Source organism: Cherax quadricarinatus, unplaced genomic scaffold (assembly GCF_038502225.1).
Source record: "Cherax quadricarinatus isolate ZL_2023a unplaced genomic scaffold, ASM3850222v1 Contig915, whole genome shotgun sequence".
Taxonomy (NCBI): Eukaryota; Metazoa; Arthropoda; class Malacostraca; order Decapoda; family Parastacidae; genus Cherax; species Cherax quadricarinatus.
In genome coordinates, this window is record NW_027195941.1 from 1 (window position 1) to 121,088 (window position 121,088).

General features: G+C 40.7%; 1 protein-coding gene across 1 annotated transcript; it reads left to right on the top strand.

Annotated features, from left to right (window-relative positions):
• Positions 1 to 7,063: 7,063 nt before the first annotated feature.
• On the top strand, positions 7,064 to 99,057 carry LOC128699856 (citramalyl-CoA lyase, mitochondrial-like; the record flags this gene model as incomplete). The annotated part of the gene is given in 3 exon segments (XM_070080754.1): positions 7,064 to 7,180; positions 94,152 to 94,225; positions 98,587 to 99,057. Coding segments are annotated over 3 exon segments (219 nt in total), but the record flags the coding sequence as incomplete, so codon positions are not given.
• Positions 99,058 to 121,088: the final 22,031 nt, after the last annotated feature.

The following is a 121,088-nucleotide window of genomic DNA, read 5'->3' on the forward strand; positions in this document are numbered from 1 at the left end:
TTTCCACAGCAGTCTCTTTCTTCTTCATCGTTTCTGGCTTTCCATTCGTCTTCTTGATCGTCAACTTCGTCGTCCCCTGCTGTCCAGCCACTGACCACGATCCCTTCTTGACCTGAGGAATCGAAACAGGAGGACTACTACGAATCCTCTTGTTTTCCTCGGTCAATCGCCGTATCTCCATCTTCGCTGCCCTCAATTCTTCCTTAAGTTGCTGGTAAAGTTGCTCGATGGAGGGCATCTTGGTTCAGTCCACGGGAGCAAACAAGACACTTCTTCACAGAGTTGAGTACAGGTCACCACTGAGTTAAGTACAGGTCACCACTGAGTTAAGTACAGGTCACCACTGAGTTAAGTACAGGTCACCACTCTAGTTAAGTACAGGTCACCACTGAATTAAGTACAGGTCACCACTCCAACCTAAATTTGAAACTACCCAAAGTCCTAGCCTCAATAACCCCACTAGGTAGACTGTTCCACTCATCAACTACCCTATTTCCAAACCAATACTTTCCTATGTCCTTTCTAAATCTAAACTTATCTAATTTAAATCCATTACTGCGGGTTCTCTCTTGGAGAGATATCCTCAAGACCTTGTTAGTATCCCCTTTATTAATACCTATCTTCCACTTATACACTTCAATCTGGTCTCCCCTCATTCTTCGTCTAACAAAGGAATGTAACTTAAGAGTCCTCAATCTTTCTTCATAAGGAAGATTTCTAATGCTATGTATTAATTTAGTCATCCTACGCTGAAAGTTTTCTAACGAATTTGTCCATTCTGTAATATGGAGACCAGAATTGAGCTGCATAATCTAGGTGAGGCCTTACCAATGATGTATAAAGCTGCAGTATGACCTCTGGACTTCTGTTGCTTACACTTCTTGATATAAATCCCAGTAATCTATTTGCCTTATTACGTACGCTCAGGCATTGCTGTCTTGGTTTAAGGTTGCTGCTTACCATAACCCCCAAGTCCTTTTCGCAATCTGTATGGCTAAGTTCTACATTACTTAACTTATAAGTGCTAGGGTTATGGACACTCCCGAGCTTCAGAACCTTGCATTTATCTACATTGAACTGCATCTGTCACTTTTCTGACCAAGAATAGAGTTTGTCTAAATCCTCCTGAAGTTCCCTAACATCTACATTTGAATCAATTATCCTACCTATCTTTGTGTCATCGGCGAATTTGCTCATATCACTAGTAATTCCCTCTTCAAGATCATTGATATATATTATAAACAGCAACGGGCCCAAGACTGATCCCTGTGGAACGCCACTTGTTACTGAACCCCACTCGGATTTAACCCCATTTATGGACACACTCTGCTTCCTGTCTGTGAGCCATGATTCGATCCACGAGAGCACCCTTCCCCCAATGCCATGAGCTGCTAATTTCTTTAACAGTCTTTGATGCGGAACTCTATCAAATGCCTTACTAAAATCTAAGTAAATGATATCAAATTCTTTATCGTGGTCAACAGCCTCAAAAGCTTTACTGAAGAAAGACAATAAATTAGTTAGACAAGACTGGCCTCTTGTGAATCCATGCTGAGTATCATTAATCAAGCTATGCTTATCGAGATGGCTTCTTATAATCTCAGCTATAATTGACTCTAGTAATTTGCCTATAATTGAGGTCAGGCTTATTGGGCGGTAATTTGATGGTAACCACTTGTCCCCTGTTTTAAAAATAGGAATTACATTAGCCATCTTCCACATATCAGACACTACACCTGTTTGAAGAGATATATTAAAAATATTAGTTAATGGTTCACAGAGTTCCATTTTGCATTCCTTAAGAACCCTTGAAAAAACTTCATCAGGACCCGGCGACTTATTTTGCTTCAGTCTGTCTATCTGCTTCACAACCATTTCACTAGTGACTGTGATGTTACATAATTTATCTTCTTCTGGCCCACTATAAAAATTAATTACTGGAATATTATTAGTGTCTTCCTGTGTAAAAACCGAGAGAAAATAATTATTTAAAATCGAGCACATTTCATTCTCTTTGTCAGTAAGATGCCCATAGTTATTTTTAATGGGACCTATCTTATCTCTGACTTTTGTTCTATATACCTAGAAAAAACTTTTTGGGTTAGTTTTAGAATCCCTAGCAACTTTAATTTCATAGTCCCTTTTAGCTTTTCTTATCCCCTTTTTAATGTCCCTCTTAATATCAATATACTGATTCATAAGATGACCCTCACCTCTTTTGATATGCCTATAAATTCCTTTCTTATGCCCTAGTAGGTATTTGAGCCTATTATTCATCCATTTTGGGTCATTTCTGTTTGATCTAATTTCTTTATAAGGGATAAACGTTCTTTGAGCAGCATGTATGGAGTTCAGAAAGCTGTCATATTGATAGCTCTCTTCGTTACCCCAGTCAACAGATGATAAGTGTTCTCTAAGCCCATCGTAATATGCTAAGCGAAAATCTGGGACCGTTACTGAGTAATCCCTACTATCATACTTCCATTCAATGCTAAATGTAATTGATTTGTGGTTGCTAGCACCCAGTTCCTCTGAAACTTCTAAATTATTAACAAGGGATTCATTGTTTGCCAGAACTAAGTCAAGCAGGTTATTACCCCTTGTAGGTTCTGTCACAAACTGCTTCAAAAAACAATCCTGAACTACTTCTAAGAAGTCGTATGATTCTAAATTCCCAGTCAAGAAATTCCAATCAATATGACTAAAGTTAAAGTCTCCTAGAATTACTACATTATCGTGCCTTGTGGCCCTAACAATTTCCTCCCATAGTAGTCTCCCCTGGTCCCTATCTAAATTTGGGGGACGGTATATCACACCTAAAATTAATTTTTCATGCCCCTCTGAAAATTCTATCCAAACAGACTCTGTATGTGTTACTTCAGACTTAATACCCATTTTTATGCAACAGTTCAAGCGATCTCGGACATACAATGCCACGCCACCCCCCTTCCCGATACTTCTATCTACTTGGAACAATTTAAAACCCTGAATGTGACATTCTGCAGGCATGTCCCGACTTTTTGAATTAAACCACGTCTCAGTAATGGCAAATATATCTATGTTACCTGCACTAGCAACTAGTCTCAACTCGTCCATCTTATTCCTAGCACTGCGACTATTTGTGAAATAAATATTTAAAGACCCTCCTCTCTCTTTACCCTTCCAGCTCCTTTCTGTTATTCCACTAAACCTATTACTGTCCTTGTCAATTAGTGCCACTGGCTTTCCAATATCCACCTCATTTTGCCTATTACTAGTTCTCCTAGTACTCATATTACTACCCTGCGACTTCACAGTTTTCCTGCCAAAACCCATACCACTAACTATTCCTAGTTTAAAGACCTAACAGCTCCCTCCACTGCGTTGGCCAGTGCTCCCACCCCACACCTAGATAAGTGAGCCCCATCCCTGGCATACATGTCATTTCTGCCATGGAAGAGGTCCCAGTTGTCAATGAATGTTACCGCATTTTCCTTACAGTATTTGTCCAGCCAGCAATTGACACCAATTGCTCTGGACAACCATTCATTTCCAACTCCTCTCCTTGGCAAAGTGCCACATATGACAGGTTCCCACCCTTCCTCCTAATTATCTCTTTTGCTGACCTATACCTGCTAATCAGGTCCTCACTCCTACGTCTGCCAACATCGTTGCCTCCAGCACTGAGACAGATAATAGGATTGCTCCCATTACCTCTCATGATGTCATCCAGACGGCTAACAATATCCTTCATCCCAGCCCCAGGAAAACACACTCTCTGCCTCCTACTCCTATCCTTCAAGCAGAATGCCCTATCCATGTACCTAATCTGGCTCTCCCCAACAACAACGTTTTTACCTTCTTTGGCGTCGACTCACATTCGCCAGGTAGCATTACACCTTTTGTAGAATTTGTCAAGACGTTCTCGATGGTCTTCGTTGGGGTTTCTAGGGATGTCTTACTCACGTCTGCCAATCCTTCTTTGGTGCTCGTTGTGGCATTCCCAGTAGAACACTCACATTCGTCAGGTAGCACAGAGAATGGGTTGGAAGTTTCCACGGTAGTCTTCTGGTTTCTCGTTGTTTCTGCCTCTCCAACCGTTTTCTTGATCTTCAGCTTGGTTCCATGTTGCCCGGCCACAGACCAAGCTCCCCTCTTAACCTGGGGACTCACAACAGAAGGATTACTACGAATCCTCTTGTTCTCCTCCGTTAATCGCCGTATCTCCATCTTAGAAACTCTGAGCTCTTCTCTCAGCTGCTGGTAAAGTTGCTCAAGAGAGGGCATCCTGGTTCAGATTCATTATTGTTTCTCATAAATGTCTAACCTGTGACCCAATCAAACTTTGTTATTTTTAATTACATTACCTAATAGAATACTCCATTCTACTGAATGTTCAGCAACACAGTAAATTACCATATGACCTGTCTTTGTAATACTCATTTGTGCTAAATTGTTATCTGTTTACAGTAATGTTTTTACCACTGAATATATCATTGCTTAGTTAATCTTAAGTTAATTTTAAGCCTGCCCATAATGCTTTGCATTCAAGGGGCTTTGGCATGTTGCACTGTAATAACTGTATTTCTTTGTACTTCACTGTATCATGTTCAAATTAATAAATAAATAATTAAATAAATAAAAGTATCCCTCAGGTTAAGTTACTTCCAATTTGGTCAACATTTCTTCCACTGACAAGTGGAAAGTGGTGTTTTATATGGCAGAAGTTGCCAATGGTTGTGCACATCAAGAAGAACCTCTTCGGCTCTGAATTATATTCTTGGTGACCACACATTATACACTTGGTGACCACACATTATATACTTGGTGACCACACATTATACACTTGGTGACCACACATTATATACTTGGTGACCACACATTATACACTTGGTGACCACACATTATATACTTGGTGACCACACATTATACACTTGGTGACCACACATTATACACTTGGTGACCACACATTATATACTTGGTGACCACACATTATACACTTGGTGACCACACATTATACACTTGGTGACCACACATTATATACTTGGTGACCACACATTATATACTTGGTGACCACACATTATACCCTTGGTGACCACACATTATACACTTGGTGACCACACATTATATACTTGGTGACCACACATTATATACTTGGTGACCACACATTATATACTTGGTGACCACACATTATATACTTGGTGACCACACATTATACACTTGGTGACCACACATTATATACTTGGTGACCACACATTATACACTTGGTGACCCCACATTATATACTTGGTGACCACACATTATATACTTGGTGACCACACATTATACACTTGGTGACCCCACATTATATACATGTACTTGGTGACCACACATTATACACTTGGTGACCACACATTATACACTTGGTGACCACACATTATACACTTGGTGACCACACATTATATACATGTACTTGGTGACCACACATTATACCCTTGGTGACCACACATTATACACTTGGTGACCACACATTATACCCTTGGTGACCACACATTATACACTTGGTGACCACACATTATACACTTGGTGACCACACATTATACCCTTGGTGACCACACATTATACACTTGGTGACCACACATTATACACTTGGTGACCACACATTATATACTTGTTGACCACACATTAAATACTTGGTGACCACACATTATACACTTGGTGACCATACATTATATACTTGGTGACCACACATTATACACTTGGTGACCATACATTATATACTTGGTGACCACACATTATACACTTGGTGACCACACATTATGCACTTGGTGACCACACATTATATACTTGGTGACCATACATTATATACTTGGTGACCACACATTATACACTTGGTGACCACACGTTATGCACTTGGTGACCACACATTATATACTTGGTGACCACACATTATATACTTGGTGACCACACATTATACACTTGGTGACCACACATTATGCACTTGGTGACCACACATTATACACTTGGTGACCACACATTATACACTTGGTGACCACACATTATATACTTGGTGACCACACATTATACCCTTGGTGACCACACATTATACACTTGGTGACCACACATTATTTCCTTGGTGACCACACATTATATACTTGGTGACCACACATTATACCCTTGGTGACCACACGTTATGCACTTGGTGACCACACATTATATACTTGGTGACCACACATTATACACTTGGTGACCACACATTATGCACTTGGTGACCACACATTATATACTTGGTGACCACACATTATACACTTGGTGACCACACATTATTCACTTGGTGACCACACATTATATACTTGGTGACCACACATTATGTACTTGGTGACCACACATTATACACTTGGTGACCACACATTATGCACTTGGTGACCACACGTTGCCTTGTAATTTCTACTCTCCAAGTTGTTTGCATGATATTCGCACCACAAATTTTTTCACACCTATGTAAGTGTTGGTACAAAATTGCTCTGGAATATTCTCAATTTTGCCTCATTTTGCCTGGTTATGGACCAGGCCGCGGGGGCGTTGATCCCCGGAATAACCTCCAGGCAACCTCCAGGTAAAGAACAAAAAGGCACAATACTGTGACTGGAGCAACACACAGATAACCCACACATAGGAGAGAGAGGTTTATGATGATGTTTTGGTCCAACTTGGACAATTTACAAATGATTCAAGTCAGTCTGAAACATCGTCGTAAGCTCCTGTCTCCTATGTGCAGGTTTGTTAAGTTTTACCTCCATATGAAGATTTCTTTCATTCTGCAAATGCTTTAAGACACCACTCACCTATTTCCCTTCATCTATTTTATAGTTCACCTTATCTTTCATTGACCCCATCTTTTTGACATGCCCTATCCCAAATATATAAACATCTATGCCCTCCCTACCCCATCCCTCCAGTCTGATATTCAATCTCTCTTAGATTTTTTTGTTACCTTCATTTCCTTGCTCTTTCTCTGTATACACTCTTAATTTTCTTATGGGTTATTCATCACTGATAAAAAAAAAGTAAGCAATTATAAATTTGAATTCTGGCTAACTTTCAGGTAATCCACCCGAGTCAAGTGGCGGTGGTGCAAGCAGCATTCTCACCATCTCCAGAGAAAGTGGAATGGGCAGCAGCTCTTGTACAGGCCTTTGAGCAGTATCAAAAGCAAGGAAAGGTATGCTGAGAGACTTCCCCTTCAGTGCATGCAATGTTTGTAAGAATGGTAGATTTAGACAGTATGCATGCCCTGGTGTGTTTAGACCATTCATGGAAGCCTAGATTATGATTTTCTTAGTGATGTATGGATTCCAAATTATAATTTGTATAGATATAATAGAGTAAATAAGTACAGTGGAACCTCGGGTTACGAACGCCCCACCATGCAAATTTTTCAGGATACGAACTGTTGTTCGGTCAATTTTTTACTTCAGGATATGAAAGAAATTTCAGGATGCGAACTTCCCCTTCAAGGAAGGTTCCTTAAATAAATAAGTAAGCAAAATATATATTTCTTTGCAAATGTTAAAATGTGTACTTACATATCATAATATGAATGGAGCAAAGAAAGCCACTATCATGCCTACTTAAGACTACTTAAGTCTAGGCAGGTGCAAAGTGTACTAGTAGTATTTACCAATGTTTTGCTGATGGTGGCGCCAACTACTGGCAGCCTTTTGAAGTTTCTCCTTACTATTATTATTATTATTATTATTATTATTATTATTATTATTATTATTATTATTATTATATTGTATTATTATTGTTATAATAATGATTATTATTATAATTATGATTATTATAATAATGATTATTATTATAATTATGATTATTATAATAATGATTATTATAATAATTATTATTATAATAATAATGATTATTATAATAATCATTATTATAATAATGATTATTTTTTTAATAATAATTTTTATTATTATTATTATTAGGAGGTGGAGAAGGAGGTAGAGGAGGAGGAGGAGGAGGAGGAGGTGGAGGTGGAGGAGGTGGAGGAGGAGGAGGTGGAGGAGGAGGAGGTGGAGGAGGAGGAGGAGGTGGAGGAGGAGGAGGTGGAGGAGGAGGAGGTGTAGGAGGAGGTGGAGGAGGAGGAGGAGGTGGAGGAGGAGGTGGAGGAGGAGGTGGAGGAGGTGGTGGTGGAGGATGAGATGGAGGGGGTGGTATCGTGAAGGGTTCTTTAATGGAGATTTCGTAGGTTGAAGGTAGACACACTTGTAGGATGGTAACTATATTGTCAGACTGAGATGAGGGATGGAGCCCAGCTGCCTTGCCTGTCCGCTGAATGGTCTGCCGCCGAGTGAGGCCGGGGCAGAGGTATGAGCCTCCACATCTGTATCCCGTGACGTCACACAAAGCCACAGGCCTACAAGGGATCTCATATCTAAAGCACATGGATGATACTAATATGCTATGCTATATAATACAGGGAATACAGGGATCAGCAACTATGCTGACAGCTTGGTCATGTTACGTATGTCGTCCCGACATACACTACTATACTACAGACTGAACAGGCAGGCGGATCTGGGCTGATTCTATACAATAACAAATTCATATACAGGAGGGCCCCACTTATACGGCAGGTTAGGTTCCAGGCTACCGCCGTAAAGCGGAAACCACCGTAAAGTGGAACACCCTTTTTTTCCACTTATAAATGCATACAAACACTAGATAACAAGTTTACACTAACATATATTAAGTTAGCAATAGAACCAGGCATCAAAAAACAATAAAAAAGTACAATACACACATAGTGCACTCATTACTTACCTTAAAATATTTATAGTCCTAATCTAGGGTGAGACAAGTAGTATTTATTGTAAGAAATCAAGTGTGGTATGTATGGTAATAGCCAGGCTACCTTACCAGGCCACCCCACCCACACATACTATTCTATGATATTTAAGCATCCCAGAGCGATAAAATGTATATACAGTTCACTCATTACTTACCTTAAAATATTTGTAGTCTTAATGTAGGGTCAGGAGTAAGTAAATGAGATAAAACGAATAAATGAGAGAGAGAAAGAATGAGTACATGAGAGGGGACAGGCGCAGAGTTATGTAAACAAACCAGGCGAACGTAAGTTTTGTAAACAAACGAAGTGTACACGTCTGGTTTGTGTACAAGTTACATTATGTACAGGTTGTCTCTACATTGATACGGTAGAATTAATAAAGAAGAACACTCCCATTCTCATGTAACATCATTTTGAGAAGAAATGAAGCTCTGAGTGAAGGCAATGGAAATAAGTCACACTGACTTTTTTGGGTTATCCTGGGTTCTCTACACGTATGTTGTTATGTATGATAATCTATGTAACTGTATTTGTGTATACCTGAATAAACTTACTCACATACATACGAAAGGAATAATTTTCTACAGTTACCCCCAGTAACACATTTTCTCTTATGTTAGATTAGAGAAAATGTTATTCTTGCCGTCACTTGTACAAGTTATGTGGCTCCCACATCTTATATTTATGTTTATTTATTCTATTGTGGGGTGTATTTATCATCTTTTTATGTTATGTATCGTGTTTATTATATAATTTTGAAAAAAAATATCATGGATGGATTAATGAAAATGTGTATATTAACATAATATACGACATTTAATGAGACTCGGTGAGTATTGTTATTATTATTATCATTTCTAATATGGCGTCACTTGTGCAAGTCGTCTGCTACCACATCTCACATTTATGTTTATTTATTCTACTGTGGGGTGTATTTATCTTATTTATATGTTATGCATCGTGTTTATTATATAATTTTGAAAAAAATATCATGGATGGATTAATGAAAATGTGTATATTAACGTAATATACGACATTTAAATGACTCGATGATTATTATTATCATTACTAATATGACGTCTGGAGACATAAGACACTTACCAATTTTAATGTGTACCTGCATGCCAGCACAGTATGTAAGTTTATTTAGGTACAGGTATACATAAGTATAATTATCAGAGTATATATAAAATATGAAATAACTTTTAAAAACATTTGAAATTTTGGAGTTTCCAGACAAAATGGAGAGACTTAGTGCTTACTGAGCTCATGGAGAATGTAAACAAACAGGGTGGGGCACGGTGACCGTATTAGAAAGTCAGGTGGGGGGAGCCATATAGCGAGTTTTGGTCATAATTTGAAATGTCCGTATTAGTGGAATGCCGTAAAGTGAAACGCCGTAAAGCGGGGCCTTCCTGTATAACTTAGAACTAATGGATGGTATGATAATGGATTTTACGTAATGGGTGTTAACGTATTCATTACAAACTATAAGAACAAATCATTGTACAATATGGATGGAATTGATCGATCTATCTGTATTCATGCACTCTACGGATTCTGAGGAAGAATAAATATATACAAAGAAGTGTTTAACAGAAAGGCAGATTCGGTGCACTCAAATATAGACTGTTAATTCTCAGAATACGGAGGGAACGTGAACACGAAAATTTCTGACAAACTGATCAGCTAATAACAAAACACACAGTTGACAATTTCATTCATCTCGGACATCTAATTATACAGACTATGTACATTTAAACCCAATTCTGCGAGGGTAAGGTTTACATATGCAGAATGGTTATCATCTCTGGGAGGATCGAATTCCTCTGCAATGGCTAACACATGCCTTGACTGAGAGAGATCTGAAGGAGTATCTACAAAAGATACTTGCGGGTTTCTCATTACTTGTCGAGCACGCAAGGAGTAACGACATTCAGGTTGAGTATCTGACTGAGTATCTGAGGTAGAGAGTACAGGATCAGGAGGATTGTCAGAGTCTGTCACATTAGTCTGGGTAGCAATATCCTCAACATCGCATACTAATTTCATATGATCTAAATGCGATTCTTTGTATTTGCCAGTACTAATTTCTCTAACCTTATACTTATTTCCAGAGATATGTTCTACAACTCGATAAGGTCCGACAAACTTTTGATCAAGCTTTGGCATTGCAGACGTTTTGTTAAAGTTAATCAGCATAACTCTCGAACCTACTTTGATTTTGGATGGCTTTGCTCGAGTGTTTGCGACTCTTGTAAATTCTGCTGTTGATTTATGAAGTGTTTCACGGATTCTTCTAAAAACACTTTGAGCTAAGCTGGTACGAGTTGCTACAAAATCATCAGGGTTGTAATTAGTTTTCGGAGTAGAATATAACAACTCATAGGGTAAACGCTTGTCTACGCCATACAATGCATAATGTCGAGTATCACCTATGGAAGCATTGTAAGCAGAATTTATGGCACACTGGACATCTGGTATAACTTCATCCCAAGTTTCACTATTGGGGTTGATAGTGGCTCGCAGGACATCAAGTACTTTCTTATTTGTTCTTTCGGCTAACCCATTGCTGGCAGGATGATGAGGAACAATGGTGGATTTAGAGATCTTGTATAAAGTACACAAATTTTCAAGAATCTCATTACAGAATTCACCTCCATTATCTGTTACTAAGGACTTTGGGGTGGTATGCCTGCAGATAATGCGTTCTTTAAACGCTTTAGCTACTGTCTCTGCAGTCTTATCTGCAATAGGAACTAACTCACAATATCTGGTGAAATGGTCTACCATAACACACAGATGTTTATTGCCTTGGAGGGAACATTTAAAATTGGTTAACAAATCAAGGGCAACTCTTTCCCACGGTTCGCTAGTGGTTGGGTACACTTGGATTGGGTTAGGACCATTGACATTTCCTTTATGCTGCATACAGACACTACATTTCTTAACATACTCGGAAATGTCAGTTGCCATACGTGGCCAAAAGTATTTCATTCTGGCTTGTTTCACAGAACGATCCATACCAGGGTGTGCAACACCTGGTGCATCATGAACTAGCTGTAGAGCTACGTTCACTAGTGACTGTGGAATTACTAACTGGTAAACTCTTCTGCTTGGAGTACCCAACTCGGCTGTTCGATACAGTAATTCTTGGCTCATTACAAAGTCACTAATGGGTGCTGGTGGCTTCACAGTAAGAATGAGATCTTCCTGGAGCAGGAATCGAATCACACCAGACCACATGGGATCTGTTCTTTGTGCAGTTTTGACATCCTCGACAGTAAATGGAGGATCTGCAGTAACTACACTAACATGTCGCGATAAAGCATCTGCGACTACATTTGACTTGCCAGGTAAATGTTCAAAAGTGGGATTGAACTCTTGGATAGTCAAGGTCCATCTGGCTAACCTTCCAGTAGGCTGTTTGTTCTGGAATAAAGGTATCAGTGGCGCATGGTCTGTCAAGACATGAACAGGGTACAGTGGACCCCCGCATAACGATGGCATCACATAGCGATTATTTCGCATACCGCTTACTTTAATTGCAAAAATTTTGCCTCACATACCGCTTAAAAACCCGCTTACCGATTTTCGTCCAAGACGCGTCCAATGTGCGGCCTGAGCCACGCTCACATGTTCCGCCGGTGGCATTGTTTACCAGCCAGCCTCCGCGGTAACATCCAAGCATACAATCGGAATATTTCGTATTATTACAGTGTTTTCGGTGCTTTTTCTGGAAAATAAGTGACCATGGGCCCCAAGAAAGCTTCTAGTGCCAACCCTACAGCAATAAGGGTGAGAATTACAATAGAGATGAAGAAAAAGATCATTGATAAGTATGAAAGTGGAGTGCATGTCTCCGAGCTGGCCAGGTTGTATAATAAACCCCAATCAACCATCGCTACTATTGGTGGTACAGCTGCTGCTGCTGCTGCACTGTCAGCTGCTGCTGCTGCTGCACTGTCAGCTGCTGCTGCTGCTGTAGCACCGTTGTTGGTGTGGCTTATTGAGAATACCAAGAAACAATTAACCCCAGAGGATTTGCCACCCAGGATAACCCAAAAAAGTCAGTGTCATCGAAGACTGTCTAACTTATTTCCATTGGGGTCCTTAATCTTGTCTCCCAGGATGCAACCCACACAAGTCAACTAACACCCAGGTGAACAGGGAAAAATGCCTGGAACTATTGCTCATATTGGTGAATTTAAAGCCAGCAAAGGTTGGTTTGAGAGATTTAAGAATCGTAGTGGCATACACAGTGTGATAAGGCCTGTTCTGGAAGAAAATGCCAAACAGGACCTACAGTACTCAGGAGGAAAAGGCACTCCCAGGACACAGTGTCTCATCAGTCATTGCTGCATCTTCAATAAAGGTAAGTGTCATTTATTCTTCATTTAGTAGACTAGTACATGTACAATATATACTGTGCATGTACTACTCTACTATTGTGCATGTATCCTTCTCTTTGTGTGTGGGAAAATGTATATTTCATGTGGTAAAATTTTTTTTTTCATACTTTTGGGTGTCTTGCACGGATTAATTTTATTTCCATTATTTCTTATGGGGAAAATTCATTCACATAACGATTATTTCGCATAACAATTACCCCTCTTGCACGGATTAAAATCGTTAACCGGGGGTCCACTGTACTGGTAAATGATGTCTCGGAAGTGCTTTAAAGACCATACTACTGTATTGCTAAAGCTTCTTGCTCCATTACTGTATAATTACGTTCAGCCTTCGTAAGGACTCGGCTAGCAAATGCAACTGCGTTGTACTTGCTATCAGTCTTCTGAGCTAGTACGGCACCTATGCCAATTGAACTAGCATCAGTTGTCAGATAGAAGGGCTTAGAAAAATCTGGGAATTTCAAAATTGGAGCAGATGTTAGCTTTTCTTTTAGAGTTTGGAATGCTGTTTCTTGACGGAAGGTCCAAACAAAAGGGGCATCTTTCTTAAGCAACTCAGTTAGAGGAGCAGCTATGGAAGAAAAATTGGCAATGAAAGATCTATAAAAACCTGCTAAGCCCACAAAGGATCTTACGGCATCAGCAGTTTTGGGAGTTGGAAAATTTAGTACTGCAGTTACTTTACTTTGGTCAGTCGTAACCCCTCTAGGAGTGACTACGTGACCAAGAAACTTAATTTCTGATCTGAAAAATTGACATTTAGACAGTTTGATCTTTAAATTTGCTTCTTCAAGCTTGCCAAGTACTATATCAAGTCTTTTCAGGTGTGTGTCCACATCTTCAGACATGACGATTATGTCGTCTAAGTACACCATAAGTGCTTTACCTATAAGACCTCTAAAGATGTTGGTCATGAGTCTAGAGAACATGATAGGAGACGATCGTAATCCAAACGCCATACGGAGGAAGTGATAATGACCTGTGGGAGTGGAGAATGCTGTTAACTCTTGACTGTCCTCGTGAAGAGGGACTTGCCAAAACCCTTGTAACAAGTCCAGGGTCGAGAAGACTTTGTTATCTCCGATATTGCGTAAAAGGTCACCTAGTACAGGAAGTGGGAAACGATCTGGAATGGTTTTCGCGTTTAACTTCCTAAAGTCAATCACCGGGCGCCAAGTGCCATCCTTTTTAGGCACTAGGATCAAGGGCGCATTCCAGGGTGAATTGCTATGTGCAATAACTCCATCATTGAGCATTTGATTGATCAGTTCCTCTGCGACAGCAACTTGTGAATGAGGCATTCTGTACGCAGGTATGTAGATAGGTCTAGTACCAGGTTCAAGTGGAATACGATGGGACAATAAGTTCGTTATACCCATCTTCTCACCTGGTAAAGCAATGGCTTTACGACGTTTGTTCAACAGAGTCAACAAACGCTTGACTTCGTCTGGGAAGTCAGTGGGAGCTAAGTCTTTCTCCTCAACTGGTGAAACAGATTGATCCAGTGAAGTGGATGAGTTCTCCCCAGTAAAAATAGCACCAACCCACTGGTCAGGTGACACGTCATCCTGTACTTGAACAGGGTAAGGATAGTGAACTAGGACAACGAGGTTGGTATTTGCTATGAGACGAACACTGTGACCCAAAGTGATAGCAAGTAGTAAATGGATCTTACTGTCTCTTACAATGTGTAAGGAAGGTTCAACAAATAAACCTTTGACCTTGCAGGAATCACTGTCAACTAGGACGTTATCACCATCTGGAACATTAGGAACAACGACAGACACTCTAGTGAGAGCACTAGCCGCAACAGAGACGTCTTTCTGCAAACGGCATGTGACATCAACAAGAGATGGCATTACTAGTTCCAAGTAATCGTTTTCTGACAAGGCATCCCCTGTGGAGAAACTACTACTCGAACTAGCAGTCATTGCAGGGATAGGCTGTGCACTCAAGGCAGTCTGAGTGTCCTCGGACACTTGAGGCAACGGAACACTATCCTGCAAGTCTGAAGGTATAGGTGGAACACTGATGGGAGTGACAGAATTACCAGTGCCTGACCGCTTGGGTACGCTACTGGAGAATGCATTGGCTTGTAAGGACTTGATGCGTACATCATACTCTGCAGCAGTATGACAGATTTCTGATCCAAGCTGGTAACCCCAGAATGGAACGATTAAGTCGTCTATTTGGGCATGCCATCGGTACGGGTCGAGCACAATGCGTAAGTCTTGCATGGAAGCAAATCCCAGAAGAAGGTCACCAGGGAAAGTATTCTGGTTGACAACAAGAAAAGCAGCAGTAAAGTCTCTGCCTTGGATAGTAAAGGTGAGTGAAGTCTGACCTCGGACTCGCAGAAGAGAACCAGCTACTCCACTAAGGGAGGTTACAGTAGTTGGTTCAACGAGGAGGATACGTCGTAACCGCTTCTCTTTAAACAAGCTAGACCTAATGATATTAACTTGCGCACCAGAGTCCATGAACACATGAACGGGCGCATTATGGACAGAAGCTTGTACTAATGGACCAATCGTTGCATTAGGAGTTATATGCAAACAGGAAGGTGAGTTGTCATCGGAGAAGGCATTTTCTACTTCATCCCCAAATTCCTCTACGTCAGAGACGTGTGAAGCCACATCATCAGCAGGATTGTCATTCTCGAGACTGCTTAAGGCTTCAAAGGAATTGTGAACGGGGATGGTGTACTCATTATCACCTACCGTCACCATTGGATGGTTTGAGTGGGGCGCTCTAATTCCCCCGAATTGGAAGAATGAGCCTGGTTCTGATTAGATTGTGAACCACGACGTCTGTTTCCTCTCCTGGCTCTGCGGTTGGAACGGCCACGGAAAGATCTAGAGTACTGCATATTGTAGAGAGTATTGCACTCAGATGTGTCATGTCCATGAATTCTATGATGAGTACAGTAGGGAAGATCTGACTGGTACTCATCATCAGTACGACGCTTCTTAGGGTGACTGTCATAACAATTACTAGCGATATGGCCACGGAAACCACAATTGTAGCAAATTCTTTGACTGTGGTTACTGTACGTACTATGGGTGCTACGGGAATGATGGCTCTTAACACTTGCTTTGGATGATGGGCGCGAGTGATTGCGGTTGGCAGGTTTGGTAGTAGCACAAACTAAAGGAGGTACAGGATTGGACAAGGTGTTTGGCATAGACCTACGATAAGGGAAGGATCCCTCGGGACACAAATTTCGTACATGGATTAGAGCTTTAAGCGGTCCCATAGTAGCATCTAGCGGACTTGAATTGTACACATACTTAGATGTCGGTGGCATTAGTTGTTTAATGACTCCAAATGCAGCTAATTTGGCAAACCCATCAAGGGCTGGTTTATCACTATCTTTAAGATATGTTGAATTTTGGCCTGCTTTAACAAATGAGGACATTAGGTTATTAAGACGGAGAGCAAACTCCTCTAATGACTCTTCTGGTCTCGGAGCCGTGCCAACTAATTCTTTGAGAACAACGAACGGATCGGTTTCTCTCACCGGTTCAAGATAATTTCGAATTAACTGTTCATAATCTTGCCACCTGGTTAGATCTTGGAAGTCCTTCATACGAATTAATTTAAATACATTTGAGGCTGTTGGAGAATGGGCTAGACTCTCCTTTCCGATACTTATTAAAAGACTCTCAGATGGGAGACCATCAACTGAAGCGTTAGCTCTGGCTCTAACTGCGGTAAACCAACCTTCAAGGTTGTCTGGGTCACCATTGAACAATGGCATAGCATCATACGGATCACGACTGAAATTATGCAGGCTAGAAGTCTGAGTATGTCTATCGTTTGATAAGGAGTTACTCGAATTTTGGGCTGACAAATTAATGGTTGTACTAGCAGCATGTGCTGAGGCATTGCTTGAGAAAACTTGAGACATGTTTGCAAAATGTAAAACAAGAATTTAGAGAACAAAAGAAAATGATAACTGAGGAACACACAACACAGTGAACTTAAATGGAAGAAAATGCTTAACTATTCTGCATAAGTAATTAAAAAATTGACAAGTTACACAATAAGCAAAGAACTCACACAAGAAGAATATGCAACTTAACAAGCACTGAAAATCAAGAGAACTTGTACTTTGCTCAAATCTAATTTGCTCAACTTTTACTTTAAATTGAATAAATGGCACAGTGAGTTGTCTTTACTTTCAATGCAACAAGGAAATACACAATAAAATGATAAAATGGACTCAATAAACTTGTGCAAAAATTAAAACAGACACACAATTCACTGAAAATAAAAATAAAATGACAGACAGAATAAAATACTATGCACAGAACAGAGCATAAGAAACTGCACTGTAATAAACTGTAGCAATATATCAAATAATTGCTAATCAAAAAAGTATTGCACAACACTGCATAAAATTTTCTGCAAGAAAAAACTTTAATAGCAACACAATATTTGCACAAGAATTATTGCAAAATGAGTCAATGTGCAATAATAAAAATTATAACACACAAGAAAAGAAATATATCAAGGAATGAACACTTTAACTCTTAACTGCACTTAAACAACACTTAACAAGCAAAAGAACAATTTACTTTAAAAGGAGAACTTAAAAATTGCACTAAGAGTGAATTTGTTCAATAAAACATGAAAAATAATAGGTGCAAAAACACATAACAAAACAAGTTTTAAGACTTACAGTGATGCAGAACACAACACATCAATATAACACAATACTGGGATTTCTTGCAAGAAACTTGATGTGTGAAAAATTTTGTAAAAAATTATTTCTTGCTTGGACTTTAAAAATGGCACTATTGTCTGTGGAAATAAGACAAATTAGACACTGGCTGAATGAAAAGAATATGAACACAAGAATGTTCAACACACAGGGAACAAAATAAAAAATACACAAATGCTGGGAAGAAAAAAAAATAACAGACAACACTGAGTTGTGATGCAGAATATGAGGTGAAAAATTTACTGAAATACTTCACTGGAATACTGAGAACACAAGGTGATTCTGAAGTGTAACACAAGTTCTATATTGCTCATATGTTGCACACACAACTAAGGAAAAACACTAAGTACTTACTTCAAGTGTATAAAAAGATACACAACACAACAGATATAAAATAATGCACGAAAATTAACACTGAATTAAGGAGATTAAAAGAAATTAATGCAATCAGTACATGATAAACGCTGAGTCTGGTCAAGAGTCACTGAATGTCACTAAGAGAAAAAATCACTGGGAACACAAAAGAAATGTCTCAACACTCGCAAATGTCTCTAAAAAAAAATATTATCGCTGTAACAACTTGAAGAATGAGATTGATGGATTGTTTATATCGTCTTGCTGCTGTCCTCTGCACAGATGATCGTAGAATTGCGCTTACATCGAAGAATGACAACACACAGGAGGCTTTTTAAAGGTGGCGCAACACACTCTAGCTCTTGACCCCCTATGTGGTCCTTAAAATATGGTGCTACAACCCTTAGCAGTGCACCAAAACACTGATGAAGTAGTTGAGTGTGTAATGGCTGACTATAGTTGGGTTTGTGGGTTAGCGGATCTGAGACCGGCAATGGAGAGACACACGTGATCGTGAGTGGCTGGGCTTATGGGTTGAATGTCGTAAGCCTCACTGAGAACACCCACACTGCCGCGAAGATAATTCTAAGCCGGCTGGCTTAAAATAAACCCACGAAATACTACAACACCACAAGGATGAAAAAGAGCACTCAGAATGCTTGGAGCTTGAATCACAAGCGAGGAAGACTACTCACGTGGCTTGCTTGAGTACTGGGGTAAGACACCTGGGTTAGTTGCTAGCTGGCTTATCTTAACCCTTCACACAGAATAGCTTGATAACTTCACACGATGAGCACAACAGGGGTGGAAGCTGGCTTGGCAGGCAAAATAATTGGATGGAGTAGGCTAGGCTGGACTGGACTCGGTTGTTCTGACTCCCCCACCACAGACTGGAAGCTGGCTTATTTTGCAAACTCGGGTCAACCCCTCGGGAGTGATGCAAATAAGCAGATAAACACTAATACAAAGAGACTGACCAGTGAATAATGTAGAAGCTGGTAGAGTAGCTGGCTTGAGGTAGCTGACTTGAGGTAGCTGGCTGGGGTGAATCTCGGTAGGCCTACTGATGACACGAAATGACCGTCTTGCTGGTCGAAAATTTATCTCCAGAAATCGCTGTAATCGTCAGAATTACAGGCCCTCCGCTGGCACCATTTATCGTAAAGGGTTCTTTAATGGAGATTTCGTAGGTTGAAGGTAGACACACTTGTAGGATGGTAACTATATTGTCAGACTGAGATGAGGGATGGAGCCCAGCTGCCTTGCCTGTCCGCTGAATGGTCTGCCGCCGAGTGAGGCCGGGGCAGAGGTATGAGCCTCCACATCTGTATCCCGTGACGTCACACAAAGCCACAGGCCTACAAGGGATCTCGTATCTAAAGCACATGGATGATACTAATATGCTATGCTATATAATACAGGGAATACAGGGATCAGCAACTATGCTGACAGTGGAGGTGGAGGAGGAAGTGGTGGTGGAGGAGGAGGTGGAGGAGGAGGAGGAGGAGGTGGAGGAGGAGGAGGTGGAGAGGAGGAGGAGGAGGTGGAGAGGAGGAGGAGTAGGAGGTGGAGGAGTAGGAGGAGGAGGAGGTGGAGGAGGAGGTGGAGGAGGAGGTGGTGGAGGAGGAGGAGGAGGAGGAGGAGGTGGAGGAGGAGGAGGAGGTGGAGGAGGAGGTGGAGTAGGAGGTGGAGGAGGAGGTGGAGGAGGAGGTGGAGGAGGAGGAGGTGGAGGAGGAGGAGGTGGAGGGGGAGGCAGAGGAGGAGGGGGAGGCAGAGGAGGAGGAGGAGGAGGAGGTGGAAGAGGAGGAGGTGGAGGAGGAGGAGGTGGAGGGGGAGGTAGAGGAGGAGGGGGAGGCAGAGGAGGAGGAGGAGGAGGAGGAGGAGGAGGTGGAGGAGGAGGAGGTGGAGGAGGAGGAGGTGGAGGAGGAGGAGGTGGAGGAGGTGGTGGTGGTGGAGGATGAGGAGGAGGAGGTGGAGGAGTTGGAGGAGCAGGAGGTGGAGGAGGAGTAGGAGGTGGAGTAGGAGGAGGAGGTGGAGGAGGAGGATGAGGAGGAGGTGGAGGAGGAGGAGGTTGAGGAGGAGTAGGAGGAGGAGGTGGAGTAGGAGGAGGTGGTGGAGGAGGAGGTGGAGGAGGAGGTGGAGGAGGAGGAGTTTGAGGAGGAGTAGGAGGAGGAGGTGGAGGAGGGGGTGGAGGAGGAGGAGATGGAGGAGGAGGTGGAGGAGAAGGAGGAGGAGGTGGAGGAGGGGGTGGAGGAGGAGGAGGTGGAGGAGGAGGTGGAGGAGGAGGAGGTGGAGGAGGAGGAGGAGGTGGTGGTGTAGGTGGTGGCGGTGGCAAGGGGGGGTTGTTGTTATTGTTTACTAATAATAATAATAATACATAATAATTGTGTACACAGTGGAACTTCTACATGCCAGTTTTTCCAAATACGAGCAGTCGATGGGTCGATTTTTTGCTTCCATACGTAAGCAAAATTTCCACAAGGGAGCAGACCTTAAGGAAGGTTCCTTGACACTGGTGAGGGACTCTTGCTCTTGATCTCGGGAATTGTATCTCATTTGTTTGTTGGACTTTTTTATTGAAACTTGGGCAATGTATGATGGAAAGATGCTTCTTAACGTACACCAAAAATGAAAGAAATCTAAGCATAAATAATGGAGTTCACTTCTCAGCAATTAGCCACCCTTTTGCGGTAATTTCGAATGGTTTTTATGGCTGTATTCTCATTTTTTTGGTCTCATTTGATAGAATGGAGATATATTACAGGAATAGATATGATTTTAATTGTTTTCACAACAAAAAGTACAGTGGTCCCTCAATTTTCGTCCATAATCCGTTACTGGAAGTGGGACTATTATCGAAATAGATGATTTTCGAATCAATTTTCCCCATAACAAATAAAGTAGATACAATTAATCCATTCCTGACACCCAGAAGTATTAAAACAAAAAAATTTTTGCATGAAATATAGATGTAGTACATAAACAGTACACTGGGACATGATGACTGAAACAGTAACAGCATAACATTTACCTTTATTGGCAATTCTTCTTAGTGTATGGAAGACTGGAGGAGGAGAGAGATTGAATTACTGTTTGGAAGGGGAATCTCCTTCCATCAACACCTCAGGTACCAATTGCATTTCTGGGGTTACTTCTCTTCTCTGTTTCTTAATGCCACTAGGACCAGCTTGAGTCACTGGAGTCCTGTCTCGCAAAGAAACTGTCCAGAGAGCTCTGTTTCTGGCGTCTCTTTAAAACTTCCTTAAAATGGGCCAAGACTCTGTCACTGTACAAGTTGCCAACATGGCTTGCAACATCCTTCTCAGGGTGATGTTTCTCTATAAATCTTTCCATCCTACCCCACATTTCAAGAATCTCCTTAATTTCTGAAGAAGGCACCTTCTTCCATCTCTCTTCCTCCTCCTCTGCAGCAAGATTCTGAGCCGCGATCTGTTGCTCTTCCTGCTGAAACTCTAGCTCCTTTCATATTGTTCAATGATGTTTTTCTTAAATTCAATCGTATTTCTCACCTTCTATACCAAAGGTTTGGCACTAGGAGCTTTCTTTGGAGCCATGGTAGCTTATTTAGCACTTGCAATCACTAAAATGAATGGAATATTAAGAAATATTTTGTATGAACATGTGAGGGGACTGTCACTCACTGGTAAACAGTGGCACACTGGCTGAGAACGGCTCAGAGCCGTGATTACGTGTCCAGGACGAAAGACGATTAGCGAGTTAATGGACCATTTGCGAGCCAATGTTTAGACGAAATAACGGGACTATTTCTGAAATGAACAACTTTCAGGCCGGACGATTATTGAGGGACCACTGTTCCTTGAAATAGAGCTCAACCTAGGAGAAATGGTCCATTGCTTGGCAGTCGTGAATGGGTTGACATTATTTATACAATTATTGCAATAACAGTAAATCTTATATTTTTTGTGTGAATAAAAATTACAGATTATTTATTTATTTATTTATTTATTTATTTCCAATTTGAGCACACATACAGAGGTACAAAAAAATACAGATAAGAGCAGCATGCCAAAGCCACTTATACTATGCATAGCATTACGGGCTGGCTTAAAATTAACTTAAGATTAACTAAGCAATGATGAAATCAGTGATAAAACATTAATGTAAACAGATTACTATAAAGCACAAGTGAGTATTACAAAGACAGGTCATATGGTTGCATTCAGTCATATGAAGGATTCTGTTAGGTAGTGTATTTAAAAAATAATAAAGTTAGATTCGGTTTTAGGTTTAACATTTATGTGATATAATTGTGAGAAACATTTAAGATATACAATTTATAAGGTTCAGTTATTCAGTATTTATTTGGTTTTGGGTGAGTAAGTGATCTTTGAGAAGAGACTTGAATTTATAAACAGGTAGTGTTTCTTTTATATTTACAGGTAATGAATTCCAAATTTTAGGTCCTTTTATGTGCATTGAGTTTTTGCATAGAGTGAGATGGACACGAGGAACATCAAAGAGTGATCTGTGCCTTGTGTTATGGTCATGTGTTCTGTTGAGGTTTGCAAGGAGATGTTTGAGGGGAGGGTTAATATCAGAGTTAAGTGTTCTATGTATGTAATAGGTGCAGTAATAAGTATGGATGTTTTGTATGGTGAGTAGGTTTAGTGTATTGAATATTGGTGGAATGTGCTGCCTGTAGTGAGAATTTGTTATCATTCTAACTGCAGCCTTTTGTTGAGTAATTAGTGGTCTGAGATGGTTAATTTTTGTTGAGCCCCATGCACAAATTCCATAGGTGAGATAGGGGTAAATAAGAGAGTGATATAGGGCCAGGAGGGCTGACTGTGGAACATAGTACCGTATCTTCGATAGTATGCCTACAGTCTTGGAAATTTTCTTAGAAATTTGTTGTATATGTGTATGAAATTTGAGTCTATTATCAAGGTGGATTCCTAAGAATTTTCCCTCTGTTAGTTTTGTGATAGGTGATCCGTTTATCATTATGTTAAGAGGGACATCTGTAGCTCTGTTACCAAACTGAATGAAGTAGGTTTTGTCAATGTTTAGTGTAAGTTTGTTAGTCCTCATCCAGGTAGATATTTTCTGTAATTCGGTATTTACAGTATTGGCTAGCGTGACTGGGCTCGGGTGAGAGAAGACGTATGTAGTGTCATCTGCAAATAGTGTGGGTTTGAGTAATTGCGAAGCATTTGGAAGGTCATTTATGTATAGGAGAAAGAGAAGAGGGCCAAGGACACTTCCCTGTGGGACACCAACTGTAATTGGTTGCGCAGAAGAGTTTGCCCCATTTGCGTACACATATTGGCTTCTGTTGCTGAGGTATGACTTGAGGTAGTTGAGGGAGTGCCCTCTTATACCATAGTGTGACAATTTTACGTGGAGCAAGTCATGGTCAACTGTATCAAAAGCTTTACGTAAGTCAATGAAGATCCCCAGTGGGACTTCTTTTTTCTCTATTGCAGTGTATATATGTTCTAGCATGTGTATAATAGCATCATTAGTATTTTTATTAGGCCTGAATCCAAATTGGCAGGGGTTGAGTATGTTTTGGGAGATAAGGTAGGAGTAGATTCGTTTATGAATTAATTTTTCGAAGATTTTTGAGAGAGGGTGTAAGTTGGATATTGGCCTATAGTTATTCAACTCTGTTTGGTCTCCTCCTAAGAATAATAATAATAATAATAATAATAATAATAATATATATAATAATAATATGTATAATAATAATATGTATAATAATAATACATATAATATAATACAATAATAATCATAATAATAATATACGTACAGGTCTCCCTCAACATTCACGAGGGTTAGGGGATCAAGAGCCTTGCGAATGTTGGAAAACCGTGAATGTTTGGTGCCCCAATATATTGTAGGGAAATATAATACAATACTGCTTCCTTAACTTGTTGAACCATGAACAATCATAAAATACATGAAAACGTCGTAAATTGTACTAAATACTTACGTTATGCCTTAAGAACATGTATGTTATTAAATACCACTGCCTCCACCACTGCGAGTCCCTACTACCCTCCCTCCGACCTCCCACAACTGGCAGCCAGCCCTCCCACCACTGTGTGGTGAGTGTTTTGTTTGTTTATTATTTGCTATTAAACTACAGTATAAATAATGTCAACCCATTTATGACTGCATATTAGAATGGCTATTTGGACAGGTATTGGAAGGTGACATCATGTGTTTACTCTTGAACACAGCAAAGAATCAAACATTTGTGCTACTGCTAATAATAATAATAATAATAATAATAATAATAATAATAATAATAATAATAATAATAATAATTATTTATTTTATTTATTTTATTTATTATCACACTGGCCGATTCCCACCAAGGCAGGGTGGCCCGAAAAAGAAAAACTTTCACCATCATTCACTCCATCACTGTCTTGCCAGAAGGGTGCTTTACACTACAGTTTTTAAACTGCAACATTAACACCCCTCCTTCAGAGTGCAGGCACTGTACTTCCCATCTCCAGGACTCAAGTCCGGCCTGCCGGTTTCCCTGAACCCCTTCATAAATGTTACTTTGCTCACACTCCAACAGCACGTCAAGTATTAAAAACCATTTGTCTCCATTCACTCCTATCAAACACGCTCACGCATGCCTGCTGGAAGTCCAAGCCCCTCGCACACAAAACCTCCTTTACCCCCTCCCTCCAACCTTTCCTAGGCCGACCCCTACCCCGCCTTCCTTCCACTACAGACTGATACACTCTTGAAGTTATTCTGTTTCGCTCCATTCTCTCCACATGTCCGAACCACCTCAACAACCCCTCCTCAGCCCTCTGGACAACAGTTTTGGTAATCCCGCACCTCCTCCTAACTTCCAAACTACGAATTCTCTGCATTATATTCACACCACACATTGCCCTCAGACATGACATCTCCACTGCCTCCAGCCTTCTCCTCGCTGCAACATTCATCACCCATGCTTCACACCCATATAAGAGCGTTGGTAAAACTATACTCTCATACATTCCCCTCTTTGCCTCCAAGGACAAAGTTCTTTGTCTCCACAGACTCCTAAGTGCACCACTCACTCTTTTTCCCTCATCAATTCTATGATTCACCTCATCTTTCATAGACCCATCCGCTGACACGTCCACTCCCAAATATCTGAATACATTCACCTCCTCCATACTCTCTCCCTCCAATCTGATATTCAATCTTTCATCACCTAATCTTTTTGTTATCCTCATAACCTTACTCTTTCCTGTATTCACCTTTAATTTTCTTCTTTTGCACACCCTACCAAATTCATCCACCAATCTCTGCAACTTCTCTTCAGAATCTCCCAAGAGCACAGTGTCATCAGCAAAGAGCAGCTGTGACAACTCCCACTTTGTGTGTGATTCTTTATCTTTTAACTCCACGCCTCTTGTCAAGACCCTCGCATTTACTTCTCTTACAACCCCATCTATAAATATATTAAACAACCACGGTGACATCACACATCCTTGTCTAAGGCCTACTTTTACTGGGAAATAATTTCCCTCTTTCCTACATACTCTAACTTGAGCCTCACTATCCTCGTAAAAACTCTTCACTGCTTTCAGTAACCTACCTCCTACACCATACACTTGCAACATCTGCCACATTGCCCCCCTATCCACCCTGTCATACGCCTTTTCCAAATCCATAAATGCCACAAAGACCTCTTTAACCTTATCTAAATACTGTTCACTTATATGTTTCACTGTAAACACCTGGTCCACACACCCCCTACCTTTCCTAAAGCCTCCTTGTTCATCTGCTATCCTATTCTCCGTCTTACTCTTAATTCTTTCAATAATAATTCTACCATACACTTTACCAGGTATACTCAGCAGACTTATCCCCCTATAATTTTTGCACTCTCTTTTATCCCCTTTGCCCTTATACAAAGGAACTATACATGCTCTCTGCCAATCCCTAGGTACCTTACCCTCTTCCATACATTTATTAAATAATTGCATCAACCACTCCAAAACTATATCCCCACCTGCTTTTAACATTTCTATCTTTATCCCATCAATCCCGGCTGCCTTACCCCCTTTCATTTTACCTACTGCCTCACGAACTTCCCCCACACTCACAACTGGCTCTTCCTCACTCCTACAAGATGTTATTCCTCCTTGTCCTATACACGAAATCACAGCTTCCCTATCTTCATCAACATTTAACAATTCCTCAAAATATTCCCTCCATCTTCCCAATACCTCTAACTCTCCATTTAATAACTCTCCTCTCCTATTTTTAACTGACAAATCCATTTGTTCTCTAGGCTTTCTTAACTTGTTAATCTCACTCCAAAACTTTTTCTTATTTTCAACAAAATTTGTTGATAACATCTCACCCACTCTCTCATTTGCTCTCTTTTTACATTGCTTCACCACTCTCTTAACCTCTCTCTTTTTCTCCATATACTCTTCCCTCCTTGCATCACTTCTACTTTGTAAAAACTTCTCATATGCTAACTTTTTCTCCCTTACTACTCTCTTTACATCATCATTCCACCAATCGCTCCTCTTCCCTCCTGCACCCACTTTCCTGTAACCACAAACTTCTGCTGAACACTCTAACACTACATTTTTAAACCTACCCCATACCTCTTCGACCCCATTGCCTATGCTCTCATTAGCCCATCTATCCTCCAATAGCTGTTTATATCTTACCCTAACTGCCTCCTCTTTTAGTTTATAAACCTTCACCTCTCTCTTCCCTGATGCTTCTATTCTCCTTGTATCCCATCTACCTTTTACTCTCAGTGTAGCTACAACTAGAAAGTGATCTGATATATCTGTGGCCCCTCTATAAACATGTACATCCTGAAGTCTACTCTACAGTCTTTTATCTACTAATACATAATCCAACAAACTACTGTCATTTTGCCCTACATCATACCTTGTATACTTATTTATCCTCTTTTTCTTAAAATATGTATTACCTATAACTAAACCCCTTTCTATACAAAGTTCAATCAAAGGGCTCCCATTATCATTTACACCTGGCACCCCAAACTTACCTACCACACCCTCTCTAAAAGTTTCTCCTACTTTAGCATTCAGGTCCCCTACCACAATTACTCTCTCACTTGGTTCAAAGGCTCCTATACATTCACTTAACATCTCCCAAAATCTCTCTCTCTCCTCTGCATTCCTCTCTTCTCCAGGTGCATACACGCTTATTATGACCCACTTCTCGCATCCAACCTTTACTTTAATCCACATAATTCTTGAATTTACACATTCATATTCTCTTTTATCCTTCCATAACTGATCATTTAACATTACTGCTACCCCTTCCTTTGCTCTAACTCTCTCAGATACTCCAGATTTAATCCCATTTATTTCCCCCCACTGAAACTCTCCTACCCCCTTCAGCTTTGTTTCGCTTAGGGCCAGGACATCCAACTTCTTTTCATTCATAACATCAGCAGTCATCTGTTTCTTGTCATCCGCACTACATCCATGCACATTTAAGCATCCCAGTTTTATAAAGTTTTTCTTCTTCTCTTTTTTAGTAAGTGTCTACAGGAGAAGGGGTTACTAGCCCATTGCTCCCGGCATTTTAGTCGCCTCATACGACACGCATGGCTTACGGAGGAAAGATTCTTTTCCACTTCCCCATGGACAATAGAAGAAATACAGAAGAACAAGAGCTATTTAGAAAAAGGAGAAAAACCTAGATGTATGTATATATATATATGCATGTGCGTGTCTGTCAAGTGTGACCAAAGTGTAAGTAGGAGTAGCAAGATATCCCTGTTAATAATAATAATAAAAATAATAATAATATAATAAAAATAATAATAATAATAATAATAAATACGATAGAACTGAAGAAGGAAATTGTACAAAAATACGAGGGTTGAAGCAGTGGTGGAGGAAGTGGTTGATGTATCGTCAGTGTGGCTTTGTTTATGCTGGAGTGAGTATTAGTCTCCGTGCTCTTCCAAACATTTCACAATAATTCATTGCATTTGGTGCTTGTAGATTGAGTGTGACTGGAGTGGTTGAAGCAGTGGTAGAGGCAGTGATAGAGGCAGTGGGTGAGGCAGCAGTTGAGGCAGTGGTAGAGGCAGTGGGTGAGGCAGTGGTAGAGGCAGTGATAGAGGCAGTGGGTGAGGCAGTGGTAGAGGCAGTGGGTGAGGCAGTGGTATTTACTAACATATATGTTATAAATAATAATAGTACATGTTAATATTAATAACATTTATAATAATAATAATAAATGTTATTCATAATGTACTATTATTATTTATAACATATATGTTAGTAAATCAAAGGTAGTAGGTTGGTAGACAGCAACCACTCAGGGAAGTACTACCGTCCTGCCAGATGACTGTGAAACAAAAACCTGTAACTGTTTTGCATGATGGTAGGATTGCTGGTTTCTTTTTCTGTCTCATAAACACGCTAAGATAACAGGGATATCTTGCTACTCCTACTTACACTTTGGTCACACTTCATAGACACGCACATGCATATATATATATATACATACATCTAGGTTTTTCTCCTTTTTCTAAATAGCTCTTGTTCTTTTTTATTTCTTCTATTGTCCATGGGGAAGTGGAAAAGAATCTTTCCTCCGTAAGCCATGCGTGTCGTATGAGGCGACTAAAATGCCGGGAGCAATGGGCTAGTAACCCCTTCTCCTGTATACAATTACTAAAAAAGAGAAGAAGAAAAACTTTATAAAACTGGGTTGCTTAAATGTGCGTGGATGTAGTGCGGATGACAAGAAACAGATGATTGCTGATGTTATGAATGAAAAGAAGTTGGATGTCCTGGCCCTAAGCGAAACAAAGCTGAAGGGGGTAGGAGAGTTTCAGTGGGGGGAAATAAATGGGATTAAATCTGGAGTATCTGAGAGAGTTAGAGCAAAGGAAGGGGTAGCAGTAATGTTAAATGATCAGTTATGGAAGGAGAAAAGAGAATATGAATGTGTAAATTCAAGAATTATGTGGATTAAAGTAAAGGTTGGATGCGAGAAGTGGGTCATAATAAGCGTGTATGCACCTGGAGAAGAGAGGAATGCAGAGGAGAGAGAGAGATTTTGGGAGATGTTAAGTGAATGTATAGGAGCCTTTGAACCAAGTGAGAGAGTAATTGTGGTAGGGGACTTGAATGCTAAAGTAGGAGAAACTTTTAGAGAGGGTGTGGTAGGTAAGTTTGGGGTGCCAGGTGTAAATGATAATGGGAGCCCTTTGATTGAACTTTGTATAGAAAGGGGTTTAGTTATAGGTAATACATATTTTAAGAAGAAGAGGATAAATAAGTATACACGATATGATGTAGGGCGAAATGACAGTAGTTTGTTGGATTATGTATTGGTAGATAAAAGACTGTTGAGTAGACTTCAGGATGTACATGTTTATAGAGGGGCCACAGATATATCAGATCACTTTCTAGTTGTAGCTACACTGAGAGTAAAAGGTAGATGGGATACAAGGAGAATAGAAGCATCAGGGAAGAGAGAGGTAAAGGTTTATAAACTAAAAGAGGAGGCAGTTAGGGTAAGATATAAACAGCTATTGGAGGATAGATGGGCTAATGAGAGCATAGGCAATGGGGTCGAAGAGGTATGGGGTAGGTTTAAAAATGTAGTGTTAGAGTGTTCAGCAGAAGTTTGTGGTTACAGGAAAGTGGGTGCAGGAGGGAAGAGGAGCGATTGGTGGAATGATGATGTAAAGAGAGTAGTAAGGGAGAAAAAGTTAGCATATGAGAAGTTTTTACAAAGTAGAAGTGATGCAAGGAGGGAAGAGTATATGGAGAAAAAGAGAGAAGTTAAGAGAGTGGTGAAGCAATGTAAAAAGAGAGCAAATGAGAGAGTGGGTGAGATGTTATCAACAAATTTTGTTGAAAATAAGAAAAAGTTTTGGAGTGAGATTAACAAGTTAAGAAAGCCTAGAGAACAAATGGATTTGTCAGTTAAAAATAGGAGAGGAGAGTTATTAAATGGAGAGTTAGAGGTATTGGGAAGATGGAAGGAATATTTTGAGGAATTGTTAAATGTTGATGAAGATAGGGAAGCTGTGATTTCGTGTATAGGGCAAGGAGGAATAACATCTTGTAGGAGTGAGGAAGAGCCAGTTGTGAGTGTGGGGGAAGTTCGTGAGGCAGTAGGTAAAATGAAAGGGGGTAAGGCAGCCGGGATTGATGGGATAAAGATAGAAATGTTAAAAGCAGGTGGGGATATAGTTTTGGAGTGGTTGGTGCAATTATTTAATAAATGTATGGAAGAGGGTAAGGTACCTAGGGATTGGCAGAGAGCATGCATAGTTCCTTTGTATAAAGGCAAAGGGGATAAAAGAGAGTGCAAAAATTATAGGGGGATAAGTCTGTTGAGTGTACCTGGTAAAGTGTATGGTAGAGTTATAATTGAAAGAATTAAGAGTAAGACGGAGAATAGGATAGCAGATGAACAAGGAGGCTTTAGGAAAGGTAGGGGGTGTGTGGACCAGGTGTTTACAGTGAAACATATAAGTGAACAGTATTTAGATAAGGCTAAAGAGGTCTTTGTGGCATTTATGGATTTGGAAAAGGCGTATGACAGGGTGGATAGGGGGGCAATGTGGCAGATGTTGCAAGTGTATGGTGTAGGAGGTAGGTTACTGAAAGCAGTGAAGAGTTTTTACGAGGATAGCGAGGCTCAAGTTAGAGTATGTAGGAAAGAGGGAAATTTTTTCCCAGTAAAAGTAGGCCTTAGACAAGGATGTGTGATGTCACCGTGGTTGTTTAATATATTTATAGATGGGGTTGTAAGAGAAGTAAATGCGAGGGTCTTGGCAAGAGGCGTGGAGTTAAAAGATAAAGAATCACACACAAAGTGGGAGTTGTCACAGCTGCTCTTTGCTGATGATACTGTGCTCTTGGGAGATTCTGAAGAGAAGTTGCAGAGATTGGTGGATGAATTTGGTAGGGTGTGCAAAAGAAGAAAATTAAAGGTGAATACAGGAAAGAGTAAGGTTATGAGGATAACAAAAAGATTAGGTGATGAAAGATTGAATATCAGATTGGAGGGAGAGAGTATGGAGGAGGTGAACGTATTCAGATATTTGGGAGTGGACGTGTCAGCGGATGGGTCTATGAAAGATGAGGTGAATCATAGAATTGATGAGGGAAAAAGAGTGAGTGGTGCACTTAGGAGTCTGTGGAGACAAAGAACTTTGTCCTTGGAGGCAAAGAGGGGAATGTATGAGAGTATAGTTTTACCAACGCTCTTATATGGGTGTGAAGCGTGGGTGATGAATGTTGCAGCGAGGAGAAGGCTGGAGGCAGTGGAGATGTCATGTCTGAGGGCAATGTGTGGTGTGAATATAATGCAGAGAATTCGTAGTTTGGAAGTTAGGAGGAGGTGCGGGATTACCAAAACTGTTGTCCAGAGGGCTGAGGAAGGGTTGTTGAGGTGGTTCGGACATGTAGAGAGAATGGAGCGAAACAGAATGACTTCAAGAGTGTATCAGTCTGTAGTGGAAGGAAGGCGGGGTAGGGGTCGGCCTAGGAAGGGTTGGAGGGAGGGGGTAAAGGAGGTTTTGTGTGCGAGGGGCTTGGACTTCCAGCAGGCATGCGTGAGCGTGTTTGATAGGAGTGAATGGAGACAAATGGTTTTTAATACTTGACGTGCTGTTGGAGTGTGAGCAAAGTAACATTTATGAAGGGATTCAGGGAAACCGGCAGGCCGGACTTGAGTCCTGGAGATGGGAAGTACAGTGCCTGCACTCTGAAGGAGGGGTGTTAATGTTGCAGTTTAAAAACTGTAGTGTAAAGCACCCTTCTGGCAAGACAGTGATGGAGTGAATGATGGTGAAAGTTTTTCTTTTTCGGGCCACCCTGCCTTGGTGGGAATCGGCCGGTGTGATAATAAAAAAAAAAAAAATGTTAGTAAATATCACTGCCTCTACCACTGCCTTTACCACTGCCTCTACCACTGCCTCAACTGCTGCCTCACCCACTGCTTCTACCACTGCCTCAACTGCTGCCTCACCCACTGCCTCTACCACTGCCTCAACTGCTGCCTCACCCACTGCCTCTATCACTGCCTCTACCACTGTCTCACCCACTGCCTCTATCACTGCCTCACCCACTGCCTCTACCACTGCCTCTACCACTGCCTCAACTGCTGCCTCACCCACTGCCTCTATAACTGCCTCTACCACTGCCTCAACCACTCCAGTCACACACAATCTACAAGCACCAAATACAATGAATTATTGTGAAATGTTTGGAAGAGCACGGAGACTGATACTCGCTCCAGCATAAACAAAGCCACACTGACGATGTGTCAACCACTTCCTCCACCACTGCTTCAACCCTTGTATTTTTGTACAATTTCCTTCTTCAATTCTATCGTATTTATTATTATTATTATTATTATTATTATTATTATTATTATATTAATATTATTATTATTATTATTAGCAGTAGCAGAAAGGATATCGCAGAAGAAACAACATCAGTAATAAAAGAATAACAGCAAGGACCCTAGAACTCAACTTGTCTACCCAGCAGGACGCCAGTGTATCATCAACCCCCCTCACCACCGCCACCCAGGGAACAACAACAACAACAACAACAACAACAAACATGGCTGACTCTCCCTCCAACTCCACTCCCTTCAAAGGATTCACCCATGATAACTCAGGTATGATTATTCCTGACAATATCAAGGACTACATCGTTGCTCTAGAAAATGAAATCAAAGATATCAAAGCAACACTCGAGCGACGAGAATCCAAGATAACCAACCTCGAGAACAAGATCCAAAACCTTGAAGAGAAGATTACATCGGGAAGTGTTGACACAGAAAATACTCTAAAAGCAGCTATAGCCAGTCACACTGAGCAAATAACAACAATAAATATGAAGGTTGAAGAAGCAATCAAGGACTGGAATCAGAACATGCACACTCGACTAAATGAATACCTTGATTTCCAAGACGACAAAACTGAACAAGATAAGTTGTCTGATGCAGTTATAATTAACAGTCCACACATTCCTAGTGACATAACACAAGCACAGTGCAAAGAAACTGCTATCAGGATAATACAGAACCACGTACAAGTCATCGTGCAAAACAATGAAATCAAAGAAACACGTTTGTTAGGAAAACCAGGAAGTAAACACAGTATAATGATCCGACTTCATTCATACGATAAAAGAAAGGACCTAATTAAATCAGCAATTACAATGAAAAATGGAGTGTACATAAATGAGTGTCTAACAAAAAAACGTCAAAACCTTCTGTTCAGGCTGAGAAAACTTAAACAGGAAAACAAAATACATCAGTGTTTCACGCGAGATGGGAAAATACTAGTAAGGAAAACATCAACAGGACAACAATATACCATCTCAAACGAACATGATTTCTCTACCTTCCTTAGAAAAGCTGACATTTCTGTAACAGATTAGATAAGTGCCCTTAATACATATACACGTGTGGTGCATATAGTGTACGTTACTATTATATTGTGCATTATTATTTTTATTATTTTTCATCACTAGCTAATGCCAACTACCTCCAATACTCTATACTTCTTTCTTACTGCTATTAATTGTTCATAATTTTAAATTACAAGTCAAATCTTACTCCAAATTAATAATATTCATTATTCTTACCTGTCCATTTAATTTTGTTTATCACTACTTGTTTTTTAGTCACTTTTCATTGTGTATGCAATTAGTATATATTCCAATTACTTTTTTGCAAGTACCAAAACTATCTTTTGCTAGCTAGTACCAACTACCTCATTTTTTTTACTTTTTATTGTGCAATAAACTGCTCAATTATTTAATATTACAAATCAGATCTTACTCCTAAACCAATATTATTTCATAGTGACCATCTGTTCATTCAACTTTGTTTACCATTACTTAATTTTAGTCCCTCATATATTTTCTCTTTTATTTTAGCTTAAATAACTACCCTAGTTTATATATTCACAATTGTTAAAATAATCAAGGTGCTATTCTCAGGTGCTAAAGTAGAATAAGTTCACAATTTTGCCATTACATTCCAAAGCTCATTTATTTGATTACCACTTTATAGTTCACCACAACTTATATTAGTCCCTTTTATATTATAATTTTATACTATAATTCTAACTTTAAAGAATTACCTATACAGTACTACCTACTATCATATTCCCAAGCTCCATTATTTGATCATCACTTTATTTGTATTAGTCCCTTTTATATTGTCTCCTTTATTTTAGCTTAAAAAAAAAAAAGAATAAAAAAAAACTACCTTAGCTCATTATTTTACATTTGTTAAATAGTTCAGGTGCTATTTTTTAGCTTAAGACTATTTACTTTGTTTTATACTTATTTCTAACTAGAGATTCACTACAAATCTTATGATTACAAGCATTGATCCTGATACCAACCTCTTATATAATGACTTAAATGAACCAAACAGTTACTGTAATTACTACACTGCAGAACAATCAAAGGCACTTCTCAGTGCCAATAACAACATAACTATCTTTAACTACAATATCAGATCTTTAAGCAAGCATTACGATGACCTCATAGCATTACTAAATTCCTTACATGCCAATATGTCATTCATTACACTAACTGAAACCTGGCTAAACCCTGATACTACAGATGTCTATGCCATTCCTGGTTACACAGCCATACACAACTGTAGGCCAGACCAACAAGGGGGTGGCACAGCCATATACTACTCAGACCAACTAGAATGTATCACTAATACTTGCACAAGGGATGAACATGGGGAATATATAATAGCTAAATTCAAATCCAAATACCTACAAAAACCTCTCACATTGATAAACATCTACAGAGTTCCACAGTCAAACATTAGCCAATTTAGTCAAAACCTAGGAAGTATGATAACTGATGCACGCATGAACAAAGATCACTTACTACTCTTAGGTGACTTCAATATAAATCTCCTGCAAGACCAGGATCCACACGTTACTGAATTCACAAACACAATGAGTAACTGTATGTTGCTACCAACAGTAACAAAACCTACAAGAGTTACAGAGACTAGTGTTTCCCTACTTGACCACATCTGGACCAACACCATATCCCCTTTAAAATCAGGCATAATTACAGATAATACCACAGACCACTACCCTACTTTCCTCATAACAACTCTTGGTAAACTACCCCAAGACACTACTAAAGTCACCTTCAGACTTCACAATGAGGCAGCCATTAATAACTTCACAACAGCAGTAGCAAACATTGACTGGCACACTGAGCTAGAAATCTATACAGATATTGACGAATGTATTAATAATTTTCTAAAAAAGACCCAATACCTCTATAATAAGCACTGCCCTAAAAAAACTAAACAGATGACAGCTAAGAGACTGAACAGTCCCTGGCTAACACCCAGCATTCTCAAATCCATAAATAAAAAACACCAATATGAAAAACAGTACAGAATGGGTCACATAACCAGAGACCAAACAAAACGTTACTCGTCAATCCTAACCAGCCTGATAAGAAGGGCAAAAAAATTGTATTATGAGAACAGATTATCCAACTTACGAGGTGATATAAAAATAGACCTGGAAAACCCTATCAGAAATTCTGGGAACAAAAAAGATATCACGAAATAGCGAAATAAAATTAGCAAAATCAGATGAACCTCAACTCCCACCAACAGAAACAGCAAACAGACTCAATGATTTCTTCTCCACTATAGGACAAAACCTTGCCAATAAAATCCCAAGCTCAGATACCCCACCAAATGACTACCTCACCGGCAACTACCCGAACACACTGTTCCTAGCTCCGACTAACCCATACGAAGTCTCCCTTATTATCAACGCACTAAAAAACAAGGCAGGAGATTTAAATACCTTACCACCCTTTATATACAAAAAAATGTCACAAGTACTATCACCAATCATTGCAACACTCTTTAACAAATCCATTGAATCCTCCACCTTCCCTACAGTACTCAAAATAGCAAGGGTCACCCCGATCCACAAAGGAGGAGACCAAACAGAGTTGAATAACTATAGGCCAATATCCAACTTACACCCTCTCTCAAAAATCTTCGAAAAATTAATTCATAAACGAATCTACTCCTACCTTATCTCCCAAAACATACTCAACCCCTGCCAATTTGGATTCAGGCCTAATAAAAATACTAATGATGCTATTGTACACATGCTAGAACATATATACACTGCAATAGAGAAAAAAGAAGTCCCACTGGGGATCTTCATTGACTTACGTAAAGCTTTTGATACAGTTGACCATGACTTGCTCCACGTAAAATTGTCACACTATGGTATAAGAGGGCACTCCCTCAACTACCTCAAGTCATACCTCAGCAACAGAAGCCAATATGTGTACGCAAATGGGGCAAACTCTTCTGCACAACCAATTACAGTTGGTGTCCCACAGGGAAGTGTCCTTGGCCCTCTTCTCTTTCTCCTATACATAAATGACCTACCAAATGCTTCGCAATTACTCAAACCCACACTATTTGCAGATGACACTACATACGTCTTCTCCCACCCGAGCCCAGTCACGCTAGCCAATACTGTAAATACCGAATTACAGAAAATATCTACCTGGATGAGGACTAACAAACTTACACTAAACATTGACAAAACCTACTTCATTCAGTTTGGTAACAGAGCTACAGATGTCCCTCTTAACATAATGATAAACGGATCACCTATCACAAAGCTAACAGAGGGAAAATTCTTAGGAATCCACCTTGATAATAGACTCAAATTTCATACACATATACAACAAATTTCTAAAAAAATTTCCAAGACTGTAGGCATACTATCGAAGATACGGTACTATGCTCCACAGTCAGCCCTCCTGGCCCTATATCACTCACTTATTTACCCCTATCTCACCTATGGAATTTGTGCATGGGGCTCAACAACAATTAACCATCTCAGACCACTAATTACCCAACAAAAGGCTGCAGTTAGAATGATAACAAATTCTCACTACAGGCAGCACACTCCACCAATTTTCAATACACTAAACCTACTCACCATACAAAACATCCATACTTATTACTGCACCTATTACATACATAGAACACTTAACTCTGATATTAACCCTCCCCTCAAACATCTCCTTGCCAACCTCAACAGAACACATGACCATAACACAAGGCACAGATCACTCTTTGATGTTCCTCGTGTCCATCTCACACTATGCAAAAACTCAATGCACATGAAAGGCCCTAAAATCTGGAATTCATTACCTGTAAATATAAAAGAAACACTACCTGTTTATAAATTCAAGTCTCTTCTCAAAGATCACTTACTCACCCAAAACCAAATAAATACTGAATAACTCAACCTTATAAATTGTATATCTTAAATGTTTCTCACAATTATATCACATAAATGTTAAACCTAAAACCCAATCTAACTTTACTATTTTTTTAAATAAACTACCTAACAGAATTCTCCATACGACTGAATGTACAATAATACATGCAACCATATGACCTGTCTTTGTAATACTCACTTGTACTTTATAGTAATCTGTTTACATTAATGTTTTATCACTGATTTCATCATTGCTTAGTTAATCTTAAGTTAATTTTAAGCCAGCCCGTAATGCTATGCATAGTATAAGTGGCTTTGGCATGCTGCTCTTATCTGTATTTTTTTTTTTGTACCTCTGTATGTGTGCACAAATTATAATAAATAAATAAATAAATAAATAAAATAAATAAATTCTTTGCTGTGTTCAAGAGTAAACACATGATGTCACCTTCCAATACCTGTCCGAATAGCCATTCTAATATGCAGTCATGGATGGGTTTACATTATTTATACTGTAGTTTAATAGCAAATAATGAACAGCAAGTAATGAACAAACAAAACACTCACCACACAGTGGTGGGAGGGCTGGCTGCCAGTTGCAGGGGTCGAAGGGAGGGTAGTAAGGACTCGTGGCGGTAAACTTGAATGTGATGGCAGCTGAGAATTTGGCGGTTGGGAATTCGCGAATGTGTGAAGCCCGCGAATGTTGAGGGAGACCTGTATAATAATAATACATATGTAATAATAATGTACAGTGGACCTCCGAGTTTTGTGATTAATCCGTTCCAGAGAGCCTGCCGAAAGTCAAAATTCACGAAACTCAAAACCATTTTCCCCATAAGAAATAATGGAAATAAGATTAATCCATTGCAGACACCCAAAAATATTAAAATAAAAATTTTTTTTTTTAATTAAATAAATATTTACTATACTGAAAACAATCAGAAATCAAGTACATGCATATAAAAAATAATAACAACATTACACTTACCTTTACTGAAGACTTCTGGGTGGATGGAAGATGGGAGGAGGGGATAGGAGGAAGGTGTACACTATTGTTTGGAAGGAGAATCTCCTTCCATTAGGACTTCAATTAGCAAGTCCTTTTCTGGGGTTACTTCCCTTCTTCTTTTAATGCCACTGGGAACAACTTGAGAGTCACTGGATCCCTGTTGCACAAAACATCTGTCCAGAGAGGTCTGTTTCTGGCATTTCTTTATGATTTGCCTGAAGTGGGACAAGGTTTTGTCACTGAACATGTTGCAGATATGGCTTGTTTCAGCTTGGTCAGGGTGATACTTTTCAACAAAACTTTGCAACTCATTCCACTTTGAACACATGTCCTTAATCACCGAAGAAGGCACCTCCTTCACTCTCTTTTCCTCCTCCTCTGAAGCAAGTTCCTCAGCTGTGGTCTGATGCTGTTCCAGTTGAAGCTCTTGCACTTCGTCAGTGGTTAGCTCATCCCTGTGGTCCTCCACCAACTCTTCCACATCCCTGTCACTCACCTCCAACCCCATGGACTTGCCCAATGCCACAACACCTTCCACAACAGGCAGAGGGTTGGCAGGGTCAGGGTCTGCCTCAAACCCTTCAAATTCCCTCTGGATCATGTTCTTTGCTTTCTTTACCAAAGGGCTTGCACTAGTTTTCCTTAGGGCCATGGTGACTTAATTAGCAGTTGCAATCACAAAAAACAATGGATTATTATGTATGAACCCTCGGGGTGATGGTCACGTGTTGGTAAACAGTGGCACACTGAGCGTGAATGGCGTGGGAGACTGGCTTTGTGTGCGCGGTGACAGGCGGACGGGTACCGGACGGTCGCTGAATCACAAGTCTAATCTCGAAACTCAAGGCCAAATTTTGCCGAAAAAACTTGCCGAAAGTCGGATTTCACGAAAGTTGATGCTGCCGAAACTCGAGGGTCCACTGTACTACATATTTATTTATTTATTTATTTTATGTCTTTGCAAACAGTACATTGAGATTTTGTATTTACAATAGTGGGTTGCAATGCAAAGAGAGCCTCTATTATACCTAGGCATTATGGGCCAACTTAATTAACATTACAGTGGACCCTCGCCTAACGCTATTAATCTGTTCCTGAGAGCTAAACGTTAGGCGAAATTATCGTTAGGCGAATTAATTTTCCCCATAAGAAATAATGGAAATCAGATTAATCCGTTCCCAAAGTATGAACAAAAAAAAATTTTTTCCACATGAAATATTAATTTTAACCCTTTGACTGTTTTCGACGTATAAATACGTCTTACGAGCCAATGTTTCTGACGTATATATACTCAATAATTCTAGCAGCTTCAAATCAAGCGGGAGAAAGCTGGTAGGCCCACATGTGAGAGAATGGGTCTGTGTGGTCAGTGTGCACCACATAAAAAAAATCCTGCAGCACACATTGCATAATGAGAAAAAAAAAACTCTGATCGTTTTTTTCGAATAAAACGCCAACTTTGAGGTGTATTTTCTTATAGTATTTATCGTTTTATTCACGTTTTTGTGGTCTTAGGTGATAAAATGGTAAACATATTACAGAAATAGAGATGATTTTCATTACTTTGACAATGAAAACGACCTTGAAACTGAGCTCAAAGTAGCGGAAATGTTCGATTTTTACCAATGTTCAGGAGTAAATAAATCACACCACACTTCCAATACACGTCAACTGGGGAGTCTAATATTCTTTCACTAGTGCACTGATATTATTTATACCATTTTTACAATAATGCAGTAGTCTGCATAACAGTAAATTTTGTATTTTTTTGTATGAATAAAAAATCAAAATAGAAAGCAATAATAATATAAGAGGGGCCTAGAGATGTGACTAATGAACAGAGCATATGTTATTTTAGTGCCACGAATGTCTACCTTGTTAATTCTGGACCCTATTTTGAAATTGGCATCTTTTTTAGTTTGCGTGAAATTGGCCAAATTACCTATTTCTGACCATATTGGGTAGTCCAAATTAGTAAATGGGAGGTTTCTTGTACTCAGCTGATAGATAAAATGGAGTTCTAAAGAAATAGCAATGAGTTTGGTCAACTGGAACAATGGAATTGGCTGAAAATAGGGCTCAAAGTCGGCGAAATCGCCGATACGCATGTGTCGCCGAGACCGCTAACTTCGTGGGAGCATAATTCCATGAGTTTTCGACCAAATTTCGAACTTTTGGTGTCATTACCATCGGGAAAAGATTCTCTATCATTTCACAAGAAAAAATATTTTTTTTTTTTTTTCAAAAATTGAGCGACATAGAATGACAGTTTCAGAAAGGGGCCTGAAACAGTCAAAGGGTTAATACACACAAACTGAAGAAGACATGCACAGTTACATGATACTTACCTTTATTGAAGATCTGGTGATGATTGATGGGATGGGAGGGGAGAGTGTTGATGGTCTTAGTGTTTAGATGGGGAATCCCCTTCCATTAGGACTTGAGGTGGCAAGTCCTTTTCCAGGGTTACTTCCCTTCTTTTAATGCCACTAGGACCAGCTTGAGAGTCACTGGACCTCTGTCGCACAACATATCTGTCCATAGAGGCCTGTACCTCCTGTTCCTTTATGACATTTCTAAAGTGTTTCACAACATTGTCAGTGTACAGGTTACCAACACGGCTTGCAATAGCTGTGTGAGGGTGATTTTCATCCAAAAAGGTTTGCACTTTAAGCCACATTGCACACATTTCCTTAATCTTCGAAGTAGGCAACTTCCTCAATTTCTCTATCCCCTCCTCCAAAGCAGTTTCCTCAGGTGTGGCCTCTTGCTGTTGAAGATGATCTAGCAGCTCATCAGTGGTTAGTTCTTCATTGTCCTCCTCCATCAACTCTTCCACATCCTCCCCGCTAACCTCCAAACCCAAGGACTTCCCCAATGCCACAATGGATTCCTCAACTGTCATAGGATTCCCAGGGTTAGCCTCAAACCCTTCAAAATCCTTTTTGTCTACACATTCTGGCCACAGTTTCTTCCAAGCAGAGTTCAAGGTCCTCTTAGTCACTTCCTCCCAAGACTTACCTATAATGTTTACACAATTGAGGATGCTAAAGTGATCTCTCCAAAAGTCTCTTAGAGTCAATTGAGTTTCTGAGGTCACTACAAAGCACCTTTCAAACATAGCTTTTGTGTACAGTTTCTTGAAGTTGGAAATGACCTGCTGGTCCATGGGCTGCAGGAGAGGAGTGGTATTAGGAGGCAAAAACTTGACCTTAATGAAGCTCATTTCCACAGAAAGTCGCTCTGCCAAGTCTGTAGGATGACCAGGAGCATTGTCTAATACCAGGAGGAGCTTAAGGACTAATTTTTTTTCAGTTAGGTAATTTTTCACAGTGGGGGCAAATGCATTGTGTAACCAGTCATAGAAAAAGTCCCTAGTGACCCATGCCTTACTGTTTGCCCTCCACAGCACACACAAATTAGCCTTGAGGACATTGGTTTTCCTGAACACTCTGGGAGTTTCAGAATGATACACAAATAAAGGCTTCACTTTGCAGTCACCACTAGCATTGGCACACATCAACAGAGTAAGCCTATCTTTCATAGGCTTATGTCCTGGGAGTGCCTTTTCCTCCTGAGTAATGTACGTCCTGTTTGGCATTTTCTTCCAAAACAGGCCTGTTTCGTCACAATTAAACACTTGTTCAGGTTTCAGTCCTTCACTGTCTATGTTCTCCTTAAATTCCTGCACATATTTTTCAGCCGCTTTGTGGTCCGATCTGGCAGCCTCACCATGCCTTATCACACTATGTATGCCACTACGATTCTTAAATCTCTCAAACCAACCTTTGCTGGCCTTAAATTCACTCACATCCTCATTCATTGCAGACATTTTTCTAATTAAATCGTCATGCAACTTCCTAGCCTTTTCACATATGATTGCTTGAGAGATGCTATCTCCTGCTATCTGTTTTTCGTTTATCCACCCCAATAACAGTCTCTCAACATCTTCTATCACTTGCGATCTCTATTTCGAAAACAAAGTTGCACTTTTGGCAAGAACAGCTTCCTTGATTGCTGTTTTCTTGGCCACAATAGTAGCGGTGGTTGATTGGGGTTTTGTGTACAACCTGGCCAGCTCGGAGACACGCACTCCACTTTCATACTTAGCAATGATCTCTTTCTTCATATTCATAGTAATTCTCACTCTTTTTGCTGTAGGGTTGGCACTAGAAGCTTTCTTGGGGCCCATGGTGACTTATTTTGCAGGTGCAATCACTAAAAAGGCTGTGATAATATGAAATGTTCTGATTGTATGCTTTGAAGCAACCGCGGTGGCTGGCTTGTAAACAATGGCATCCACGGAACAAGTGAGGCGGGCTCAGGCCACACATGGACACGTCTCGAATGAACCGCGTTGAGCGAGTTTTTTAGTGCTAGCCGAGGCAAAATGTTTGCGTTGAAATGTATCGCTAGGCGGATTTAATGTTATGCGATGCGTTCGTTAGGCGAGGTTCCACTGTATTGGCTTACAGTCTACTTAACACTAAGGAGTATATCATAGTTGTACAGTAGGATAGTAATTATTTCATAGTTGTACAATAAAATAATAATTATAAATGAATCAAAATTTGTATAATACAAAGATATATTTATGTTCAAAAATACTTTTTGTGAAAACAATGATTCAGTTATATTCCTGTCAACAATGGATAAAAGGTTCAAAGTGATTGTTTCAGTTATGATGTGGGAGTACATAGGTGAGTAAGTGTGTACTGAGTAATTAGCATTTAGTCTAGGGTGATTAAGTGGCTTTTGAGAAGAGTCTTAAATTGATTTTCAGACTGGGTTACTTTAATATCTTCTAGTAATGAATTCCATATTTTGGGGCCCTTTATGTGCATTAAGATTTTACACAGTGTGATATGGACACGAGGTATATCAAAAAGAGATCTGTGTCTTGTGTTGTGGTCTTGTGTCCTGTTAAGGTTGGTGAGGAGAGGTTTAAGTGGAGGGTTTATATTTGTGTGTATTGTTCTGTGTATGTAGTAGGCACATGAATAAGTATGGATGTTCTTAATGGTGAGCAGATTCAGACTTTTGAAAATTGGTGGAGTATGCTGGCAGGAGTGGGAATTTGTTATCATTCTTACTGCTGCCTTTTGCTGGGTTATTAGGGGTTTTAGGTGATTGGATGTTGTTGATCCCCATGCACAAATTTCATATGTAAGATAAGGGTATATGAGTGAATGGTACAGTGCCAGGAGAGCTGATTGTGGAACGTAGTACCTTATCTTTGATAGTATGCCTACAGTCTTGGAGATTTTCTTGGTGATTTTTTGTATATGTGTCTGGAAGTTAAGGCTACTGTCAAGGTGGATACCTAAGAATTTTCCCTCTGTGAGTCTTGTGACTGATGATCCATTTAGCATTATAATAATTATAATAACAGATGGCTTCAAAAGGCCGTCACTAGAGGGCAGTGTTTACCACAACAAAGAGGGAGCGGTTGTGTCTGCCTCCACCTGTTACATAATGACAAATTTTATTCATTCTAGAGTGTATATCATGTTTTTATGTTTATTCATATTGTTTGCTATGTCGTATTAGATGAACTGTGATATGTAAATAAGCTGTATAAATGATATTAACGAAATTATTCATGAAGTATTTTGCCCAGTCTCCAGACAAACTCGCCCACCACCGACACCGCCCATACCATTACATGAATGATGTATTTTATTCATTTTAGAGTATATGTATAAGGTTTCTGTGTTATTTATATTGTTTATTATGTCATATTAGATGAAGTGAGATAGATAAATAAGCCATATAGATGATATTAGCAAAATTATTCATGAAGTATTTTGCCCAGTCTCCAGACAAACTTTCGTCCACCACCGACACTGCCCATACCACTACATGAATGATGTATTTTATTCATTTTAGAGTATATATAAGGTTTCTATGTTATTTATATTGTTTATTATGTCATATTAGATGAAGTGAGATAGATAAATAAGCCGTAGAGTTGATATTAGCGAAATTTTTGAAGTACAGAATTCCACTGGAACAGATTAATTGCATTTCAGTTAATTTAAATGAAGAAAATTGACTCTGCAAATGAGGAAATCCAGTTGCTAGCAAGGTCATGGAACGGATTAAACTCACAAGTAGAGGTTCCACTGTATAAAAATATAATAGTACGTATATAATAATAATAATTAATACAGTGGACCCCCAACATACAATGGCATCGGCATACGTTAAATCCGGCATACGATACATTTTAACGCAAAAATTTTGCCTCGCCACACATTAAAAATCCCGCCACATGCGAATCGTCCGGGACGTGACCCACGTGTGTTCTCAGCTGCCCCATGCGTGCCAGTGTTTGCAAGCTAGCCAGTGCGGTCACATCCACGCATACAATCTGTATATTTCACATTACCACAGCGTTTTTAGTGATTGTACCTGCAAAATAAGTCACCATGGGCCCCAAGAAAGCTTCTAGTGCCAACAGTGCGGTAAAAAAGGTGAAAAAATGAAGAAAGAGATAATTGCTAAGTACAAAAGTGGAGTGCTTGTCTCTGAGCTGGCCAGGTTGTATACCAAACCCCAATCAACCATCACTACTATTTTGGCCAACAAAATGGCAATCAAGGAAGCTGTTCTTGCAAAAGGTGCAAGTTAGTTTTCGAAACAGAGATCGCAAGTACTTGAAGATGTTGAGACTGTTATTGGTGTGGATAAACGAAAAACATATTGCAGGAGATACCATCTCTTAAGCGATCATATGTAAAAAGGGTGGGAAACACGTACTATCGTACCATGGTCAGCTGTTGCTGCACCACCGTCAGCTGTTGCTGCACCACAGTCAGCTGCTGCTGCACTACCATCATCTGTTGCTGCACCACAGTCAGCTGTTGCTGAACCATGGTCAGCTGTGGCTGAACCACAGCCAGCTGCTGCTGCACCACAGTCAGCTGCTGCTGCTCCACAGTCAGCTGCTGCTACACCACCGTCATCTGTTCCTGCACCACGGTCAGCTGTTGCTGCACCAGTCAGCTGTTGCTGAACCACGGTGAGCTGCTGTTGCACCACGGTCAGCTGCTGCTGCACCACAGTCAGCTGCTGATACACCATCATCTGTTGCTGCACCATGGTCAGCTGTTGCTGCACCAGTCAGCTGTTGCTGAACCACGGTGAGCTGCTGTTGCACCACAGTCAGCTGCTGCTGCACCACAGTCAGCTGCTGCTGCACCACAGTCATCTGCTGCTACACCACCGTCATCTGTTGCTGCACCACGGTCAGCTGTTGCTGCACCAGTCAGCTGTTGCTGAACCACGGTGAGCTGCTCTTGCACCACAGTCAGCTGCTGCTGCACCACAGTCAGCTGCTGCTGCACCACAGTCAGCTGCTACTACACCACCGTCATCTGTTGCTGCACCACGGTCAGCTGTTGCTGAACCATGGTGAGCTGCTGTTGCACCATGGTCAGCTGCTGCTACACCACAGTCAGCTGCTGCTACACCACCATCATCTGTTGCTGCACCACGGTCAGCTGTTGCTGCACCACTCAGCTGTTGCTGAACCATGGTGAGCTGCTGTTGCACTACGGTCAGCTGCTGCTGCTGCACCACAGTCAGCTGCTGCTACACCACCGACATCTGTTGCTGCACTACGGTCAGGTGCTGCTGCACCAGTCAGCTGTTGCTGAACCACGGTCAGCTGTTGCTGCACCATGGTCAGCTGGTCCTAGTGGCATTAACCCTTTGAGGGTCGACAGGCCCTCTCCGAAACTCGTTCTCAGGGTCGGCCAAATTTAAAAAAAAAAAAAAATTATTTTCTCTTATGAAAAGATAGAGAATCTTTTCCCGATCATAACGACACCAAAAGTTTGAAATTTGATAGAAAACTTACGGAATTATGCTCTCGCAAAGTTAGCGGTCTCGGCGATGTTTACGCATCGGCGATTTTGCCCACTTTGAGCCCCATTTTCGGCCAATTTCACTGTACTAGTCGACAAAAAACATGAATATTTCGCTAGAACTCCATTTTTTCTATCGAATGGGTGCAAGAAACCACCCATTTATAAATTCAACTATCCAGTACAGTGGTCAGAATTTAGCAATTTTGCCAATTTCACACAAATTTCAAAAGATGCCAATTTCCGAATAGGGTCCAGAATAAACAAGAAAGACATTCCTGGCACTAAAATGACATTTCCTCTAGTGATTAGTCACGTCTCAAGGCCCCTCATATATTCTTTTGCTTTCCACTTTGAATTTTTATTCTCACAAAAAATATAAGATTTACTGTTATGCAGACTATTGCATTAGTGTAAAAAATGGTATAAATATTATTGGTGCACTTGTGAAAGAATATTAGACTCACCAGTTGACGTGTATTGCACGCTTGGCACGATTTGTTTACTTTTGAAGTTTGGTAAAAATCGAACATTTCTGCTACTTTGAGCTCAATTTCAAGGCACCTTTCATTGTAAAACCAGTCAAAATCATCTCAATTTCAGTAATATGTCTTCCATTCTATAAAATGAGACCAAGAAAACTAGAATACAACAATAAATACCATACGAAAATACACTGCAAAGTCGCTGATTTATTAAAAAAAAATGGTCAAAGTTTTTTTTTTTCATTTTGCACTGTGTGCTGCAGGATTTTTTTTAGACTGTGCACACTGACCACATAGATCCATTCTTTCATATGAAGGCCTACCAGCTTTCTCCCACTAGATTTGAGGCCGCTAGAATTTATGAGTACTAGTACGTCAAAAACCCCTACGCGTAAGACGTACTAGTACGACGAAAACCCTCAAAGGGTTAAAAGAAGAAGGGAAGTAACCCCGGAAAAGAAAGTGCTACCTAAAGTCCTAATGGAAGGGGATTCCCCTTCTAAACATAAACAACTTCCACACTCTCCCCTCCTCCCATCCCATCAATCATCACCAGATCTTCAATAAAGGTAAGTGTCAGTTTGTGTGTATTAAAATTAATATTTCATGTGGTAAAATTTGTTTTTTTCATACTTTGTGGTGTCTTGCACGGATTAATTTGATTTCCATTATTTCTTATGGGGAAAATTAATTCGCCTTATGATAATTTCGGCATACGATGAGCTCTCAGGAACGGATTAATATCATATGCCGAGGTCCACTGTATAATAATATAATAATATACGTACATATAAAATAATAATACGTAGTAGTATAATAATATTTATAATAATAATAGTACATGTATGTACGTACTGTGTATAATTTAGTTTGACAACACCACCACCAGACAGCAGTGTCAATCAAAACAATGGTCACAAGTGCACATGTGCTTATGGAGTTACCCTCGCTGTGCAAGGAATTCTCGTGATTTCCTCATGTTTTGTGCAGTTAATTTGCCAGATTTCCTTCTTCTGACCATGGGTTCTAAGAAAGCAAGTGCAATGGACAGTGCCAAGAAGAAAAAGAGGATGATTTGCATGGAATTAAAGCAAGAAATGATTAATAAGCACAGACTAAGTACGAAGGTTGAGGACTTAGTGAGTTGAGTACAAGTGTAGCCCCTCTACTATATTTACAATACTGAAGCAGAAGGAGTCTGTAAAGGCTATAGCGCCAGCAAAGGGCATTACAGTAATTTCTAAGCAGTGGACCACTGTCAATGAAAAGATGGAAAAGCTGCTGTTGACATGGTTGATGGAGAAACAGCTCTCAGGAGATATGTAGTATAGTGAGATAAACATAAAAATTGTACATAACAGTCCTTAACCCTTTCAGGGTCGGCAGGCCCTCTTCTAAACTTGTTCTCAGTGTTGGAAATTTTTCGAAAAAAAAAAAAAAAAATCTCATGAAATGATAGAGAATCTTTTCCCAATCATAATGACACCAAATGCATAAAATTTGAAAATTGGAAAACTTCCGGAATTATGCTCTTGCGAAGTTAGCAGTCTCAACGATGTTTACGCATCGGCGATTTCACCCACTTTGAGCCCTATTTTCTGCCAATTCCAATGTAACAGTTGACAAAAATCGTAACTGTAGTGGACCCCCGCCTAACGAATGCATCGCATAACGTTAATTCTGCCATACAAAGCATTTGAACACAAAAATTTTGCCTCGCCTCATGATAAAAAACTATCCCAACGTGATTCCTCCCAAACCTGTCCGTCCAGCCTTAGCACCTCAGCTGCCCTGCCGTCATTGTTTACAAGCCAGGGTGGCCGGTTGCATGCATACATTCAATACATTTTGTATTATATTCCATTGTTTATAGTGCTTGTAACTGCTAGATAAGCCACCATGGGCCCAAAGAAAGCTTTTAGTGCCAACCCTGTGGTAGAAAGGGTGAGAAATACTATCGAAAAACTATCATACCACGGTCAGCTGTTGCTGCAACACTGTCAGCTGTTGCTGGATCAGTCAGCTGTTGCTGCACCACGGTCAGCTGCTGTTGCACCATGGTCAGCTGTTGTTGCACCACCATCAGCTGTTGCTGCACCAGGGTCAGCTGTTGCTGCACCAGGGTCAGCTGTTGCTGCACCACAGTCAGCTGCTGCTACACCACAGTCAGCTGCTGCTGCACCACAGTCAGCTGCTGCTGCACCACTGTCAGCTGCTGCTGCACCACCATCAGCTGTTGCTGCACCAGGGTCAGCTGCTGCTGCACCACAGTCAGCTGCTGCTGCACCGCCATCATCTGTTTCTGACCAACATGACTCGTCCCGAACCTGTCCGTCCAGCCTGAGCTGCCCTGCCGTCATTGTTTATGCCAGGGTGGCAGGTTGCATGCATACATAAGAACATAAGAGCATAAGAAAGAAGGAACACTGCAACAGACCTACTGACCAATGCGGAGCAGGTCCATGTCCCCCCCCCCCCCCAGATTAGCCCAATGACCCACCCAGTCTGGCCACCTCCACTCAAGGAAGAAGCACAGCACCAGACCCAGCAACAGAAGCTAGTCAGGTCCAACTCACACCCACCCACACCCACTCATGTATTTATCTAACCTATTTTTAAACTACACAACGTTTTAGCCTAAATAACTGTACTCGGGAGTTTGTTCCACTCATCCACAACTCTATTACCAAACCAGTGCTTTCCTATATCCTTCCTGAATCTGAATTTTTCCAACTTGAAACCATTGCTGCGAGTCCTGTCTTGGGTGGAAATTTTCAGCACGCTATTTACATCCCCTTTATTTATTCCTGTTTTCCATTTATACACCTCGATCATATCTCCCCTAATTCTACGCCTTTCGAGAGAGTGCAGATTCAGGGCCCTCAGTCTATCCTCATACGGAAGATTTCTGATACATGGGATCATCTTTGTCATCCTCCTCTGTACGTTTTCCAGAGCATTTATGTCCATTCTGTAATACGGTGACCAGAACTGAGCAGCATAGTCAAAATGAGGCTTAACCAAGGATATATAGAGTTGAAGAACAGCCTGAGGACTTCTATTATTTATACTTCTAGATGTGAAGCCAAGAATTCTGTTAGCTTTATTGCGAACACTAATGCACTGTTGTCTTGGTTTTAGATTACTGCTAACCAGAACTCCTAAATCCTTTTCACAATCAGTAGTATTAAGATCTACATTATTTAGTTTATATGTGGCATGGTTATTTACCTGTCCAACATTTAGAACTTTGCATTTGTCAATATTAAACTGCATCTGCCACTTCTCCGACCATTGCATCAGTCTATTCAAATCATCCTGGAGTGCTCTGGTGTCCTCATTAGAATGAATTGGATGGCCTATTTTGGTGTCATCAGCAAATTTGCTTATGTCACTATTTATTCCCTCATCTATGTCGTTTATGTAAATTGTGAACAACAACAGGCCCAACACTGGCCCCTGAGGAACACTGCTTGTGACATGCCCCCATTCAGATTTCTCCCCATTTATGCAAACTCTCTGCTGCCTATTTGTCAGCCATACCTCTACCCAGGAAAAAATTTCTCCTCCTATTCCGTGTGCCTTAAGTTTCCTCAATAGCCTCTTGTGTGGAACTCTATCGAAAGCCTTACTGAAATCCATATACACAATATCATATTCATTACCATGATCTACCTTCTCAAACATCTTAGTGAAAAAAGTTAGTAAATTCGTAAGACAGGAATGCCCCTTTGTAAAACCGTGTTGAGATTCATTAATCAATCTGTGCCTGTCAAGATGGCTACGAATTGCTTGGAAATTATTGGTTCCATAAATTTTCCCACTATGGAGGTAAGGCTTATTGGTCTATAGTTCAAAGCCAAGGACCTCTCACCTGCCTTGTAAATAGGTATTACATTTGCCATTTTCCACTTATCAGGCACTATGCCAGTTTGTAGTGATATGTTAAAAAGAGTAGCCAAAGGTATGCTAAGTTCCTCTTTACATTCCTTTAACACCCTTGCAAACAGTTCATCAGGACCTGGGGATTTGTTAGGTTTTAGTTTCTCTATTTGTCTGAGGACCATGTCACTAGTTACTGCAATCGTGCATAGTTTATTATCATCCTGTTCTACATAACCTATTATTTCAGGAATATCGCTAGTATTTTCCTGGGTGAAAACTGAGAGGAAGTAGGTACAGGTCCTCCATCACAAATCCGGCATCACTGGGACCTGTAGTGTGCCGGATTACAGAGTGGTTAGGTTAGAATACACTTAATAAAATTAACCAACTTGACTTAAACAGTTCATTGAACATCAGCAAAAATCGAACGTTTCCACTACTTTGAGCTCAATTTCAAGGTACTTTTGGTCATGACAGCAATCAAAATCATGTCTATTTCTGTAATGTATCTTCCATTCTATCAAATAAGTCCAAAAAAATGAGAATGCAACCATAAAAGCCATACGAAAATGTACTGCAAAGAGGCGGCTAATGGCTGAGAAGTGAACTCCCTTATTCTTATTTATCGTCCGTCTTTTTTATTTTTGTTGTACATTATGAAGCATCTTTCCATCATACATTGCCCAAGTTTCAATGAGATAACCCCACAAACAACCGAGAAAAAAAAATATTTACCAAAAATTATATCAAATCAAATCAAATCAAATCAAATCAAGTTTATTCTCTATAAGGATTACCGTCCTGAGTTTACAGAATTTAGATATTGTGTGGTTTACATGTTTTAAAATACTAATTACAGAGGGGGCCACTAGAACACCTAGCATGGCTAGGCATTTCGGGCAGACTTTGATTAATTCTTAACTTTAAAATATTACAAATTATGAGGTAAGTTGGTATTATGGCTAAGTGACTAAATACTAGTTTGTGAGTTTAGCAATGTGAATGCTTTTGTTTTCGCACAATGCATAGTTTCAGTATTGGAGTATCACAGGGCAACTTATGACTAGTTAGGATTCATTATTTTAAGATTAAGATTGATATTTCTGTGTTTATGGTCAAGTGGGTGAGTGAGTGTAAGTGTGAACCACTAGGTGGTATTCATGTAATTAGTTGATGGGGTGTATCAGGGAGATAAGATGTTTTCTAATGGTAGTTTTGAAGGTGATGAATGTGTCTGCAGTTCTAGAGTATTCAGGAAGGGTGTTCCAGATTTTAGGGCCTTTGACTTACATTGAATTTTTGTAAGGGTTTAGTCGGACATGGGGAATGTCATAGAGATGTTTGCGTCTGGTGTTATGCCTGTGGGTTCTGTCACAACTACCAAGAAAGCATTTTAGGTCAAGGTTAATATTGGAATTTAAGGTCCTGTAGATGTAGATTGCACAGTAGTAAGTGTGGATGTACTGAACAGGGAGTAAGTTTAGATCTATGAAGAGTGGGAGGAAGGTGTTGCCAGGGATGGCATTTAGTGATTATTCTTACTGTGGCCTTTTGTTGGGTTATTATTGGCTTTAGGTGAGTTGCTGCAATTGATCCCCAGCACAAATAGCATAGGTGAGGTATGGATAAATAAGTGAGTGGTATAGTGTGAGAAGGGCATTTTGCGGCACGTAGTATCGTATCTTGGAGAGGATCCCAACCGTTTTGGATACTTTTTTGGTTATGTGTTTTATATGGGTGCTGAAATTCAGGTTGTTGTCGAGGTATAGGCCTAGGAATTTGCCCTCATTATGTCTGGCAATTAGAGTGTTGTCGATCTTAATGTTAACCCTTTGACTGTCGCGGTCGTATATGTACGTTATAGGAGATACCGTGTTTGACGTATCTATACGCATAAATTCTAGCGGCTACAAATCAAGCAGGAGAAAGCTGGTAGGCCCACATGTGAGAGAATGGGTCTCCATGGTCAGTGTGCACCATATAAAAAAAATCGGGGAGCCAGTGGTGCATTGTGGGAATACCATTTCAGTCGTCCTTTTTCAGCATGTCTAGCGGTAAGAAATATGTGACTTCCCTGCAAATCTGGGACTCTTCTCTTCCCAAGTGATGCTCTAACACAGATGGAAGTGTCAATGAAGATCAATTTCATGATTTCGAGGAGTTTGAGACCAAAAGCAATGGAGGAGGTGGAGGAGGAGGAAGAGGAGGAGGAAGGAAGGAGGAAGAGGAAGGAAGGAGGGAGGAGGAGGAAGGAGGGAGGAGGAGGTAGGAGGGAGGAGGAAGAAGGAGGGAGGAGGAAGACGGAGGGAGGAGGAAGAAGGAGGGAGGTGGAAGGAGGGAGGAGGTGGGAGGGAGGAGGAGGAAGGAGGGAGGGAGGAAGAAGGAGGGAGGAGGAGGAAGGAGGGAGGGAGGAGGAGGGAGGAGGAGGAGGAAGGTGGAAGGAGGAGGAAGAAGAAGAAGAAGAAGAAGAAGAAGAAGAAGAAGAAGAATAAGAATAAGAATAATAATAATACCTAATACCTAATAATAATAATATGTAATAATATGTTCCCTTGAGGCATGAAAACAGTTCACCCCATGACAGTGACAAGATAAGGGGAGATAACATCTGATAAGAGCTGACCTTTGATGAGCGTAAACGAGGGTGGAGGGAGGGGGGCAGCTGTCCATCTGTCAAGAGCCAGGAGGAGGAGGAGGAGGAGGAGGAGGAGGAGAAGGAGAAGGAGAAGAAGGAGGAGGAGGACAAGGAGGAGAAGGAGAAGGAGAAGGAGGAGAAGGAGGAGGAGGAGGAGAAGATGACGACGAACAAACATTTGTCTGTCTGTCTATTTGTCTGTCTGCCAAACTCCCTGTCTATCTGTCTAGCTCTGTCTCAGAGAGAGCCACAAGACTGTGTCATCGTCACGTTTACTCACATCTTCAAGCAGAGTATAGCACTTTGTCTGGATTTTTTGGGTTATCCTAGGTAATTTACACTATGTGTAGTTGTATTTATGTGTACCTGTGAGACAGAGATAGACAGAGAGAAAGAGAGACAGATTGAAAGAGATAGAATGAGGGAGAAAGATAATTAGATAGAATGGAGGGGGAAGCAGCATCCGACCCCATTGTTTTGACAGGCGGTAGGGGGAGTGACTAATGAGACAATATGTCATTTTGACAGCTGCCGACTCCTGACTCAAAACAATTATAAGCCACACACTCGCACACAAGACAAGCTTGCTGAAGGGTGATAATAGGAGTTTTATGAAAGTATCTAGTGACTATATATGTGTATATATATTATAGAAACCAGAAGCAAGAAGGGAAGGCAGGAATGAAGGAAGGAGTAGATGAAAGGAAGGAAAAAAGTAATGAAGGACAGATGAAGGAATGTAGGAAGAGAGGTGGAATGCCCTCCAGGTAGCCTCCAGGTAGGAAAGGAATGAAGGAAATTAGGAAGGAATGATGACACACGACCATTTACCTAGGATAACTACATAACACAACTGCCTGCTAATACTTTGAAGAAAACTGCTCAGACGAGGTGTTTTGTCTTTGCACATAAAAAAAAAAAATCAACAAAAATGCACACACACTGATTTTATGTGTGAGAGTGTAAAACACCATTGTGTATGACACCATGTTTTATGTGTGAGAGTGTAAAACACCACTGTGTATGACACCATGTTTTATGTGTAAGAGTGTAAAACACCACTGTGTATGACACCATGTTTTATTTGTGAGGAGTGTAAAACACCACTGTGTATGACACCATGTTTTATGTGTGAGAGTGTAAAACACCACTGTGTATGACACCATGTTTTATGTGTGAGAGTGTAAAACACCACTGTGTATGACACAATGTTTCACAGAGTTCCACAAGCTGCAGAACTTCTAGGAATATATTCAGTGACTGTATATTGGTATATATATTATAGAACAATAGTAATAAACAATTTTTTGTATTGTTTGTTTTTGTAAACAAGTTTTGTAAACAATATATTGATAATTATGTTTGTGTGCTTATTGTGTTGTATACAATGAGTGTATATATGTACATTGCACCTTACTTTGGTCTCATAGGCCACATAAGTTATGTGAAAAAATAAAATAGTGAAAAGAACAACAAACCTTCAAATACAAGTAAACTAAAGTTTACCGGGTGAGCGGCAGTCGCCGCTGTTGCCATACGCGGCTCATTTTCTGCAAACTTTATGCCTCTATATCTCGGTAAGTACTGATGGGAAAAATATTTTTTTGGGACTAAAGCAATCAGAAAAATAATCTTAACATTTCCATAAGAAAAAATAATTTTTTTTTTTCGAATATTTTGCGACACCAGGAGACACTTCAGGATTGGGCCCTTTGACAGTCAAAGGGTTAATTTGAGCAACTCCTGCTCTGCTACCAAACATAATATAGTAGGCTTTGTCAGTGTTAAGCATAAGTTTATTGGCTGTCATCTAAGTCGATATTTTGAGCAGCTCCTCGTTAACAATGGTGTTGAGGGTGGCAAGATTAGGGTGAGAGATGACATAAGTCATGTCGTCAGCAAAGAGAATGGGGTTCAGGTGTTGGAATATGTTTGGAAGATCATTGATGTATATGTGGAAGAGCAGGGGACCAAGGACACTTCCCTGCAGAACTCCAGTATCAAGTGGCTGTGTTGATGATGCTGTGTCTTTAATGGTGACATGCTGATACCTATTAGTCAGGTAGGATTTGAAATATGCAAGTCTCTTATACCATAATGGTCAACTTTGTGGAGTAGGATGCCATGGTCTACCGTGTCAAAAGCTTTTCTTAGGTCATTAAAAATTCCTAGCGGATATTCCTTATTTTCCAATGCTGTGTAAAGCAGATCTAGCATTTTTATAATTGCATCATCAGTGCTTTTATTTTTCCTGAATCCAGATTGGCAGGGGTTGAGTATGTTTTGTTCCATTATAAATGAATATAGTCTCCTGTGTACGAGTTTCTCAAAGATTTTGGATAGCAATGGTAAGTTTGATATTGGCCTATAGTTGTTTAAATCTGTAGAGTCACCACCTTTATGTATTGGAGTAACCCTTGCTGTCTTGAGTAGTTTCGGGTAGGTGCTAGTTTCTAGTGACTTGTTAAAAAGTAATGAAATAGCATGCGAAAGGACATGGGCCGCTCGCTTGTACAATAATGATGGGACATGTGTATTAAGCCCTGTCTATATTGCTTTTCATATTGGTGTTTCTTATCAATAGATTTCAGAATGGTGCTGGTTAGCCACGGGCAACCAAGCCGTTTATTCGTAATATGTTTCATTTTTATAGGACAATGTTTGTTGTATATATGTCAAGCCCAAGCCAGGTACTGGAAATAAGTCACTTTGTCTGGGTTATTCTAGGTTCTCTATACATACACTGCTATGTATGATAATCTATGTAACTGTATTTGTGTATACCTGAATAAACTTATTTACTTCTAGTCTGTCAACTGAGTACAAGAAACCGCCCATTCACTTATTTCAACTACCCAATAAAGTGGTCAGAAATTGGCAGTTTTGCCGATTTCACACAAGTTTCAACAGATGCCAATTTCAAAATAGGGTCCAGAATAAACAATGCAGACATTCCTGGCACTAAAATAACATTTTCTCTGTTCATTAGTCATGGCTCCAGGGCCCTCTTATATTACTCTTTCTTACCATTTGGAATTTTTATTCACAAAAAAATAGAAGATTTACTGTTATGCAGACTACCGCATTATTGTAATAATTGTATAAATAATGTCAAGCCATTCTTGACTCCATACTGGAATTTAGACTGGCAGGTGGACAGGTATTGGACGGTGAAGTCATTTGTTTATTCTTGAGCTTCGCTTAAGAATAGAACATTTTCGCTACTGTGAGCGCCATTTCAAGGTACTTTTCGTCATGAAAGCAATCAAAACATACCTATCTCTGTAATATATCTTTCATTCTATCAAATTAGACAGAAAAAATGAGAATATAACCATAAAAACATACAAAAATATACCGCTAAGCGGCCGCTAATGGCTGAGAAGTGAACTCCACTATTTATGGTCTGATTTCTTTCATTTTTGGTGTACGGTAAGAAGTATCTTTCTATCATACATTGCCCAAGTTTGAATAAGATAACCAAACAAACCACTGAGATAATAATAATAATAATAATATAATAATAATAATAATAATAATAATAATAATAATAATATCTTTATTTACTACACGTACATGTACAAGGTATACAGGCCTAGCTGACATCAGTGACATACTACTATGTAGAAAGCCGCTTGTTATGCAGAGTATTTCAAGAAAATTAGGTCAGTTTCCCAGGATAACACCCACACTAGTCGGCTAACACCCAGGTACCCATTTATTGATGAGTAAACATAGACAACAGGTGTAAAGAAACACGCCTAATGTTTCTTCCCTGGCTGGGAATCGAATATTTACCAAAAATCATATATGGCTAATCCAAGCCAGGTATTAAATATAAGCCACGTTGACTTTTTTGGGTTATCCTAGGTTCTCTACACATATGCTGCTATGTGTGATAATCTATAGAGAGAAAATAACTTTTTTTTTCATGTTTATGGTGGAGTACGAGTGTATATCATAGTTAGCCCTGTGCTACACTCCGTTTTCTCTAATATAAGCCACCAAGACAAGGATAGGAGAATGGTATTTGTTTACCGTTTCCTCTTCATAACTCTGTCGAACTGCTTGGTGTTATGCCAAATATTATTCATTCTGGAGTATTTAACATGGTTCATGTTATTTACATTGTTTCTTATGTCATATTAGATCAATTGTGATAGGCAAATAAGCTGTAGTGTTGATATTAGCATAATAATAAAGCATATTCTCCTGCTTCATGAGACTGAGCTCATGGCAACCGACAGTGGCTTCAATGAATAATGTACTGTGTAGGTGCTTTACATAATTAGAAGCATTTCTTTTATTCATTGGAACCATGGCTAGGGCTAAAAGTAAGCAGGTTAAAACAATAAATGGAGAAAAAGAAATTGGAATGACTTATGCAGCAAGTAGCACCACCAAACAGTACCAGCAGGTTGGTGTGGTGACCCTGGAAATTTGAAATTATGCTAGCCAAAATTAGTGCTGAATAACTGAAGGAACCGAAAAACTGATTGCACGATTTGTGATGGCGGACCTGTATTGAGAATTTCACACATATCCTTATCACTGTCATTGATCTGACCAGAGTTACTCTTAAGTGGGCCAATCTTGTCCCTAATCTTACTTCTGTATACCTGAAAGAACCCTTTTGGGTTAGTCTTTGAATCCCTTGCGACCTTAGCCTCATAATCCAATTTTGCTTTTCTTATTCCTTTCTTTATTTCTCTCTAATTGAATATATCGATTTCTTAACTGCCCATCCCCTCTTTTGATATGCCTACATATGCCTCTCTTTTGACCAGTGAGATGTTTTAATCTATTGTTCATTAATTTGGGATCATTTTTCTTAGATCTAATTTCCCTACTCGGAACAAAAGTTGTCTGGGCAGCTAGAACTGTGCTCTGAAAAACGTCATATTGGCAACTAAGATCACCTACCTGGCCTATAGTCAGGACATCCCAATTTAGCCCACCCAGATAATTTTTCAGTCCCATGAAGTCGGCCAAGCGAAAATCTGGGACAGAGATTTGATTGCAGTTACCTGGGTAATTCCATAATATATTGAAACTAAGTGATTTGTGATCACTTTCCCCAAACTCATAATTAACCTCAAGATTATTAATTAGTGAATCTTTGTTGGCAAGAACCAAGTCAAGCAGATTGTTTCCTCTAGTTGGTTCTGTCACAACCTGTTCTAAAAAGCAGTCCTGAACCGTATCAAGAAAGTCGCTAGACTCAAGATTTTCTGTCATATTGTTCCAGTCAATTTGTCTAAAGTTAAAATCTCTCATTATCACAACATTTTCATATCTAGATGCCTTATGAATTTCGCCCCATAACAGTTTACTGCACTCCCTATCAAGGTTTGGTGGCTTATAAATCACACCCAAAATTAATTTGTCACATCCCTCGAGAAACAGTAGCCAATCAGATTCTGTGTTCAGTGTTTCTAATCTTATATCATGTCTAAGACAACAATTTAAATTTTCTCTGACATGCATCGCCACCCCACCACCCTTTCTGGGTGAAGGCACTTAGCCGCTTAGCCGCAGCAAGCAGCAACAAGGCTGCTCCTATATCTTGCCGTCCCCTGGGCCTATCCAAACTCTAGTGATGGCCAAATTGTAAGTACTGCTGCAACAACATGCAAGGAACCTATTTTTTTTATTATTTTATTATCACACCGGCCGATTCCCACCAAGGCAGGGTGGCCCGAAAAAGAAAAACTTTCACCATCATTCACTCCATCACTGTCTTGCCAGAAGGGTGCTTTACACTACAGTTTTTAAACTGCAACATTAACACCCCTCCTTCAGAGTGCAGGCACTGTACTTCCCATCTCCAGGACTCAAGTCCGGCCTGCCGGTTTCCCTGAATCCCTTCATAAATGTTACTTTGCTCACACTCCAACAGCACGTCAAGTATTAAAAACCATTTGTCTCCATTCACTCCTATCAAACACGCTCACGCATGCCTGCTGGAAGTCCAAGCCCCTCGCACACAAAACCTCCTTTACCCCCTCCCTCCAACCCTTCCTAGGCCGACCCCTACCCCGCCTTCCTTCCACTACAGACTGATACACTCTTGAAGTCATTCTGTTTCGCTCCATTCTCTCTACATGTCCGAACCACCTCAACAACCCTTCCTCAGCCCTCTGGACAACAGTTTTGGTAATCCCGCACCTCCTCCTAACTTCCAAACTACGAATTCTCTGCATTATATTCACACCACACATTGCCCTCAGACATGACATCTCCACTGCCTCCAGCCTTCTCCTCGCTGCAACATTCATCACCCACGCTTCACACCCATATAAGAGCGTTGGTAAAACTATACTCTCATACATTCCCCTCTTTGCCTCCAAGGACAAAGTTCTTTGTCTCCACAGACTCCTAAGTGCACCACTCACTCTTTTTCCCTCATCAATTCTATGATTCACCTCATCTTTCATAGACCCATCCGCTGACACGTCCACTCCCAAATATCTGAATACGTTCACCTCCTCCATACTCTCTCCCTCCAATCTGATATTCAATCTTTCATCACCTAATCTTTTTGTTATCCTCATAACCTTACTCTTTCCTGTATTCACCTTTAATTTTCTTCTTTTGCACACCCTACCAAATTCATCCACCAATCTCTGCAACTTCTCTTCAGAATCTCCCAAGAGCACAGTGTCATCGGCAAAGAGCAGCTGTGACAACTCCCACTTTGTGTGTGATTCTTTATCTTTTAACTCCACGCCTCTTGCCAAGACCCTCGCATTTACTTCTCTTACAACCCCATCTATAAATATATTAAACAACCACGGTGACATCACACATCCTTGTCTAAGGCCTACTTTTACTGGGAAATAATTTCCCTCTTTCCTACATACTCTAACTTGAGCCTCACTATCCTCGTAAAAACTCTTCACTGCTTTCAGTAACCTACCTCCTACACCATACACTTGCAACATCTGCCATATAGTGACATAAAAACTGATGGTGACGACACTGAAATGGACTAAATATGACAAAAGAGGGACCGGCATTCAAGTACCAGACCTGCTGCCAGATGTGAACCAGACATGAGACGTTTTCCACTACAATGAAATAACTGACCTCCATATCAACTGCACCAGTGTTCAACGGGAAGACAACATGGCAGAAAACCTGATCAACAAAACCCCAAGGAAATGACAGGTCTGTAGGACTTTTTTCCTCAGTGCCAAACGAGGGAAAGTATTGAGTATTTAAACATGGCGACTGACATCCAAACACCAGCTTCTGCCAGATGTACAACTAGCGAAGTGAAATTCTCATCTTTACTGACGTTCATCTGTTGACAGTAGCATCATATCTGTACCATCATCATATCACCTGTACCAGTGCTAACGAGAGGGAAACACAGGCGACATCGTCAAATCAACAGTACAAAACTCCAAGGTTATAGGACGGTTATCCCTCAGTGCCAGTCGTGGGAAAGCAGTGAATAGGTAAACAGTCAAGGTTAATGTTTTAGTAGCTGACCTATATTCAGCTGACCAGTGTACAGTGAGAGAATCATAGCAGAAAATGCCAAATATATCTATAAACTCAAGGGAAGTCAGGTTGTAGGTGGCATTTACTTCCCTCAGTGTTTTAAAAATGGCCAAGTCAGCAGACCAGGTCAGGCAGTCAACAACACCACACAACCCCCGATAAATGGAATTGAGGGGGTTTTGGAAGGATAAAACCATTGATTAAACCTTTCTGGTCTACCAGAATGGAAAGGAGTTAGAAGTTAATAGGTGAAGCCGGACTGTGAAGTGAGGTGGGAAGGGGAGTGTGTAATAAAGGGTTAACTGAAAGGGGTTTGTGAAGTTAAGGGAAAAGTGAGCAGTGAAGAGGGTTTTGAAGAAGAAAATTTACTAGTAATTCAGTGGTGATTGCTAAAGCAGATACTAAGTGTACTAGGTGACTGGAAAAGAGAAATAAATATTATTGTATATGAGTAAAAAGCAAAGAGTGAAAATGGCAGGCATTAGGGGGGTACAGGCTGCCATAATTATATTTATCTTTCTTCTTCAATTCCATGAAGAAAGAAATCAGTCATGGGGGCTGGAAAAGGTGAATGGAGTAACAGCGCCCTGGACAGTAAAAGCCCAACAGTTGCCATCCTACCAGAAAAGTAAATGTCACTATTGCCGCAAGGTATGGCAACACCACATACCCAAACAAAAACAGTGGCACACAGCTCTTATTGTAGCGCTCTTAACCCCTTGACTGTCGCGGTGGTATATATATGTCATAGGAGATACCGTGTTTGACGTATCTATACGCATAAATTCTAGCGGCTTCAAATCAAGCAGGAGAAAGCTGGTAGGCCCACATGTGAGAGAATGGGTCTCCATGGTCAGTGTGCACCATATAAAAAAAATCGGAGAGCCAGTGGTGCATTGTGGGAATACCATTTCAGTCGTCCTTTTTCAGCATGTCTAGCGGTAAGAAATATGTGACTCCCCAGCAAATCTGGGACTCTTCTCTTCCCAAGTGATGCTCTAATACAGATGGAAGTGTCATTGAAGATCAATTTCATGATTTCGAGGAGTTTGAGACCAAAAGCAATGGAGGAGGAGGAGGAGGAAGAAGAGGAAGAAGAGGAGGAGGAGGAAGAGGAGGAGGAAGGAAGGAAGAAGGAAGGAAGGAAGGAAGGAGGAAAAGGAAGGAGGGAGGAGGAGGAGGAGGGAGGGAGGAGGAGGAAGGAGGGAGGTGGAGGAAGGAGGGAGGTGGAGGAAGGAGGGAGGAGGAGGGAGGTGGAGGAAGGAGGGAGGAGGAGGAAGGTGGAGGAAGGAGGGAGGAGGAGGGAGGTGGAGGAAGGAGGGAGGAGGAGGAAGGAGGGAGGAGGAGGAGGAAGAAGAAGAAGAAGAGGAGGAAGAATAGGAAGAAGAGGAATAATAATAATAATAATAATAATAATACCTAATAATAATAATATGTAATAATATGTTCCCTTGAGGCATGAAAACAGTTCACCCCCTGACAGTGACAAGATAAGGGGAGATAACATCTGATAAGAGCTGACCTTTGATGAGCGTAAACGAGGGTGGAGGGAGGGGGGCAGCTGTCCATCTGTCAAGAGCCAGGAGGAGGAGGAGGAGGAGGAGAAAGAGAAGAAGAAGAAGGAGGAGGAGAAGAAGGAGGAGGAGGAGGAGGAGAAGGAGAAGAAGGAGGAGGAGAAGGAGAAGAAGGAGGAGGAGAAGGAGGAGGAGAAGGAGAAGAGGGAGGAGGAGAAGGAGAAGAGGGAGGAGGAGAAGGAGAAGGAGGAGGAGGAGAAGGAGGAGGAGGAGGAGGAGGAGGAGGAGAAGGAGAAGAAGGAGGAGGAGAAGGAGAAGAAGGAGGAGGAGAAGGAGAAGAAGGAGGAGGAGAAGGAGAAGAAGGAGGAGGAGAAGGAGAAGAAGGAGGAGGAGAAGAAGGAGGAGGAGAAGGAGAAGGAGGAGGAGGAGGAGAAGAAGGAGGAGGAGAAGGAGAAGATGGAGGAGGAGAAGGAGAAGATGGAGGAGGAGAAGGAGAAGGAGGAAGAGGAGAAGGAGAAGGAGGAGGAGAAGGAGGAGGAGGAGGAGGAGGAGGAGGAGGAGGAGGAGGAGGAGGAGGAGGAGGAGACGACAACGACGAACAAACATTTGTCTGTCTGTCTATTTGTCTGTCTGCCAAGCTCCCTGTCTATCCGTCTAGCTCTGTCTCAGAGAGAGCCACAAGACTGTGTCATCATCACGTTTACTCACATCTTCAAGCAGATTATAGCACTTTGTCTGGATTTTTTGGGTTATCCTAGGTAATTTACACTATGTATACTTGTATTCATGTGTACCTGTGAGACAGAGATAGACAGACAGAGAGAAAGAGAGAGACAGATTGAAAGAGATAGAATGAGGGAGAAAGATAATTAGATAGAATGGAGGGGAAGCAGCATCCGACCCCATTGTTTTGACAGGCGGGAGGGGGAGTGAGTAATGAGACAATATGTCATTTTGACAGCTGCTGACTCCTGACTCAAAACAATTATAAGCCACACACTCGCACCCAAGACAAGCTTGCTGAATGGTGATAATAGCAGTTTTATGAAAGTATCTAGTGACTATATATGTGTATATATATTATAGAAACCAGAAGCAAGAAGGGAAGGCAGGAATGAAGGAAGGACTAGATGAAAGGATGGAAAAAAGTAAGGAAGGGCAAATGAAGGAATGTAGGAAGAGAGGTGGAATGCCCTCCAGGTAGCCTCCAGGTAGGAAAGGAATGAAGGAAATTAGGAAGGAAGGAATGATGACACACGACCATTTACCTAGGATAACTACATAACACAACTGCCTGCTAATACTGTGAAGAAAACTGCTCAGACGAGGTATTTTGTCTTTGCACATAAAAAAACTTGCACAAAAATGCACACACACTGATTTTATGTGTGAGAGTGTAAAACACCACTGTGTATGACACCATGTTTTATGTGTGAGGAGTGTAAAACACCACTGTGTATGACACCATGTTTTATGTGTGAGGAGTGTAAAACACCACTGTGTATGACACCATGTTTTATGAGTGAGTGTAAAACACCACTGTGTATGACACCATGTTTTATGTGTGAGAGTGTAAAACACCATTGTGTATGACACCATGTTTTATGTGTGAGGAGTGTAAAACACCACTGTGTATGACACCATGTTTTATGTGTGAGAGTGTAAAGCACCATTGTGTATGACACCATGTTTTATGTGTGAGGAGTGTAAAACACCATTGTGTATGACACCATGTTTTATGTGTGAGTGTAAAACACCACTGTGTATGACACCATGTTTTATGCGTGAGTGTAAAACACCACTGTGTATGACACCATGTTTTATGTGTAAGAGTGTAAAACACCACTGTGTATGACACCATGTTTTATGTGTGAGAGTGTAAAACACCACTGTGTATGACACCATGTTTCACAGAGTTCCACAAGCTGCAGAACTTCTAGGAGTATGTTCAGTGACTGTATATTGGTATATATATTATAGAACAATAGTAATAAAAAATTTTTTGTATTGTTTGTTTTTGTAAACAAGTTTTGTAAACAATATATTGATAATTATGTTTGAGTGGTTATTGTGTTGTATACAACGAGTGTATATATGTACATTGCATCTTACTTTGGTCTCACAGGCCACATAAGTTATGTGAAAAAATAAAATAGTGAAAAAAACAACAAACCTTTAAATACAAGTAAACTAAAGTTTACCGGGTGAGCGGCAGTCGCCGCTGTTGCCATACGCGGCTCATTTTCTGCAAACTTCATGCCTCTATATCTGGGTAAGTACTGATGGGAAAATTTTTTTTTTTTGGGACTAAAACATTCAGAAAAATAATCTTAACATTTTCATAAGAAAAAATTTTTTTTTTTTTCGAATATTTTGCGACACCAGGAGACACTTCAGGATTGGGCCTTTCGACAGTCAAAGGGTTAAGTGGTGATATTCAAATTAATCCAGGACCTCAAACTATTGTGCAGAGGCAAAACAGACAGATAAAGGACGGTGATAATGATGGTCTAGTAGCTAGGAATGATAACCTTAACTCCATATGTAATGCATACATAGGTCAATGTGAGACAATACAGCTATTATTATCTCAAACACTACCAAACAGGTGCATACACTGTACTAAAGTACGCATGAAAAACAGAAAAGGCACCTTATGTAAAATGTGTAAGGGGTGGGTGCATGATGGATGTATGTTCAATAATAGCAACGGTGCTAGAATTCATTTTGTGTGTAACAAATGCACTTTGGCACAGTTACCCTTTTAGCAATGATGACATTGATTTACCCAATTTTAATACAAATGACCCATTGCCATATATTGATGATTACAGGTCCGCAATCACAAATCCGGCAATCAGTTATTTGGTTCCTTCAGTTATTCGGCACTAATTTTGGCTAGCATAATTTCAAATTTCCAGGGTCGCCACACCAACCTGCTGATACTGTTTGGTGGCTCTACTTGCTGCATAAGTCATTCCAATTTCTTTTTCTCCATTTATTGTTTTAACCTGCTTACTTTTAGACCTAGCCATGGTTCCAATGAATAAAAGAAATGCTTCTCATTATGTAAACCACCTACACAGTACATTATCCATTAAAGATAAGGTGGCTTTGAAGCCACTGTCAGTTGCCATGAGCTCAGTCTCATGAAGCAGGAGAATATGCTTTATTACGCTAATATCAACACTTCAGCTTATTTGCCTATCACAATTGATCTAATATGTCATAATAAACAATATAAATAACATAAAACATGTTAAATACTCCAGAATGAATAATATTTGGCATAACACCAAGCAGTTCGACAGAGTTATGAAGAGGAAACGGTAAACAAATACCATTCTCCTATCCTTGTCTTGGTGGCTTATATTAGAGAAAACGGAGTGTAGCACAGGGCTATGATATACACTCGTACTCCACCATAAACATGAAACAAAAAAGTTATTTTCTCTCTATAGATTATCACACATAGCAGCATATGTGTAGAGAACCTAGGATAACCCAAAAAAAGTCAATGTGACTTATTTTTAGTACCTGGCTTGGGTTAGCCATATATGATTTTTGGTAAATATTCGATTCCCAGCCAGGGTAGAAACATTAGGCATGTTTCTTTACACCTGTTGTCTATGTTTACCCATCAGTAAATGGGTACCTGTGTGTTAGTTGACTAGTGTGGGTGTTATCCTGGGACACTGACCTAATTTTCTTGAAATACTCAGCATAACAATTGCCTTTCTATACAGTAGTATGTCACTGACGTCAGCTAGGCCTATATACCTTGATAAATTAGACACATGTTCTCTGAACCATTCATCTATATACCTTGTTCATGTACGTGTAGTAAATAAAGATATTATTATTATTATTATTATTATTATTATTATTATTATTATTATTATTATTATATTATTATTATTATTATTATTATTATTATTATTATTATTATTATTATTATTTTCTCAGTTGTTTGTTCAGTTATCTTATTCAAACTTGGGCAATGTATGATGGAAAGATACTTCTTCACGTACACCAAAAATGAAAGAAATCAGACCATAAATAGCGGAGTTCACTTCTCAGCCATTAGCGGCCGCTTACCGGTATATTTTTATATGGTTGTTATGGTTATATTCTCATTTTTTCCATCTCATTTGATAGAATGAAAGATATATTACAGAAATAGATATGATTTTGATTGCTTTCACGATGAAAAGTACCTTGAAATTGCGCTCACAGTAGCAAAAATGTTCTATTCTTTAGCGAAGCTCAAGAGTAAACAAATGACTTCACCGTCCAATACCTGTCCGCCTGCCAGTCTAAATTCCGGTACGGAGTCAAGAATGGATTGACATTACTTATACAATTATTACAATAATACAGTAGTCTGCATAACAGTAAATCTTCTATTTTTATTTTTTTTGTGAATAAAAATTCCAAATGGTAAGCACGAGTAATATAAGAGGGGCCTGTAGCTGTGACTAATGAACAGAGAAAATGTTATTTTAGTGCCAGGAATGTCTGCATTGTTTATTCTGGATCCTATTTTGAAATTGGCATCTGTTGAATTTTGTGTGAAATCGGCCAAATTGCCAATTTCTGACCACTTTATTGGGTAGTGGAAATAAGTGAATGGGCAGTTTCTTGTACTTAGTTGACAGACTAGAAGTAAATAAGTTTATTCAGGTATACACAAATACAGTTACATAGATTATCATACATAGCAGTGTATGTATAGAGAACCTAGGATAACCCAGAAAAGTCAGACATAAGAACATAAGAACATAAGAAAGGAGGAACACTGCAGGAGGCCTGTTGGCCCATACTAGGCAGGTCCTTTACAATTCATCCCACTAACAAAACATTTGCCCAACCCAATTTTCAATGCCACCCAAGAAATAAGCTCTGATGTGAAAGTCCCACTCAAATCCAACCCCTCCCACTCATGTACTTATCCAACCTAAATTTGAAACTACCCAAAGTCCCAGCCTCAATAACCCAACTAGGTAGACTGTTCCACTCATCAACTACCCTATTTCCAAACCAATACTTTCCTATGTCCTTTCTAAATCTAAACTTATCTAATTTAAATCCATTACTGCGGGTTCTCTCTTGGAGAGAGATCCTCAAGACCTTATTAATATCCCCTTTATTAATACCTATCTTCCACTTATACACTTCGATCAGGTCTCCCCTCATTCTTCATCTAACAAGTGAATGTAACTTAAGAGTCTTCAATCTTTCTTCATAAGGAAGATTTCTAATGCTATGTATTAATTTAGTCATCCTACGCTGAATGTTTTCTAACGAATTTATGTCCATTCTGTAATATGGAGACCAGAACTGAGCTGCATAATCTAGGTGAGGCCTTACTAATGATGTATAAAGCTGCAGTATGACCTCTGGACTTCTGTTGCTTACACTTCTCGATATAAATCCCAGTAATCTATTTGCCTTATTACGTACGCTTAGGCATTGCTGTCTTGGTTTAAGGTTGCTGCTCACCATAACCCCCAAGTCCTTTTCGCAATCTGTAAGGCTAAGTTCTACATCATTTAACTTATAAGTACTAGGGTTATAGGCACTCCCAAGCTTCAGAACCTTGCATTTATCTACATTGAACTGCATCTGCCACTTTTCTGACCAAGAATAGAGTTTGTTTAAATCCTCCTGAAGTTCCATAACTTCTACGTTTGAATCAATTATCCTACCTATCTTTGTGTCATCGGCGAATTTGCTCATATCACTAGTAATTCCCTCATCAAGATCATTGATATATATTATAAACAACAAAGTATTATAAACAGACAAAGTGACTTATTTCCAGTACCTGGCTTGGGATTGCCATATATGATTTTTGGTAAATATATTTTTTCTCGGTTGTTTGTTGGGCTATCTCATTGAAACTTGGGCAATGTATGATGGAAAGATGCTTCTTAACATACAACAAAAATAAAAAAGACGGACAATAAGGGAGTTCACTTGTCAGCCATTAGCCGCCTCTTTGCAGTATATTTTTGTATGGTTTTTATGGTTGTATTCTCATTTTTTTGGACTCATTTGATAGAATGGCAGATATATTACAGAAATAGACATGATTTTGATTGCTTTCATAATGAAAGGTACCTTGAAATTGAGCTCAAAGTAGTGGAAATGTTTGATTTTTGCCGATGTTCAATGAACTGTGTAAGTCAAGTTGGTTAATTTTATTAAGTGTATTCTAACCTAACCACTCTGTAATTCGGCAAACTCAGTAATCTGGCACACTAGAGGTCCCAATGATGCCGGATTTGTGATGGAGGACCTGTATACAGTGGACCCCCGGTTTACGATCAGCTCCCAATGCGACCAATTATGTAAGTGCGTTTGTATGTGTATGTTTGGGGGTCTGAAATAGACTAATCTAATTGACAATATTCCTTATGGGAACAAATTCGGTCAGTACTGGCACCTGAACATTCTTCTGGAATGAAATAATATCGTAAACCGGGGGTCCACTGTAATTGTTTTATGAAAACAGGCCTTCACTTTATTCATATCAACGCAAGATCACTTCTTCCTAAATTGGAAGAGATTAGGATTCTAGCTAACAAAATTAGGGCGGCAGTTATAACCATCTCTGAATCCTGGTTGGATGATACAGTGACTGACGACGAGGTCAAAATAGAAGGTTACAGTATAAAACGATTAGATAGGAACAGAAAGGGTGGTGGAGTATGTGCCTACATTAGAAATGACTTAGCTTACAACCCAAGACCTGATTTAAATAACAATAAATTGGAGATTCTATGGTTTGAAGTGCTGCTTCCCAAGACCAAACCCATCTTAGTAGGAACTAGTTACCGCCCTCCCTCCCAGGACCAGTTCTTAGAAGACTTTTCCAGAGTATTGTCCGGACTTGAAAACAATTGCGAGACAAAAATACTGGGCGACTTCAATATCTGTTTTCAGCAGCAAAATAACGGGCTATGCAAAAGGTATAAGGAAATTCTAGGTTTAAATAGTTACACTCAACTAATTAACACACCAACCCGGATCACACAGTTCTCAACCACCCTAATTGACCACGTACTTTGTAAATGCGCTGAGAACATTAGTCAGTCAGGCGTCATTACCACAGGTCTTAGTGATCATTTCATCATTTACTGCACCAGGAAAATCACTAGGGATAGGATAGGCCTACACAGGACAATGAAAATGAGGTCATCTAGAAACTACAGTAAAGAAACACTGGTAAATAGGCTACACAATTGTGACTGGACAGAGATAACAAGTTGCACGGACATAAATGATGCCTGGGAAAAATTCAAAACAATGTTCACTACCATCCTTGATAATATTGCACCAGTTAAAGAGGTTAGGATTAAACAAAGAACTGAACCCTGGATGACTACTGAGATATTAGATAATATGAAATTCAGAGACCAGCTGCTAAAAAGATTTAAAGCAAACAGACAGGATATTGCAGCACTAAATGAATTCCAAAGGGTGAGGAACAGAGTACAGAGACTTATAAAAGGAGCAAAGGCAAAGCACTATTGCTCAAAAATTGAAGAGTATAAGCATAACCCCAGAAAGCTTTGGCAACAACTAAAACAGTTGGGGCATAGCCATAAGCCAGTAGATAGGTCTAACATAGTACTCACTATTGATAATGAGGTATGCCACGAAACATCTAAGGTGGCAAATTGCTTTAATTCCTACTACACATCTGTTGCATCAACACTAGTAAGTAAACTACCAGCTGCATCAAATACCTTTAACACAGACTCTGATAAGTTTCAAACATACTATACCAATAAAGGGGTAACCCCAAACAGTTGTCAACTAGTAAGTGTATCTCAAGACTTTATTCAAAAAGAACGAAGCAGGTTAAACCCAACTAAGAGCACAGGCCCTGATAACATCCCGTCTAAGCTCCTAAAAGATGGTGCTTCTGAACTGTCAATCTCTATTGCTCACATAATAAATCTATCAATCACCACTAATACCATACCGGAGGGGTTCAAAGAGGCCAGAGTTACTCCTATCTTCAAGAAAAATAGTAGGTCTGATGTCAGCAACTATAGGCCTGTTAGTATACTCAGTATAATATCCAAAATTCTAGAGAGGGCGGTGTACTCTCAAGTAGTTAAGTACCTTAATGACAACAACATTCTCCATAGCTATCAGTCGGGCTTTAGAAGATCTTACTCAACCGACACCTCCCTAATTAATCTGATGGATTACCTGAGAACTGAAATGTCAAAGGGGAACCTCATAGGTATGGTAATTTTAGACCTACAAAAGGCCTTCGATACTGTCAACCACAATATATTATGTAAGAAACTTCAAGCTATTGGTATAGGTTCTGTAGACTGGTTTAAGTCCTACCTTAGCAACAGGAGACAAATTGTCAAAATCAACAAAACGGAATCAGAACCCCTGCCGATGACATGTGGTGTTCCCCAAGGTAGTTTTGGAAAGGACACTTAAATATCCTCCATTGCATAAGCCTTATAGGTAAGGCTTGGGAGGGAGTGACTACCAGGACTTTGATCTCTGCTTGGAGAAAATTGTGGCCAGATTGTGTTCACAAGATGGATTTTGAAGGGCTTGTGGCTGACCCTGATGAGCCTATGTCAGTTGTGAACTCTATTGTGGCATTGGGGAGTTCCATGGGGTTGGATGTGAGTTTGGAGGATGTGGAAGAGTTAGTGGAGGACCACAATGGTGAGCTAACCACTGAGGAGCTGCAAGAGCTTCAGCAGTGTGACTTTGTAAATGGTCCAAGTCGGACCGAAATGTCGTCGTAAGCTTCTCTCTTTTATGTGCGGGTTATTTGTGTATGTTTCAGCAGGAACAGCAACAGATCACAGCTCAGAATCTTGCTGCAGAGGAGGAGGAAGAGAGATAGAAGAAGGTGCCTTCTTCAGAAATTAAGGAGATTTTTGAAATGTGGTGTAGGATGGAAAGATTTATGGAGAAATATCACCCTGAGAAGGATGTTGCAAGCCATATCGGCAACTTGTATAGTGACAGAGTCTTGGCCCATTTTAGGGAAGTTTTAAAGAGACGCCAGAAACAGAGCTCTCTGGACACTTTTTTTGCGAGACAGGACTCCATTGACTCTCAAGCTGGTCCTAGTGGCATTAAGAAACAGAGAAGAGAAGTAACCCCAGAAAAGGACTTGGTACCTAAGGTGTTGATGGAAGGGGATTCCCCTTCCAAACAGTAACTAATCCAATCTCTCTCCTCCTCCAGTCTTCCATACACTAAGAAGAATCGCCAATAAAGGTAAGTATTATGCTGTTAATGTTTCATTCATCATGTCCCATTGTATTGTTTATTTACTACATCTATATTTCATGTAAAAAAAATTTTTGTTTTAATGCTTCTTCGTGTCAGGAACGGATTAATTGTATGTATTTACATTATTTCTTATGGGGAAAATTTATTCGAAAATCGTCTATTTCGATAATAGTCGCATTCCAGGAACGGAGTAATGACGATAAACGAGGGACCTCTGTAGTTTGTTCAAGTTGTTGTTATGGGGCTATAGGACCCAACATGTATTTATAAGTAACAGTTACTCTGGAATACCTAATTATATTGAATTGATGGGGACTTTGCTCTAAATGTCAGAAGGGCTGATCAACCTTATGACTGAGAGGCAGCTGGGTCAAGCCTATTTTTCTCAATATAATAGGTTATACTATAGACACATAAACACACAATTTAAATAAGTAGTTTATTAAGTTGTATTTCTTTTTGTAAAAGTAAAATTAAGGTGCATTGGGGCATCATGTGTGCTCCAGGGTGGTGGACTCTCGGCGAGCCTGAGTACTCTCTACCAGCCATCTGACTGTGAAGGAGTCGAGTCAGAGCCGAAAGTGTGACGAGGGTCAGGGTGTACGTAAATGTGAGTTGAGGCAGTGGTTGACAACCTTCGGTAACATGAGACGTTCAGGAAGGTATGTGATGTTGTGTCTTGGTGTGCTCTATGTACAAAACGGCCCAACGATTTGCCTTTGTGGTCCCTTGGACCCCTCCATGTTCTGTGACAGCCTCCTCTTCATAAGTTTGGAGGATCTGTGTGGAGTGAGACCTCAGAAGATGGGCTTGAGTGCCTGACCATGTTAAGGATCGTGAGTGTTGACTGGAAGTCTCACTGTTTGGTTCGGCCACCAAGTGAGAGACACCTTGACATGTTTTGTGAAGTTTCCTGCCTGGTGTACACCTGACTGCTCTGGGTTTGGCTCTACTCTCGTCTCCTGATCAGGAAGATGCCACCCTGGAGTACCAGTTGCTTGCTGGATTACTGCAGCAGAGGCACAGGCCTGTTGGTGCGGGCTTTCACAGTGGACATTGTGTGCAACTCTTGCATTGTAATGTGTATTGTTTAAAAGTCACTAAAATTGTAAATAGTTACACCCTTGAGTATATGGGTATGGTTAAAATGCTTTTATAAAAAATTCTGCAATCTGTTGTAAATAACAGTAAAGTGAAGAGTAGTTATGGTGCTAGGAAATATGTAGCATTTCTAGTAGTCTTGTTTACCGCCTTCAGACTTAAGCAATATACTTTTTACTAGCCGTATCCTGAGGGACACGGCTAGCTTTTGTGAGACTTCGTCTGGAGGTGGGGGTGTTATGGGGCTATAGGACCCAACATGTATTTATAAGTAACAGTTACTCTGGAATACCTAATTATATTGAATTGATGGGGACTTTGCTCTAAATGTCAGAAGGCCTGATCAACCTTATGACTGAGAGGCAGCTGGGTCAAGCCTATTTTTCTCAATATAATAGGTTATACTATAGACACATAAACACACAATTTAAATAAGTAGTTTATAAAGTTGTATTTCTTTTTGTAAAAGTAAAATTAAGGTGTTGTAGAATTGTGGTAACTGGAGAATTGTGCTTGGCAACAGTCTTTTGTTTTGGTGGGAGGAGCTTAGGTAGGCTTCTCTCTCTCTCCCTCTCACTGACTCTCTCTCTCTGTGGCTGACCTTCAACCTGGCAGGATCTCTGGGTCCTTCTTCTATCTTTTGGGGCATCATGTGTGCTCCAGGGGTGAGTTTTTATAATTTAAGTTGTGGCCACCATACCCAGGGTGACTAAAGTGTGTCAAAACACTGGTTAGCCCAGAGTTATGTCAAGAAGAGTGAAGGACAAAAGTTGTTGGAACACACCATGTGGAGAACAGGTATGGAGTGTGTAGATTTTGTTTTGAAAATGGGAGGCTGTGATTGTATATTCTGTACATATCTATTGAGAATACAGTTATATTTTTATAGTAGTAGTTTACATATCCTGTGAAGAGGGCTGGTGAGAGGGTATCAGAGACACTCAAGATGATCAGCCATGATGTAAGTATTACCCCTAGACAGATAAGGCCATTAAGTAAAAAGCTACCCCACACTAGAACATGTAGTGAGAACCTTACTATCAAAATAATAATAAGACCTACCAACGTAACAGTTGTACATCTGTTTTTATGTATAGCAAATAGTAAATTTAGTCAAATTGCAATATGGGAATATTACAATGGGACAAGTTGAAAGTAGTATACAGGTTGCATATATCAACAGTGAAATTATTTAAATTACAAAATGGTAATATTACAATGCGCCGTGTTGAAAGTACAGTGGGCCCTCAGGTAACAGCGGCATCGGCTAATGCCAAAGTCTAGCGGCACTTTTTTGCGTCAAAATATTGGCTCGGCTAGCGCTCAAGAACTTGGTTAAGGGCATTCATCCCAAACGTGTCCGTGCTGCCTGAGCTCATGTAAAGCCAGTGTGCCATTGTTTACAAGCCAGAGAGGACGGTTCCTCGCATACATGCGATATATTTTGTATTATTCCATTGTTTTTAGTGCTTATAACTGCTAAATAAGCCACCATGGGTACAAAGAAAGCTTCTAGTGCCAGCCCTGTGGTAAAGAAGGAAAGAAGCGCAACAGAATTAAAAAAAAAAAACTCGTAGCAAAGTACCAAAGTGGAGGAGGAAGAGAGAGGGGTGAATGTGCCTTCTGCAGTGATTCAGCAATTCTACAATATGTACGATACTAAAGCAGCAGGTAATGATAAAGGCTATAGTGCCAGCCAGTGATAAAGTGAGTAATGAAAAAAAAAAAACTTTGACCGTGTTTTTGGTTTAAAACAGCATCATTGCTCTCTATTTTCATATGGTATTTATGGTTGTATTCTCATTTTCCTGGTCTCATTTGATAGAATGGAAGACATATTACAGAAATTGAGATGATTTTGATTGGTTTCACAATGAAAAGTACCTTGAAATTGACCTCAAAGTAGCAGAAATGTTTGATTTTTGCCAAAGTTCAAAAGTAAACAAATCATGCCACGCGTTCAATACACATCAACTGGTGAATCTGATATTCGTTCACAAGTGCACCAATATTATTTATGCCATTTCTACACTAATGCAGTAGTCTGCATAACAGTAAATCTTCTATTTTTTGTGAGAATAAAAATTCAAAGTGGAAAGCAAACGAAATGTAGGAGGGGCCTGGGGACATGACTGATGAACAGAGGAAATGTTATTTTAGTGCCAGGAATGTCTGTCTTGTTTATTCTGAACCCTATTTGGAAATTGCCATCTTTTGAAATTTGTGTGAAATTGGCAAAATTGCTAATTTGACCACTTTATTGGATAGTTGAAATTGGTAAATGGGTGGTTTCTTGTACTCATTTGTTAGAAAAAAAATGGAGTTCTAGCGAAATAGTTATGATTTTTGTTGACTAGTGCGCTGGAATTGGCTGAAAATTGGGCTCAAAGTGGGCAAAATCGCTGATGTGTAAACATCGTCGAGACCGCTAACTTTGCAAGAGCATAATTCCATAAGTTTTCCATCAAATTTCATACTTTTGGTGTCATTATGATCGGGAAAAGATTCTCTATCTTTTCGTAAGAATTTTTTTTTTTCCGAAAAATTTTCGACCCTGAGAACAAGTTTAGGAGAGGGCCTCTTGACCTTGAAAGGGTTAAATATGGGCACTACATTTGCTGTCTTCCATACCTCTGGTAGTTGCCCAGTTTCAAGGGATGTATTGAAGATTGTGGTTAGTGGCACACACAGCATTTCTTCTCCCTCTCTAAGGACCCACAGGGAGATGTTGTCTGGTCCCATTGCCTTTGAGGTATCAAGGTCCCTTAGCAGCTTCTCCACCTCCTCCTCAGTTGTGTGTATGTCATCTAACACTTGTTGGTATATTCCTTGTTGGCATCCCCCTCTGTTCTGTCCACCCAGAGGCCTTTCCTGTCTCCACTGTAAATACTTCTTTAAATCTCTTGTTGAGCTCCTCACATACCTCTTGATCACTTCTGATGAGTTCCACACCTTCTTTCCTCAGCCTGATCACCTGGTCTTTGACTGTTGTCTTCCTCCTAATGTGGCTATACAGCAGTTTCGGGTCAGATTTGGCTTTTGATGCTGTGTCATTTTCGTACTGTTGCTGGGCCTCCCTCCTTATCTGTGCATACTTGTTTCTGGCTCTTCGACTAGTCTCTCTGTTTTCCTGGGTCCTTTGCCTCCTGTACCTTTTCCATTCTCTGGTGCACTTAGTTTTTGCCTCCCTACACCTTTGGGTAAACCAAGGACTCGCTTTGGTCTTCCCATTATTTCTATTACCCTTGGGAACAAACCTTTCCACTGCCTCCTTGAATTTTGTTTTTACGTATTCCATCATTTCGTTTACTAACTTTCCTGCCAATTCTCTGTTCCACTGAACCTCCTGCAAGAAGTTCCTCATACCTGTGTAGTCCTCCTTTTTATAGTTTGGCTTTTCCCATCCAACCCCTGTTACCCTCTCTACTTGTAACTCTACTATGTATTCAAAACACACAACCATGTGATCACTAGCTCCAAGGGGCCTCTCATATGTGATGCTCTCAATGTATGCATGTATACCTGTGAGAGATAGACAGAGACAGATAGACAGAGACAAAGATAGACAGAGACAGACAGAGATAGACATAGACACAGACAAACAAACAGAGCCAGGCTGCCAGCAGCCGGCCAGCCATGCAGCTGGCCACACATCTGGCCAGCCAGCCAGCCAGCCTGCTGAACAAGTATTATGTTTCAGAATTGTTTCTCTTTACTTAAGGACATAGGTGTTATGTTGGTGTCCCTTGTAACTTTGATGGTATGGTTCTCACGATGTGTTCTAGTGTGGGGGTAGCTTTTATATGAAGGCCTTATCAGTCTAGGGTAATACTTACATTCATGATTGATCATCCTCAGTGTCTCTGAAATCCTTTCTCCAGCCCTCTTCACAGGTTATTTAAACCACTATTACAAAAATAGATATATTCAGATAGATATATACAGAATATACAATTTTAGCACTCTCCTATTCAAAACATAAGCCTGCACACCCCTTAGCTGCTCCCCTAGGACAGCCCACATGGTGCATCTGAAGCAATCAGCCCTTCTTTCCTCTTGACTATCTTCTGGGCTAACCAGTGTTTTGACACACTTTAGTCACCCTGGGTATGATGGCTACAACTTAAGGTATAAACTCACCTCTGGGGCACACATAATGCTCAGAAGTAAAAGGTAAAGACCAAGAGGTCCACCAGCTTGAAGCCACAAGGGGCGAGTGAGAGAGAGGGAGGGGCCTAACTAAACTCCTCCCACACCCACCAAAACAAACAAAAGACTGTTGCCAAGAATAATTCTCTAGTTACCACAATAATGTTTCCCATTTCCACACCTTACTTTACGTTTACAAAAAGAAATACAACTTTATAAACTACTTATTTAAATGTGTGTGTGTCTGTAGTATAACCTATTATATTGTGAAAAACAGGCTTGACCCAGCTGCCTCTCAGCCCCTAAGAGTGATCTGCCTTTAGGACCATTTAGTGCTGTCCCCCCAATCAATTCAATATAATTAGGTATTCCAGAGTAACTGTTACTTAAATGCATCAATATGTGTTGGTCCTATAGTCCCATAACACCCCCACCTCCAGACGAAGTCTCACAAAAGCTAGCTGTGTCCCTCAGGATATGGCTAGTAAAAATAATATTGCTTTAGCCTGAAGGTGGTTAGCAAGACTACTAGAAATGTTACATATTTCCCAGCACCATAACTACTTGCTTTGCTGTTATTTACAACAAGGTGACATACCACATCGCAATCTACAAATATTGTGGCTCCACTGAACCGTCCCAGACTATACAGGCAATTCATTCCCATACCATACAAACCCTGAAAGGAGCAATACTGCAACAGATTTCAGAGATTTTTAGAAACACTTTAATCATGCACACATGGTGTAACTATTAACAATTTTAGCAGTTTTCTAAACATATTACATATATTACAATGCAAGAACTGCACACAATGCCCACTGTGAAGGCCATCACCGACAGTCCTGTGTCTCCGCTGTGGTAATCCAGCAAACAACTGGTACTGCAGGATGGCATCTTCCTGATCAGGAGATGAGAGAAGAGCCAAACCCAGAGTAGTCAGGTATACACCAGGCAGGAAACTTCACAAACCATGTCAAGGTGCCTTTCACATGGTGGCTGAGCCGAACAGTGAGACTTATTAGTCATCACTCACGATCCTTAACATGGTCAGGCACTCAAGCCCATCTTCTGAGGTCCCACTCCACACAGACTCTCCAACCTTATGAAGAGGAGGCTGACACAGAACATGGAGGGGTCCAAGGGCAAATCCGTCGGGCCGTTTCGTACTTAGAGCACACAAAGACACAATATACCACATACCTTCCTGAACGTCTCATGTTATCGGAGGTTGTCAACCTCTGCTTCAACTCACAAATACATATACACTTACCCTCGTCACACTTTTGGCTCCGACTTGTCTCCTTCACAGTCGGATGGCTAGTAGGGAGTACACAGGCTTGCTGAGAGTTCACCACTGCAAAAACAACAAGGTCAGCACACGACAAACACTATGTACAGAGCATGCCCCATGCAGCTACATGAAACATCTAGAGAGAGCATCAGCAACTGCATTCTCTGAGCCTTTTACATATATATTTAATTTCCAAATTAAAAGCCCATCTTAAGAGTCCGATTTTAGTCATCATACACAGGAGCAGGATGAAGAGATCCTGAGACATATACAAATGCTGAACAGCCAGCCCCAGAATGAAAATTTTCTTTCCTGTGGCAAACTGTTGACATTTAAACTTAGAAGGTTGTTCATATATAGTGACAATTCTGCAACCTCTCGCAGTACAAAAACAAACGCCAAAGACATTTCTTTGCACCCAGGTTGTGTACATCATGTTTACACAAACACTGTCACGTTCTATTTCACACATAAATTTTAAGTACACAATGAACATAATTTGCATTACACACATGGAAATGGTACTGGCACACAGGCCATGGAAATCACAACTTCCTACCCCATGCTTTAGTTTATTTAAAATGTTTGCATCTCTTAGTACAGCAGTATCAATCTTTCTAAACCTGTGAACCTTAGTTGTCAGACGTACCTTGTGGTAGTCAGTGCCAATGCCCAGGGTACCATCTAATTTGAGAACCATGAACCATGAGAATGCCCACTGACTCTCACTAAGCACTACAAACTGGTGTTGGAAGAATTTCCCTTCTTCCTCCATATCCCATTTTTCATACAGATTTTTCCCACACAAGAGTTGTTGAATTGGCTCAGCTTCCTTAAGATTTTCGTTCAGAAAATCTTAACCCTTTCAAGGTTGGTGCCATACTGGTACGGCTTGCACGCCAGGATTGGTGCCATACTAGTACACATAAATTCTAGCGCCTTCAAATCTAGTGAGAGAAAACTGGTAGGCCTACATATAAAAGAATGGGTCTATGTGGTCAGTGTATGTAGTATAAAAAAAAATCCTGCAGCACATAGTGCATTATGAGAAAAAAAAAACTCTAACCGTGTTTTTTGTTTAAAACAGCGACTTTGCAGTGTATTTTTGTATGCTATTTATGGTTGTATTCTAGTTTTCCTGAGAATGGAAGACATATTACAGAAATTGAGATGATTTTGATTGGTTTCACAAAGAAAAGAACCTTGAAATTGAGCTCAAAGTAGCAGAAATGTTCGATTTTTCCCAAAGTTCAAAAGTAAACAAATCATGCCATACGTCCAATATACGTCAACTGGTGAGTCTAGCATTCTTTCACAAGTGCGCTGATATTATTTATACCATTTCTACACTAATGTAGTAGACTGCATAACAGTAAATCTTCTATATTTTGTGAGAATAAAAATTCAAAGTAGAAAGCAAAAGAAATGTAACAGAGGCCTGGGGACGTGACTAATGAACAGAAGAAATGTTATTTTAGTGCCAAGAATGTCTGTCTTGTTTATTCTCGACCCTATTTGGAAATTGGCATCTTTTGAATTTTTTGTGAAATTGGCAAAATTGCCAATTTCTGACCATTCGATAGAAAAAATGGAGTTCTAGCAAAATAGTTATGATTTTTGTCGACTGGTACATTGGAATTGGCCGAAAATAGGGCTCAAAGTGGGTGAAATCGCCGATGCGTAAACATCGTCGAGACCGCTAACTTCGCAAGAGCATAATTCGGTAAGTTTTCCATCAAATTTCTTACTTTTGGTGTCGTTATGATTGGGAAAAGATTCTCTATCATTTCATAAGGAAAAATAATTTTTTTTTTTTTTAAAAATTTCCGACCCTGAAAACAAGTTTGGGAGAGGGCCTGCTGACCCTGAAAGGGTTAACAATTACTTCATGGAGTTTCAACTTTTCCCCATTACTGACATTCCAAACTTTTATAAAGTTCCAAGGTGGCTGAGTCAATGCTCCAACATTTTTCTCATTAAAACCAAACATGCATTTCCCAAAATCTTTTACAAATATGTTATTTCTTAAATACACTTCTGCTATTTCATAGAGATTACTGTTTTGCACCCCTTTACATTCCATTACAACATTGGTCTCTGGATTTTTGACATGACTTCAAACCCTTTAACTGGTTACTATGTACATTATATACTCATTTTTTTCCTGCTCGGGCATGTGGGTCTTATACCTAACCCCTGGGAACTTCCCCCACAACATGTTCAGCTTACAGCAACTTGCCATACAGATTTTCACATGAATTGGCTCCAACGTCAGCACTTCCTTTCCAGCCTCCAGAGCATTATGGTCCTCATTATGGTCCCACATCATCATCCTGGTCTAGTTGATGGGCACATTCACTGGTACCATCCGCCTCATACGAGCCAAACAGTGTCTGAAACTGAGAAAAAGCTCCGAGGGGGGAGCATCACCATCCTCCCCAAGCCAATAGCTCAGAGATTCCAGAGTTCTTCCCCACTCGGCAAATACAAAGAGAGGGATCCTCTCATCCCAATTGTTAGTATTGTCTGTGACATAGGCTTGCATCATTGTCTTGAGGGTTTGATGGAGTTTCTCTATTTCCCCTTGAGATGGAGGGTGATAGGCAGTTGAAAAGTTAGGCTCTACTTTTAATCCCTTTATTTATTTATTTATTTATTTATTTTATGTCTTTGCAAACAGTACATTGAGATTTTGTATTTACAATAGTGGGTTCCAATACAAAGAGAGCCTCTATTATGCCTAGGCATTATGGGCCAACTTAACATTATTGGCTTACAGTCTACTTAACACTAAGGAGTATATCATAGTTGTACAGTAGGATAGTAATTATTTCATAGTTGTACAGTAAAATATTAATTATAAATGAATCAAAATTTGTATAATACAAAGATATATTTATATTCGAAAATGCTTTTTGTGAAAACAATGATTCAGTTATATTCCTGTCAACAATGGATAAAAGGTTCAAAGTGATTGTTTCAGTTATGATGTGGGAGTACATAGGTGAGTAAGTGTGTACTGAGTAATTAGCATTTAGTCTAGGGTGATTAAGTGGCTTTTGAGAAGTCTTAAATTGATTTTCAGACTGGGTTACTTTAATATCTTCTGGTAATGAATTCCATATTTTGGGGCCCTTTATGTGCATAGAGTTTTTACACAGTGTGATATGGACATGAGGTATATCAAAAAGAGATGTGTGTCTTGTGTTGTGGTCTTGTGTCCTGTTTAGGTTGGTGAGGAGAAGTTTGAGTGGAGGGTTTATGTTTGCATTCTGTGTATGTAGTAGGCAAATGAATAAGTATGGATGTTCTTAATGGTGAGTAGATTCAGACTTTTGAAAATTGGTGGAGTATGCTGGCGGGAGTGGGAATTTGTTATCATTCTTACTGCTGCCTCTTGCTGAGTTATTAGGGGTTTTAGGTGATTAGATGTTGTTGATCCCCATGCTCAAATTCCTTATGTAAGATAAGGGTATATGAGTGAATGGTACAGTGCCAGGAGAGCTGATTGTGGAACGTAGTACCTTATCTTTGATAGTATGCCTACTGTCTTGGAGATTTTCTTGGTGATTTGTTGTATGTGTGTCCGGAACTTAAGGCTACTGTCAAGGTGGATACCTAGGAATTTTCCCTCTGTGAGTCTTGTGACTGATGATCCATTTAGCATTATGTTAATTGGATCATTTGCAGCTTTGTTTCCAAACTGAATTAAATAGGTTTTATCAGTGTTCAGGTTAAGTTTGTTAGTCATCATCCAGGCAGATATTTTCTGTAATTCAGCATTGACTGTGTTTGCTAGTATGACTGTGTTTGAGTGGAAAAAGACATATGTAGTGTCATCTGCAAATAATATGGGTTTGAGTAGCTGTGATGCATTCGGTAGATCATTGATGTAGATGAGAAAGAGGAGTGGTCCAAGGACGCTTCCTTGTGCAATAATTGGTGACAATACTTGAGAGGCTCTCTTGCACATAAAAGCAGGCAAGTTGTTTATGTCTCTTGACTTGTTTTTAAGAGTGTTTATGATGAGCATAACTTCAATGGGGTTGGTTGGAGCTAGGAATAGTGTATTTGGGTAGGTACCTATGAGGTAGTCTGATGGACGGGTGTTTGTGCTTGGTATTTTGTTTGCTAGGTTTTTTCCTATGGTGGAGAAGAAAACATTAAGTCTGCTGCTTTGGATGGAGTGAGTAGGGGTTCATCTGATTTTGTTAGTTTGATTGTTCTGTTTCTGGATAACTTTTTAGTTCCAAGAATTTCAGATAGAATTTTCCAGTTTTTTTTCATATCACCTTTGATGTTATGTAAATCTACTTTCATACAATTTTTTTGACCTTCTTATCAGGCTGGTAAGTGCTGACAAGTAACTTTTCGACTGTTCTCTAGTTATTTGACCCATTTTATATTGTTTTTCATATTTGTGCTTTGTGTTAATGGATTTGAGGATGCTTGGTGTTAGCCAGGGATTATTCAGTCTGTTTGCTGTGATCTGTTTAGTTTTTCTGGGGCAATGTCTGTTATAGAGGCATTGGGCTTTTTTTAGAAAATTATTTACACATTCATTCATATCTGTATATGTTTCGAGCTCATTTTGCCAATCAATGTTATTCATAGCTGCTATAAAGTTGTTAACTGCTGTCTCGTTATGTAGTCTGAAGGTTACTTTAGTAATGTCTTGTGGCAGTTTGCCCAGATTAGTTATGAGAAAGGTTGGGTAATGGTCTGTAGTGTTGTCTGTGATTATGCTTGATTTTAAAGGGGATATGGAGTTTGTCCAGATGTGGTCTATTAAGGAGATGCTTGTCTCGGAGATTCTTGTAGGTTTAGATATTGTTGGTAGCAACAGGCAGTTACTCATTGTGTTTGTGAATTCGGTTACTTGTGGGCCCTGGTCGTGTAGTATGTTTATGTTGAAATCTCCTGTTAGTAGTAGGTGGTCTTTATTCATGTGTGCATCAGTTATCATGTTTCCTAGTTCCTAGTTTTAAAACATTTCTAAATAACTTTGAGGTAAAGTTAGGTCCTTGGTCTGTTTGCACCTTTTGAGGGAAACCAACATGAAAAAAAACTTCGTCAAAGCCCTTAAGACTACCTGAGCTGTTATCTTATGTAGAGGGAATGCTTCCAGGTACCTGGTAGTGGAGCAAATACAGTGGAACCTTGACTTATGAGTTTAATCCATTCCAGGAGCTAGCTTGTAACTCAGTTTACTCGTATATCAAATTAATTTTCCTCATTTAAATTAACCCTTTCAGGGTCCACAGGCCCTCTCCGAGACTTGTTCTCAGGGTCCCCCAATTTAAAAAAAAAAAAAAATTCTCATGAAAAGATAGAGAATCTTTCCCCGATCATAATGACACCAAAAGTATGAAATTTGATGGAAAACTTACGGAATTATGCTCTCGCGAAGTTAGTGGTCTCGACGATGTTTACGCATCGGCGATTTTGCCCACTTTGAGCCCTATTTTCAGCCAATTCCAGTGTACTAGTCGACAAAAATCATAACTGGTTGGCTAGAACTCCATTTTTCCTATCGAATGAGTACAAGAAACCATCCATTTACCGATTTTAACTATCCATTACAGTGGTCAGAATTTAACAATTTTGCAAATCTCACACAAATTTCAAAAGATGCCAGTTTCCAAATAGGGTCCAGAATAAACAAGAAAGACATTCCTGGCACTAAAATGACATTTCCTCTGTTCATTAGTCACGTCCCCACGCCCCTCTTACATTCTTTTGCTTTTCACTTTGAATTTTTATTCTCGCAAAAAAATAGAAGATTTACTGTTATGCAGACTACTGCATTAGTGTAGAAATGGTATAAATAATATCAGCGCATTTGTGAAAGAATGTTAGACTCACCAGTTGACATGTATTGGATGCATAGCATGATTTGTTTACTTTTGAACTTTGGTAAAAATCGAACATTTCTGCTATTTGAGCTCAATTTCAAGATACTTTTTATTGTAAAACCAGTTAAAATCATCTCAATTTCTGTAATATGTCTTCCATTCTTTAAAATGAGACCAGGAAAACTAGAATACAACAATAAATACCATACGAAAATACAGTGCAAAGTCGCTGTTATAAACCAAAAACACTGTCAAAGTTTTTTTTCTCATTATGCACTGTGTGCTGCAGGACTTTTTTTTATACTGTGCACACTAACCACATAGACCCATTCTTTCATATGTAGGCCTACCAGCTGTAAAAGGAGCACCTGTCTTTTTCTATTTTACATCTACTCCTTTTTTTTAAAGGAATATGCCTTGAGCATACATCGAGTGCCACAGAATTAATCTGTTCTAGGCATAAGTTGGGGTCTGTGTTGCTTAGTCTATCTTCCCAGCTTAAATCGTTTAGGACTTGGTTTACTTGGTCCCACTTTATGTTCTTGTTATTGAAGTTGAATTTGGTGAAGGCTCCCTCATGATTGATCTCATTTTGTCATTCTGGGGCTCCGCGCATGCATGTCTGAACCTCGATTATGTTGTGATCCGAGTATATTGTTTTTGATATGGTGACATTTCGTATCAGATCATCATTGTTAGTGAAGATGAGGTCTAGTGTATTCTCCAGTCTAGTAGGCTCTATTATTTGCTGGTTTAAGTTGAATTTTGTGCAGAGATTTAAAAGCTTGTGTGTGTGTGTGTGTGAGAGTTCTCGTCTGAGCTGCCTCCTGGTGTTATCACTGCAACAACATTATTTGCTATATTCCTCCATTTTAGGTGCCTTTGATTGAAATCCCCAAGGAGATACTAATGCCGGAAAAAAAATCCCCCCCCAGTACCAACAATACCACCAGTCCGATAACATTCTTCTTTGCAAATATACAGGGTCTAAAGCCAGCAACAAACAATAAAATACCTTTCATCCGTGGACTGCTTGCAGAGGCAAAGGCAATGTTCGCGGCTTTCACTGAGACCCACATAAAGGATCACTTGGACAACGAAATATGGATCCCAGGTTACAACATATACAGATGTGACAGAGTGAACAGGCAAAAGGGGGGGGTTGGCCTGTACATTGCAGAGTCACTTGTTTGCACAGAACTGCTAAATGCCTCAAATGATGTAGTGGAAGTTTTAGCAGTAAAGGTCGAGAACCAAAACCTAGTCATTGTGGTAGTCTACAAGCCTCCGGATGCAACATCCCAGCAATTCCAGGAACAGCTGTTAAAAATTGACCACTCTCTGGAAAATCTTCCAGCTCTTGCACCCAACATCTTGCTCCTGGGGGATTTCAACTTAAGGCACCTAAAATGGAGGAATATAGCAAATAATATTGTTACAGTAATAACACCAGGAGGCAGCTCTGATGAAAACTCACACTCACGCGAGCTTTTAAATCTCTGCACAAAATTCAATTTAAACCAGCAAATAATAGAGCCTACTAGACTGGAGTATACACTAGACCTCATCTTCACTAACAATGATGATCTGATAAGAAATGTCACCATATCAAAAACAATATACTCAGATCACAACATAATTGAAGTTCAGACATGTATGCGCGGAGCCCCAGACCGACAAAATGAGATTAGTCACGAGGGAGCATTCACCAAATTCAACTTCAATAACAAAAACATAAAGTGGGACCAAGTAAACCAAGTCCTAACCGATATAAGCTGGGAAGATATACTAAGCAACATAGACCCCAACTTATGCCTAGAACAGATTAACTTGGTGGCACTCGATGTATGCACAAGGCTTATTCCTCTAAGAAAAAGGAGGAGTAGATGTAAAATAGAAAGAGACAGGCGCTCCCTTTACAGGCGACGGAAAAGAATAACAGAGCGGCTAAAAGAGGTCAATATATCTGAAATGCGTAGGGAGACACTGGTCAGAGAAATAGCAAGCATCAAACTTAAGCTAAAAGAATCCTTTAGGAGTCAGGAATCGCGGGAAGAACTAAAAGCCATAAATGAAATCGAAAGAAACCCAAAGTATTTCTTCTCCTATGCCAAATCAAAATCGAGAAAAACGTCCAGTATTGGGCCCCTACTTAAACAAGATGGGTCCTACACAGATGACAGCAAGGAAATGAGTGAGCTACTCAAGTCCCAATATGACTCAGTTTTTAGCAAGCCGCTAACCAGACTGAGAGTCGAAGATCAAAATGAATTTTTTATGAGAGAGCCACAAAATTTGATTAACACAAGCCTGTCCAATGTTATCCTGATGCCAAATGACTTCGAACAGGCGATAAATGACATGCCCATGCACTCTGCCCCAGGGCCAGACTCATGGAACTCTGTGTTCATCAAGAACTGCAAGAAACCCCTATCACGAGCCTTTTCCATCCTATGGAGAGGGAGCATGGACACGGGGGTCGTCCCGCAGTTACTAAAAACAACAGACATAGCCCCACTCCACATAGGGGGCAGTAAAGCAACAGCAAAGAACTACAGACCAATAGCACTAACATCCCATATCATAAAAATCTTTGAAAGGGTCCTAAGAAGCAAGATCACCACCCATCTAGAAACCCATCAGTTACACAACCCAGGGCAACATGGGTTTAGAACAGGTCGCTCCTGTTTGTCTCAACTATTGGATCACTACGACAAGGTCCTAAATGCACTAGAAGACAAAAAGAATGCAGATGTAATATATACAGACTTTGCAAAAGCCTTCGACAAGTGTGACCATGGCGTAATAGCGCACAAAATGCGTGCTAAAGGAATAACAGGAAAAGTCGGTCGATGGATCTATAATTTCCTCACTAACAGAACACAGAGAGTAGTCATCAACAGAGTAAAGTCCGAGGCAGCTACGGTGAAAAGCTCTGTTCCACAAGGCACAGTACTCGCTCCCATCTTGTTCCTCATCCTCATATCTGACATAGACAAGGATCTCAGCCACAGCACCATGTCTTCCTTTGCAGATGACACCCGAATCTGCATGACAGTGTCTTCCATTGCAGACACTGCAAAGCTCCAGGCGGACATCAACCAAATCTTTCAGTGGGCTGCAGAAAACAATATGAAGTTCAACGATGAGAAATTTCAATTACTCAGATATGGTAAACATGAGGAAATTAAATGTTCATCAGAGTACAAAACAAATTCTGGCCACAAAATAGAGCGAAACACCAACGTCAAAGACCTGGGAGTGATCATGTCGGAGGATCTCACCTTCAAGGACCATAACATTGTATCAATCGCATCTGCTAGAAAAATGACAGGATGGATAATGAGAACCTTCAAAACTAGGGAGGCCAAGCCCATGATGACACTCTTCAGGTCACTTGTTCTATCTAGGCTGGAATATTGCTGCACACTAACAGCACCTTTCAAGGCAGGTGAAATTGCCGACCTAGAAAATGTACAGAGAACTTTCACGGCGCGCATAACGGAGATAAAACACCTCAATTACTGGGAGCGCTTGAGGTTCCTAAACCTGTATTCCCTGGAACGCAGGAGGGAGAGATACATTATTATATACACCTGGAAAATCCTAGAGGGACTAGTACCGAACTTGCACACGAAAATCACTCACTACGAAAGCAAAAGACTTGGCAGACGATGCACCATCCCCCCAATGAAAAGCAGGGGTGTCACTAGCACGTTAAGAGACCATACAATAAGTGTCAGGGGCCCGAGACTGTTCAACTGCCTCCCAGCACACATAAGGGGGATTACCAGCAGACCCCTGGCAGTCTTCAAGCTGGCACTGGACAAGCACCTAAAGTCAGTTCCTGATCAGCCGGGCTGTGGCTCGTACGTTAGTTTGCGTGCAGCCAGCAGCAACAGCCTGGTTGATCAGGCTCTGATCCACCAGGAGGCCTGGTCACAGACCGGGCCGCGGGGGCGTTGACCCCCGGAACTCTCTCCAGGTATACTCCAGGTAAACTCCAGGAGTAAGATGTTGGGGGCAGGAGCTGGAAGATTTTCCAGACAGTGGTCAATTTTCAACAGCTGTTCCTGGAATAGTTGGGACGTTACATCCGTAGGCTTGTAGACTACCACAATGACTAGATTTTGGTTCTCGATCTTTACTGCTAAAACTTTCACTACATCATTTGAAGCATTAAGCAGTTCTGTGCAAATAAGTGACTCTGCGATATACAGGCCAACCCCTCTTTTTTGCCTGTTCACTCTGTCGCATCTGTATAGGTTGTAACCTGGGATCCATATTTCGTTGTCCAAGTGATCCTTTAAGTGGGTCTCTGTGAAAGCCATGAACATTGCATTTGTCTCTGCAAGCAGTCCGCAGATGAAAGGTACTTTGTTGTTCATTGCTGGCTTTAGACCCTGTATATTTGCAAACAAGAATGTTATCGGATTGGTGGTACTGGGGGGGACTTTTTTTTTTGGCACTAATATCTGTATCTGTTGGTTTGGAGTGGAGGCCATCGACTGTGATTCCACTCCAGAAATGACTGGATTTGGTGTACGATTTCTGCCATTTCCTGCCAGTTTTTTTTCCTTCTTGGCACTAAAAAACCTCTCCCTCTTGAGTTTCTGTGGCTACCCAGGTTTTCCCATGGTTTGGATGTTTTGTATCTTTTTGTCCCCTTTAGATGGTGTGCCTGGCAATTTAAGTTATAGCACTGTCTCTCCTATACTGAAGAGGGACACATATCAGGGTGAAAAAGCTTACAGGAAGGGAGTTTGCATTTTCCTGTTGTCATATGGGCAAGGCATTTTCCAGGGTGGTCAAAGTTGCATGTCCCATCTGTTTTTCCAGATTTCCCATGCCTGCAGATACCCGGTGCATAATATGTGCACAGGCTTGGTTTCCATTTGCCTTGGATTTTTGTGACTATTCCCTGTTGGTGCAAGTTTTCCTGTCTCATTCCTATCCTCACTAGTACTAACAATGGAGCACTCACCACTTGTTTCTGGTAATATATCCTCACTATTACTAGTGGAGTCCCCTTGTTTGCCATCTCCTGTGGTATTGCTAGTTTGTAATATTGGTTTTATCTTATCCTTGACTATACTTGTTTCCCCACTACAGCTCCTGTCTCCCTCGAGGCCATTAATATGCATTCCCTCATGAATACAGTTACTGTCTACCAGGACAGCACCTCCAGCCTCACCATTACTGTCTACCAGGACAGCACCTTCAGCCTCACAGTTACTGTCTACTAGGGCAGCACCTCCAGCCTTACAGTTTCTGACTACATGGTCAGCACCTCCAGACATAGTTACCGTTGGCCAGGACAGCATCCGCACCAAGGGCGATAGCACCATCCAGCCCAGACTTTTTATTTTCCCATCTGTTATACAATGCTTCCAGGTTTTCTATGAAGGCTGCTTTGATGTTATCCTCTTTTAATACCAATGGGATTTTAGTCCACAGATTGATCTCATTTGGGCATACCCAAAAACATTTCCCAAATTTAACCCTTTGACTGTTTTGGTCGTATATATATGTCTTACAAGCCACCTTTTTTGACATATATATACTCATAAATTCTAGCAGCTTCAAATCAAGCAGGAGAAAGCTGGTAGGCCCACATGAGAGAGAATGGGTCAGTGTGCACCATATAATAAAAATCCTGCAGCATGCAGTGCATAACAAGAAAAAAAAACTGACCATTTTTTTTAATTAACATGCTGACTTTGTGGTCTATTTTTGTATAGTATTTATGATTGTATTCTCATTTTCTTGGTCTTATTTGATATATTGGAAAACATATTATAGAAATAGAGGTGATTTTGATTGGTTTTACTATGAAAAGAACCTTCAAACAGAGCTCAAAGTAGGGGAAATGTTTGATTTTTGCCGATGTTCAAAAGTAAACAAATGATGTCATTTTCCAATAAATGTCCAAGTAGCCATTCTGATATGCAGTCATGAATGGGTTGACATTATTTATTCAATTATAACAAAAAAAGGCACAATACCGTGGCTGGAACGATACACAAATAACCCGAACATAAAAGAGAGAAGCTTATGACGACGTTTCAGTCCGACTTGGACCAGTGTGACTTTGTAAATGGCCCAAGTCGGACCGAAACACCATCGTAAGCTTCTCTCTTTTATGTGCGGGTTATTTGTGTATACAGTTATTACAGTGTTGCAGTAGTCTGCATAACAGTAAGTCTTCTATTTTTTGTTTGAATAAAAATTCAAAATAGAAAGCAAGAGTAATATCAGAGGGGCCTGGAGATGTGACTGATGGACAAAGAAAATGTTATTTTAGAGCCAGGAGTGTCTGCATTGTTCATTTCAGACCCTATTTTGAAACTGTAATATTTTTTAATTTTCGTGAAATTGGCCAAATTGCAAATTTCTGACCATGTTATTGGGCAGTTGAAATTGGTAAATGGGCAGTTTCTTGTACTCAATCGATAGAGAAAATGGAGTTCTAAGAAATGGCTGAGCTTGGTCAACTGAAACAATGGAATTAGCCGAAAATAGGGCTCAAAGTGGGCAAAATCGCTGATTTGTAAATATCGCCGAGGCCGCTAACTTCACGAGAGTGTAATTCTGTCAGCTTTTCATCGAATTTCATTCTTTTGGTATCATTACAATCGGGAAAAGATTCTCTATCATTTCATAAAAAACATTTTTTTTTTTTTTTGTAAATTTTGCAACACCAAGAGACACCTTAAGATTTGGGGTTGCGACAGTCAAGGGGTTAATACCACTTGTACATAATTCATGGATATCTGCACAAGGGGCGTGACACCAATTTCCACAAAAGTGGCGTGTAATCCATGTGGAAGCCCATTTGTTTGATTTACTGCAGACTACACAGGATTTCATAATGTGGTTTTAATGGTTGATTTACTGTAATTCTACTAATAACCTCCTGAATATTCTGCTAATAACCTCCTTAAAGTGATGATCTGGCTCTTTGTATTTCTATTTCTAACTGTACTTGTATAGTTGGACAAGCTTACCGCTCTAAGTTACTGCTATGTAGTTGTTTGTGTGTTTAATGAGGGCGCCTAAAGCCCCGTTTGTTTATAGTCCATTTTAGTGTCCAATGAATCCATTTGAAACCGGTCAAGGGTTTGGAACCAGTCAGATCTGATTACTGGATCACTTATTAAAACATATCTGGTCTATGATTTACCCTAACACATGAAGGAACTACTGGAGATTATTTAACCAAGTAATATGTGATTAGATTGATACAAAAGTACAGTGGACCCCCGGTTAACGATATTTTTTCACTCCAGAAGTATGTTCAGGTGCCAGTACTGACCGAATTTGTTCCCATAAGAAATATTGTGAAGTAGATTAGTCCATTTCAGACCCCCAAACATACACATACAAACGCACTTACATAAATACACTTACATAATTGGTCACATTCGGAGGTAATCGTTATGCGGGGGTCCACTGTATAACTTTCGTGTTGGAGAACCGGTGATTGCTGGCAGCTCCTGCAATGATGAACAGTCGAGACCTCAACCTTTACTTACAGCCCAAAGGTTTATAGATCACTGTATTAAGCTTTTCTAGATTTTTTCCATCTCCACCACAACAAATGCTATGTTATCACTATAGTTGGCTGGTGAATATTATTGGAGGAAAGTCGCTTTTACTGGAGTAATATTTGCTTTCATTGTGTGTATTGCGACCGCTGCTAACTACAGGTTATATGAATTTCCACTATATACGTCTGGTATTTCAAGAATGAAGAAAAAAAAAACTAATGATGGTCACTTCACCCCACTAAGTACCATTTTTGTTACTGTTATCAGCTACTACACCACTGTGGTAAGGTTTCTGGATGATAAATGGTCTTATTGTTGTAAACCTTTACTGATATCGTATTTTTACAAAACTGTATACTTCATATTTCCTCAAGATTTTGCAACTTATCATAATTTATTGGAAAATTTTCCCCACTGGTATCACTACATTATATGCAAGATACACTAGCAGGCTAGTAAGATTATTAAAACAGCTGAAATAGGCTGAAGGGGAACAGGTTTATTGTTTTGATTAGGTTTCCCTATAAATTGACAGACATGATAGGTCTTAATATACTCTGACAGTCTTCCACAGCTGAGACCAAAAGAAATGCCTGGAAACCTTGGACATCATCTGGTGACAAAACCCTTGTTCTCCTTCCATCAGTACTGCAGACAGAGGCGATTTCTTTGTAGGAATTTCCTCCCTGAAATGAAAACACTTATTTAACTGTAAAATCTCTTTCTCAGCCACAGCTGAGGCTCTGATCAGCTTACGAGTGAATGTTCCTGTGCAGAGATTAATTTGCACCCTAGTAGGTGCAGCCTCTCTCGCACTACTTAACTGATCCATTCTCCAATCATGCTCAGCTCTGGCTGCAACATCCTTTTCTTCAGTTGACTGCAGTTCAACATCAGAAAACAGGTTTCCAGACTTAAACCCTCACCATCCTCATGAGAAATATCATGAAGACTATTGGTAGCATGATCATGAGCCATACTTCTCATGGTGGAACCATCACAGTGAAGGTTGAACAGAGTTTCCCTAGCCTTCTCCTCTCAACCTTTGGGACTTGGTTCCCCCCAAACTATTTGTCCTTACTGTCTAACAGGCCCATAACATTATTCCCTAATAATAAGTTGACCCCCTCAAAGGGAATTTCATCTGAAATACCTACAGGGAGATAGCCAACTTGGTATGCAGATTCTACCCATAATTTGTGTACAGGTGTTCCTATGGTTGAACCTGTAATACCCTTCAATAATATATCTACCCCAGTATAGGTATCCTTAGACACCTGCAGCACTCCAGCATGTAGTAAGGAGTAGGTGCTGCATCCATCTCTCAAGGACAGTATGTTCTCAACTCTACCTACATCCTTTTGCAAACCAACTGTGGACCTACTAGAAAATACACACATCCTGGGGTCTAGATCCAAAAGGTTCCTCCTCACCTTGCCTTGAAGACCTAATGCAGGCAACTGGATGTATCTCTGCAGTTAGGGTCCCCTGGGATGGTTCCTCGCTTTTCTGATCTCGCTGTCTTGACCAACAGAACTTTTGTGTACGTCCAGTTTTGTTACAGCAGTAACAGGTATAACTCTTAAAGGTATTTTTACCATTTGGTGTAGGACTGGTACCGTTTACTCGAGGACCTGAAACATTATCTGATGGTCTAGGTAAACTTTGAGCTTTAGCTGACTTACCTTTTCCTTCTATTTTAGAGGGTGCTTCAGCCTTTGTTTGTCCCTGAAAATTCTTGTCCCACTTACCTTCATGACCATAGGACTTGGAATAAGGCTTGGAATGAGTGAGGAAATTTTCAGAAGGAGCATGACTGCTTTTACTTACCAGCTCCCTGCGAGCCAAGAATCTGTCACCCAGATGCATCATGGAAACATAAACACATATGCAGTTTAATGTTATCCTTTATTGACAACATTTCACCCACACAGTGGGCTTTTTCAAGTCACAAACAGATCATATTTATACATCATATTTATGCATCATAATTATGTGTTATGTAACTTGCTTCTAATATAATTTTGAAAAAATATCACAAATGGATTAATGGAAATGTCTATATTAACATAATATGTGACATTTAATGCTGCTAAGAGATTATTATTATGATGTCTTCAAGAGAAGAGAGATTCCTACTGATTTTAATGTGTACCTGCACGCCAGCACAGTGTGCAAGTATATTTACATAGGTACAGGCACACATAAGTATAATTATCAGAGTACTTATAAAATATGTTATAACCTTAACCCTTAAATGGCCCAAACGTATATATACGTTCACTACCCCAGTGCGAAAATATTTTGAAAAATAAAAAAAATAGTTTTTTTTTTATTGAAAAAAGAGCACATTTTTCTAAGTGTTATAGGATAAAAAAAATTTTTTTTAGGGTCACTACTTACCGAGATATGAGGCCCAGAAGTTGGGACCAGATGCTCGTGTGACAGCAACATCGAGTCCTAGGTAATTTACACTATGTATACTTGTATTTATGTGTACCTGTGAGACAGAGATAGACAGATAGAAAGAGATACACAGAGACAAAGACAGACAGAGACAGATGGAGATAGAGAGAGAGAGAGACAGAGACAGACAGAGATAGACGTAGATACAGACAAACAGAGATAAAGCCAGGCCGCCAGCAGCCGGCCAGCCACACAGCTGGCCGCCATGCAGCTGGCCAGCCAGCTAGCGAGCCAGCAAGTCAGCCAATCAGTCAGTCAGTCAGTCAGCCAGCCATCCATCCAGCCAGCCAGCCAGCCAGCCAGCCAGCCAGCCAGCCAGCCAGCCAGCCAGCCAGGCAACCAGCCAGGCAACCAGCCAGGCAGCCAGCCAGGCAGCCAGCCAGGCAGCCAGCCAGCCTGCCAGCCAGAATTGTTTCTCTTTACTTAGGGCATAGGTTATAAGACATTCTGAAAGGGTGTTGCACAAATATTGCACAAGGGTTATTATTGAGGTTTTTTAATATTTCCTTGACCACTTGTGGCCACATCCACCTCACAGCCACTAAACTCAGGGTCAAAATCACTTTTCACTTAAAATGGGAGTGTTAATACTACATGACATCGGTGAATCCCAGGTGTTTGCTGTGCTGTTTGCTCATTTGAACTGGTGCTCCCACAAAGTACTAAGTGGTCCCAGATTTTTTTAATACTGCACACAGTGAGTGTTAGGATTCATTCTATGCAGACAAGGCATCTCAGGCCAATCGTGCCAAATTTGAAGGCAGGAAAAATAAAACGTATATACACCTACCATCCAACTTACGACCGAGTTCGGTTCAGAGAAACTGGTCGTAAGTCGAAATGATCGTAAGTCGAACTTTACTACTGAATGTCAACAAAACATTTTTCTAATTACTTTATTTTATTGTTTTATTTTGGTATTTCATGTTTTACTTTACTTTTTATGCTGTTAGTACTGTATTTTATACTGTAAGGTTTAGGATAAACACTATGTACAACACAAATAATTGTTTATTTCCCAGAAATTTGGCATAAAAAACACGGTCGTAAGTCAAGTGGTCATAAGTCGAGCAGGTCGTAAGTCGGATGGTAGGTGTATATATTTGGGGCACTAGCGGTAAAAACGTATATGTTTGGATTGTTTACGGGTTAAAACACTTAAAATTTTGGAAAGTTTCCAGACATAATAGAGAGATGTGCTCACGGAGAATGTAAACAAGCCGGGTGGGTTGTAGTGATCGTATTAGAATGGTAGGAGAGCTGTATAGCGAATTTTGGTCATACAGTGGACCCTCGGGTAATGGCGGCATTGGCTAACACCAAAATCAGATAGTAGCACATTTTTCTGTCAAAATATTGGCTTGGTTAATGCCCAAGAACTCAGTTAAGGACATTTGTCCCTAACTTGTCCTCTTGGCCTGAGCCCATGAAAAGCCAGTGTGCCATTGTTTACAAGCCAGAGAGGACGATTCCATGCGTACATGCGATATATTTTGTATTATTCCATTGTTTTTAATGCTTGTAACTACTAAATAAGCCACCATGGGCCCAAAGAAAGCTTCTAGTGCCAGCCCTGTGGTACAGAAGGAAAGAAGCACAATAGAATTCAAGAAAAAACTCATAGCAAAGTACCAAAGTGGAGGAGGAAGAGAGAGGAGTGAATGTGTCTTCTGCAGTGATTCAGTGATTGTGCGATATGTACGATACTAAAGCAGCAGGTATCTATAAAGGCTACAGTGCCAGCAAGCGATAAAAGTGTAGAATTAACAGTGTAGCAAGTAAGTTAAGCGAGTAAGTGATAGAAAAATGACATGAAAATAACTCTCCAATGTTGTTTGATGTGCATCAGGGCACTGAACACACACCACCCTGCTACATATCTTCCACCACCCTAAACCTCTGCCAGCATCTCCTCCATCAAACTAACATCTCCTCCAAGGTAAGTGTAAATATAAAGGTGCAAGTATAAAAGTAAATATAAGTGTAAATATAAAAGGACCCCAATGGAAATACGTAAGTCACTCTGACTTTTTTGGGTTATCCTAGGTACTTTACGCATATGCTGCTATGTATGATAATCTATGTACGTAACTCCCCTCAAGGAAGGTTCCTTGATGTTGGTGAGGGGCTCTTGATTTAGGGAATTGGATCTGTGCTCCAGTTCCCCAAATTAAGCCTGAATGCCTTCCACATCCCCCCCCCAGGCGCTGTATAATCCTCCGGGTTTAGCGCTTCCCCCTTGATTGTAATAATAATATGTACGTAACTGTATTTGTGTATACCTGAATAAACTTATTTATAAATTAAAATGTAAAGATTTCTTATTTATAAATTAAATGTAAATATTTCTTATTTATAAATTACATACATTGTTTAAGTGTGATAATGTTGGTGGGTTCTGTTGGTGCCTTCACCACCACCACCATGTACGACTTCTCTCAGTGGCCCTATAAACCCAACAACACTTTCATTACTTACTCCTCTCATAAATTATGACATATTTTATTCATTCTAAAGTATATATCATGTTTCTATGTTATTAATATTGTTTATTATGTCATATTAGATGAATTGTGATAGATAAATAAACCATAGAGATAATATGAGCATCATATTGCAGCATAATAAACTCGCCTTCCTCTTGCCTCCTACCTGTCTTCCATACATCAGCAAGAGTCAATAAAGGTAAGTGTAATGTTAAATGTTCATTTATCCATTTTATTAGTGCTTTATATTTATTTGTCATTTTTTCTGTATGTATATCTATAATCTCTAAAAAAAAAATTTTGTTAATACTTTTGGCTGTCTGAAACGGATTAATTGGATTTCCATTATTTCTTATGGGAAAAGTTAATTCGGCTAAAGGCAAAATCGGTTAAAGGCAAGCTCTCTGGAATGAATTGATACCGTTACCCGAGGGTCAACTGTAATTTGAAATGTCCATATTACCAGAACGTCCTAAAGATGCCGTAAAGCGGGGCTCTACTGTACATATATACAGATCGGCTGTCACTGATCTGGCAATCACTAATCCAGTTGTCTCACTAATCCTGCACTAATTTTGGCAAGCATAATTTCATATTTCCCCGGGTTACCACACCAACCTATTGCTACTCTTTGGTGGCTCTGCTTGCTGCATAAACACTGCTGGTGTCACTTGCAAACAGAAGCAAGCTATACCAATTTGTTTTTCACCATTTATTGTTAAACCCTGCTCACTTCCAGCCTCAGCCATGGTTCCAATGAATAAAGGAAATGCTTTTTGTTGTGTAAAGCACAAAACCATACATTGTACATAAAAGATAAGATTGAACCTCTGAAAAAACCCGACAAGAGTGTGTCTTTGAGAAGCTTGTGTGAATTATACAGCACTGGCTCTTCCACAGTTTATGACAAAGAAACAAAGAAAAATTACTCGGTTTCTTGCTAACAGTGATTCAAAGAAATAGATGTGTAAAAGGAAAACAATGAAGGAAGGAAAAAGTTCAAAACTACATAGATCAAGTTTTGATGAAGTGGTTTAGGCTGCATATAAGTGAAGGTGTTGAGCTATCTGCAGACCTGGTGAAGGAACAAGCCAAAATTTTTCATGTAAAACTAGGACTAGATTATGAGTGTGATTATAGCGAAGGTTGGCTGCAGCATTTCAAGGATGGACATGGCTTGAAGTTTCACGCAGTGTGTGGTGCAAGTCAATTTGGTTAACTTTATTAACCAACTTGTACTGATTTACAGGTATTTTAAAAGTAGGACGAGGTGGTTAGTTGTTGGGTTAAGTGTATTCTAACCTAACCACCCTTCGATTCGGCAAAATCACTACTCTGGCACTCTAAAGGACCATATGATGCCAAATTAGCATTAGTCGACCTGTACCAGTGCTAGTACATGTATACCGGTCCTCATTACTTTCCATATACGTATTCCAAATGTGGCTGAATAGCGATTGCCATTCTTGTAAATATCAAACACCCACAATCGCACGTTCAGTGACTGTGGATGTTTGACTAATATAATGAGTGACTAATGTACTGAGTGACTCAGTACATTAGTGCTTAGGCTCTGATGAACTCTTATGGTTGAAATATTGACAGAATGAGCTGTAAAGTTTCTTTAAGCAATCCCTTGCTCAGCACATAGAAGAAAAGCAGTTATGAATTTGTTATGGTTATGTTATCAGTAGCTGATATTAGAGATATAAAGATTAAATAACAAAAAGGCACAATACCGTGACTGGAACGATACACAAATAACCCGCACATAAAAGACAGAAGCTTACGATTATTTTTCTTTTTGTGTGTTACATATTGCATACCTTGCTAACCTTTCTTTTATCATTTACTATTTATTGTGTTGTCACAGGGAGCCTTCACTTTCCGAAGCCATATGATTGACATGCCACTGCTGCTACAAGCTCGTAACATTCTACAAATGACACCCAGTAAGACACAGGAATCATAATTGGAAGTTATCTAATTATACAAGAGTTCTGGATAAGCACAAAATATTGGAGAGAATCTTCCAAAGGAAGTTACTGTTATGCTAATGAAGGGTTCTTGGTCAAAAGAATTAGATCAAGTCTTCTTATCCTCAGGTCAATCCAGGTTTGATCCAAGGATGGGAAGCGTAGCCCCAATTCCTTTAATCAAGAACCCTTCAACAACATGAAGGTCTTTGCTGTTGTGTAGTGGGCAACAATTATTCAAGTGACTAAAATACTGACTTTTTTTTGTGCTTTTATTTATTCTGAATGCAGATAAATATTTAATATAAACTGTTAAAAATATATAAGGTACAGTAATGTATTATAAAAAATAAAAAATATAAATTTCATGGGTGTTTGTATATAAGAAAAAATAAAATGTTATTCACCTTGTATTGTTTTTCACTTGTTATTATTCATATTATCATTATGACTTATAGGGGTCATATGTACCTGAGGTATTGGAAGCATTGAGGTTCAGTCCAAGGATGGAGAGAACAGATTTGATTCCTTGAATCTGTTGTCAGCATCAAGGAACCTCCCTTGAAGAGTTTATTAAAACCAATTGGTTCTTTGGGCTCTGGTGGCCTGGTGGTTGACGCTCTCGCTTCACACGGCGAGGGCCTGGGTTCGATTCCCAGCCAGAGTAGAAACATTGGGCGTGTTTCTTTCCACCTGTTGTCTATGTTCCCCATCAGTAAAAAATGGGTACCTGGGTGTTAGTCAACTGGTGTGGATCGCATCCTGGGACACTGACCTAATTTGCCCGAGATGCTCAGCATAACAAGTGGTTTTCTATATAGTAGTATGTCATTGTTGTCAGCTAGTACTGTATACCATGTACATGTACTTGTAGTAAATAAAGATTATTATTATTATTATTATTATTATCCTAACTAAAAAAGTAATTTGAGGTTCACAAACTACAATCTTTCAAGTGAGTATTATTCTTACTGGCTTGACAACTTTATCTTTCCTACTCATTAACAATGGCTATGCGAGGATCCCTCTTCAAGGGGGGGGGGGCTCCTTGGCGTGGTGAAGAGGCTCTTGGTCTGAGGAATTAGACCTGTTGGTCTCCTTCCTCAGACCAAACCTAATTACCTCCCAATCCCCCCTTCCCTATCCCATCCTCCCTTTTTCCTTTCCTCCCCCCACCCCATCCCTCCCTTATTCCCTTCCTCTTTTTGGCCTTTGGGATTCTTCCCACAGGCCTACTGGTTCCTAGGTAGGGGGAAGGGTACCGGGGTCAATCCCATTCCATTGAGGTTCTTGGCAGTGGTGTAGTTTGCCGTGGAATCTGGATCGCCTGGGGATATCCTGTTCCCTCTCCAGTCTTCTGCGGGGTGCCTTTGGGTGTCTTTCGGGTGACAGGTGTATCTCTGGAGGCTGCCTTTCGGATTCCGGGGGTGGTGGCCAAAGGAGGTATGCTTTGTGGCGGATATCCGGCCACCCTCTCTTTTGTCCACCTAGGTAGCTTGGCAGATGTGAGGTTGCTATCCTGGATTACTGGTTTACTGGCATGAAGGGTAGGGTATGGCATGGGTTCCATGCTGCATCTGCACTACTTGCGGTGTTGAGGTCCTCTTGGGTGCGGAGGGTGATATCTGGCCCTTTCATTCCTCCTGGGAACTATTCCTCCCCATTCCCCCTTTTTCTTTTTCTTTTTTTTTTTTTTTTTGCTTTTATTTTTTCTTCTTTCTTTTTTTTCTTATAAACAAAAAGAAATTAGTAACCTAACCATAGAAGCCCTAGTCCATGAACCTGCTACCCTCAGGCCCCTTACTGATACTGCACCCCGTTCTGACCCTGTCTCGTTTTTTGACCACTCTTTGGACACTCCTGATGCCCCTGTACCTCTTGCTGGTGCTGTTTCATCACCAGCTTCAGGTACTGGGGTCTCGACTGACTCCTCCGATTTGTCTGACCTCCGCCCTCCTTTGACTATGCTTCCGGCCTCTCCCTCTATGGTGCAGCAATTTTCGAATCGCCAGCCAGTCCCACATGGGACCAACTCTGGTCCCAGTTCTAAACACCAGCGACAGTCTCCTGGTGATGTTACTTTGTTACCTTCCCATTCTACTCGGAAAAGACCGACACGTCATGCAGTCCCACTCCACGCTCGGTTTCGGACTACACAATGGACTAAATTATTTACTTTATGACCGGCTTCGTCTATTGCCTATCTTTCTGACCATAGTATTGGCAAAGCGCTCCTACGCCATGTTGGTAGAGATATTTCATTTCATGCTCTCAAGAGCGGTACACGCATCGTCACTGTCTAGAATGCTACCCAAGCTCATGATCTTTCTCTCCTTTCACATATCGATACTATTCCTATCACTATTGAAAAACATCATTCTCTCAATTCTTGTAGTGGTACTGTCATTCTGCCCTATACCATAGTGCAACAGAATTTCCAGACATGTGGCAATGACATTCTTGAATAGCTGGAACTCCAAGATCTCCCAATCTTCAAAGTAGACACTTATGTCCTTCCTGCCCACGGGCAGACGATACCCTTGCAATGTGACTCAATTAACTTTCAACAGCCGTGAACTCCCGTCCTCTGTTTATGTCGCAGGACATCGGTTACAAGTTCGAAAGGTGATCCCTACACCGCAACAGTGTAGAAATTGCTGGCAATTTGGTCACCCAGCGAAATATTGCAGATCTTTAGCCAAATGCCCAGTCTGTGGTGCCGACGACCATTCTAATACGTCTTGCAGTCGACCTCCTTCTTGCCTCAATTATCATGAGGCTCACCCCTTGTACTCTCACCATTGCCAGGTCTACTTAAATGAGCATGAAATCTATTGCCTCAAAGGAGCAGAAGGTCTCCCTTATGCTATGGCAGTTTCTCATCTCTGCCTCCAAGGGAGACTACCCCGTGTTTCTTATTCTCGTGTTTCAAAATGCCCCCCCACTTCTGGGGTCCCATCTTCTGCAGCCTCCTCTGTTGTTACCCCTCCCATAGTCACTCCTGTATCCAATTCTTTTGCTGTCCTGGGCTCAGACGTCCCTACTTCAACACCTCAGTCTGTTCTGACATCTTTGAGTTTTCACTCACAAGCCCCGGTATCGACAAGATCTCGTACGACACCTACCAATCGCCCCTCTACTTCTCAGAAGTCTAAAAAATCCCCTTTGCTCAAATCTTCCTTGCCCCCTCCTTCCCTTCTTCCACCTCTGCATTTTACCTTTCCAGTCTCTGTACCTGGTTCTTCCCCTCTCACTGGCTCTATTATAAGTGTGGAGGTTCACCCCCCTCCTTGTTCTGTGCCTCCTTCCCCTGTCTCTCCCTCTTCTGCCGCCTCCCAGATTTCTGCCTCTTCTGTCCCCTCCCACACTTCTCCAGTTCCCAACATGCTTTCGTCCCCCCCCCCTACTTTAGTACAGTCCATTACTGTCCCAATCTTTATTCACCCTCCTCCTTCTATCTCCGATATTGTCTCCCATACAACGTCTTTGAATTCAGAAACACTTGACACTATTTCAGAATATATTGCAGAGACTAAACCTTCAATGGACACTGATCCACCTCCTGTTCCTTCTCACCACATCTATTTTCACATACTGTTCCAGTATATCTGCAATTATACTTATCTCTTAGTACCTTGACCAAAGGTAGATGGAAAAGAAATTGTCAGCATAGATTGCTGATGTGTTGGTCTTGTTCAGAGTTGTTGCAAGTACCAGAACAATCTTTGAACTTATTTGTAGTTTAGTTTCTTCCTGTTGAAGCTTTATGGGATGGCTGTCAAAAGTTGGTGTGCCTTGATACATGAGTATATCATGTATGATTCCATCTTCACTTGCACGACTAAAAAGTTTGAAACCCCACTTGTCTAGTTTGGTTTTGATGTACTGCCTTAGGTTTCCAGCAGTTTTACCCTTGAAAGCAACCATGACTTCATCAATAGATTGCTTGGGTGTAGCTGGAACTTTCAAGCAAGCATTAGTTAGTGCAGTGTAAAGAGGCCTTACTTTGTGGAATCTGTCATTATCCTTTTGTGTGTTGTCATTGAAATGAATAGTACGTCTAAGTAACCTAAACCTCTTAGACCCCATGACTTCTGCAACCTGGGGCTCCTAAATGCACTTGTCCAATAGTCTTCGATTACTGGTAATGGAGCAATACCCATGAACAACAAAACACCTACAAACCTCATGATCTCTTCAGAATCTATTGCAAAATTAGTAATTATGTTTTTTTGCTTGGCATACAAATTTGTTTGATATGCTATGCTATCTACCATGTCTGGAGTAAAGAAATCACGAAAATATTCACATGGAGACCTAATTTTAAGAGGCTTTTCATGTTCATATGCCGGCAAAGGGTCATTTTGGAGGTCAACCTCAGACCACTGAGGTTCACTTTGAAGGGCAAGATCGTCATAAATATGTACCTCATCAGGGTACTCCTCGATCGTAATACCTTTCTTTTTCTTGACTAATTTCTGCTTTTTGGCTGGCCTTCCTTCCTCCTCATCATCACTTGACACCTCTGCATCTGGTGGCAAGTATTCATCACCACTATCCAGCAATTCTGGGCCATCTACCTCCGGTTCTGAGCCACTGACCTCCAAAATGCAGACATATTTTGACCTGGTGTTGGAGGGCTCCCCATAAAACAATTTCTCATTAAACTGGAATAACAGTTAAAATGTTCTGCATAGATCCAGACCACTACAGAATTCATATATGCAATAGAATTTTTTTTATAAATATATATTTTACTCAAAGTGAATTATGTCACTAAAAGGGCAGAGGCGAAAATTTTCGCCCTCCTTTGTTGCACTTTTTTCAACTGCATGCTACACTCACATTTTGCTTCACACGGACTTTATGTATACAGTGGTCCCTCAAAAATTGTCCGTAATCCGTTCCTGGAAGTGGGACTATTATCGAAATGGATGATTTACGAATCAATTTTTCCCATAAGAAATAATGTAAATTCAATTAATCAGTTCCTGACACCCAGAAGTATTAAAACAAAAAATTTTTTTACATGAAATATAGATGTAGTACATAAACAATGCAGTGGCACATGATGAATTAAACATTAACAGAATAACACTTACCTTTATTGGCGATTCTTCTTTGTGTATGGAAGACTGGAGAAGGAGACTGATTGGATGAATTACTGTTTGGAAGGGGAATCCCCTTCCATCAACACCTTGGGTACCAATTGCTTTTCTGGGGTTACTTCTCTGTTTCTTAATGCCACTAGGACCACCTTGAGAGTCACTGGAGTCCTGTCTTGCAAAAAAACTGTCCAGAGAGCTCTGTTTCTGGCGTCTCTTTAAAACTTCCCTAAAATGGGCCAAGACTCTGTCACTGTACAAGTTGCCGATATGGCTTGCAACATCCTTCTCTGGGTGATGTTTCTCCATAAATCTTTCCATCCTACCCCACATTTCAAAAATCTCCTTAATTTCTGAAGAAGGCACCTTCCTCCATCTCTCTTCCTCCTCCTCTGCAGCAAGATTCAGAGCTGCCATCTGTTGATGTTCCTGCTGAAGCTCTTGCAGCTCCTCAGTGGTTAGCTCTTTGTTGTGGTCCTCCAACAACTCTTCCACATCCTCCAAACTCACATCCAACCCCATGGAAGCCCCCAGTGCCATAATGGATTTAACAACTGACATAGGCTCATCAGGGTCAGCCCCAAACCCTTCAAAATCCCTCTTGTGGACACAATCTGGCCACAATTTTCTCCAAGCGGAGTTCAAAGTCCTGGTAGTCACTCCCTCCCAAGCCTTACCTATAAGGCTTACACAATGGAGAATACTGAAATGTTCTTTTCAAAAATCTCGTAGGGTCAAGTGAGTGTCTGAGGTCACATTCAAGCACCTTTCAAACATTGCTTTGGTGTAGAGTTTTTTAAAGTTTGCAATGACCTGCTGGTCCATGGGTTGGAGGAGAGGAGTGGTATTCGGGGGCAAGAACTCTACTGTGATGAACCCAAACTCCTTCAGAATTAGGTCATCCAAGTTTGGAGGATGAGCAGGTGCATTGTCCATTACTAGGAGGCACTTGAGATCCAATTTCTTTTCCATGAGGTAATTCTTCACACTAGGACCAAACACTTCGTTGAATCACTCTACAGAAATTTCCCTCGTGACCCATGCCTTACTATTAGATTTCCAAAACACACACAATTTACTCTTCATAACATTGTTTTTCCTGAACACTCTGGGATTTTCAGAATGGTACACTAGTAACGGCTTCACTTTGAAACCCCCCACTAGCATTAGCACAGAACATTAGCGTCAGCCTGTCTTTCATAGGCTTGTGTCCTGGCATTGCCTTTTCCTCTCGTGTAATGAAGGTCCTCTTTGGCATTTTCTTCCAAAAGAGGCCTGTTTCATCACAATTGAACACTTGTTCAGGTTTCAGTCCTTCACTGTTTATGTACTCCTGGAATTCATGCACATATTTTTCAGCCGCCTTGTGGTCCGAACTGGCAGCCTCACCATGCCTTACCACACTGTGTATGCCAGTACGCTTCTTAAATCTCTCAAACCAGCCTTTGGTAGCCTTAAATTCACTCACATCATCACTAGTTACAGGCAATTTCTTTACCAAATTGTCATGCAACTGCCTAGCCTTTTCACAAATAAGCAACGTCATAAGACTGTCTCCTGCTAATTGTTTCTCATTTATCCACACCAATAATAACTTCTCAACATCTTTGAGTACTGGTGATCTCATTTTTGTCAGCATATTTACCCCCTTTGCAACAACAGTGTCCTTGATTTCCCTTTTCTTGGCTATGATGGAAGATATGGTTGTACAGGTTTTGTTATACATCCTGGCCAGTTCGCCCACATGTACACCACTATCATATTGTTCAGTGATGTTTTTCTTAAATTCAATCGTATTTCTCACCTTCTTTACCAAAGGCTTGGCACTAGGAGCTTTCTTTGGAGCCATGGTAGCTTATTTAGCACTTAGATAACTTGCAAGCACTAAAATAAATGAAATATTATGAAATATTTCACTGGAGCACGTGAGGGGACCGTCGCTCACTGGTAAACAATAGCACACTGGCTGGGAAGGAAAGACCGAGGCGGCTCGAGGCCGCTCAGACCGTGCGTATGTGTCCGGGACGAAGGACTATTAGCGAGTTTCCGGACCATTTCCGAGCCAATATTTTGACGAAAAAACAGGACTATTTCCGAAATAGACGACTTTCAGGCCGGACGATTATTGAGGGACCACTGTATATCAAAATATGCTTAAACTATTCATGTATGCACTAAACACAACAATCAGTACTTACTGACATTGTAGAGGGTAAATTCCAAGAGTATATTAGTGACACTAGATGGAAAAAACCCACTCTGGACGACGCCAAGCCACAAGTGTTTACATTTTGTTCCCTCAACTAATGGGAAGCCGGCAATCGCCATCACCACTTAGCTGAAGCGACTCAGGGAAGGCTTGTGATTGGTAAGAATTAAAGAACGGGAATCCAGGTGCGTGGCATTGTTACGTTGGTTTGTCCCTTATTACCTTGATAGTAAGGTTCTCACTACATGTTCTAGTGTGGGGTAGCTTTTACTTAATGGCCTTATTTGTCTAGGGGTAATACTTACATCATGGCTGATCATCTTGAGTGTCTCTGATACCCTTTCACCAGCCCTCTTCACAGGTTATGTAAACTACTACTATAAAAATATAACTGTATTCTCAATAGATATGTACAGAATATACAATCACAGCCTCCATTTTCAAAACAAAATCTACACACTCCATGCCTGTGCTCCACATGGTGTGTTGCAACAACTCTTGTCCTTCACTCTTCCTGACATAACTCTGGGCTAACCAGTGTTTTGACACACTTTAGTCACCCTGGGTATGGTGGCCAAAACTTAAATTATAAAAACTCACCCCTGGAGCACACATGATGCCCCAAAAGATAGGAGAAGGACCCAGAGATCCTGCCAGGTTGAAGGTCAGCCACAGAGAGAGGGAGTCAGTGAGAGGGAGAGAGAGAGAGAGCCTGGCTAAGCTCCTCCCACCAAAACAAAAGACTGTTGCCAAGCACAATTCTCCAGTTACCACAATTCTACCACCTCTTAACTTTACTTTTACAAAAAGAAATACAACTTTATAAACTACTTATTTAAATTATGTGTTTATGTGTCTATAGTATAACCTATTATATTGAGAAAAATAGGTTTGACCCAGCTGCCTCTCAGTCATAAGGTTGATCAGTCCTTCTGACATTTAGAGCAAAGTCCCCATCAATTCAATATAATTAGGTATTCCAGAGTAACTGTTACTTATAAATACATGTTGGGTCCTATAGCCCCATAACACCCCCACCTCCAGACGAAGTCTCACAAAAGCTAGCCGTGTCCCTCAGGATACGGCTAGTAAAAAGTATATTGCTTAAGTCTGAAGGAGGTAAACAAGACTACTAGAAATGCTACATATTTCCTAGCACCATAACTACTCTTCACGTTACTGTTATTTACAACAGATTGCAGAATTTTTTAGAAAAGCATTTTAACCATACCCATATACTCAAGGGTGTAACTATTTACAATTTTAGTGGCTTTTAAACAATACACATTACAATGCAAAAATTGCACACAATGCCCACTGTGAAAGCCCGCACCAACAGGCCTGTGCCTCTGCTGCGGTAATCCAGCAAGCAACTGGTATTCCAGGGTGGCATCTTCCTGATCAGGAGACGAGAGTAGAGCCAAACCCAGAGCAGTCAGGTGTACACCAGGCAGGAAACTTCACAAAACATGTCAAGGTGTCTCTCACTTGGTGGCCGAACCAAACAGTGAGACTTCCAGTCAACACTCACGATCCTTAACATGGTCAGGCACTCAAGCCCATCTTCCGAGGTCCCACTCCACACAGATCCTCCAAACTTATGAAGAGGAGGCTGACATAGAATGTGGAGGGGTCCAAGGGACCACAAAGGCAAACCGTCGGGCCGTTTTGTATATAGAGCACACCAAGACACAACATCACATACCTTCCTGAACGTCTCATGTTACCGAAGGTTGTCAACCACTGCCTCAACTCACATTTAAGTACACCCTGACCCTCGTCACACTTTTGGCTCTGACTCGACTCCTTCACAGTCAGATGGCTGGTAGAGAGTACTCAGGCTCGCTGAGAGTTCACCACTGCAAAAACAACAAGGTCAGCACAAGACAAACACTATGTACAAAGTACGCACCATGCATCTACATGAAACATCTAGAGAGAGCATCAGCAACCACATTCTCTGGGCCTTTTATATATTTAACTTTCAAATTAAAAGGCTGTAGGAACAAAGCCCATCTTAAGAGTCTTTGATTGTGGTTTCTCATTCTTTGCAAAAACCTCAGAGGGTTATGGTCACTATACACTATTACAGGATGTGGGGATGCACTGATATAAACTTCAAATTTCTGCACAGCCAACACCAAAGCCAAAGCCTCTTTCTCTACAGTTGCATAACCACGTTGATGCTTTTTTAATTTGGCTGAATGGTAACAAACTGGCTGAAGGCTATCTCTCTCATCACCCTGCAACAACACTGCACCTACCCCTACATCACTAGCATCCACTTGTAGAGAGAAGGGGCATTCAAACTCAGGACTTTTCAAGATAGGAGCATTCCCTAATAACATTTTCACATTTTCAAAAGCCCTGTCACACTTGCTGTCCCAGTTGAATTGAACTTTGGGACTGGTCAAAGTTGTCAGTGGTGACGTTACCTGGGAGAGGTTGGGGCAGAATCGTCTGTAATAACCCACCATGCCCAGGAACCTCATCACTGCCTTCCGATTCTGTGGTCTAGGAAAATTTATAATGGCCTCCACCTTAGCATGAATTGGGGCAACTTTTCCCTGACCAACTACATATCCTAAGAATTGTACACTGGCTTGGCCAAACTCACTTTTGCTCAAATTGATGGTTAGATTGGCTTGGGATAGACATTCAAACAACTTTTGCAATCTTACCAAGTGAGTTTCCCACTGGTTACTGAATACCACAATATCATCTAGATAGGCCTGCACACCATCCAACCCCCTTATGACAGTATTTATACGACGCTGGAAGGTGGCAGGAGCATTTTTTAACCCAAAAGGAAGAACATTATATTGAAATAACCCATCTGGAGTGACGAAGGCTGAAATTTCCTTGGCTCGCTGGGTGAGGGGTATCTGATAATACCCTTTAAGTAAGTCCAGTTTGCTCACAAACTTTGCCCCTCCCACAGCATCAATCACATCATCCATACGTGGCAAAGGGTAACCGTCAGCCTTCGTTACTTCATTTACTCTGCGATAGTCAGTGCACATACACATAGATCCATCAGGTTTGGGAACCATCAGGCATGGAGATGCCCACTGACTCTCGCTAGGCACTACAAACTGGTTTTGAAGGAGGAATTTCACTTCTTCCTCCATGTGAAGTTGTTTTGTTGGGTTCATGCGGTAAGGAGCCTGCTTTATTGGAACAGCTTCCCCGACATCCACATCATGGGGAGGCAATTTACTTACTTTGGGTACATCCCCAAACAAATCTGGAAATTTTTGGAGTAACTGAACCAAGTCACAGGCTCCCTGTACACTGAGTCCCTTCATGTGTGCCAAGGGATTTTGCAAGATGGCTGAATTGCACAGCCTTACTTCTGTTGTTACAGGAAGTTTTTCAGTATCGTCACACTCAACTTGAATAGCGGCAACTCCTGCCCTAGAATGGTATTTCTTCAACCTGTTAATGTGCACAGTCCTTTCTGATTTGCGACGGCCAGGCATCTTAATTACATAATTGGGGCCAGACCTGCCTGTGATGACAAAGGGTCCATCAAATCGTGCAGCCAAGGCATGTCCCGGAACCGGCTCCAAAGCTAACACTTCCTCTCCAACACTGAAGGAGCGAGGGGCTGCCCTTTGGTCGTACTGCTGCTTCATGGCCCTCTGACTAGCTTTGAGGTTGTCTGCTGCCATCTGTCTCGCCTGGTCCAATCGTTTCCTGAAAAAGAGAACATCTTCCGGCGGGGAAGCCTCATTTTCACCACCCAGCCAATGCTCCTTGAGAATAGTCAGTGGTCCCCTCACTATATGACCATAGACAAGCTCGAAAGGGCTGAAACTGAGAGATTCTTGGGTGCTTTCCTGCACGGCAAACAAGAGAAAAGGGACACCCTCATCCCAATCACTAGTGTTATTCGTACAATAAGCTCGCATCATTGTCTTAAGAGTTTGATGAAATCTCTCTACCACTCCCTGAGACTGAGGGTGATAGGCAGTTGAAAATTTGGGCTGTACATCTAACCCCTTTAACACATTCCTAAATAATTTCGAGGTAAAGTTAGACCCTTGATCTGTTTGTACCTTCCGAGGAAAGCCAACATGGGAAAAGAACTTCATCAAAGCCCTTAAGACCACTCGAGCTGTTATCTTGCGTAGAGAGATTGCTTCTGGGTACCTGGTAGTGGAGCAAATTATTGTTAGTAAATAATTATTTCCCATTCTGGTCCTTGGGAGTGGGCCAACGACATCCACTACCAGCTTGCTGAAGGGTTCACCTGGTGCTGAAATTGGCTGAAGGGGGACAGGTTTAATGCTTTGATTAGGTTTCCCTATAATTTGGCAGGTATGACAGGTCTTTATATAATCTCCCACCGTCTCCCACAGCCGAGGCCAGAAGAAGTGCCTGGAAACCCTGGATACTGTTTTAGCAATACCTAGGTGTCCACCTAGAGGTGTGTCATGCACTAAGCTAAGAACATGGTTTCTATAAGGCTCAGGCACCACGACCTGGTGACAAAAACTTGGCTCTCCTTCTACTGGTACTGCAACCGAAGGTGCCTTCTTCATGAGTATACCTTTCCTGAAATAGAAGCATTTATTTAAACGTAAAGATTCCTCCTCAGTCACAGCTGAGGCTCTGATCGACTTAAGTGTGTCATCACACCCCTGTGCAGCAATTAACTGCATCATAGTAGGCCCAATCTCCCTCACACTACTTCCTTGATCTCTGCACTGATTAGGCTCAACTCGGGTTGTGGTATCCTTTTCTTTAGTTGACTGCAGTTCAACCTCAGAAAATAGAGTTTCCAAACCTAAGTCCTCACCATCCTCATGAGAAATATAAGGATTACCCTTGGTATCCTGGTCACGAGACATACTTCTTGTGATGGCACCAACAGGGAAAAGGTCTGGCAGGGTCTCCCTAGCCTTCTTCTCCCAAACTTTGGGGCCTGGTTGCCCCCATACTAGTGGTTCTTCACTGTCTAACAAGCCCATCACATTATTCCCTAATAAGAGGTCGACCACTTCGAAGGGAATTTCATCTGAGATACCTACAGGGAGATAGCCAACTTGGTATGCAGATTCTACCCATAATTTGTGTACTGGTGTCCTTATGGTTGAACCCGTAATACCCTTCAATAATACATCTACTCCAGTATAGGTATCCTTAGACATTGGCAACACTCCAGCACGTAGCAAGGAGTAGGTGCTACATCCATCTCTCAAGGACACTATATTCTCAACCCTACCCACATTCTTATGCAAAGCAACTGTGGACTTACTAGAAAATACCTGCATCCTGGGGTCTAGACCTAAGGGTACCTCCTCACCTTGCTTTGAAATACAGGCAACTGGATGTGTGTCTACAGTTAGAGTCCTCTGGGGTGGTTCCTCCCTTTCCTGATCTCGCTGCCTTGACCAGCAAAACTTTTGTGTGTGTCCAGTTTTGTTACAGTAGTAACAGGCATAACTCTTAAAGGTATTTTTACCATTTGGTGTAGGACTGGTACTGTTTACTCGAGGACCTGAAAAATTATCTGATTGTCTAGGTAAACTTTGAGCTCCAGCTGACTTACCTTTTCTTTCTATTTTAGAGGGTGCCTCAGCCTTCATTTGTCCCTGAAAATTCTTGTCCCACTTACCTTTATGACCATAGGACTTGGGATAAGATTTAGAACGAGTGGGGAAATTTTCAGGAGCATGACTGTTTTTACTTACCAATTCCCTGCGAGCCAAGAATCGGTCACCTAGATCCAGTGCTTCTGAAAGATTATCTGGGTTTTTGTCCTCCAAATATTCTCTGAGGTCAACAGGGATTGTATTGTACAATTCCTCATGAACCATTAGATCTACTAATTTGTTATAGTCTTTATTAACTCCTTTAGAACAAACCCATTTCTTAAAAAGGAACAGTTTCTCATTCCCAAACTCAGTTAAGGTCTGCCCATCCCGAAATTTTTTATTTCTGAACTTTTGTCTATATTTCTCAGGTATCATTTGGTAGGCAAGCAATACTTCCTCTTTAATCTTATCATAATCAGAAAAATCTTGCCCCTCCAGAGTCTCTACTCTTTGGAATCCTTTACCTACAAGTTGTGTGCGAACTAGGGTAGCCCACTTCTGTTTGGGCCATCCTTGCTCCAAAGCAGTCTTCTCAAAAAAAGAAAAATACCTATCTGGGTCACTCTCTGTAAACTTAGGGACAAAATTTGCAGCTTTAGTTATGTTAAAGTACTGCTCAGGCTCTTGTTTTGAACCTCCTAACCTTTGACGTTCTTTCTCCTTAGCTTTCATTAATTTCATTTCAGCCTCTAGTACAGCTAATTTCAGTCTCATTCTCTCCATTTCCATATCACCTGGAGTAGGTGATTCCTCATCTTCACTATTAACAGGCATGTTTACTGATGAATTATTACCTTCTTCCCTGAAGCCTAAAAAATCTGAAGACTCATCTTCTGACATAGTTTTATCTTTAAACACTTGCTTCCCTCTTACAGTATCAGTGGACAAAGTTTTCCCACAGGCACATAAAATAACACAAATTGAATGTAAACTATGCACATAGCACTTACCATAACCACAACAAAAATGTGTTACTCCCTTTCCCCCACCTTAGGAGAAAAACAACCTGTAAACTAATATATGAAAACAACACTTCCACTAACACCACCTTGGTAAATCTTCTACCAGAAACATGCAACTGTTATTACCCCATACCAGCACATATGGTTCAAAGAATGTTTTGAGTTATTTTAGCAGTCAAATAACTCTCCCGGTCAAGCTCCCATGTTACGTTGGTTTCCCTTATTACTTGGATGGTAAGGTTCTCACTACATGTTCTAGTGTGGGGTAGCTTTTACTTAATGGCCTTATTTGTCTAGGGGTAATACTTACATCATGGCTGATCATCTTGAGTGTCTCTGATACCCTTTCACCAGCCCTCTTCACAGGTTATGTAAACTACTACTATAAAAATATAACTGTATTCTCAATAGATATGTACAGAATATACAATCACAGCCTCCATTTTCAAAACAAAATCTACACACTCCATACCTGTTCTCCACATGGTGTGTTGCAACAACTCTTGTCCTTCACTCTTCCTGACATAACTCTGGGCTAACCAATGTTTTGACACACTTTAGTCACCCTGGGTATGGTGGCCAAAACTTAAATTATAAAAACTCACCCCTGGAGCACACATGATGCCCCAAAAGATAGGAGAAGGACCCAGAGATCCTGCCAGGTTGAAGGTCAGCCACAGAGAGAGGGAGTCAGTGAGAGGAAGAGAGAGAGAGAGCCTGGCTAAGCTCGTCCCACCAAAACAAAAGACTGTTGCCAAGCACAATTCTCCAGTTACCACAATTCTACCACCTCTTAACTTTACTTTTACAAAAATAAATACAACTTTATAAACTACTTATTTAAATTGTGTGTTTATGTGTCTATAGTATAACCTATTATATTGAGAAAAATAGGTTTGACCCAGCTGCCTCTCAGTCATAAGGTTGATCAGTCCTTCTGACATTTAGAGCAAAGTCCCCATCAATTCAATATAATTAGGTATTCCAGAGTAACTGTTACTTATAAATACATGTTGGGTCCTATAGCCCCATAACAGGCATGAGTAGGATGACACGCGCAAAGGTGCACATGTTTAAAGGCAAAAATTATCGCCTCTGCCCTATGAAGGGAGTAAGACACATGTGCTGCAGTTAGGTATCTTTATTTCGAAACATTTCACCTATGTAGTAGGTTTCTTCAGTCGAATACAGAGGAGACAGCAGAAGCAGTTGAGATATAAAGGCGGTGTAATCAGCCAGTCCATCACCATTGAAGATGCAGTTTTGAGGTGGTAAGTCCCTCAGCCAGGAGAAGAGTTCTGCTCCATATCTGTAACAATATGAAGCTGAAACACAGAATGGAGACTCATATACGTACTGTCAAAGCTAGGACACAGATAATCTTGATGACAGGACAAACGTGGCACACTTGTAGAAGTAAGAATGTAATCATTGATAGGCAGTTTATCAAACCTACTGGCTACATCCCTTTCAGATCCAACCTTTCTCACTCATAATTAGTGAAGCTGTGGCTTCAGCTTCACATTGTTCCAAAGTATAAAACAGAACTATTCTCCACCCTAAGGGATTGACCACCTTAAACCTATATCTTCAAGGGTTATGTACTGATTAAATTGTTTTTACATCACTATTTTTGCTGTTGTATTCAACTGTAGAAGTCTAAGGTGTTAGCAAAATGTTTTGAAATAGAGATACCCAAATGCTGCACAAATGTAATACTTATCAACTTGCAGGTATTATATTCCATTATTATATTCTCTCCATGAAAACTAAGACATGAATTGTTGATTGAAAGGAGAATAAAAAAAAGTTAGAATGCAACCATCTAATGAAATCTGACGAGGCTCGCCTTGTGATTAAAAAATTTAGCTTCCTCTAACATAAATACCTTGAATCATCCTTAATCACTATTTCAAACACAAACAGAATAAAGACAGCTTCATCATCTCAGAAACATTATCAAGAGTTCTCTCAAAACAATAACAAAACATTCAGAACTATTGTGAAGATCTTCTTGAATGTATGCTTGATGGACAAAGCAGAGTCCATGTGTTTATTTGCAACACAAAGGAGCCTGATGACTTCAGCTCACTGTAGTACATAAAATGTTCTGTGGTAGAACGCACAGGGACTACACAAAGACCCTGATCATGGAGGCAAGATCCTTAGATGGGACATCTTAGAATAAAGACCCGTGTCAGGATGCAGTTCCTGACGAATCAGTCAAAATGATAAACCAGCCATCACATAGCAACGAGTTACCTCCACTGTTACTGCTGATGTTGCAGCAGCTGCTGTTGTTGCTGTTGTTGCTGGTGCTGCTGCTGATGATGATGTTTCTGTTGTTGTTGTTGTTGTTGCTGCTGCTGCTTCAGTTTCACAATGTTTCAGACCATGAAGCAGAACTCTACTCCAGGCTGAGGGACTGATTGTCTTAAAACTGCATCTTCGAGGGTGATAGACTGATTACATTGTCTATATCTTTACTGCTTCTGCTGCTCTCTCGTCTGTATTCAACTGAAGAAGCTTACTGTATAGGGAAAACATTCTGGAATACAGATACCTATCTGTTGTTCATGCATCTTGCTTAATAACTTGTCGGTATTATATACCATTATCACATTGAGAGGTCGTAGGTAAGTTGAGTGGCCGTTGACCGGGAGGTGTAAATGCTTGGTAGTTGTTCACACACTTTTCCTTAGACGAAAATATCGACCAAGAAACTTTTCACTACAATGTATCATGTTCACAGTCAGTACTGCAAGGTCATTCACGTCTTCATGACGTCTGTTTTGGATAAAAAATCCCTTTCCCGTCCAGCTCTCTCTATCTGTTTCAGACTACAGGACAGAATTCTTCTCCAGGCTGAGGGACTGACCACCTCAAAACTATATCTTTGAGGATGATGTTCTTATTACATTGTCTTTGCATCACCACTACTTCTGCTGTCTCCCTTGTATTCGACTGAGGGACTGATTACTATAAACTCATCAGATACCTTCCACCATTCTTCTCTGTATTGGACTGAAGAGGCCACTGGCTGGCAAAACGTTTCCTCAGTAAAGATTCCCAAATGTTGCACAAGTGTCTTATTCTTCGACTGAATAAGCCTACGGTGTAGGAACAATGTTTTAAAATAAAGGTACCTAATGGTTGCTTAAACCTTTATTATCAGCTTATCAGTACTGAATATCATTACTATATTCTGTCTCCATGGCAACCAAGACATGAACTGAGGAGTCATAGTGGTACCATCCACTAGTCGAGGTTGGACAAGGTTGAAGAATTCTGTGTATCAAGATCTCATGATGTTGCAGTGTCTGATGGATGTGATAAATGGTTTAAAAACCAACAAGTTGAAGATTGAGGCACTTATGCAACCTACTTTGACTAGTGGATGGTACCACTATGACCCCGCCTGGAGTTTACCTGGAGAGAGTTCCGGGGGTCAACGCCCCCACAGCCCGGTCTGTGACCAGGCCTCCTGGTGGATCAGAGCCTGATCAACCAGGCTGTTACTGCTGGCTGCACGCACACCAACATATGAGCCACAGCCCGGCTGATCAGGAACCGACTTTAAGTGCTTGTCCAGTGCCAGCTTGAAGACTGCCAGGGGTCTGTTGGTAATCCCCCTTATGTATGCTGGGAGGCAGTTGAACAGTCTTGGGCCCCTGACACTTACTGTATGGTCTCTTAACGTGCTAGTGACACCCCTGCTTTTCATTGGGGGGATGTTGCATCGTCTGCCAAGTCTTTTGCTTTCGTAGTGAGTGATTTTCGTGTGCAAGTTCGGTACTAGTCCCTCTAGGATTTTCCAGGTGTATATAATCATGCATCTCTCCCGCCTGCATTCCAGGGAATACAGGTTCAGGAACCTCAAGCGCTCCCAGTAATTGAGGTGTTTTATCTCCGTTATGCGCACCGTGAAGGTTCTCTGTACATTTTCTAGGTCAGCAATTTCACCTGCCTTGAAAGGTGCTGTTAGTGTGAAGCAATATTCCAGCCTAGATAGAACAAGTGACCTGAAGAGTGTCATCATGGGCTTGGCATCCCTCGTTTTGAAGGTTCTCATTATCCATCCTGTCATTTTTCTAGCAGATGCGATCGATACAATGTTATGGTCCTTGAAGGTGAAATCCTCCGACATGATCACTCCCAGGTCTTTGATGTTGGTGTTTCGCTCTATTTTGTGGCCAGAATTTGTTTTGTACTCTGATGAAGATTTAATTTCCTCGTGTTTACCATATCTGAGTAATTTAAATTTCTCATCGTTGAACTTCATATTGTTTTCTGCAGCCCACTGAAAGATTTGGTTGATGTCCGCCTGGAGCCTTGCAGTGTCTGCAATGGAAGACACTGTCATGCAGATTCGGGTGTCATCTGCAAAGGAAGACACGGTGCTGTGGCTGACATCCTTGTCTATGTCAGATATGAGGATGAGGAACAAGATGGGAGCGAGTACTGTGCCTTGTGGAACAGAGCTTTTCACCGTGCCTGCCTCGGACTTTACTCTGTTGACTACTACTCTCTGTGTTCTCTGTTGACTACTACTCTCTGTGTTCTGTTAGTGAGGAAATTATAGATCCATCGACCGATATTTCCTGTTATTCCTTTAGCACGCATTTTGTGCTCTATTACGCCATGGTCACACTTGTCGAAGGCTTTTGCAAAGTCTGTATATATTACATCTCCATTCTTTTTGTCTTCTAGTGCATCTAGGACCTTGTCGTAGTGATCCAATAGTTGAGACAGACAGGAGCGACCTGTTCTAAACCCATGTTGCCCTGGGTTGTGTAACTGATGGGTTTCTAGATGGGTGGTGATCTTGCTTCTTAGGACTTTTTCAAAGATTTTTATGATATGGGATGTTAGTGCTATCGGTCTGTAGTTCTTTGCTGTTGCTTTACTGCCCCCTTTGTGGAGTGGGGCTATGTCTGTTGTTTTTAGTAACTGTGGGACGACCCCCGTGTCCATGCGTGTCCATGCTCCCTCTCCATAGGATGGTAAAGGCTCGTGATAGGGGCTTCTTGCAGTTCTTGATGAACACGGAGTTCCATGAGTCTGGCCCTGGGGCAGAGTGCATGGACATGTCATTTATCGCCTGTTTGAAGTCATTTGGCGTCAGGATAACATCAGATAGGCTTGCATTAACCAAATTCTGTGGCTCTCTCATAAAAAATTCATTTTGATCTTCGACTCTCAGTCTGGTTAGTGGCTTGCTAAAAACTGAGTACAAAACAAATTCTGGCCACAAAATAGAGCGAAACACCAACGTCAAAGACCTGGGAGTGATTATGTCAGAGGATCTCACCTTCAAGGACCATAACATTGTATCAATCGCAGAAAAATGACAGGATGGATAATGAGAACCTTCAAAACTAGGGAGGCCAAGCCCATGATGACACTCTTCAGGTCACTTGTTCTATCTAGGCTGGAATATTGCTGCACACTAACAGCACCTTTCAAGGCAGGTGAAATTGCCGACCTAGAAAATGTACAGAGAACTTTCACGGCGCGCATAACGGAGATAAAACACTTCAATTACTGGGGGCGCTTGAGGTTCCTAAACCTGTATTCCCTGGAACGCAGGAGGGAGAGATACATGATTATATACACCTGGAAAATCCTAGAGGGACTAGTACCAAACTTGCACACGAAAATCACTCACTACGAAAGCAAAAGACTTGGCAGACGATGCAACATCCCCCCAATGAAAAGCAGGGGTGTCACTAGCACGTTAAGAGACCATACAATAAGTGTCAGGGGCCCGAGACTGTTCAACTGCCTCCCAGCACACATAAGGGGGATTACCAACAGACCCCTGGCAGTCTTCAAGCTGGCACTGGACAAGTACCTAAAGTCAGTTCCTGATCAGCCGGGCTGTGGCTCGTACGTTGGTTTGCGTGCAGCCAGCAGCAACAGCCTGGTTGATCAGGCTCTGATCCACCAGGAGGCCTGGTCACAGACCGGGCCGTGGGAGCGTTGACCCCCGGAACTCTCTCCAGGTAATATTGGGACTTGAGTAGCTCACTCATTTCCTTGCTGTCATCTGTGTAGGACCCATCTTGTTTACGTAAAGGCCCAATACTGGACGTTGTTCTCGACTTTGATTTGGCATAGGAGAAGAAATACTCTGGGTTTCTTTCGATTTCATTTATGGCTTTTAGTTCTTCCCGCGATTCCTGACTCCTGTAAGATTCCTTTAGCTTAAGTTCGATGTTTGCTATTTCTCTGACCAGTGTCTCCCTACGCATTTCAGATAGATTGACCTCTTTTAGCCGCTCTGTTATTCTTTTCCATCGCCTGTAAAGAGAGCGCCTGTCTCTTTCTATTTTACATCTACTCCTCATTTTTCTTAGAGGAATAAGTCTTGTGCATACATCGAGTGCCACCAAGTTAATCTGTTCTAGGCATAAGTTGGGGACTGTGTTGCTTAGTATATCTTCCCAGCTTATATCGGTTAGGACTTGGTTTACTTGGTCCCACTTTATGTTTTTGTTATTGAAGTTGAATTTGGTGAATGCTCCCTCGTGACTAATCTCATTTTGTCGGTCTGCGGCTCTGCGCATACATGTCTGAACCTCAATTATGTTGTGATCTGAGTATATTGGTTTTGATATGGTGACATTTCTTATCAGATCATCATTTTTACTGAAGATGAGGTCTAGTGTATTCTCCATTCTAGTAGGCTCTATTATTTGCTGGTTTAAATTGAATTTTGTGCAGAGATTTAAAAGCTCGTGTGAGTGTGAGTTTTCATCAGAGCTGCCTCCTGGTGTTATTACTGCAACAATATTATTTGCTATATTCCTCCATTTTAGGTGCCTTAAGTTGAAATCCCCCAGGAGCAAGATGTTGGGTGCAGGAGCTGGAAGATTTTCCAGACAGTGGTCAATTTTTAACAGCTGTTCCTGGAATTGCTGGGATGTTGCATCCGGAGGTTTGTAGACTACCACAATGACTAGGTTTTGGTTCTCGACCTTTACTGCTAAAACTTCCACTACATCATTTGAGGCATTAAGCAGTTCTGTGCAAACAAGTGACTCTGCAATGTACAGGCCAACCCCCCCCCCCCCCCACTTTTTGCCTGTTCACTCACTCACATCTGTATAGGTTGTAACCTGGGATCCATATTTCGTTGTCTAAGTGATCCTTTATGTGGGTCTCAGTGAAAGCCGCGAACATTGCCTTTGCCTCTGCAAGCAGTCCACAGATGAAAGGTATTTTGTTGTTTGTTGCTGGCTTTAGACCCTGTATATTTGCAAAGAAGAATGTCATCGGACTGGTGGTATTGTTGGTACTGGGGGGGATTTTTTTTCCGGCATTAGTATCTGTATCTGTTGGTTTGGAGTGGAGGCCATCGACTGTGGTTCCACTCCAGGAATGACTGGATTTGGTGTACAATTTCTGCCATTTCCTGCCAGTTTTTTTTTTCCTTCCTGGCACTAAAAAACCTGTCCCTCTTGAGTGGTTGTGGCTACCCAGGTTTTCCCATGGCATGGATGTTTTGTATCTTTTTGTCCCCTTTAGATGGTGTGCCTGGCAATTTAAGTTATAGCACAGTCTTTCCTGTACTGAAGAGGTACACATTTCAGGGTGAAAAAGCTTACAGGAAGGGAGTTTGCATTTTCCTGTTGTCATATGGGCACGGCATTTTCTAGGGTGGTCATAGTTGCACGTCCCATCTGTTTTTCCAGATTTTCCATGTCTGCAGATACCAAGTGCATAGTATGTGCACAGGCTTGGATTTCGTTTGCCTTGGGTTTCTTTGACTGTATTCCCTGTTGGTGCATGTTTACCTGTCTTATTCCTATCTTCCCTAGCACCAACAATGGAGCTCCCACCAGTTGTTTTTGGTAATATATCCTCACTATTGCTAGTGGAGTCCTCATGTTTGCTATTTCCTGTTGTATTTCTTGTTTGCAATATTGGTTTTATCTTGTCTTTGACTACACTTGTTTCCCCACTACGGCTCCTGTCCCATATGAGGTCATTTATATGCATTCCTTCCTGCGTATAATTCCCGAGTACCTGGACAAAATCTCCAGCTTCACCATTACTGTCTCCCAGGACAGCACCTCCAGCTTCACCATTACTGTCTCCCAGGACAGCATCTCCAACTTCACCATTACTGTCTCCCAGGACAGCATCTCCAGCTTCACCATTACTGTCTCCCAGGACAGCACCTCCAGCTTCACCATTTCTGTCTCCCAGGACAGCACCTCCAGCTTCACCATTACTGTCTCCCAGGACAGCATCTCCAACTTCACCATTACTGTCTCCCAGGACAGCATCTCCAGCTTCACCATTACTGTCTCCCAGGACAGCACCTCCAGCTTCACCATTACTGTCTCCCAGGACAGCACCTCCAGCTTCACCATTACTGTCTCCCAGGACAGCACTATCAGCCCCACATTTACTGTCTACCAGGACATCACCTCCAGCCTTACAGTTTCTGACTACATGGCCAATATCAAGGGCAGTACCATTCAGCCCAGACTTTTTATGTTCCCATCTGAT